Here is a 132610-nt window from a genome sequence, read left to right as displayed (position 1 = left end):
TTTCTGTTTTGCATATAGGGTTATCATTACCATCTTTCTAAATTCCATATATATGTGTTAGTATGCTGTAATGTTCTTTATCTTTCTGGCTTACTTCACTCTGTATAATGGGCTCCAGTTTCATCCATCTCATTAGAACTGATTCAAATGAATTCTTTTTAACGGCTGAGTAATATTCCATGGTGTGTATGTACCACAGCTTCCTTATCCATTCATCTGCTGACGGGCATCTAGGTTGCTTCCATGCTTTTTAATGTATACAGTGCAAGGCCGAGTTAGGGCCTGGTCCATGAACCCCCGTGGCTGTGACGACAGCCAGTTGTGAGCTGAGGTTTAGAGCAGGCAGAGCAGCAGGGACGAGACACAAGCACAGCTAGAAGAAAACATCCCACCTCTCACATCAATAACAAAGGAAACCATTTCTGTGGACATTTTATTAGCACTCAGCACTTCCTTCACATTCATCACTGCTGGAAAACAGAATCTCTCACCTTTCTGCCCATCCTACTTTAATGCAAGTCACAATCAGTTTTAGGCACAAAGGTTTTCATTTTCTTTCAAAATCAAGTTTCAGCTACTCGAGGTTACTGCTATAGCAAGAAGAGTTTGTTGAAGTATGTGTTGAACAATTTTCACCCTCTGTTAGCACAAATTAATATACTTTCTTAAATAAAGTTAGACACTTTTGGTTTTAAAGTTGGTTTCCATCACGAACAACAGTAAGACACTTTACACCTTGAGGTCCTATCTGAGAGTCTGCCTGCATGGTCCTGTCAGCAGAAGCTGGGCATCCATGGCCAGTGCTGCCCTCGGACTCTGTCCCCACATCCTAGGCCAGCAATGGGGCCGGTGGCTCTGCAGGGGCTAGGACTTAATGCCGGGATAGTTGTTGTTCATATTGTGCACGATAAAGTGTGGCACAATAATCATGATATAACAACTGTTCAGCAAAAATAAAACAAAAAACTGTATTTTACATTTGATTATCATACAAAAATATGCACATTTTCTATTTTAAAACAGCATTAAGAGTACCTAATCATTTTAAAACTTGCAAGTTAAAAACATTTACTAAAACAATTGAAATAAATGTGATAGGGAAGAAAGTTATAGAGAAATAAATGCTTAACCTGAAAAAACAGTAACAAATTAAGACAATTTATAATAATTAAAAAGCGGCCTAGTGAAAAATGGGGAAGAACTGTTACACTTTGCAGTGGCAAGATGGGCTTTGGGGTTTTCAGGGGGCTGGAGCTGGTTCCAGTCAAGGACTATAAAATGTTTAGTGGCAACAGTGCTGCTTACATAAACTAAAAAAGCCCTTATTTTCTCGGCAGGTTGGGAGAAACATTGGGTTTACACACAAGATGGATTTCCTTAGACACTGCATAGGAACTTCCATCTTTTTAAATCCAGAGACATTATCCAACAATTTTTTAAAGGCAAGTAATTCAAACAGAAATACCTATTTCTTATATATGAAGGTAAAGCACTGTTTTGAAAAAACCTGTTTTAGAAAAGAACATAATCTAACTGCACACTTTAAACATTTTTTGAAAAAATAAGATGGCAGTTTAAGACAAGGATATGACAGCCACATTTCAAACATCCATCTTTTCCCAAAAGTGAAGGGTGTGGTGACTCTGACCAGCACGGCCGCTACGAGCTCGTGCTCTCACCCTGCAGCTTTGGTGCAGCTCCCGTGACACACCTGCCATCAGGAGTTCAGACAAGAGCACACCTGTCTTCGTCCATCTCCTCAGCGCTGCTGTCACAGGTGGGGCGGGGCAGGTGCTCTTGGTTAAAATGGCAATATCCTGAGAGAAATCCACCTCTACGCACCTGTCCTCCCTCCCCAAGTGCCAGGCACTCTGTCCTTCCCTGCAGGTGACCTGACTCCTGAGCTCACCACCCCTTTCCAGGGGCAGGTGCCCAGAGTGGCTGGGTCTCAGTAACACTGCCAGTGCTGGCTCCGCTCCCCCCAACCCCCAGACCTGGGGTGTCCAGGTGACTTTCAGCTGGAGGCTTCATGACTAGCCTCCTCCTGATGTGCGGTGGGACTCTGATATCCTAACTCAAACTGTTTTACTCTGCGTTATTCATATCTTAATAGTTAATAATCAAAGGCACTTCTAAGTTTAATTATATTATCTACAGCAAATGCTTTTGAAGTCCACAGTGCACATCATTTTAAAGTTAGCCCTATGCAAACTCATGATTTTAAAACACAGTGATTTACGGTCCCAGACAGAAATCTAAAATAAATTACAGTGTGGGAACACACAACTCTAAGGTGAGTTCAACTAGAGATAATGAAAGTGACCAGCAAAATGCAAATACCCATGAACACCCACTGGGGTCTGCTGGATGATTCTTGAAAATACACCAGACTCTAGTTCTTGACTCCCCTGATGGTTGCTGCTCGGGCTGCTAATCCGACCAAGGATCAGGGAAGCTGTAGTAGGTGGTTAGAAAGACAAATGCCACACACAAAACCTGATTAGTCTGATCACAGTAATAAAATCGTGGGAATGTCTGCCTGCAAATGACCTAAAAACGAGCCAGACCCAGCATGAGAGAAAGAGAACATAAATAACAGAAGTTAGGCCTGTCTTTTAAAAAACTGTGAAGGAAACATAATTCAATGTGTTTTTAAGAATTAGTGCAAATCTCAGTTGTTACAGATAATGATGAGCATGTCCGACATCTAGGGCAGGAGTTGTGCTCACCCTTCAGGACGTGCAGGAAGACCCCCTTGGTCTCCACGTGAGGGTCTCGGTGGACAGCCGTATCTCGGACCCACATGGGTAGGCAGTCCCGCTCGTCCCTCAGGATGGTCAGTCTTCATTGGCGAGGGTCTCAGTGGACAGCCATATCTTGGCCCCACTGAGAAACTTGCTCAGCGGTGTCCCCGAAATGCTCCGCCTGCACAGATTGCCCACTGGGGAGAAGGGGAAGGAGGATGAGAGGAAGTCCAGCGTGCCTGAGGCGTCGTATGGGCCGCCAGCATGGAAGTACAGCCTGCTTGGGGCCAGCTCGGGGCCGGGGGCTGGCGTGGGGCCACCCCGGGGCTGTCGCAGTGCCCTGCTCAAAACATCCACCTCGTCGGCCAGCAGTGAGAGCTTGTGGAAGGCTGTAATGAAGCCCCCGTGCTGGATCTGGGCCTCGGGGACCCAGCGAAAATAGCAGAGTTTCCACAGCTTGATGTGTGCCCCTGAGAGACGTGGCAGGATGGTCCCGTGCAGGTCAGCTGGCCTGGAGGCCCATTCTTGGAAGAACTGCTCCACGCCCCAGTCCTGGCTGTCCCTCGGCTCCAGAGGTGCTGGCTTCACCTGCAGGATTAGTGAGTTTCTCCTTGGCCGTAACTCCTGCTCACTGATGATGCCGTTCTTTAAGGAGGCTGGCATTCCTCTCAGTGTGGAGCTGTAGCTTTTCTGTACAGAGAGATTCTAGCATTATTCTCCTGGAGCTTCCCCTTTCAGAGAGATGGTAAAAGTGTGATGGTGAACATACACTCAGGTAGAATTTCAACCTTAAAGGACATTTTGTCCCTCCCTTGGTAATAATTGCTCCAGTCCTCCTCCACTGAAGTTGGTCACTTGGGCCTTGACTTTGCCAGGCTGTGGTCTGTATGGGGGTGGAGCTGATATATTCAACCCGTCACAGGCAGACCCCTGGGAGACAGTGGATTCGCGATAAAGAGAGTCACACCAGGTTTTTGGTTTCCCGGCACATATGTTTCCAGTATATGGTAATTTATTAAGTGTGCTACAGCATTATGTCTAAAAAGACAATGTGCACACCTTAAATACTTTACTACTAAAAATGCTAACCCTCATCTGAGCCCTAAGCGAGTTGTAATCTTTCTGCAATAGTCACATCAGAGATCACTGGTCACAGATCACCATCACAAATATAATAATGAAAAAAACTGTGTGGCTTAGACTCCTCCCACTCATTGCCAAGGGTACAGGTTCAATCCCTGGTTGGGGAACTAAGATCTCCTGAGCTGCATGGCGCAGCCATAAAAGAAAGAAAGCAAATGACTCCTCAAACCTGCATTAGCAATGCTGTCGTGGGACGTGCCTGGACTTTCAATACTCTGTTCTGAAAAAGATGTTTTTGGTTATGTGTGCGCAAACACCAGGTTTCCACCATTAGTGCGTTTTTGTAGTTTACCTTTGTCCTTTTAAAGGACTTCACAGAACCATTCTGCACACAAGGCGTGCTCTTTCCAATGTAGAAGGGGTTGTGGAAAAGGGTGCGATCCTTTGGTGTAAACTGGAGAGACCAGTCCCAAACGGAGGGGAATTTTAAACCCTTCTCATCACCCAGCTGGATGTTTTTGCTTATAGCAAATTCCTGCAAAATAAAATATTTGAACATTTGTGAAAAATGCCAAACTCAAGATTTTCTCATTGATAACTTCCTTTTTGATGAGTTGTTCATTATTATACAAGTGAAATTTTCTGTATGAGGGCGATTCCCACCCCTCTGGAGCAGCACACTCTGCTCCCCAGAACAGACGTTGCTGGCAGCTGACACGAGGAGGGCATGGCCCTTGCATGAGGAGGAGGGGGGCCCTGGGCAGTGAGCATGTTCATGAGTGTGAACTCGTGGAGGGAGCTCACCCTGGTGCAGTGGCCTGAACAAACCTTCTCCTTAAATGCTCACACCCACAGTCTTGAACAGCATGCGTCTTCAGGATGCTCAGCTGCTGGTTTGAGGCAGCAGCTTCACAGATGAGGAACTCAGACTCAGCAGAGTCCCAGCCCTGGCTAGGGCCACAGCTCACTGTGAAGGCAGCCCCTCTTACAGTCTTCCTGAAGGCCCATGAGAGCGTCCTTCTGGGCACTGCAGTTTCTGTGGCTACACCCACTGCTCCAGACATGGATAAGACAGAACTCGTGGTTCCAGAAGGCTCACCAGGGCAACCAGAAGCTGGTTTCAAGTCTGGCTTGAGACCCTCCCTAGTCACAGTTCTTCCTCTGGGTTAAGAGTTGGGACAGGAAGCTGACAGGCCTACATAAAAGTGACTTGCCCCACGGCATCAGGGTCTGAGGATACTCAGTAAGCAGTGCCCAGCAAGAGTTCCAGTCTTGCATCATGCCTGTGTTTCCTCTCAAATTCCTTCCCCATAGAATTCTCAAAGAAAAATCATTTGCTTTATACCCCTTTTATTCTACTGTACTAGGAAATAAATGTTTTCAAACAGGATCTTACCAATTACCCATTCAGACAGCTCAAACGTGAACATATAAATACAAAAGTACATTTACGGTGGTTAAAATAAGCTGCATCTTTCAATAACTGTCAGAGAGAAACACCTAGAATGCTCACTCACAAATGCAACAGGTTCAGGTTCCTGGACTGCTATCCATCTGAAATTACAGCTTAAAATGGTATTCATAACTGAGACAGTTTAACAGGAGACAGCTACTGCACGTTGCCATGGCGGGTGCTCACCGTGCTCTGCTGCACACGCTGGTGTGGAGAGTTGAACAAGAAGGTGCCAAACAGGGCCACACGGGTGCTGTCGTGCAGCACCGCCAGGTAAGTCTCAGAGAACTCGAAGGCCGCTGGGCACTGCTCCAGCAGCTGCCACGTGGTGTCCAGGAAGAGCAGGAACACGGGAGCCTGGCAGACACACGAGGAAATGAGATTACTCAGTGCTGGCCTGCAGGGCCCACGTCTACCCCCAAACTTCTCACTGACGTGAAGGAAGATATTAGTAGACAGTGAGGCCTGTGTGCGTGGCCCCGAAGCTGAGCTCAGCATACATGAGTAGACTAGACAGCCATGGCCACCCTGAGACCGAGCCTGGCCTGGGACATGTCTCAGCACCTCTCTGTCCAACAAGTCCACCACGCTTAAGTGGTGAACCAGAAAGACAGGCAGGGAATTGCCCTGTGAAGGGGGAACAGGGAAATACATGTTTAAGCCAAACCTGGAAATAGTTCTTCAGAACATTTAAAACAAAAACCTCCAAACCATAAAGCAGCTTCTGTAACAACTTTTGGCTGACCCTTCAGTCAGCATCCAGAGACATAACTGGGTTTCAGACGCTGGTGTGGCCTTGGGGTCCCGGGGCACACCCTCAATGCAGCAGCTGGCAGCAGCCCCTGCACCCACTCAGTGTGCCTTGATGAGTCAGAGTCAACACGGGAAGCATTCACTGCTGGGGCTTCCTCAGATGGCAGGGACTGTTACACGCGACAGCGAGTCAGCAGTGCTCTTAGGAGCCTCCCTGACATGGGACACCGCAGGGCTCTCACAGCCCCACAAGGACCCGAGGCCCTGCCAGCCTCGCAGCTCTTAACATGTGCCCCCCCAGCCTCCCTTGTACCCCATTTTAAGAAACTATGATACTCCAAAGCTGGTTTTCCAAAATACCTAATGTGCCTACTGTCTACTTACGGAAGACCTACCGTATTAATGGCATTTCTTCAAGCAGTTTTCAACTAAGAGAAACTCAATAGATTACTTTTTAGAGTGTCGCCTATCATACAGTTATGATAGTCTTCATAAACACCTCAACTTGAACTCTAATCCACGGGTCAGTCTTGGACTAAGAAGCTAGGATGTAGTGAAGGCAATGTTTTAAAAGCTTCCTTGTCCGCTTCCGCACAGAATCTCTCTCCCTGTGATGACGCGGTTGTACCCTGTGCACACTGACGAGCTGATGATAAGCACAAAGGCTTTGTTACCTCCTTCTCCGATCTCTTCAGGTGGTTGCATCTGTCCAGGAACGGATATCCGGCCATGACCCACTCTTTCTGTATCAGACTCTGAAACCCAGTGATGGTCCTGAAATAGGGGTCCAGCATCACTTGGACCAGAGAAGCTACGATGCAGCTCAGGTCTCTTCCCTCCTCCTCTGTCAGTGAAACGGAAAGACAACACTTAGTACACAGCAGCATGCTCAGAGAAGGACGGAAGGGGAGGTAAAGCACACACTGCAGTGTTCTGTGTGCGGCAGCCTTCAAGATCATCCGTGTTAGGACATCTCATTCAGGCTAGCAACTCTAAATATTACCTACAGATCATGTTTAATGGAGAGATGGACTTTTACATATGAATGTTTTCTAGGTATCAGAAGTATAGCCCTCACTCTTTTTACATTTCAATGATCTGTGGTAAAAATCTCCCAAGAGTCCATTCTATTCGTTTTGGCAACAGCATTAAATATCCCACAATCTTTCCACTGATAGCTCTACAGGGTCACTCAGAGGTGAACAAGAGAAACGGAACTATCCACCATCATCTGACAAGGTGGCAAATGCTTCCCTCCCATCTTTCATATCTGATATCCTTTAATAATAAGACCAGGAATACTCTGATATCAAAGCCAGCCACAAAAATCAGAAGAAAACTATCATATAGTATCCCTTATATGTAATGTCATCCACAAAGTATAAACAAACCAAATTATCTCAGGAATGCAAGAATTTATCCTAGAAAAGCAAGGCTGGTTTAACACCCAACAAAGTAACACACCATAATAAAAAATAAAGGACAAAAATTACATGATCATCTCATTAGATACATAAAAAGCATCTGTCTGATTAAAATTCAACATTTATTCTGGATAAAAACTCTCAGCAATCTAGGAAGAGAAGGGAATTTCAACCTGACAAGTGGAATCCACAAAAACCTACAACTAACATCACTCTTGCCAGTGAGATCCTGGACACTTTCCTCCTAAGATGGGCAAAAGGACAAGGATGTCTGTTCTGTCTCTTCTACTGAATGTTGTCCGGGAAGCTCTACACAGGGAAGTCAGGCAAGAGAGAAATCCAAGGCATTTCAAACTGGAGAGGAACAAGCAATTACTGTATTTGCAGACAATGTGTGTCCATATGTAAAATAAAACCCCTGAAGAATCCATAAACAACTACTAAAACTAATGAATGAGTTTACTAAGGTTGCAGGAATTTTATACACAATGAGTACACAATACATCTGAAAATGAAATTAAAAAAGCAACTATTCACAACAGCATCAAAAATAAAACACAGATTTAACAAAATAAGTGCACGGGTTCTACACTAAAAACTATAAAGCTGACATGACATGAGAGAAAATCCAAATAAATGGACACTCATTTCATGGATCGGGAGATTCCACGTTAAGACAGTATTCTCCCCAGTCTCCAGTTCAACACAGTCCTATCCAAAACCCAGTAGGCTTTTTGCTGATCCTAAAAGTTACACAGAAATACAAAGGACCTAGAATAACCAAGACAATTTTGGTAATAAGGTTGGAGGACTTAACATGTCTTAATTTCAAAGTGTACCCTAAAGCTACAGCACCCAAGATACTATGGCCCAGGGACCACGGTGGTCAGGAGTTACCTTGCAGCACTACAGACAGACGCTTGCTCTCTAGCACGTACACAAGTTCTACTGCATGTTTAAGAAATGCCCTGGAAACACAAAGGGAAACACAATGTTAAAAACCAAACTTCCACTACAGATATATTGTTTAAAGTACTTGAAGTCAAGCAAAGCTAATCTCTCACCATACCCATTGGTAGTCTCTGTAACCTTTTTGAGTTTCTTCAGTATTTATGTGAGTAGTTTGGTTTCTGTATCAGGGAAATTCATTAAATTTTGCTAATTTACATGACCTTCTTGAAATCACCCTACTACAGAGACGGAGAAGAGATGAGTGAGGGCAGGGGTGGACCTGTAGGGGAGGGGGGCGCAGCCCTCCAGGGGTGGCAGGAGGGAGATGTAGTGATGGGGCGGTCTGCATCCTGACTCTGTTGGCAGTCACAAGGGTCTATAAACGTGATGAGCCCACACAGAAGCACACCAGAACACTTGTCTATCAATGCTGAACAGGACCCAGCTCACACTGCTGTCAGCTCCTCGGCTCCAAAGCCATCACCCATTGTGTGAGCTGTTACCACTGGGAAGCAGGTAAGGAGTGCACGGCTTTGTAATATTTTTGCACCTCCTGCAAATATATAATTATTTCAAAATAAAGAGTTAGGAGAAAAAGAAAGCAGTTGTACAAACCTTACATACTCCAACCACCGTGTATTCTCCAGTGAAGATAGCCATTTCTCTTCAGTTTCTTCAAACGGTTCTGCAATTAATATGATTACATATGTAATTCTATACACTCATATATATATTCAATATAACACTTCCGGGCTTCTTAACATGATCAAATTGAGAGTTAGATGATACATCACAGTTTCTAATACTTCAAAAGTTGGCTTCAAGAAGTGTAATGCATTTGCATTAAATAATAAAAACATTTAAGAAGTCGCACCACAGTTCTATAAAGAATGGAACCAAGCACTCCCCAGGCCTGTGTCTCCTCTTTGGCTCTTCCGGGGAAATCTCGGAGACTCCGACCACCTCTGCCTCCTAGAGCTGCTGACCCCGGCCTTCCCTGACTCTGGCCTTCCCTCCCCAGCCTCCTCACCACAGGCCTGGCCCTCCCTGCCTCCCACCCCTCCCTGCTGCCACTGCCTGGCTGACATGGCCTTGGTGCAACCCCTGCAGGGAAGGGGGCAGCTTCCTGATGGGGCCTGTCCTGGCTCATCTCAAGGTGCCCCTTGCCTCACAAACCCCATCCCCAGCCACCCCAAGTACTGGACGACTGAAAGATACAGTTGCTGTGTTTCCAAACACACACCCGCCCCATTCCAGCTCGCCTTCCAGTCATGCTGCCTCTCCACCGCCCAGTGATGAGGGGCTCTCTGCACACCCTTCACACCAAGGGCCCTTTCCTGTGAGTCAGCGATCCAGGGGCAGGCACATCGAAGCACCCCGTGAGCATGTGCTCCAGCAAAAATATGGGAACTCTGAGGCTGCACACATTCTCATGTGGCTCAAAACATAACTCAGCACATTAGGGTCTTAGTTTACTTGTGAGGTCGCACACTGTTCTACTAGCAGACACTTTTCCTCCAAAACTAAACGCAGCTTAAACTTCATTTTCTAAGAGCTTCTGACAGTCTCATATAATGATAATTTGTACAGGTATCTCAATGAATCTTTACTTATTAACTATTTCTAAATTTTTAAGTTATGTCATTTATCCTGACATGCCTCGAACAATGCCTCATAGAATCACCTAGTCATTGTTTACATATGTATATATATAATAAAGATAAAATTACCATTAACACACAGTTGTTTAAGTTTTACAAAAGCCACCTGAATATCTTGGATGTTGGGTAAGGTCTTGTCCAAATCTGACTTGTAGACATCACTTCTCTGTGGATGACTTTTAGTTATTGCATTATAAACCCTAATAAAGACAAAACCTTTGAGTCACTATTCATTCTTTTATTCAACATATATGTTTTGAGCACCTACTATGAGCTAACTTACATCTTAGTTGCCACCATCTTAGTTGGTTTGACTTGATAAACCTAGGACGCACTGAACTATAAGAAAAACCTGATTCACTCTGCAGTGTCTTGACCGGGAATCACTGCACTCTGAAAGTTCTTTAGAGGCAGCACTACAGCAAGATGTCAGCAACATAAGATCCTTATATGCCAAAGAACTAAACTATGTTTAGTATAACCTGAGAGTTAATTTTAATACGTTCACATCCTCTCCATAGTGGCAATGCTTGTATGAAGTACATGGTGCTTTCTGACTCTCTAGCTAGAACGACAAAGATACCCCAAGCTCTGAGGGCGGTGGCCCACTCACCTCTGCTCGATCTTCCTCTGCTGCAGCACGTCTCTTATGAGGGCTGTGCGCACGAGGGCACTGCCGTTCGAGTGGCTCCAGCACCAGAACTAGGAGAGAAGCAGGGTCTTTACTTAACTGGCTGGAAAGTGGAACACAGTATTGGAGAGACCCAGCAGGCCTCACTTACTGGCATCCGTCTTCCAACAAAAGAATGGGAGAAGACCTTCAGGTCTTGATCTGCTAGCGAGCTCGGCACCACAAAGTACTCTGGGAGGCTGCAGATGAAAACACAAATCATGATGTGAGAGCTTGGCTTCCAGTGGGACAAGCGTGCTCTGCAGACCCCACTTTAACTAACGTGCACCCCACCTAGTGAGCACTGTGGGTACACTGAGGAGCCTAGACACGGTCGAAAACAGATGCAACGTGGTCAATTATCCCAAAAGCTGTATTATAGCAGAGGAAGAATCCAAAGGAAGCATTTGAAATATTGTCTAGAATGACTATTAATCAAACATGTATGCAATTTCTAAAAAAAACACAAAATCCACCCTGGTCCTCTCAACAGGCTATGGGGTAGGAAACACCAGTCACACCAACCCAACCCAACCCTCAAGTCTACCAAGAAGCACTGACTCCTTCTCTCTCCCTTGTCTGTTTCCCATCCAGTTACCAATGACGGCAGAGTCTGATGACTACTCCTAGAAGCACCCCGGCAGTGAGCACCCTGCAAGAGCAAACTCACCATGTGGAAATCATGTAGCCCTCATTGATGGAGCAGACCCTCCAGCCCGAGGCGCTTGTCCTCTTCACCTCCCTGTCCCAGTCTGAGTACGTCTCGAACAGTGGCGTCTTCTGGCTGCTGCCACCCCCAGCTCCCAAGGGTGCTCCATTAGCTTTGCTGGCTACAAGAAAAAGCAACAGTATTAAGCCTGCTCTGAATCCCTTCTCTCCTGCCTCCTGTCGCCAACACACTGCGATGTAGCATCTCTGTTTGTCTCTGGTCTCTCCAAGGCCACCTCACCTGTCCTGGCCTATCCTCCCCTGTCCTGGACAAGAGGCAGCCCCCTCCTCTCTCAGGACAGCCCCCGCGTCCACTCCTGTAGCACCTCCATGCCCTGTCCATCCACTGGCTCTGCCTGCAGTGCCTTCCAGCACTAGAGAAGGCGCTCACGTGGCCACCTGGACCACCCTCACTCTACATCATACACACTGTCTGTTACATTCACTGACTACCTTCTCAGGGTCTGAACGATGCTGCTCCCACATTTCCTCTCCAGTCATCTCCTCCTCAACTTTCAACTGTTCGTGGTCACTCTTGACCCCTTGCCCCAAGCTGAAGCATGAACCCAGGTCACTGCTGGTTTTGCCTAGAGAAATGAATGCATCCACCAGCACCTACACTCTTGAGCCGTCTGGACCTTTCATCTCTCCACAACTGACTTCTCAGCCCTTGCCTACTGTGACTCACTGTGACACTCTTGGTCTCTACTTAGCTTTCCTCTGATGATAAGCTCACATGGACTCCTCACACCCCACTAGAGGGCCAGTGCAATGGAGGGTTACAGAGGCCAGGATCTGACCTTCCCAAGCAAGGAAGCTTTCCACTTGAGAAGTGCTGCAACCTGCTGGGAGCATGTGCACGGCCTCAGAGGGACCAGAGGGAAAGAAGGGTCCAATCTGGGTGATGGAGGGCACCCCTCTCAGCCTGGGGTCTCGCTACTTGAGCTGCACTCAGTCCAGCCACTGCTGCCACAAGACACGCTTCCTGAGAAACAGGCTTTCAGGATGCTGCCCTTGCCCCAACGTCTCCAACTGCATTCTCCTGAAGTGCCCTCACAGGCCTGCCCTGACCCTTGTTGCCCAGTGCTCTCCAATTCCCATCCCCCTGTAGTTATGAAAACCCTTTTCCGTCCGGTAAACATGCCACGCCTGTTCCTATGGACTACTTACTAAACCTGCTGTAAAACAGGTATTTTCTGAGATCTGACCACAGGCTAAGGCCTGAAAATGGACAAATGAGTAAGATTTCACCCCTACTTTGAGGCGCTTGTCACAGTGCACTGGGTGGACGTGAGCGATGAGGAGCAGGAAGCCCTGCGCTGTTGCTGGGGCCACAGGCTGGGTGGGCAACTTCCCAGGCTTCTGACCCGAGATGCTCGGAGCAGAGTCCTAAGGAACCAGCCAAAGCAAGCACTGCCCAGTGGCTGATGAGGAGAGGGGCGTGCTGGGTAGAGCTGGACTTAAGGAATATGGTTGATTTGTACACCACTGAGTAGTGAGCTAACTACCTTAAGAGCAGTAAGGGTGCCAGAGGTGGCGGCAGGGAGGTTGGGGAATGCCCAGACGCACAGGTGTGCTGTATCAAAGAGCAAGCACCAGCCACACGTGCTCTTTACATTCCAACTGAAATTTAAGTTTAACTGAGATTTTAAATTCAGTTCCTCAACTGCATCAGGCACATTCCAGTGCTCAACAGCCACATACGGCCAGTGGCTTCTCTACTGGACAATGCAGGGCACAGGACACGCCACCACTGGACAGCACTCATAACTCTAGATCAGGAAGGGTCTCAGGCGCCAGGCTAGGAATTTTGGATTTTATCTTTTAAGTGGCATCAGAGTTATGATGATTAGGATTCTAACAGAGCTTGTTAAAAGTTAAAATGCTCCTTCTAAGCCCACATCCTGGCATGCTGCTCCGTCTCAGCACCTGCTCTTAGAGTGACAGCCACAGGAACATGCTGGGAAACCTGGGACTCGTGACTGCTCTAGAACTCAGAACCCACATGGGACTCCCAGGTAATTCCCAACTTTACACAGTGTTCCAAAACACCAAAACCCACAGCAAACTAGCCAATATTAGAAAACCTAAGTATTTCATCATATAACTAAATTAAAGGGGAAAAACCCTCCCAAGAACAGAAAAACATTTGAGTTCGACATGTACTCATGATATAAAAAAATAGCAAATTTTAGCAAATTAGGAATAAAAGGGAATTTCCTTAACTCGATAAAGCCTATTTATCAGAAACAAAGAGCAAACATCATCCACATTGAAACCAAGAAAAGAAACGCTGCCTTTACCACCACCACACAGAGGTCCCCGCCACGCACCGAGACCACCACCACAGAGAAGCTGAAAGAACACCATGGACTTTCGTCAGGAGCTTGTAAATACTCTGGCAGCTCTGCCCTGGGCGGAGACAGGACTGCGTGCTTCTCAGTGTCCTGAGGTCGAAGACTAGGAAGCTGGGCTGAGAACACACTCACTGTTTATGAGACTGCTCCTCTGGCAAAAATATACAAAATCTCAAGATCAGAGGAGGAAGAGATGGCTTTTTCTGAACATGAAGCGAAGGCACCTACAGGGTCTTGCACCCTGTGCTATTCCACAGGTTCTGCCTGTTCAGAACCTGTCCATGTCTTAGCCGCCAGGATCAGGGCTCTTGGACACTCGACATCTTCTCCAGCGAGAGCTTATTATGGGATGTGCAGCAGGTACTAAGTCTGTCACTAGCGAGTCCGGCAATTTTTATGCTTTCCAGGATCCCAAGGCCCAAAGCCCGTGCCTGTGTACAAGTGCCCAGGGAAGGCTGGCTGGGCTAGTCCTCTAGAAGAGTCGGCCACCCTGACGTTGCTGACTTAGGTCTCAGGATAGCTGTCCTCAGCCAGCTGACAGGGACAGGAAACGGAGCAAGGTCAGGAGCACCCTGACCTTCACTAGCTCCTGTGACAACAGTTCACAGGTCTTATCCCAGACTCCAGCCCTACAGAGTTTCCATGTAACCAGCCCCTCCATACTTAGAATCGCCTCAAGCAACAGTAAAGACCATAAAACAGTCAACACAGGAAAAGAAAGCCCATCACTTCAATGACACTGCAAAATCAGAGTCACACAGAGGGCGAGGAAGGGAAAAACAGAACTGTGATCATGAAGAAGTTCCAGAGAGCTGAGTCAACAAAGTGGTTCGGATGCAACATTCAGACCTCATATGCTGGGTGGCGCCAGTGTTACTGTCTTTTAAAAGCTCTCCCAACGGGGATTCTGGTGTACAGACTGATGCATTCCTACTGCAGAGACATGAGCACCAGTCACAACCATTCACAGCTACATGACAATGTTAGAAGAACTGACAAACAAAAAACTAAAACTTTCTACAGTTTTGAATGGAGTTCATACTCAGCAAGTGGTTTTCCAATAAGCACCTAAAGGAACATCCAATACTCAGACCCGTGCTTACAAAAGGAGGATAAGACTGCAAAACAAAATGACGTCACTGAAAACATGACTTTCCTGCGGAGTTTACACTGCACCCCGAGATCTTATTGCCCCATTGGTAAGCAGGGGTCTGTCACAGGGTGGAGCTGCTGACCCTGGGCCTGCCAGGAACCTGAGGTTTTCACTCTTTAGTCTAGAAGCACAATCTGACCTCTTGTCAATTTCATAACAAAGATGGACCTGTATCTTTTGGACGTTATTTGTCCAATAATACACTGACTGGTGAAAATAGCATCCTCATGGTTGCTTTCAGGTTAAAAGAGGAAAAACAGAACTATTGTTCTTGTTTGTGCCTACGCCTCCCGCGGTGTCAGCGTGGGAGCTGTCCCAAGGGATGTCCCACCCCGCGGGTGCCAGGCATCTTCCCAAACATCAGGATCCTCCCAGAAGTATTCAAGTGATGCTGAATACAAGAGAAAAGCTCAGGACGACTAAGGACAGCTAAAAGGCTCTTAGATAACTGCTGGGCACATCCTCCTGCTGCTCATCCCAACTGTGAGAACAGCTTTGTCACCTGCCTGCCTGTAGTAAGAGCTTCTTTAATCCAGCTGCTGAATCAAGGTGTCATCCTGAAGGTCAAGGGTTACTGGGTCTTCCATTCAGTTTAATGGATTCTGACTGCAGTGTGTGGAAATTTCAGGCCTCCTCTGATCTTACAGATGCAGTGTACCTTCTGCAACAGCAGGGAGGGTATGAAAGGATGTTACCCTACGAGGAAGCTTCCCACAACTCTGGCTGAGTACTGTGTGTACAAAGTGCCTGCCGAGGAGGAGGAGTCTGAAGGATGCAATATTAAGTGCTCCTAGATATTTTACATGTTAATCGTCAATCATTACTTTCTCGACAAGCTACAAGTGAGAAGATACAGAAGTGATGGATGGGAATAAGGAAACCCAGTGGTAGAAGGGCTATGGACTGAACAAACTATTTAAAATATTAACATCCCAGAGATGCCCACAAGGAGTAGATGGAGACAACCATGAGCAGTCAGGGAATCAGGTCTCGGGTCACCAAATGCATCAGACAGTTCACTGTCCTGAGTGAGTTCCACGCATCACACTGTGCAGAACTTGCAGGTCTCTACACTGGACTCGTTCCTACCAGAAAAAAGGCAGCTGGTTTGTATCATACACTGGACTCGTTCCTACCAGAAAAAAGGCAGCTGGTTTGTATCATGAACAGTGGGAATCAAAGGCCCTCCTAGGAGAGGTGAGAGTGTGATTGGGGATAACCCTGAGGATCGCATGTGCAGCCTGATGATGTGCCAGAGGGCCATCTGTTCACCTCCTAGTGCAGACTTACAGCACCTCATCTTCAGACAATAAGTGGATTTTCTTTATGTTAAGAAATGAAAAAATTATTTGTATTGTTCAAGCCTAAGTTACAGTTGTATTTTGATACTAAAAATTAAGTTACAAACATTTTGTTATCTAATTTCTTCAAGTATAGTACCATAAGACAAAAGCTATGACTTCCACCTGTCATCTCTGCAGTGTTTAGGAGAATCACCTAAAGCAGTGAAGTGCACTGACACCACATGCATCTGCGGGTGCTATGTGCTGCTCCTGCGTCTTAATGCACTTACAACATGATGATACTGGAATACACTTTTATTACACACATTACTTAGATTACTATACATGTTCTAACAAAATGTAAAAGACCAGTAAAATTAGTAACTTACAAGCTCCCCATCAGGACCATGCTGGCTGGGTGAAGGGACCTTTCACTACGAACATGCAACTGAGTCATCCTGCTCCCTTAAAGACAGGGCAAGCATGAGACTCAGCAAGCAACAGACAGGTGGTCACTAACCTATGAGGGGGTGAAGTGACACATGACCTCACTGATTTTCCTCTAGCCTTTTATGAGGTTAAAAAAAGGAAACCGGTTGATCAAAATTACATTTGTATATAAAAGAACTCAGAATTATATGATCACTTGCAATTTTCTTTGGTGGTGTCATCACTGACATCTATGTGAACAGAACTATTCACTTTTGTAAAATCGGTTTAAAATATACTTTTTTTTGTCCTTCAGATGAATGCTCATCTTCCTTTCATGAATCTTATTCATAATTATAAAGTCAACATTTTGACTTCATGAAGTTCATTAAAGAGTTCAGCCACTTCAGCTTTTGCATGAAATCACACCTTTCCAAAAAATATTATGAATTTCAGATGTCTTTTAATTTCCTCCAGTTTTCTTAACAAGTAAGATTACTTTAACTCAAGCTACCAATTAGTGGTGGAGAGGGAGAGTTATCTTCCTTCAACATAAAATACAAGCCACTGACTGCAGGTAAAACACTTGACACGCTTCCCATAAGCCTTTCATTACAGTTGCTTATAGGTTCTTCACTTTTAAAGGAAATAATCTGACAAATATTATCTCTTTTAGTACAGACTGCTTAATTCTCTAATAGTTATGAAGGTAATAATTCAACAATCATTAAGGCTCAGGTACTTGGAGGCTTCTCATAAAACATAAGAATAAAATTTAAGACAATGTAAAGTTAGTCACAGTAGTTAATATTTTCATATTTACCTGAATTGTGGTATTTTTTCCCAACATATTCAAATGCAAAGAGTAGCTGGAGGTCTGTTGGCTGGGAATAATGAGCTATTGCAAGGCATACCTAGGAAAAATTCTACATTTAGAATTGATTTCAACACATGTGGTTAAATGAAACGTACAACGAGGCCTTGGGTGTGGGGAGCATCATCTGGGGCAGGGTCTATGGACACTTGTTTCCATGTTTTCCTGCTGACCCAGAGCTGGAATGGGCTCTCTCAGGCCAGGGACCTCATTCACTGCTGTGCCCCCAGACACTGTTCAATCTTCAGTGACTACACGCTAAGTGTTCAGTACGTGTTTCCTGAGCTGAATTTTAACAGGGAAATAATTTTACTCAGATAAACACAACTGGGAAAGTAAATGAAGCATTCTTAAAAAAGGCAGTGACATATCTACTCCTAAAAAAAAAAGAGAAATTTTCATTTTTTAAGGACGATAATTATTTAATACCAGCAATTCGGAAGGCTCAGTATAAGGGATGCTCTTTTAATGTTCATACCTCATTTTAGATTTTAGAAAAATCTAAAAACAGAAAAGCTATAATTTTTTTCTTACAAAAAAATAAAAATTAGTAAGAAACCCAAAAGTTCATGGGTGGTTACAAGAGATACATAAAAAAAAAAAAAAAAAAAAAAAACTATTTAAGTAAAATGGTTGAGATTCTGCCTGTGCTGGGAAAAGCATGGTCTTTGTAACCCAATGATCAGGGCTTGAATCCCAGCCCCACCAAGCACCTGCCAGGAACCTGTGTGAAGTCAACTCATTGCCTGGAGCCTCAGTTTGGGCATGTGAACCATGAAGATGAAATCGAGACTGCACTAAGGATGGGTAACTCGAGCACACGCCCAGCCTCGGAAGCAGCTGCACATGGGGGATATGGCTGCGATCAACCTCAACTGCTGCTAGACAGACTGAAGGATGGTATTCCACGCTTACAGAGCCCTGGACTAGATGACGGGAGATGAGAAAACAATCTCACATGAGCAGACAGAGGAAAATGAAGACAGATGCAAGGAATGAACAGACCACCTTACTTAAAAAGTTATCCTTTAGAAGAAAAAGCATTAAGCCAGAATGATATGCTTTTGACAGTAAGCAAGCAAGTTTAGTTAATTGTTAGTCCTTGTCAAATTAGCCATGTCTGCGGTGGGCTGATGCAGATTCTATTCACTGGTAAGTATGTGTTAGTTGTTAGAAATATATTTTAGAAGCCTTCTATAGAATAAATGCTTCCTGTCTTACTAAATTAGAACATAAAACTAGGAGAATGGTTATCATTAGTTTCAGTTTTGACGAAAAACAACAATAATAATGGCTCCTTGAAACATACGAAATAGCTTGCTATTCTTAACGCCTGTGGGAGAGCCTTCTGTGAGAGGCCATCCCACCTGGGAAGTTTAGGAGACAGTGACCTGCATTTCCATCCCCTGCCTGCTCACCAGTCCTTAGAGCACTTCTTCCAGGAGCAAACTACAGAATCTACACCTTGAAAAAGTCCTTGTCACTTCCTACTCCTCTGGGCACCATGCTTACTAGTTTATAAGCTTTGCTGCACTCAAGATTCTTTTTTCATTTTTGTCCCATTTTTCAGCACTACCAGAGCCACAATCTTAAGCCATACCTGCCTTATGGCACCTCTCTGGGCTTTCCTATACTCTGAAAAAAATTAAATAATAACACTTAAGGATTCTCTTCTAAAGATGAACTTTTGAGCAACAACTCTGTTCTCTGGATTATCTGCTGCAGTTAACAGATACCTGCATGCTGAATTAAATCTCCTCCATCAGGCAGGCTCTACCAGCCCTCCTGTACCTACCCCCCCCCCACCCCCCACTCCATCCCTCAGCAGTCTCTGGTCTGGAAGCACCTGTCTGAATATGGTCCGTCTGACTCGGTCCCAGCCACCTCCTTCTCCACACTCTGCTCAAGAAGCCCTTCCCCAGTGATCAACCAACCACTCTTTCTCTGAAGCTGTCATCTCTGGTCAATGCTCTGTAGTTAACTGAGCTTGTGGAGCTGTCCTTTCCAGGGCTTCACATACTAGTCATGAGCATGGATAAGGAGGAGGATACCGGGATCTGTTTTACTTCTACTATGAAGTTCAATTCCTCCAGGGCAGACACCATGCCTCCTCCCTTCAACAGGTACTTACGGAGCAGCCACCTGTCCTAAATCCTGGGGACTCAGAATGAACAAAACAAACACAAACCCTGTGCTCACCCTGAGCTTACATTCTAGTGGGGAAGACAGACACTGAACCAGATCAACAGGAAAGTCTATAAAAAAAAGACAAGTTTGAGTGCTAAAGGGGAAAGTAAAACGAGGGAAGAGGATGTAAGGTGATAAAGTGAGGGAAGGAGAAAGCACATTAGTCCTTTAGAAGAGAAGACCAGGCAATGCCTCCGCACACATCTCAAGAAGCCCAGGAGACTCTACACTTCTGCCATCACCTTAGTACTTTCTGGGGGTGCTCTGCACTTCAGAACAGCTGCACTGAAAATACCAGTTTACAGAATGAGTTCCTAATGGAAGTACTCCAAGCCCATCATACTAGTTATCACTTTCTCTGAGACCTTTAGAAAGCAGTCAGGGGCCGTGTTTACACAAAAGAAATCCACAGATCACTGACGATGGAATATGTTTTTTATGGCTACCAAGCCTATCTGTTAGGCAAAACCCAGCGCAGCCCATTTCTAAAAAGCCCTTAAAAATAGCACAACATCACATTTACAAAGGTTAGGAAACAAGCCTTTGCATTCGCATTTAAAGAAGACTACAAAAATACTGTGACACTGACTCAGTTTAATCTCTTGCACTACAGTTGATTTTAGGGGAAGGAGACACAGCCGGGCCTAAGCTGTTGGTCAGCAGTGTAACCACAAGTGCGCATGACCCTGCTCAGGTAACCTCAGTCCAGGCTACCTTTGGGAACCCAGACAAAGGCACACACAACTGTGTCACACTCCCACTGTCACTGCAGGACACTCTGAGAAGAGCAGGAAAGCCAGGAGTCCTCTTCCTTCAGCCTTTCCACACACACTACCTAAAAAGCCTATGTCCATGTTCCTAGGTTCTATCACTAAGAGTGTAATAAGAGACTTAAAAAAGTAGGTCTCATTTTCATGTACAATTATTCCAATCTTGTAATGTACTCCCTAAGCATTAAAAAATTTTCAGAAAAACTCTACACCTTTGAAAACTGCTTCTGAAATAGTTCATTTGCCCTGGCTATTGTAGGAAATTGTAATTTTTTGTAATACTATTGATTGATATTTAGGCAATAACAAAATAGACTACCAGAAGGCTTTGGAGCAATATTTAACAATATGTGAACCAATTTAACATTTCAAGATTTTGTAATTCAAATAGGAATATAACTGCTGTATTTCCAAAAATTATCAATAGTTCATACATCAGAGAACTGTGAACACGCATTTGGTCATTTTAAAACAATTTACAAAAATCAGAGCACTTCCAGAGAAAACAGTATTCAAAGTTTCCAGAAGGTAGAATCAAGCTGTAACTTCCCAACTGTGACCTAGTTTCAAACAAAAATTTTCACATGAAATAAAAGAGTATACTAGAATTTTTGTTTTAAATTCATGAAGACATTAAACTTTGGCAGCCATACATGATTTAACCTCTGTGTTTGAAGATATGTAAATCAGGGAAAAAATTCTCCACTTGTATTCTTTCTTTCTGGCCATACCACACAGCATGTGAGTCCCTGACCAGGGAGGAACCTGAGTCCCCTGCAGTGGAAGCATGGAGTCTTAACCACTGGACTGCTAGGGAAGTCCCTCCATTTATATTCTTAATGCCTATGTTTCTTTCCTGTATTACCCCCTTATGATTGTATAAAAACAGTATTTCTTTTGGGTGTGAGGTAACTGCTTTTTATATTTTAAGACAGTGGGGAAAGGATTTTTGCCAGCAATCTGGTCTGCAGAAAGGGCATAAAAAACTGGAGCCGCCTGGCCAGTTTTGTGTAGATGGTTCAGTGAGGCCCCTGAAGCACTTGCAAGCAGCAGCAACAGATAAGGGATATTCTGAATTTCTGTATCATTCATTTGGAAATTAATCATTTATGTGGAAACATCTTTCATGCTTCTACTTTGTACTGTTAAATTTAATTTTCATTTGTTCACGCTTTATTGCCTCAATTATACTTAGCAACAAATATCCTAGATGGTGCAAGGAGTCAGATAATTATGATTTTCAATGACTGACACAGTGTCATCTGAAACACAGAATAGAGGATGGGAGAAACGTAAACTTCCTGGAAGACTGTTGGGCCACTGTATCAATTTCTTACTTTAAAAAAAAAAAAATCCTGTTTTAACTCCATTCCCTCAGTTCCAATGGTGTCCCTATTCTTGACATGCTATACATCCTGAAGGTGATATTTCCATAAGCAGATTCCTGGTGCTTTGATTAAATAACTATAGAGGAATTTTAAAAATTAACTTGGTTCAACTATTTTATATGCAATCTACCACCTAATTAATTCTGAAGTCTTTCTACATAAGAACAGGTACCTCAAACTAGTAAAATGCCAAAATCACAACTGCAGAACGGAATGGCTAACAGCAGCCATAAAAGTTATCTGGCTGAATTTCCCATCTGGCAGCATGCAGAAAGATGGTCTTATCACACTCTCTGAAAACTGGTCAGCCACAGACCCACCAGCACTTCTGCTACCTAATCGAGCTGCAATGGCCAGGCATCTTCAGATATTCATTTCATCTTTGGTCTCCTGTAAAGAAACTGTTGACTCTGGTTCTAAAAATAAACTTATCACCTCCCCACCAAAGTACATGAAGACAGCTGCCATAAGATTTTTCCGATAGCCTCACTGATATCAACAGAAAATTAACTACAGTAAGTTTACTGACCATGGAGAACAAATGCACCCATTTCTCATGGCCCAAAATTCCCTCATCGCGCCTCAATTCCCAATACATGAGAGCAAGGCTCCCCTGGAGATTCTGTTAGTAGACTCTGTACTTGCTGCACCATAGACTAGCTAGGGTGGGAGGTTGCTTAGGACCAGCTTCACTCCTCTACTAAAGCCAAAATATGGACTCAAAGAAGGAATTTCTGCCCTTGAATCTCACTCCATGAGTTTGCAGTAAACATTTCCTGGAAGGCAGGGGAAAAACAAGGCAATTAAAAAGCCCTTAGCTTTTAGTTGCCCCTGTGGAATATCATTTAAATTAATTCATTAAAATTTCTTTATCATACCAATATTTATTAGACCCCTCCTATAACTGCATATTTACCTAACCTTACGTAACCTCAGTCGAGCTTTTAGTTTGATGATAAAGCTCTGAGGTTCTGAATTACGTCTTACCAAACCTCAATTACAATATAACATCATCTTTTCAATCTTTTTAATGAGAAAAAAACCAGATGGTAATGATCTTAATGTAAAAGGTACACGATAGTTTTTTGTATTTTAGAAGTTGATAAAAGAAAAATTAGGTAGAATAGCTTAAAGTAGCCATAAACTAGTCCAAGGAAAGAGTTATAGAAACATTTCTGACATCCACTTTACATAAGCAGACATCTAATAATGTCCCCCCGCCCCCCCCAAAAAAACAACAAAACTGAGCAGCTGAGAAATGAGAACTTCCATAAGGAACTGAAACTGGTAAATACAGTGCAAAAGTTGTGATAGAACTTAACAGGATTACCTTTTTGGCGCTTTCAGGACCGGATTCATCAAAGCGAAATCTGACAATTCTGAAATCTTTACAGTAAATAATTAACTCTGTTGGATTAAATTTCAGCTTCTGGTTTGGACCCAGGACTTTCTGCTTCCTCTTATGGTCATTTACTGAAAAGGAAAAAAATTTCTTTCTTGATACTTACTCGTTAGTATACTTTAACAAACTCTTGCTGAGAACAACTGGAAGATCACCCACCACCTGGGTACTACTTCTCTGTAATCTTTCCTATTCAAATATGATTCTGAGAACTTTGGGGGGTCAGTTTTAACACTGCTTCTGATGATACCAAAGATATCTCTTTACACAAAATCACTACCATCTATACTTAATGATTAAAGTTTTAATTAAAAAGAGGACAAATACCAGAAATATAAAAAGCCATGTATTTTATATCTCTATTTAAAAGCATTTACTGATTACTTTCTCATTAATTTTCCTGGGACTCAAAAAATAAAAAAGGAAAAAAACCTACAGAAATAAAATTTCAACCAAATCACTCGAGGGATATAATTCTTCAAGCGAGAATTTAGCAACTGAGTGAAGAATAATACATACGTGTGACTATTTGCTCAATACACGTTAAAGGCACATCATGTTCGCCAAGTAGAAGGTTTCTGTAATGGAATTTCTGAAATAAAAAAGTATGCTCATGTTAATTCTGTTAGCAATCACTTCCCAATGGTAATAACAAGCCTTACTGTTAGGTGGGATGAGAAGCTGCAAGGACGCCCTCTGAAAAGAACAGAAAACTTGTCTGTGTGTAGCTATGACAGTTGGAGAAGGCAACGGCACCCCACTCCAGTACTCTTGCCTGGAAAATCCCATGGACGGTGGAGCCTGGTAGGCTGCAGTCCACGGGGTCGCTAGGAGTCAGACACGACTGAGCGACTTCACTTTCACTTTTCACTTTTATGCACTGGAGAAGAAAATAGAACCCACTCCAGTATTCTTACCTGGAGAATCCCAGGGATGGGGGAGCCTGGTGGGCTGCAGTCTATGGGGTCGCACAGAGTCAGACACGACTGAAGCGACTTAGCAGCAGCAGCAGCTATGACAGTGCTGGCACTGTGGCCGCACAGAACACATTCCAGTGGGAATCAGGGGAGGAAGAGAGACATGACATGCCTGCTTTGATCACATTCTCTCCACCTTTTTCCCACACTTTAAACAATAAAATTAGGGCAGATTACACACTACAGTGTCACTATAACTTACAGGATATGTCACAGTATCCTGTCAATCACTTCACAGCAAACATGTGCATGTCTAGTTCAGGTAAAACTGTCATTAAAATAGTAAAGAAATGGGCCTTCAAAGTATCAGATTTTAATGGGTAAAGTCATGGCCTGATATTCACAATGGAGATTTTAGAGCAGAAAGTCTACCAGAAATAAAAACCTTTAGTCAAACTACTGCTTGTTTGTTAAACTCACTTTTTAAACACACTTTTAAACTAAGGACATAGCTGATGCTATTAACCTTCTGTTGGTGGGGCACTGGCTTATTTTTTTCTATTAGTGGTACTGGATTTAAGCTCTTCCAGGTATATGGGTCTCATTTACAGTGAAATCTGGGGCCAAAGATAGAAATAAAGCTAAAAACAAAAGGAAATACCCAAGTTTACAGTCTAATAAGCCAGTGTCTCTACATAGCAGCTATCTCTAAATGCCTTAAATTTAAATATACCTACACACTGCAATAGATTGAAATATACTTATCCATAGTTACACACTTCAGTCAAAAGTTTAGAATTAACACCCAAATATAACTATCACAAATAAAAGTCTAGGGGGTAAAGTATATAACACTTTACAAATCAAAATAGAAAATGAGAATTGAGGAAAAGTCCACAATTATTAAGTTTGTCAAATGACTGAACTTTTGAGAACTCAAATTATATGGAGCTACTCTTATCCAGTTAGAAAATAAAATAGCAAGAGGTTATTAATATTTTTTTCATTCTAACTGTACTAGAAATTTGAAATAAGAATTTGACTTTTTTGGAAAAATACCAGTTAGATACTATGAAATACATAAAACATGCAGCATTTATGAGATTATTTGCTGTATACTTTTTTCTCTTTATGACCAGTCAAAAAGGATCTCTTTGTTTTTATATGTAGGTTAAAAGATTTAGAAGGAAATAATAGCTCCCTTATTTAAAAGGTTACATAAGCAAAGATCACAGAGGATAAAAATAGCAATGTGACTTAAAACCATCTCACTAACTGCACCCGTCTCAACATTCTCCTTAAACTTTACTTCGAATTTTAATGTAATACATTCCTAACCTTGCAATCAGTTCAGTTCAGTTCATTTGCTCAGTTGTGTCCAACTCTTTGCAACTCCATGGACTGCAGCACACCAGGCTTCCCTGTCCATCACCAACCCCTGGAGCTTGCTCAAACTCATGTCCACTGAGTGAGTTGGTGACACCATCCAACCATCTCATCCTCTGTCATCCCCTTCTCTTCCTGCCCTCAATCTTTCCCAGAATTAAGGTCTTTTCCAATGAGTTGGTTCTTCGCATCAGGTGGCCAAAGTACTGGAGTTTCAGCTTCAGCATCAGTCCTTCCCATGAATATTCAGGACTGATTTCCTTTAGAATGGACTGGCTGGATCTCCTTGAAGTCCAAGGGACTCTCAAGAGTCTTCTCCAACAGCACAGTTTAAAAGCATCAATTCTTCAGTGCTCAGCTTTTTTTTATGGATGTGAAAGTTGCACTCTAAAGAAAGCTGAGCGACGAAGAATTGATTCTTTTGAACTGTGGTATTGGAGAAGACTCTTGAGAGTCCCTTGGACTGCAAGGAGATCCAACCTTACATTACTCACTTATTAATAATTTTATTGTAATTTTTCCATATCTGTGCTTTGTGTAAGAATATGTATTGCTTAAGAGTATAAAAGTGAAGTCACTCAGTTGTGTCTGACTCTTTGTGACTCCATGGACTGTAGCATACCAGGTTCCTCCGTCCACGGGATTTTCCAGGCAAGAATACTGGAGTGGGTTGCCATTTCCTTCTCCAGGTATAAGGTATAAGAATATAAAGCCTTCATACAATTAAACAGCATATAAATCAAACGCACCTGTAATGGCATTGGATCATCCGTAATGAAGGAAATTTTGAAGTTACTGCATATCAGTTTTCCCCACAAATCGTATTGGCTTGTGTCCGATGCGATGCATTTTCTCACAAAATTGACTTCATTTACAACAATTTCTCCTTTACAAAAAGAAACATATCATTGTGCGAACTATAAACACACCATAAAATGTCAACAGTTGCTGTGTGACCTAGAAGGAAGATTTCCTGATGACAGTAAGAAGAAACACTGAGCCAGGACTTCACAACAGTAACAGCCGCAGTGGGGCGCTGTGCTCCATTTGGGAGATACAGAACCTGAGCCACAAAGACCTTGGGTCTGAGATGTTCCACCAGAAGGGATAAGCGGGAGTCTGCACTGTCTACTGTGCTACACTACCTCTCATTATTTACCGAAAGGCATCCCAGAGAAGAAATGACCTGCCCGGTCTCCTGCAGAGTATTATTTGATGGGATAGCTGTGTTCTATTAACACGTGACTTGATCTCCAAAGCCCATGTCTTCGATTGCTTTCATAAGGGATGAGAAACAGTTCAGTGTTAATCTCAAGATTAAGAATGCAATCTATTTATCCTAAAATGTTAGTCGCTCAGTCATGTCCAACTCTGTGTGACCTCATGGGCTGTAGCCTGCCAGGCTCCTCTGTCCATAGGTTTCTCCAGGCAAGAATACTGGAGTGAGTTGCCATTTCCTTCCCCAGGGGATCTTCTGGACCCAGGGATCAAACAAGGGTCTCATGCATGGCAGGCAGATTCTCTACTGCCTGAGCCAGCAGGGAAGCCCATTTAACCTAAAATAAACCCACAAAGCCAAATCGAGTTTCCTGATGCACTCACATGATAACTAGTTGGCAACAAAACTTTACAATATAGCTTTTGAGTTAAAAGAGTTAAAAGAAATAAATATAAGAAACCAAAACAAAAGTTATAATGTTCTTTGAAAAGAGTGACTTTCTGTAACTGATTTACAAAATGGCATTTATTTTTAAATTGACGATGGATTTCACATCAAATTGTGATATTGGATCCTGAACCTTTTTGTTTTTGTTTTTTGGGTTTTTTTCTTCATTTCTTTTTATTAGTTGGAGGCTAATTACTTTACATCATTGCAGTGGTTTTTGTCATACATTGAAATGAATTAGCCATGGATTTACATGTATTCCCCATCCTGGTCCCCCCTCCCTCTGTAACTGATTTAAACCATGGTCATCATTAATCCTTCAAGTTCTAAAATACAATCAGACCCAGGGATATTTTTAAATAATCCGTGTCTAGAGTCCTCGGTGGAAGGGTTAGGGTGCTGATCCACTTTGCCTGATAAACCCTCTAATAGTGATGGACAGAACTTTTGCTGAGAAGACCCAAACACCCACCAATTCACAGAGCACAACTTGTCTCAAAACAATCTTCTGTCTTAAATAAACTTGACTTGCAAAGACAACTTTCAAAATTCTTAAAATGCGCAAGACTAGTTTTAAGAACAGAACCCTAACATTTACTTGAGGATTAAATTTAAATGTGCTCATGTCCAATTCTCGGCTTGGACCAGTGGAGTAACTGTCCCTTTTAAGCAGACAAGCCTCTTCCATGTGGCCTGCCAGGCCCCTCATGCCCCGGCACTATCCTCACACCCTCCCTCCTCTCCAACCTCAGTGGGCTTCTAGTCACTTTCAGGGGCTGGACTACTTTCATCCATGGGGTCTTCGTACCCTATGCCCATTCCCTGGAATACTCTTTCCTTCTCCATCAGTCCAATCGCTTTCTCAGGAATGCCTGAGAAAAACCTCTATAGAGATTAACTCCCTCAATCACAGCATCATCTACTTGTAATTCTCAGCCCTAATCACAGCTACTGTACAATGACATACACTCTACATAAAGTCAGTGCCTGTCCCACCCTCAGGACCACAAGCCCCTGGAGGTAGAGTGCAGACTGATTTTTCTCCACTGCTGACAGTGTAGTTGTAAGGTGAAGGCTGAGCACGGGGCTGAAGCCCAGTCAATGAGTGCTAACACACAAGTGAATGAACCACTTCACTGCTCTGGGTTCACCAGACCAGCACCACCAATGGGGCAGGCATGGTTCCAGCCAGCCAGAAACCAGTGATGTCATAGGGCCATGGGCCAAGAGGGTCAGGAGATAAGTGCTAGCTGGTAACCACAAATTCGGAAAACTGCCCCAGGCCATCCTGCTCCTCTGCCACACCACAGAGAGCTGCAAAATCCTCTGGTGGGAGGGTCACAATGTTTTCCCATGTGGTTCTCTCAGCAACTCATCAGCTGAGAGAGTCAGATGAGGGACCTGGACCAAGAGAGAGCCCAAGATCTTAAGTAAGCAGTATACTTGGAACTTACAAGCAAGTGTTCTGATTTCAACTTGTTTCTTTATGAAAAGTATTAGTCACTCATTCATGTCCAACTCTTTGAAACCTCATGGACTACAGCCTGCCAAGCTCCTCTGTCCACAGAAAGAATTCTCCAGGCAAGAATACTGGAGTGGGCAGCTGTTCCCTTCTCTAGGAAGATCTCCCCAACCCAGGGATCAAACCCAGGTCTCCTGCATTGCAGGCTGATTCTTTACTGTCTGACACATAATTAAATGCTCTGTATCGAGATGCAGCAGAAGGCACCAAACAGAACTACAAATTCAAAGTGCTAGCCATCAACATATGTTGATTCTCACCAAATAACTTAAATACATAAAATTTAAATCTTCCATAATGCCCTGGACACAATGTTTACCAAATGCCATATCAGAATCTGGCAATGGAACACTCAACCTTTTCTCTCCACTAGAAAATCACAGCTACCAATCATTAAGAGGACAGTTAACTTGGAGGGGAAAAAAAACCCTGAAACTACAAGAGTCATTTCCAGCTCAGACAGTTCGAGGTGGCACTCCTGTAACACTGAGCTCTTTACACAAACTCCTGGCTCACTGAGCAGAGCCCACACCACTTCAATGGTCTGCCACTTTCCTCAAGGAGCCAATTAACCCAGAGTCTCAAAACAATACTACAAAAACACACCTGGTTAACACACATAATTCATACACATTTTGGGGGTATGTTATACTCAGATAAATTTTGCTTAAAAAAAAAAAAAGCCTCATCCCAGGATTTCAAGATCCTTGGAAGGGGAGCAGGGATGATAATGGAAAGGAAGGGATGGTGGGCCTGTGGGACAGGACACATGACCACAGTAGTGCTGCTAGCCAACCGTGCTGATGACATCTGCACTTGGGCAGCCCTTCCCCCACCAGCTGCACTCTCCTACCATGGACAAAAATACAATAGATGCAGTCCACCAAGGCAGCAAAAATGAGACAAACATGAAAAGGAGCAGAAGGGGTTTAATGGGTTCAAGGTGGGCCAACCCAGATGGCAGCCCCTGATTTTTGTAAATAAAGTTTTATTGAAATGTAGCCATGTTCATTCATGTGTGTACTGTCAGGACTGCTTCCACAGGACAAAGGCAGAGCTAAGTATTTGCAACTAGAGATTTCATGGCTTGCCAAGTTTCAGACCTCAGGGCTTGCGAAGTCTCAAACACTGACTGGGGCTTCACAGAAGATGCTTGCCCAGCTCTGTGTTAGAGATAGTCACTTAAGTGACAACTCTTAACATTAGTGAAATGAGGCTTGGAAAAAGCACTTGGGCACGTCCCGTCAGAAAACAGGCACTTTCAACCTGCAATGATGCAGTGACCTCAGGGGCTCAAGAAGCCCACTCAGCAGTGCTGAAGATCCACGGCATCCCTTGGATGTGTCTGCCACAGTTGGGGGGGGGGGGGGGCAGGGAACAGAGGGAGGGAGAGAAAGAGGGGGAAAGAGAGAGGGAGAGGAAGAAGGAGAGAAAGGATATTTCAAAAGGATACAGGAGCCAAGATGAAAGAATTCATGATCTATCAGTAAAGATGGAGAAATGATCACAGACTGAAGCTAGGGAGAGAGGATAGCTAAGTGCACTATGGTGTCCTGATGGGAACTCTAAAACAGATAATAGCCATTAGTAAAAAAAAAAAACTAGGGAAATGTGAATAAAAGTTGCAGCTTAGTTAATAGTGCTGTTAATTTCTTGTTGTTCAGTTGCTAAGTCATGTCTAGCTCTTTGCAATCCCATGGACTGCAGCCTGCAAGCCTCCTCTGTCCATGGGATTTCCCAGGGCAGAATACTGGAGTGGGTTGCCATTTCCATCTCCAAGGGATCTTCCTGACACAGGGATCAAACCTTCATCTCTCACATTGTAGGCAGATTCCTTACCACTGAGCCACCTGGCCGACTAATTAGTCAGCCAGGCTGACTAATTAATTTATTAGTTCAGCAAAATTTATTGAGGTTATAAGATAGTAACATTAGGGGATGCTGGGTGAAGACTATGTGTTAACTATCTGTACTCTTTTACAACAACGTTTACTTTAAAATAAAATTACCAAAGAAAAGAAAGTGGACAAGAAATAAACAATACAAACCAAAAATAAAACAACAAAGTAAGCTAGAGATCCGCTGGGCTGTGGTCTTTCAAGGAAAACTGTTGCACAACTTTTCAAGCGTGGAGTGGAAATGAGCCCCTGGCAGAAAAGGCAGGAGGGCGGGATGGAGGTAGAAGAACAAGAGGGCACTTTCACGGGGAGATGCAGAGCAGGGGCTTCTTCTTGTGAGCACATCATTAAATAAGCGCCAAGTTAACCTGGCTGGAGGCTTAGCTGATGACACCATAGACCCAGGCTTTATAGTACAAGGATCACACAGCCAGCTCTCTGCTCGCAAAACAGTCTTCTGCTCACACTTTATAAACAAAAGGAGACCCTGGGTAGGAGCTATCCTCTGCGGCTGCCAGCCACGTCCTGCAGCTGTAGGCCAGGAAACCAGCTCACAGACGGGAGAGAAATAGGGGACACAAAGTCCTCTTCCCAGAGGGGACAGATACAGACACACAAGAGCCACCAGACTGTTCTCGCTACATTTTAAATTAGTGACCTTGAAGAGGAAACTCAGCACAAAAGCTTCAAAGCTCCTGAGAACCTCGATGGTTTCCCAGAGACTGTCCTCCTGGGCTTCCCCTGAGGACGGAGGCCGAAGTGCTGCCAGCCATGTGGGAGGATCCTCAGCCTCAGGCACTTGCCAGCACACCAAGGGCAGGAAGCTACAGGGGCCGCAGGAAAGAAAAAGTAGGAAATGAGCTTCAGTGCAGGGTATGCGAAAAGCACCAGAGAAAAATCCAAACTAGAAGATGACAGGCCAAGACGTTCTACTGCAACCTGGTAAGGGATCAAGAAATCGTCAAAGTTTGTTTTCTCAAGACCTTTTCATCTGTAAAGATAAATAAGGAAATATAATTAAAATTAGTAAGTCTCTAAATGGTACAGCTAGGCAAGTTTTTAACTCCCTGAGAACCAAAAAATCCTGCCACATTATCTTTCATGATATCTTACACATTTAGAAATTCAGTACATATTTGATGAATTAAAATAACTTTCCCATAAATTTTAGTTTGAAAAATAGCTTAAGACAAAGCCTCACTATACACAGAAGCTAATTAACCTATGGAATGTGCAGAGGCCCAAAGCATAACTCAGTCGTGGCCTTACATCTGGTGAGGGACTGTTCCAGATGGCCTGGGGCTTAGGATCCCTGGGTGTGGGACTTTCAACACTAAAGCCAGGACCTGAGGGTCCTGGGATGCAGAGAAATTCAGGTCCCGGAATTAAAGTGGCCTACCAGTTACAAAGGAAAGCTGAAACTCTGCACCAGCCATCTGAGGCTGCCCCTGGTTCTCACAGGGTCACACACGACACGAACAAGCACGGAATGAAGCGCCAGGCCCAGCAAATGCTGCCCATGATGGGGGTTGGAGAAGGGCAGCAGGGTAGGCCTCAGGAAGAGGCAGATCTTGACGGCAGATGACAGTCAAGACAGAGAGAACACGTGATCACAGTAACCAAGGCCTGGATAAGGAATAAGTCATCTGGGTTGGAGAAAGACAGGTATCAACATTGGAAAGCAGAGCAGAGGTCAGCAAATTACAGAGATTAAAGACCTGGGATGGTCTCCTGCTTGAGCAGGACTTTTCTTGTGGAGGTTCATGAAGAGTTTCTGAGTGGGAGCCGCAGGGTCAGGAGCGCCAAGGTGGCCTGAGGTCCTGCAGCAGGAGCCGAGGAGTGGCCGGCTCCAAATTCTCAGGAGGCTGTCCCAGTGAGGAACAGACCCAGCTGGAGACACCACAGCTCATTACACTGCTCACGGTTCCAAGGAAGAATTAAAAGCCTTTGTCTCTCAAAAGCAGGGTATCTAAAAATTAAAATACTATGAAATTCAGTCTACAGTGACCTCTAAATCCTAGATAGAACAAAACAAAACAAACGACACCTGAAACAGACTTTGCTTTAAGGGATTTACAATTCTATAGAGGATATAAGACCTATAGTGAGGCAAAGAACAGCAATACATGAATGGTCCAAACAGTGAATACATTAAAAAAAAAAAAAAAATGCAAGTAAACCAGATAGCTGTCCAACAATGGCTATTTTCATTTCCGATGGCCCAAGGTCGTACCCTTTTCTGATCTGATTATAAAGGACTCTGACAATCCACGCATTCATTATCGCTCTACTGGTTAATCTTCTAGTGGAAGTGCTGCTGGCACTGCAGACAGAAGGGGTAGTGGAGCTGATCCCCGGCCTGTGCACAGAGCACGTGCTCTCCCAAGCCCAGGCCTCCCCAGTCCAGCTCAGGTGCCCTTCCTCGGAGCCCCCACCACCTCCACTCCCTCCACTGAAGCCCCTCCTCAGTGGACCGAGGCTCAGGGCAGGACCCCCTCTCTGCTTGGTCCTCCTCTGCCAGGCAGTAGGGAGCACACATGCAGCACCAGCGCCACAGTCCACTACCTGCTGGGGGCCACACACTTCAGGCTGTCCTCATTCCCAGTCTGCAGATCCTCAGAAAGACCACGTCCCAGACACAGAAGAGGGAGAACTCACCAGGCCCCACTCCTTTCAATCACCCCCCACGATGACACCAACGGTGCTTCACCAGCCTCAGCTCAGCTCGGCCACACAGGGTGGCTCTGAGGAGCTACCTGCAGGCTACATCATGTATCAGTTAAGGATCTTAATCGAAACTGTCAGAAACACGCCTGGAACTGGCTGGGCAAGAAGAAGAATTCTGTCTCTGGTGTTGGCTGGACTTCGAGGAGAAGGGAACCACCAGACTGCCCCCTCCCCCTCCTTGGCGCTCTGCCTCTGCAGCTCTCAATGTGACATCACTCTTTCGCGCAGGTCCTCTGCAGCCTCAGCTACAGGCAGCACAACCAAAAGGGAGCTCTTCCCTAAGTGCCCATCTGAAGGTACCCAGAGGCAAACCCGTGTGCCTGCCAGCCAGTCTAGGGTTGGGGTATCACCCTCACTGGCCACACAAGACCGCCGGGCTGGGTGGAGATGTGGAAGGAGAATTTGTCAAAAGAGAAGAGGTACGTTTTTCAGAAGATGGTGCAAAGACTCCAGGCAGACAAAGTAAGAGATGTTCTTTGTGTGAGTGCTCATTAAACTGTACCTTCAACATAACAATAATTTTACAGAACGATCTCCAGTTCAGATTCCACAAAACAGGTACACTACAAAAATAATTTGGGGAAGTGACACAAGAGCTAACCTAAAAACTCAAAAAAATTAAAGTCACAGCTGCTAACAGAAGAACATATCTACAGCAAAGAAGCTGGAAAGACATAATCTTAGAATAAAGGACAATCCTTTTAATCACATCAATTTAGCTTTTGGAAAAAAGCCCCATTTTCCCTCATTATCTCAGTTTGACCAAGAGTGGATAAAAACTCCATTCAGATGCGATGCCAGGCAGGCCCTGATGAGAATCTGGGCCCCACTGGCCCAGGTCGCCTTCGGCCTTGTCCACAGGCTGTGTGAACTTGCCCCGGCCCTGCTGCAATTCATGCCCACTCCTCCCCCCATTGCAGCCTGGGTGCCCGGCTCCCAGGAGGAGCTCAGAGAGGGCATCCGCCAGCCCAGCAGCTACCAAACAGACACAATCTTATATATGCTGGAACACACAAACACACAAGCACACATGCAGTTTAAAATTCATACTCTCCCTGTTTTCAAAAGATTGGGGTAATTTTACACACACAACACAGTCATTAAGGATGCTGCTGCTGCTGCCAAGTCACTTTAGTCGTGTCCGACTCTGTGCAACCCCATAGACGGCAGCCCACCAGGCTCCCCCATCCCTGGGATTCTCCAGGCAAGAACACTGAAGTGGGTTGCCATTGCCTTCTCCACATTAAGGATGAGATTCAGGTAATGATGAATCTGGACATTGGGGCCACAAAGCTGAATTAGGTACAACCTTCACCTCAAGGAGTTTCATAAACTGGGCAAGCTGGGAATTACTGACATAAACCACCATCTAAATTAAATTTCTAGTCAGTTTCTTCCATTTCTATGCTTAATAAAAGCTGAAGATCATTTTAATATAGCCTCGTTAAGTTCAACAGAACACACAGTAACTACACACAAATAAACAATTGATTGTATGTTCCAATTTTCATCTGCTTATTGAATTAAAAGTTCAAACTTTGGGCAGCTGAAGTAGGATATCCTTGAACCCAAGGCACCATGCCAAAGCATAATGTCCAATACTACATCTCTGAACAATTACTTCCTTGTTTCGTGTGCCTATGCAAAGCCACAGGTGACTTGGTCAAGTTTCCTCTTTTAAACTATAATGAAGGCTAGAACTGTACTATTAAGCTCTCTTAGTAAAAGCCCTAAGCTAGCCCAGGTCTTAAGATCACCAATGCTGCAGTTACTCTCCACGTGTCTCCCAGGATTCACAGGTGGAGGGCAGGTGGCTGCAGGCCAGAAACAGAGCAGCAGAGGTTCTAGCGGGAGTCAGAGATGCAACCTGAGAGGTGAAGCAGGGTGGGGTGGCTAGTGAGGAAGAATGGGAAAGGTGTGAGAAGGCCAGGAGAAGGTATGAACAGGAGGGGGAAGGAGGGCAAAAGACAGGCTAATTTAGGACTAAGTGTTCTGTGAGGAACAGGTTAGGTGCAGAGCCATCATGTGTGCACACACAGAGCCAAAGAAAAAAACGCTCCCATGGCTAAGAGGATCCAGATTGAGCTGCAATCTCTAAGACAAGTAAACCACTGACAGTTAGGATATAGGTTTCCATCTTCCCCAGAAAACTCTGACTTTTTAACAGAAAGGTAAGTCTCTTGGACTATAAGGAGATTACACCAATCAATCCTAAAGGAAATCAACCCTGAATATTCACTGGAAGGACTGATGCTGGCTGAAGCTCCAATACTGTGGCCACCTGATGCGAACATCCAACTCACTGGAAAAGACCCCGATTCTGGGAAAGATTTAGGGCAGGAGGAGAAGGAGACAACAGAGGATGAGATAGTTGGATGGCATCACCAACTCAATGGACATGAGTCTGAGCAAGCTCCAGGAGTTGGTGATGGACTGGGAAGCCTAGTGTGCTGTAGTCCATAGGGTCGTAAAGAATTGGACAAGACTTAGCAACTGAACTAGTTTTTAGTTGAACTCAGCTGGGAAAAAAATCCTCCTGCAATGCAGGAGACCCCAGTTCGATTCCTGGGTTGGGAAGTTCCCCTGGAGAAGGGATAGCCTACCCACTCCAGTATTCTTGGACTTCCCTGGTGGCTCAGGGAATCTGCCTGCAATGTGGGAGACCTGGCTTTGATGCCTGGGTTGGGAAGATTTCCTGGAGGAGGGCATGGCAACCCACTCCAATATTCTTGCCTGGAAAATGCCCATGGAGACAGAGTCTGGCAGGCTACAGTCCATGGGGTCACAAAGAGTTGCACATGACTGAATGACCAAGCGCACAAAGTTCTTAGAGCTTACTGATATGTATCAACACTTTCACAAGCATATCTTAAACACAGAAGTTAATGAAAATCAAGTTCTATCATTTGTAGCTAAGACCATGTGGTTTATTAGTGTCAAATCAAATCAAGTATTGGAAGCAGGGAATCAAAGAACAGGGCCTGCTCAGTCAGAGCAAAAGGAGCCAAAGTTCACTAGTTCACAGGCTCTCATTCAGGATGAGCACTACTTGCCGCAGGGACATTTAAAAGACCAAAGTGACTAAGGCCAAAACAGATCACGCACAAGGAGCAAAGGTTATTTATTGATTCTATTCTTCACTCTGGGTACAAGTGCAAAGGATTACTTAGTACATGCAGTTTGGCTAAAAAGCATTAACAAAATAAAGAGAAAATATTTATAACTAACTTCCATAATTAAGTTTGAAACAATTTAAAAAGTTAACATCTGTAATATGGAACCAAAGGTTGATGTTTTAAATTTGTTTGTTCCTACTTAACATTTAAAATTTTACAGCACAAAATTTAAAGTTTCCATATTTGTTCAGTTACTACTTATAGAGCTTTAGTCATTTTACCAGATTTAGCATTAAGTAATGATTGAGATTTTAAAATGTCGATAGTAGCCACACAGACTGGTATTTGATTGCATTTCAGATTTAAAATGGGCTCTCCTGGTTACTTTCCCCAATAATCGAGTTAAACAACTGATTTTTCCTAACTGTCATATGATTACTATACAATTCAAACTACCAGTCAAATAAATATCTTATATGCGTTAAAACTAAAGTGTGTAACAATTTACCATCAATTCTTACTGATACCTCTAAGGTCATTTAAGGTTAATTTTGTTCTAAACCAGTGCTTCTCCACAAGGAGAAAGTTTTGTGCTTAGAGATCCCCTGACAAAACAGTTTAGAAAGACATTCTGGTTCTCACAAAAGGTAGAGGAGGGGGTGCTCCTAGCATCTGGGGGTAAAGGCCAGGAATGATGCTGAATAGCCCGCAATGCACAAGACAACCCTAAAACAATGACCAGGCCCAAAATGTCTGGAGTGTCTCTGTTGGGAAACTCCATTATAAATTGAAACAAGGAGATTTGCAAACACAGCCAGCTGACACCTTCAAAAAAACAACTGCCAAGTAAGTGATTCAAAGTGCACTAAGCTTTGTTATTAGTAGAGACTCAGACATAATAAAAGTTGCTTTTCATACTATTGAAATGATGATCTGACTATTAACCACAAACGCATGAAGTTGCAGATGGGCATGAAGAGCAGTGTCCTCTCACTACCTAAGCAATTCATGACTGCTTAAAAAAAGAACATTTCAGGAGACAAAAAGAAAATGAGGTAATGACATTCTTGACAGTTTTCTATGATGCTTCAATTTTCAAGGCCAAACATCAATTAATCATTACTTTTTGTTGCTGTCCTTTAGTTCTAACCAACTTTCTCCCCTCCACAGTTAGATGTTTAACTCACTAAAGTTTAAAGTAAATGAGTAAAGTTAACCACATGATACTAGTTGGTAAAATAATCTTAGGCCAGTATCTGTCAAATAAAGTATCTGCCAGAACTCTCATGCTTACCTGGCAAAAGAACGGGCTCCAGTTTTTTAATCTTCGGTTCCGAATTAATCTTATCATCAGTCTGAAACACATTAGCAAAACAAATCAAAATCAAAATTCTCCCCCCTCACTCCGTGAGAGAAGGCAAATTTTTTTTCTAAGTGATGACACACGCGACAGGCACGTATCCCCCCACTTAAATTCTTTCACATTTTTACTAAACTCCTGTAAAGATCTGTTCGTGAAGGTATTGGGAGTGGGACCATAAAAACACTATTGCAAAACCGCCTGAGGCGCCTCCAGGTGTTCACATCTACAACAGGTAGGTGACCCCTCCCTCTAGAAGCCCGCAGGCGATGCAATCCCGCCGGCAGTCACAGCATGGACAGCCGCCGGGCAAAGGGCTAAATAAATCCAGGTCCGATCGCTCCCTGGGGTTCCGTCTCCGAGCCGACCACGGCTGCGGCGGAGTTTTGCAAGTTTCCCCCGAGTCGGCTGGGCTCGCTGGAAGGTGGCTTCCCCTCAACGGAATCTGGGGCCGGGGTCCGGAGTCCGGGACAGCCTCCAGGGCCGGCCCGCGCGCGGCTCCCCGGAAGCGCGATGAGAGGGCGTAGCGGGGAGACGGCTGTTTACCTGGGGCGGCGGCAGAAGGTAGGACCTGAAGGTGGGTCTGGGCGGCTTGAGCGAGAACATGATGCGGCCGCCCGCTCGACCCGGCCCGGTCGCGGCCCGGGACCCGCCTCCCGACGCCCGCGGGCTGAGAGCTCCCGGTGCGACTGCCCGGGCTCGGTCTGCAGCCAGCCGGGCCGGGCGGGCTGACGGGCGGGGACACGACCGAGCGCCCGCCCGAGCGGGGAGGAGCCCGGGCCCATCCCCGGAAGGGGCCCGGCGCCCCGCCCCGCCCCGCCCCGCGAGACGGCTCGCGCAGGGCCGGCGGCCGGCCGCTCCTGGCCTCTAGGCTGCGCGGGCGCCGGAACGCGAGGCCTGTGCAGTGCGCCGCTGCCCTGCCTTCAGCGAGTGCGCCGGGGGGGAGTGAAGCCCGGGAGCCATCTTGAGAGCGCGGCCCGGGCGGGGCTGGGGGCGCTCCTACGGCGGCCGGCAGGGTCCACGGCGGCCAGGGGGACGTACGGCGGCCGCCTGGGGTCACGGGGGCGACCTGCGAGGGTCACGGCGGCTCGCGGGGACGTACGGCGGCCGGCGTGTGTCACGAAGGCCGTCCGTGGGGGTCACGGGGACGTACGGAGGCCGGCGGGGGTCACGACAGGTCCCTGGACGCCGCTTGCTACTTCCTCAACTCTCGCGATGGTGTTTTCCGTAGTCAGGAGGAGCCCAGAGCGGGGAAAGGGGACCCTGTAGCCCGAGATCGACCGGTCACGCCGTCTGCGGCCAGCCTGTGAGGATCGGGCACCGGGGAGGCGACCCGGGGCAGCGGGCAGTGACCGGGATCAGACGGTCAGCGCGGTGCCTTCAAGGTGCCCAGTGGGGGAGATCATCTCCCATCACCCGGTGTGTCTGTCCGTGCATGGATCCTTGAGACTGGGTGTCCTGCTGAATTGCGTGGGATGCTGAGGCTCTTGACAGAGGATGTTGCCAGGCAACCTGAACGCCTCCGTTTACTTTAACTTCTACCCTCTGTATTAAACTCCAGTGTGGACAAAGATATTAAGCAAGTTACCTTCCTTTCTTTTCTTGGCTATCCTCACGTGTAAAAATACCAGTGAGCAGATAAATTATCAAAAAGCCTAGCGAGAGGTAGACCTTAACTGTTTGGACCAAATAGGCTATGGACCCAATAATTGTAAAGAACCAGCTACCTTCAGCTTATGAAGCCCAGAGCATTTCTGAACTCTAGCGTGTTTCCGAACTGGAGCCGACTTGGGTGGAAGGGGACTGGTGATGTTGTTACATTTTGGTAAATTATTAATTGAAACTAGGTTTTTCTTATGTTTTGAAGAATAAATCCCTAATCTAGCATTTTATAATTAATGCCATAGGGAAGCTCCAATGAGACCATCTGAGTCACAATCATTCTGACAAGTGTTCCTAATGGAAACACTAAAAAATTTAAGGGGCTTCCCTTGTGGTTCAAATGTCTGTATAGTAAAAGCTATGGTTTTTACAATAATAGTCATGTACTGGATGTGAGAGTTGGACCATAAAAAAGGCTGAGCGTGAAGAATTGATGCTTTCAAGTGTTGGTGCAGGAGAAGACTCTGGAGAGTCACTTGAACAGCAAATCAGTCTCACTGGAGGGACTGATGCTGAAGCTGAAGTTCTAATACTTTGGCTCACTGATGGGAAAAGACAACTCATTGGAAAAGACCCTGATGCTGGAAAAGATTGAGGGCAAGAGAAGGTGGTGACAGGATGTAATGGCTGGATGGCACCACCAACTTAATGGATATTAGTTTGAGCAAACTCGGGGAGATAGTGCAGGACAGGGAAGCCTGGTATGGCAAAGAGTTGGGCATGACTTAGCAACTGAACAACAACCTGGTGGGTCAGTAGTAAAGAATCCATCTGTGATGCAGGAGATGTGGGTTCAATCCCTGGGTCGGGAAGATCCCCTGGAGGAGAACGTGCTACCTACTCTAATATTCTTACCTGGGAAATCCCATGGAGAGAGGAGCCTGGTGGGCCACAGTCCATGGAGTCAAAAAGAACTAGACAGACTTATTGACTAAACAACAAAATTTAAAGAAGACTTCAAAATTTACCTTTAAAAAAAAAAAATTATCTTGGATCCAGAACCCCAGTGATCTTTCTGGTTAACTTGTTTGAGTGACATGATTCCATTTTGCTCGGGTACTATAACTGTACTTTAAAATATCAAGTCCATTGAGTTATAGATATTACAGATACTGCTGTACACATACATAACACCTTTTTATGAATTGTCTGTGATTCATCTGCATTAAATAGTTTAAAAAAAAAACTAAACTCAGAAAAAAGAGATCATATTTGTGGTTCCCATAGGCAGGGGGTGGGAGGAGAGGAGAGAGGTGGTTAAAAGCTACAAACTTCCAGTTATAAGATAAGTAAGTACTAGGGAAATAATATAATACTGCTATATGTTATATGGGAAAGTTAAGAGAATAAATCCTAAGAGTTCTCATCACAAGGGGAAAAAAAGTTTTTCTCTCTCTCTTTACTGTATTTATATAAGATGATGAATGCCAATTAAATTCACTGCAGTAATCATTCTACAGTATACGTGAGTCAAATCATTAGACTGTACACCTTAAACTTGTGCAGTGATATATGTCAATTATACTTTAATAAAACTGGACAAAATGGATTTTTTTCCCACACATGCAACTGTGACTTGGGCTTTGCCATACAAGTTTTAGGATCTACAACTCTATTAAGTGACCATACGATTAAAAAACCGAAAAATTGATTTCCAGATTTGTCTTGACCTACCCTAAATGTTCGGACCTTTTCAGATATCTAATTGTGTTAGTGTGCTTGGGTTGCCCTAAGGAAACGTCACCTACTGGGCAGCTTAAACAGCAGTTTATTTCTCACAGTTCTGGAGGCTGGGAAGCCCAAGATCAAGTAGGAAAGATGGAATTCTGGTGAGAGCACTGTGGGCTTGCAGACAGTGGAGAGAGCTGAGCAGTGGGAGGTGGATGGTGGGTGGGTGCAGAGTGTCAGAACTCACTCTGGTGCCTCTTCTTTTTTCAAATTAATTTTTATTGGGGGGTACAGTTGCTTTACAATGTGTTAGTTTCTGCTGCACATGAATCAAATCAGCTATGTGTTTACATATATCCCCTCCCTGTTGAGGTGGGCCTCCCTCCCACCTTCCCCATCCTACCCCCTAAGTCATCACAGAGCACTGAGCTGAGCTCCCTGTGCTATACGCCAGCTTCCCACTAGCTATCTGTTTTACACATTGTAGTACATATGTGTCAGTGCTCCTCTCCCAATGCATCCCACCCCTCCATTGTGTCCACATGTCCATTTTCTATGTCTGCGTCTCTATTCCTGCCCCGCAATGGGTTCATCTGTACCATCTTTCTAGATTCCACATATATGCATTAACACACAATGTTTGTTTTTCTGACTTACTTCACTCTAAAACAGTCCCTAGGTCCATCCACATCTGCAAATGACCTAATTTTGTTCCTGGTGCCTCATCTTACAGGGGCATTCATTAATCCTGTTGGATTAGGATCCCAGCCTTTATGAACTCATTTAACATAAATTACCTTGTAAAGAGGTATCTCCTATCCAAATACACTCATTGAATTTCAGCTTTAGCGACTGAATTTTGGGAGAATCAGTGCAGTTCCAAGCACTAGTCTTGGTCTCCTTGGTACTCTGTACCTTTGAAATAGCTGCCTATCTCCTTCTTTGTCCCTAATGTCACTCTTTTGTCCTGTTTTTCTGACTCTGTTTCTTGTATTGGTTCTTCTATTGTGCGGGATAGGAGGATAGAGGGCAGGAAAAGAGGGTGACAGTGGATAAGAAGGTTGGATGGCATCATTTGACTCAGTGGACTTGAATTTGAACAAATTCCAGAAGATAGTGAAAGACAGGGAAGCCTGGCATGCTGCAGTCTATGGGGTCGCAAATAGTTGAACATGACTGAGTGACTGAACAAAAATGGTGGGGGATAGTGGTATTCCCTACAGACCATTTCCCTCTCCCTGTGAAGAGGGGAACAAAAAGCACTAACACTTTGTGAATACCTATTACGTGCTAGGTAATTTGTATATTCATTCAGTCAGTTACCAAATTTGTATTGATTGCTACATGTGTGTGTGCTTTAGTCAATCATGTCTGACTTTTTTGACCCCATGGACTGTAGCCTGCCAGACTTCTCTGTCTGTGGGATTTCCCAGGCAAGTGGGATGCCATTCCCTTCTCCAGGGGATCTTCCCGACCCAGGGATCAAACCTGGGTCTCCTGCATTGACTGGCAGATTCTCTACCATCTGAGCTACCAGGGAAGCCCTATTGATTGCTAACTCTGTGTTAAAAACTACTTGGGTCACTAAGAAGACAGTTTCTACTTTCCTGGCACTTTCATTACAGGTGGAAAGATATACAAAATTAATGTATAACAAGTGCCATGAACTGAAAAATATGGGAAGAGGATGAGGGCTTTTTTTTCAATGGGAGATGCAGTGTGATCGGGGAAGGCCTCTCTGATCAGATGACATTTGAGCAGACAGAAACTGAAGGGAGTGAAGAAGCACGCCAGGTGGAAATCAGGAGGAAGAGGAGAGAGTCATACAAATGCCCTGGGTTGAGATCCTGCCTGGTGTGTTCAGAGCAGCCTAATCCAGTGGGAGAAGAGGTCAGAGAAAAGCAACCAGCCAGATCACATAGGTTCTGAAAGTTTAGGTGCTTTTGCGATGCTTTGAGTTGAGAATGACTTGATCTGACATTTTAAAATAATCACACACACACACACACCCTACTGTAGAGGTACATAGTGGTAGAAGCTGTGAGACTGAATAGAACAGGACCTTACATTCCTTCTGCCCCCACCTCCCATGCCCTAAACCTGCCTCTTGCCTGTAGAAAAACTTGAATCAAAGAATATATTTAATCAGAGAAGTGAGAAAATGTAGAAGCAAAGGAAAACAGTCAAACAGGACAAAATAATAAGTTTAGTCATTAAGCACAGTCAAGGACCTTTAGTTCCTCCTCGGGGGCTATAGATAATACTCTGAGCCATATCCTGTGAACTGTCTTCAGTCAGTCAGTTCAGTCACTCAGTTGTGTCCGACTCTTTGTGACCCCATGGATTGCAGCATGCCAGGCTTCCCTGTCCATCACTAACTCCTGGAGCTTGCTCAAACGCATGAACTGTCTTACAGGTACTGTAACCCCCACCAGGCGGAAGAGGTTAACTATCAATACGTGACAACCAGACTGTGTTCATGACCTTAGCTGCCACAATTCTGAGAACTGTCCTCAAAGAAATGGGAGCAAACCAGCTCCAGGACTGAAGATTAATTGTACTCAAAATGATCAAGATAACACTGGTCAGATCACTGATGACCAATTTCAAGATGACTGTCAGAGCTGCCTGTGCTGTTTCTGCATGAAGCCCCCTCCTGCCTAGAAAAGCCCTTGCCCACTGATTGTCAGTGGTGGGAGTCAGCCTTTGAACAGGAGTCTCCTCTCCCCCTGACCCCCTGCAACATTGCCAGCTTCTGAAATAAAGCAAACTTCCCACCAACCTTGCTCCTTTACTGACTTTAGAGCAGCCAACAGCCAGACCCCACTTTCATTAACAATGCTAGTTAGGAACTGTTAGAAGAGTCCAGATAACAGAAAGTGATGGTGGAAGCAGTCGGGGAGAGGTAGTGTATGGTGGTTATGTACAAGGAAATGGCAACACCCCAGTATTCTTGCCTGGGAAAATCCATGGGCAGAGGAGCCTGGTGGGCTATAGTCCATGGGGTCGCAAAGAGTTGGAACACGACTGAGCAACTAAACAACAACGTCTACAAAACTATGCCATTACCTGAGTATATGGCCTTTGAAGATAACTATTAAGTCATTTAAAACATCTTTTTCCTGAGGGGGAATTCTGAGATGATGACAACAGCAGCATGATTTTTCAGTTTCCCCAGGCAAATAGGCAAAGGAACTACAGTGCAAAACTGAAGCCCCATGGACAACATTCACCACAAATCTAAGTGAACTGGTTTCCCCAAGATTTCCAAAATATAGGTAAGTAGGAGCAAACCACAGCACTTAGAAGATTTTTGTGATATCAGCAAAGGGAATCAATGAGGCATCTGGAGAATTCCCAAATAGCCAGAAGGTATTTACTGGCCCGGCCAGGCAAGTGGAGAAGAGCAAGTAGAGAATGGTGTTCGGGAGCGCAGGGGCTCCTGGTGAGGTCTGAAGGTGGAACTTTTGAAACTGCTAGAGGAACTCTTGAAACTGACCTACCTGGACTTCCTTTAAAGCAAATGAGCCACACCAAGGACAGACTGCTGGGCATGGAAACAAAATGAGCTAAGTCAAGACAAAGGAAAGAGAAGGTCCAAATAAAGATGGAGGACCAGGAATCTCTGAAAATAAGCTGACTGTACAATTTCTTTTGTTGTTTGCAGGGCATGTGGGAACTTTAGTTCCCTGACCAGGGACTGAACCTGTGCCCTATGCAGTGGAAGCATGAACTCTTAACCACTGGACCCCGAGGGAAGTCCCGTGGCTTTTACAAAATTTTAATGCCAGACTGTAAAAATAAAGAAGGTTTTCTTGTGAAGTTAGAAAAGCTATCCTGACAACTGCCGTCTTCGAAAAGTTTGAGAAAACCTATTTCACATAACAATAATCAAGGGAAAGCATGGAAGTAAAATCCCATAGACAAGTATTACAATAAGAAAGATCAGAATAGCATTCCTCCAGATGGTAAAAGCACACGAGGAAGACACACCCTCCATACAGATCAAAACAACGCCCAGCATTTCATGGAGCTAAAAGACACAAAGAAAATGACAGGAAACATGAATAAATTAGGTAAACCAGAATTAGAAATATTGCTTCCCAGGTGGCTCAGATGGTAAAGAATCCACCTGTAATGTAGGAGACCTGGGTTCAATCCCTGGGTCAGGAAGATCCCTAGAGAAGGGAATAGCTACCCATTCCAGTATGTCAACAGGAGACTCAGTGAGACTTCTGATAGATTCAGGCCTCACACCTGAGGCAAGATGGGAGGGACCTAGAATGGGGGGCTATGTAATGAGTGGACAGGTGGAGAATTCTGAAGAGAAACTTTGCCTTCTTCAAACCTGTTCTCTAGGGCTGTCAGAGGTTCTCCAGCTTATGCTGAGAAACACTTTTTTTTTAGGGTGTGGCAAAGGGCTGAAGAATTGATGCTTTTGAACTATGGTGCTGGAGACGACTCTTGAGAGTCCCTTGGACTGCAAGGTGATCCAACCAGTCCATACTAAAGGAAATCAGTCCTGAATATTCATTCGAAGGACTGATGCTGAAGCTGAAACTCCAACACTGGAGACTGAACTGACTGAACTGAAAGGGCTGAAAGTTTTCTGGGCATCCAAAGCAAAGAATTAGGAACGAGGCCAAATAGAATGGGTTTATCCTTGGGTCAAGTAACACAGGGAGCAGGATTGATTTAACAGTCTCGATGTAGCAATAGATAAGCAATTGTTTTCTTTATTAAATAAATGTTATCATTTATTAAATGTCAAAGTCCCATCATCCATGCAGTGGTGTAGCAGTGCTTTCTGGTAAATCCAGCCCAGTTCAGGGATTCTGATCTGGGCATGAATCTCTTCAGCCTCCAGAGTCTCTGATCAGTACCTTTGGCACAACGGCACTGTGTCTCTCTCTCTACCTCTCTCCCCAACTCTTTGCCACTTTACGGCAATGTTATGTCTGAAATTCCAAATTGAGCCTCACCTTTTGTTTTTAGCCGTGACTCATCTTTGACACTCTTGAGAACTCCCACCTCGAACATGGATCCTTTAGATTTTAGCCACAGCTTTACACAGACCATTGCAATATACAGAAGTACAATTAATTTGTATTTGGCATCCAGGGCTATATGACAACAAGAAGATTCACATGGGACACTATCTTTACACGTTAACAAAACTATTGGTCACCTTACGCTATTACAGTGTGACCTTTGATATAATCGTGGCCTTTTTTTCTTTTTTTTTTTCCATTTATTTTTATTAGTTGGAGGCTAATTACTTTACATCATTACAGTGGTTTTTGTCATACATTGAAATGAATTAGCCATGGATTTACATGTATTCCCCATCCCGGTCCCCCCTCCCACCTCCCTCTCTACCCGATCCCTCTGGGTCTTCCCAGTGCACCAGGCCTAATCGTGGCCTTTTTTTCTTATTGTGTAATTTTAAAACATGAAAACATAAAACAAACAAAAACCCATAAAGAAGATATGATACTTAAGTCCCCTTTCTAGTCCTCCCTTCTTGCACTTCTTAGTTTGTTTTCTCTTCCACCCCTCCTTTCTCGTTTGCTTTTTCTTTCATTTCCCTTTCTCACATAGCTGCTTACTCCCTTAAGTAAACTATTGGTGACACCCAAAAGCATGTCTTTGGCTGTTTTTGGTTGCCCTCAGAAATAGAGATTGTTGTAATTGTTGTTTAGTCGCTATGTCATGTTGGACTCTTTTGTGACCCCCAAGGACTGCAGCCCCCAGACTCCTCTGTCCATGGGATTTCCCAGGCAGGAATACAGGAGTGGGTTGTCATTTCCTTCTCCAGGAGATCTTCCCAGCCCATGGATTGAACCTGGGTCTCCTGCAGTGGCAGGTGGATTCTTAACCTCTGAGCCACCTGGGAAGCCCCAAAGAGATCACAGGCTCTTGCCTATTGACTAAGCAACTGGAGTCTTCACTTTTCTTGATCCTACTCCAACTAAAAAAAAACTAAGTTTACTATCATGCTACTGAACTATTACTTAAAGTTTAGTGCCTTTACATTTTAAATTAATCAAAATGTAAATTAAATTAATGGTCAAAGATCTCTAATGAAAATGTTTTCAGAAATTGATGATGTTTAGGTGACCAAGATGGAACTCATCCATGGTTCTGATGTAAAAACCAAAGAAACAAAACACACTAGCATTCTGTTTCCGAGGAAGTCTTCTCTTGCTGAACCTTGGGGTCTTCCATTGTAATTCCAGACACAACTACTAAGTTATTTACACTGCTGGCATGTCCAGGTCTGTGTAAGTTGCCCTGGAGGGCTTTCACACTCCTAGGACGGCCATGTAAACTTTTTGACCTTGAAGATGGGAATCCCAAAGTTTGGTGTGTTTTCACAGACAGTAAGTTTACCTTGTCAGTTCTGTCAGTAACAGACAAGCGAGAGATCTGAGGGGATGTTTTAAAAACACAGTTTTCATCTTCCTTGTCTGTGAAATGTCCACAATGCTCAGCCTGCAGTGCAGCTTCGGAGGCAACGGAAGGTATTTCCGTGCTCCGAGAACGCATAATCTTTTGAACTTCATACTTCCATTCCGTGGTCCACTGCTGAACTGTCGAGGGGCATGTTGAGTCGCCGGCTGCACCCCAGTTGTTAGCCCCACCAACCACCTTTCTTCCCCGGGAATACACAAAGCTTCTGGACTTTAGCGTTTTACAAGCGCTGAACGTCTCATCAGGGTAATAGCGGCTTGTCTTTGATTCTTCCAGGGGATAAGAAATGGTGCCTTCTATCTTTGTCGTTTCCACTGTCAGCTGAGTTTCATTTTGAAAATCCGACTTGTTTTCTCCATGTATAGCATCTGTTTGACTTAAACTCAGGGAAGTCATTTCTTCTTTTTTAGGGACTACCTGCCTTTCATCACTCTCAGCAGAAATCCCAGTATCTGGACCTGACTTCGGCTCCGAGGTGCTCCTGCCGTTGTTGGAGGCAAACTGACCTCGGTCTGGGGATGCTGGTGCACCGGTACTGGGTGGCAGGTGAAGGCTGCCCTGGAGCTCTGGGGCCAGGTACGTCCTTTGGTCCTTTTCTTCCTTCCCACGGAAGGAACCAGCTTTTTTCCTGGACGCTGCCCCCGGCAGCATGCAGAAGGAGGTATCCTCATACAACAGCTCATCCCCGTTGAAATGGTACCTGTACAGGCTGGAGCCATCAGCGCTGCTGATGCTGCTCCGCCTGAGAAGGAACGTGGCATCACATTCCGAGGAGGCCCGGGACCGCGTCTGTATCAGGTCAGACTTGTCGATTCCTGCCAGGTTTTCCAGCGCGTTCACCATTCTGTTAGATAGTTCTTCCAGTTGGGAGAGGCGAAGGTCCACAGTCTGTAGGGAAGTTTTCATAAAGTTTTCTCTTTCGTTGATTTCCTCCAACCTCATGGACATGTTTTCAACTCTGGTGAATACAAAGGGACAGGTGTATTACACCGAGATGAACTAAAGATTAAAACCAAAAATTAATGTTACTGTTGTTGTATGATTTTTTCAGGCTTTGGGGAATCATGGGAGTCTGGCATATTTCTAAACGTCACACACTCCTAATATAACCACTGAAAATTACCCCGAGGAACATCAGGAAACAACAGAATTACAGTTAACACATATGGTGCTCTTTACCATTCATCACACTAAGTACCTTATATATGTATTAATACATACTCACCGAGGTCCTACTCTAGGCTTGTTTAATCTCACAGCAGCCCTATGAGGCAGGCACTCTTTTCAACACCCCCATTTTATTGATGGGGCTTCCTAGGTGGCTCAGTGGTAAAGAACCCGCCTGCCAATGTAGAAAGACGAAGATTCGATCCTTGGGTTGGGAAGATTCCCTGGAGAAGGAAATGGCAACCCACACCAGTATTCTTATCTGGGAAATCCCATGGACAGAGGAGTCTAGCAGCTGCAGTCTGTCGGGTCGCTGAAGTGTTAGTGACTGAAGAACAACAACATTTTTCGAGGAAATAAGAGTCAAGGAGAGGGTAAGTAAACTGCCTAAGGACGCACAGCTGGCAAGCACTGGGGCTCCAGCATGAGCTTCAGCTCTGCTGTCTTAGCTGGCACATCACACTGCCTCTGATGATAAAGAAAGACACTTAGGTTTTTGAGATTTGAGTATAGCTGTCAGCAAGGAATGGTTACAATGACAAAATAAATACATTCAAATCCTTATTTGAAATTCAGGGGATTCAGAAAATACATTGTTAATAGTTAAGTTTAGGTTCATCACAAATTATTGCTGCTGCTGCTGCTGCTAACATCGCTTCAGTCATGTCCGACTCTGTGCGACCCCATAGATGGCAGCCCACCAGTCTCCGCCGTTCCTGGGATTCTCCAGGCAAGAACACTGGAGTGGGTTGCCATTTCAAAACTACAATGAGCTATCACCTTACACCAGACAGAATAGCCCTCATCAAAAAGTATACAAATAACAAATGCTGGAGAGGGGTGTGGAGAAAAGGGAACCTCCTACACTGTCAACGGGAATGTAAGCTGGTGCAGCCACTATGGAGAAGAGTATGGAGGTTCCTTAAGAAACTAAAAATAGAGTTGCAGTATAACCCAGCAATCTCACTCCTGGGCATATATCAAGAGAAAACCATAATTCAAAAATATACATGAACTCCTGTGTTCATAACAGCACTAAAATAGCCAGGACATGAAAACAACCTAAGTGTCCATCAACAGATGAATGGATAAAGAAGATGTGGTGTGTATAGACAAAGGAATATTGCTGCTGCTGCTGCTAAGTCGCTTATTACTCAGCCATAAAAGAGAATGAAATAATGGCATTTGCAGCAACATGGATGGACTTAGAGAATATCAGACTAAGTGAACTAAGTCATATGGAGAAAGACAAATACCAAATGATATCACTTATATGTGGAATCTAAAATGTGACACAAATGAACCTATCTATGAAGTGGAAACAGACTCATAGACTTAGAGAGCAGACCTTGTGGTTGCCGAGGGGGAGAGAGAGTGGGGAGGGAAGTTTTGGGAGTTTCTGATTAACAGATGCAAACTAGTATATGTAGAATGTATAATCAATTAAGGTCCTACTGTATAGCACAGAGAATTATATTCAATATCCTGGGTAAGCCATAATAGAAAAGAATATGAAAAATAATATATATATGTATATAACTGAAACACTTTGAAACAGAAATTAATACAATATTATAAATCATTTATACTTCAATGAAATAATTTTTTTAATGCAAAAATAATTAAGTTCAGATTATCAGATATTTTACTTCAGGGACAACAAGTCACTTAACTATCTGAGGAATACCTATTAACTTTAAATTGTTAACTATATTTAATAATTGGTATTCCCTTATGGGATTGTAAGGAAGATCATAGCAGATTATAAATATCTGCTTTTGGATTTTCTTTTAACTCTTAGATAAGCAGGCAACAGCCTGTGAAATCATAATGTTGCCTGAACTAAAACCTGCTAAGGTTCTACTTCTGTTGGCCACATTGAACAGCTGTGCTCTGATGTGTGGGAGGGTCCTTGGATTCTATTCTTAATTCTTTTCATGGGGAGAGGACTATTTTTATGCCCCTTAGGAAACCACATCCTTTGAGCAGGAAGGATCTGGCTTCCTGGCAGTTTGCCACCAGGAGGACCGATTTCACCAAATTCACCATGTACGAGGAGATGTGACTTCCTCCTTTAGAAGCTTCCCTACGGAGATTAACATATACACACTAGTGTATGTGAAGTAGATGATCAAAGTAGACCTACTATGTAACATCAGGAATTCTACTCAGTATTTTGTAATAATCTCTATAGGAAAAGGATCTGAATATATATATATATATATATATATGTCTGAATTGCTTTGCTGTACACTTGAAACTAACACAACATTGTGAATCAACTATGCTTCAATAAATGAATAAATCAAGAAATAAATATTTAAAAAAAAAAAAAAAACAAGCTTCACTACCATTGGGCTTCCCTGGTGACCCAGTGGTAAAGAACCCACCTGCCAAGCAGGAGACATGGGTTCCATCCCTGGGTCAGGAAGATCCCCTAGAGAAGAAAGTGGCTACTCACTCCAGTATTCTTGCCTGGGAAATCCCATGGACAGAAGGGCCTGGTGGGCTACAATCCATGAGGTGGCAAAGAGTTGGGCACAACTTAGCAACTAAACAACTACAACAACCATAGGGAACCCAACTACAGTTTCTAAGAATTCTCTCTCCTGCATTTCAGGGACCAACAGAAGAACTTTTCACTCCTAATTTTCCATGATTTCAAGTCCAACTTAATTTTCTCTGTTAAATGTCATGTCTTCTCATGCCCTTCAAATCCATTGCCGCGAGGATTCATTCTTTTTGTATTAGAAATCACATTGCCTCTGGAACAGACTTGAGATCCTTGAACAAACACAAGAGTTTTGAGATAAAGCAGCTGTGCAAACTTTTAAAAATAAATAGGCTGGTAAAACAGAGATAAGTATCTTCTCAACTCTTTTCTAATTCTCTGCCTAACTTACCCCTTGTGTGACCTAATCCAGAGACAGCATCACCAGCCACTCAGAAAAAGGAGACCTCAGATTCATCTGATTCTCTCTCCCTGACATCTCCCTAACTGTCCCTCCTCCCCTGTGATAAAGAGATAACCCCGCTGTGTGTAGGACGCCTCTTTAGGTGTCTCAGAAATGCCCCATCCCTACTGGAGCCACTCCCTTAGCTGAAGCTGTGGAGGAAACAAAGCCTCAAGATGTGGTTTAAGTTAAGAATATTATTTCAAAATAGATAACTGTCAAGAACCTACTGTACAGCTCAGGGCACTGTACTCAGGCTCTGCGGTGACCTAAATGGGAGGGAAATCCAGAAAAGAGGTGATATGTGTGTACTGATATGTGATATGTGTATAGCTGATGCACTTTGCTATACAGCAGAATCTAATGCAACATTGGATACCAACTATACTCCAATAAAAAAGTAATTAAATAGAATGTTATTTCAAGCTTGTTTTTAAATAGCTACAGTATGGAGACAGCACATTTTATGCCAAATCAAGGGAAGTTGTATTGAGTTTTTAGAGCATGTGTAAAAGAAGGAAGAAAGAACCAGGTGACATTCACTTCTCTCTGAAATGATTTAACAGAAGGACACTTGGAGAACTATCTCCCCTTCCAGCCTTGATTTGTAACTTTTGTAACATGATGACTTACCTGTGTTTCACAAATCTTGACATCCACATATGGAAATCAAGGGAGGGGTTTCCATTTCAGGAGGGGAAAGAGAAGGGATGGAGGAAACCATTGGGCAAGGGTCCCATCTCTACACACTGAATGGCAGGAGGGCATATAAGAGAAATCCATTGTTTATGACAGAACTCACAGTGAGATACGGACTTTCCTGACTTTTGACATCTTAATTCTGTTTTCTTTTCAGCACAGAACAAAAAACTGTTCTAGGTCCACGGCCTACCCATGAAACAAAGTCGATTTCCTCTCAAAGACATATTTCCAATAATGTCATATTTCTAAGGTCATGTTTTCTCTTTAAAGCTATCATACAGTTAGTTGACTACTTTGTCTTTTGGTGTACAGTTCTTTTTTTTTTTTTTTTTGATGTTTATTTATTTATTTGGCTGCACCAGGTCTTGTTTGTGGCATGCGAGATCCCTGCACCCCCTGCATTAGAATCGCTGTTTCTTAACCACTGGACTGCCAGGGAAGTTGCTGACCCATTTTTCATCGGATCATTGCCCCCTTATTATTGAGTTTTGAGAGTTCTTTAGATATCCTGTACACCAGTCCTACAGCAGATATGCAATTTGCATGTTTTTCCTCCCAGTCTGTGCCTCGTTTGTCATTGTCATAGCAGTGTCTTTTGTAGAGCAAAAGCTTTTTCTTTTGGTGAAACCCAGTCTATCACTTTTTCTTTTCTTTATAGATGCTTTCTGTGGGTTGTGCTTTCAGTTTCAGTTTAGCTTCGAAAACTTTCAGTGAAAGGATTCCCTGAACTCTAGGTGCTAAACAGGTATAGAATGACATGACCATATGGGTAGAGGTGGTTACAGATCTTCAAATATTTTTATCTGTATCTCAGTAGATCTAATACCTAGAGGATTTAAATTTGAATCTTCTACCACTAAACCTGAAAGTAGTTTAACTAAAATGCATTTTTGATAAGGCTCTGTGAATAATGTTTTCCATTCCATTCACATAATAGGCACAGCAATCTATAAATCAGTGGCACTTTATAGTAACTTGGGCTTCCCAGGTGGCGCTAGTGGTAAAGAATCCACCTGTCAATGCAAGAGACATAAGAGATGCAGGTTCAAAAAAAAAAAAAAAAATAGAGATGCAGGTTCAATCCCTGGGTCGAGAAGGAAATGGCAACCCACTCTAGTATTCTTGCCTGGAGAATCCCATGGACAGAGGAGCCTGGAGGGCTACAGTCCATGGGGTTGAAGAGTCGGACTTGACTGAAGCGACTTAGCATGCACCAAGAGAATATATGCCTAAGTAGGGCATAACTTTATTGACTTTCATACACACTTATCTATTAAATATAATGTCCAGGCTAGTGAGAAGCAGCTATATAGCACAGGGAGTTTAGCCTGGTGCTCTGTGATGGCCTACTGGGGTGGGATGGGAGGTGGGAGGGAGGCTCAGGAGGGAAGAGATACTTATAACTGATTCACTTTGCTCTACAGCAGAAACCAGCACAACATTGTAAAGCAATTATCCTCCAATTAAAAATAAAAATAAATAAATAAACGCAAAAAATATGAGGTCCAAATTCACGTTCTCTTGCTAAGAGTCCTATGTGTCTTTGCAAAGGACAGAACACAGACATTGGGAGCTCTGTAGTAAGCCAGTTATTAAAACTTATTTTTTGTACAGTCATTTTTTTAATGTGAAACGATCACCCTTTACCTGCAAGGCATCTCACAAATTATATGGGAACATTTCCTTAATGATAGAGTTAAAAGGTAACATAAAAACATAATGTTAGTGGAGCAACCAGGTCCGGTTCCTACTTGACAAGACCCATGTTTCAAGATCTCATGGTTGTCTATGTTGAGTTCTAAGACTATTCCTACCCTGTCATTTCATTCCAGGTCTATAGATCATAAAGTTGTCTCATCCAGCCAAAATTCAGCTATTTTACTTCCCATGTGCTTCTTTGTATGAGGCTGCCTTTTAAGTTTAGTAATGTAGGGAGAACACCCAGGGTGGCACCTGGTTGTGCTTACTTAGGGAGTTTTTACATGTGAAAGACTAAACAAAGAATAATACTTGAGTCTTCAATCTTCTGTACTCATTCTTTTCAGTCAGCAAAAGACTGAGTAGTCTCTGAAGAATATTAAGTTCTCTGGGATTCTGCCTCCATGCCACATCATTTATACACAGCAACTCGGCCAGGCACACCTCAAACCTCCTTGGATTCTAGAATTCAGGTCATCTAAATCATTAACCTTTCCTGACTGTGTTCTCTGCTCTGGCCAGACTCTGGTCAGGCCCTCAATGAAGCTCTTATTGATATCCTAGGTTGTCTCTCCCTTACTTCCAACATAGCAGTGACAGTCCCTAAGTCTTCATCCATCATGACCAGGACTCCGGGGCTAGACAGGGATAAACAGGGCTGGAGGTGATGTAATATGTTTTGCTGCCATTTGTGAACCCTGACATCACCATGGTACCCGAATTGACTGGTTCTCAGCAGCCCAGGCCCCCATCAGCCTCCCTTTTGCTGTACCTCAAGCATCATTCACTTTCTGCATCCTTGCCCTCAGGTTGAGAGGCATGGAGCCACATTGACTTGACCCAATACAAAGTCACAACTGTGTTGTCATTATTGCCACCAGGCAATCTCTAGGTTAATGACGTTCCTACCGTATTTCCCCTCAAGATGAACTCGGATCCTCCTTCTGGCTTCATCTGTAATGTTGCTGGGTCATTCTTTTTCCCCATTCCTACTGCTTCTTCTTTCAAGTCAATTTTCCATTCATATAAAACTCTTGGCCGCTCTCTAGCCTTTCATTTACTCTTGACAAAAATTGATTTTCTGGAGTGGGGACCAGGACATGAGCCTGCTTCTCTCTCTCTCTCTCTCTCTCTCTCTCTCTCTCTCTCTCTCTCTCTCTCTCTTTTTGGGAGCCCGCTGCCTGCAGGGAGTGTGGGTTCTCATTTTGTCAGGGTCATGGGGTAAGCTTAGAAGGGGAGAAGGCAGCGGGGCCTGTGGGCTCCTGGAGCTTCCTGTGCCTGGGTGGGGACAGGGGTGTGTATTTGGCAAGACCTGATCCACATCCTCTAACACAAAATTTATTACTAATAAAGCTGATGTTTTTAATCTCAGTCCAATGTCGGCAACGATCTCTGATTTGGCTTTCAAAGTCACATAAGGAGCGAGATTGTCATTTACCAGGCACATTGAAACTCCACCACTTCATCCCACCCCTCTTCTATCATCTAAGTATCCTTGACTCTTATGAATTTATAAGATTAAGACTTTCAGGTAAGCTCTACCCGCACCTTCCCCACCCCTATGTGAACGGCCTTCTCTTCATCAGAGGAATCACCACCTCCTTTCTAAGACTGATCATTCTTTCAGGTCTTTTTGCAGTTACTGTCTTGTTTCTTTTCGTTATGTCTTAGAGTCTTTCTTACCAGCATCTTCTCTTTCTGGTACTTGGGAAGAGGATACCGAAAGATCAATTGCTGATACTTTCACAGAGATCCTCTCCCCCCACCCCCTGCATTGCTCCCCACCTGTCCTGGTTAAGGGTGAAGGAAAGCCACTTTCTCCTGGACCCCCTCCTCTTTCTGTCTCTGGCATCTACCTGTGATTCAGTCAAGAAAGCGTCAACAAAGGGAAACGAAGGGGCAGGAATGTGCTCCGGTCACCCTGAGAACTCAGCCAAGGGAAATGGGAAGCATTGTGTTTTTACTACCTCCCCACCCCCTGCCATCAGCCCCAGCACACTTTCATTCCTCTTACGTGTGCGAGGAGCCCCAGGAGGAAAATGCAATTTGGCAGCGACCTGATAATCACATTCCTGGAGCCTTGATCCAAGAATGGTAAAAATCCAAACAATGCTGGGAAAGGGAGAGGGGGCCAGGCAGGGTGAAACAGAGCACTGTTTCCATGGTAAATCACTGCCTGTGATTACAGTCAAGTAAACGTATAACTAAAACGTGGAGATTAGGTTTATAAGATGAGGCACCTTATCCTTCTCATACAGAAATCATTTTTTATAATCTCGAAAGGTTAGTAATTACTAGTAAAATAGCAAAGAAGTGTCTCAAAGTTTTACTGAAAAGTATTAAGGCCAAAAGCTGGTGTAGATAACCCTTGAGTTTGGCTAGTAGAATTATTAATACAAGGTGACTAGGTGTAGGAGTGGGAGGGGACAGAGCCCTGTAGCTGCCCAGGGCAGCGTCCCTCCTGTGGCCTGGGGCAGAGACGGTGGCCTAAACACACACTCGGAAGACTTCACTGTGTATCATGTATTTTCTTATAATTGCTGGGGCTCCTGATTGGGAACTATGTGCTGACATAGTCTTTTGACATTGTACCATGTTTTTAAGTTTCTCGGTATATACATGTATATCAGACATGAAATATATGGTTTCAGAAAACTTTAACGCTCAAGACTCCAGGGTAGAATGTCCAGTGGCTAAGACTCTGCGCTCCCAATGAAAGGGGCCCAGGTTTGATCCCTTGTCAGGGAACTAGATCCCACGTGCCATGACTAAGAGTTCTCATGCCGCAACTAAAGATCCTGCATGCTGCAATGAAGATCGAAGCTCCCCAGTGCCGCAACTAAGACCTGTTACAGCCAAAATAAAATAAATAAATAAAATTTAAAAAGAATGATGCTCCAGAATTCTCTTAGGCATGGCTCCCTCACTATGCTCATCCTTCTATGGACATTGTCCATTATAAAGTCTTTGGAACAATGTCATATCAATTTTCACACACTTTAACAAGCTTCCGTTGCTTTTATGAAGAGATCAAGGTTCTCAAAGACTAAAGAATGTGAGGAAAAAAAAGTCCGAAGTGTGGGTTGATAGTTCTCGTTCACCTTTGCTGGTTGCTCTGAGGTGTGCCGCTGCAGGAAAAGCAATACTACAAAGCATGGAACAAGTCACCCTCTCTGTCCCTCCCAGACCTGCCTTCCTCTGCTAATTGACTGACTCCCAAGCACAGGCAATCAGTTCACGTAGCTTGTAAGCGATGATGCTGATCTCGATGGGTAGCCAGGACAGATGCCTTTGCCCTTCCTGTACCTCTGTTCCCTGAGGGTGGAAGGGTGATGGAATGGAGCAAGGAGGGCAGTAGTCAGGATGAGGAGGTCAAGCTGGGGACAGACCACCCTTGGCTAAGGCAACAGTGTATGTCAAGGGTGGGGAGAAATGTCCCCAGCAGTTACACGGCCCTGCAGCTGATGGTTCTCCCCATTTATTGCATTGTAAAGGCACCCACTTTGGGGTTGGGGAAGAACTGTCACGGCTTTGTTTGTTTTGGTTTGGTTTTGGCCTGGGGTATTTGTGATAAATGTCATCGTTCATTTATTTATACAATATATAAGCATCATCTGGAACATTCACACTATTTCAGGGAGGGAAACACGTTAAAAAGCCAAAGTTGGGTCAACAAGAGAAGTGCGAGTGAATGTTAAAACGAACTCGATGTCCCCATGGGCCCTGATGCCCTGCTCCCCGCTCCCCCGGTGGCCACGCCCCAGGCGCACCTCTCGCAGGTTACACGGATGCGTTCCTCGCTGGAAGACTGCTGCTCGTCCTCCTTCTCCTGGAAGTGCTCCCGGACGCACTGCTCCTCAAACTCGTGCAGCCTCTTCAGCTCCTCGTCGCTGAGAAATAGCTCTGCATATAAGCAGAAGAGGTTGGCACGTGAGACATCAGCCAGGTAGGTGCGTCCTTGTGAATTTCACAGGCCGCCTTTAATCTAGCTCGTTTCCCCATCCATTGCAGGCAGGACCCTGCCTCCTGGACTGGTTATCACACAAAGACTCTTTGTAATATCAGTGATCATCTTTCCATTGGAGATGAACGGCTCACTTTTAATAAAAATTTTTATTGAGGTATGCATGCTAAGTCAATTCAGTCGTGTCCGACTCTTTGCGATCCTATGGACTGTAACCTGGCAGGCTCCTCTGTCTGCGAAATTCTCCTGGCGAGAATGCTGGAGTGGGCTGCCATGCCCTCCTCCAGAGCATTGAGGTATCGTTGATTTATATACTGTGTTCATTTCTGCTGTACAGCAAAGTGACTCAGTTATACACACATTTTTTTCATATTCTTTTCTATTATGGTTTATCACAGGGTATTAAATATAGTTTCCTGTGCTCTACAGTAGGATCTTATTGTTTTTCTATCCTATGTATACCAGTTTGCATCTGCTAATCCCAAGCTCCCAACTGGTTCCTTTCACTGTAAGTTCAAATTTCAAGCACAGAGCGTCTGGCTGAGTCTGCTGGGTTGCATGACACCTAGACAGCTCACTTTTTTTTTTTTTTCATTTATTTTTATTAGTTGGAGGCTAATTACTTTACAATATTGTAGTGGTTTTTGCCATACATTGATATGAATCAGCCATGGATTTACATGTGTTCCCCATCCTGAACCCCTCTCCCACCTCCCTCCCCATCCCATCCCTCTGGATCATCCCAGTGCACCAACCCTGAGCACTTGTCTCATGCATCCAACCTGGACTGGCGATCTGTTTCACACTTGATAATATACATGTTTCGATGCTATTCTCTCAGATCATCCCACCCCCGCCTTCTCCCTTAGAGTCCAAAAGTCTGTTCTATACATCTGTGTCTCTTTTTCTGTCTTGCATATAGGATTATCTTTACCATCTTTCTAAATTCCATATATATGTTAGTATACTATATTGGTGTTTATCTTTCTGGCTTACTTCATTCTGTATAATGGGCTCCAGTTTCATCCATCTCATTAGAACTGATTCAAATGTATTCTGTTTAATGGCTGAGTAATATTCCATTGTGTATATGTACCATGGCTTTCTTATCCATTCGTCTGCTGATGGGCATCTAGGTTGCTTCCATGCCCTGGCTATTGTAAACAGTGAACAGCTCACTTTTTAACACAACTCAGATTGCTGCTATTTGGAATGTGAAACCAAGCATGATTTTCTGGGAAATGTTTTCCATCTATTTTATGGATAGAGGCAAAGTGGCAGGAATATTTTCTCATTCTCCTTAAGTGTAACACAGTAAAACATTTGGAAAGGAACAATGGATTTATAGAGAAAAGTTATTTTCAAGAACTCTTTCAACTTTTCATCCCCTCAGGAGTGGACTTTCAGTGATATTAATTAGTAATAAACTAACAGGTATCCAATTATAACTCTCTTTAGAAACTTGCCCAGGATAGAAACAGAAGAGTGCTGCACATACTCAATCCACGATCCTGTTCGTCTTGGTCCCCTTCTCGTTTCTTCCTGCAGCGACGGCTGAGACGCATGATGATAATATAGATGTGGCTTAAAATGATCATTGGTGGAGGCAGGACAGGCCGGTCATGAAATGTCATAATTAGCTGATAACGCTGGAATTTCCACACTTGGTTGGATATTGACTTCACTTCAAAGAAGGTATTGCTTTAAAAAGAATACATGTTTAGTTAGCTAATACTTAAAAAAATTTTTTTATCATGACAACAGTCACAAATATAACCATATAGTCATATAATAAACAAAAGTCATACATATAATCATATTGAACCTAGAGTGTGTCATACAGAATGAAATAAGTCAGGAAGAAAAACAAATACTGTGTACTTATGCATATATGTAGAATCTAGAAAAATGGTACAGAGGAACCTATTTGCAAAGTTTTATTACTTTTTTTAGCACTAGAATAATTATTTTAATTTTTAATTTTTTAAATTGGAGTATAACTGCTTTACAATGTTGTGTATACATGTAGCTGACTCACATTGCTGTACAGCAGGACATAACACAAAGTTGTAAAGCAGTTGTATTACTTTTGATTGTGATTTCCCAGAATTAGAGTTACTCACACTGAATTGAAAATATGCAATAAAATGGCCTTTGGGTTCCATTCTAGAAATTAGGGCTGACTTCTAGATGACTTGTCTTTTGGTTTGTCTATCAGTGTGGCTTGTCTACATTGAAGGGCCTTTTACTTGTATAAATAATTAAGAATGAAGATTGTTATCCCCTACTTTCTTGAAAAACCACGCCATAGTCTACTGACTGCTCAGGACATTTTATTTCATATAGTTAAAGATATGAGCCATTCAACTAAGCATTTTGAAGTATTTATACTTTCAATTCAGTCATAAAACTAGTTGACTACAGCTTTTTAGAACTGAGTTCATTAATTATTGAACATTTTGATTGAAGGTACATTATTTTGGATATTTTGGATATTAGGTTGGTACAATCTTTGTCTTCTTTTAGCTTCCAGCAGAAAGCAATAAGCCTAGAATTGCTGGAATCCTGATCAAGTATGTGGTCTACAGAGGGTCCTTAGAAAAGCCAGTTAACCTCTGTCAAACCTTCATTTTCTCATCCGTCAAGTCAGGAGTGTAACCATATTCTCTCCAGTGCCTTGGTCAGCTCTGCTGCTGCTGCTGCTAAGTCACTTCAGTCGTGTCCGACTCTGTGTGACCCCATAGACGGCAGCCCACCAGGCTCCTCCATCCCTGGGATTCTCCAGGCAAGAATACTGGAGTGGGTCAGCTCTGAGAGTCTATTTCTGTGCGGGATTTTTCTCTCATATTTTTCATCTTAGAAGTTAAAATAGTTTTTTTCAACATTTATTAAACATGGTCACATCCTCAATGCATCATGCCAAGAGGGGCAAATTTTACAAGAAAACTGGACTATGAATTTTAAGCCATTTCTTCCCTAGGTCACTTTATCTTCTATTCAGTAAATGATAAGAAAAATATTTCATGTAATAAATAGTACAGTAATTGTCATGGTTTTTCATTGGCTAAGTCATGTCTGACTCTTTGTGACCCCATGGACTGCAGCATGCCAGGCTTCCCTGTCCTCCACTACCTTCTGGAGTTTGCTTAGGTTAGTGTCCAGTTATTGCCACAGCCTATAAGATTAGCTTTGCTTTTGTGCCTCTGATCATGAATTCAAGACTCAACTTGATAAATCTTTCTATCTCAAGAGACTTTCATCTGAGGAAATACTTTCATTAGATTAAAATTCATGCCAAAGTGTTAAAATACAAACTAAGATTGAATTTAAATATATTTAGGTGTCAGCTCTTTATTTAGGAACACATGAAGTCTGATTGTGGTTGAACAAAAAAGACTGCAAAAAAAAAAATTTGTACACATTTGAAAGCCCTAGTGGATTCCGTGTAAACCCCAGGCAGCCTCGGAGGTTTCTGAGATTAGACTGAAAATCTGTAAAGTAGTAAACAGTAAGCACATGATCATCAGCTGAGACACGCACTTGAAAACGGCGATGAGCAGGTTCACAAGCAGGATGTTGGCCACTAGCAGGTAGCAGGCCATGATGGCAGGCGTGAGCCAGGCACCGGGGATGCAAGGGGGGAGCCGCTTGCCTTCCTCATCGTACTGGTTGTCACCACAAGGAGCTGAAATGAGAGTTTGTCTTTTTGTGCTTGATTTTCACGTAGAATGAAAAGATTAATAACTGACCTATGCTATTAAAGGACCTATTTCTTTTTTACTTTGATTTTTTTTTCTGATTTCCTAAGTAGTAATTTTCCATGTGAAAGATATCAATTCATACAAAGGAGATAAGAAACTCATTTCTGCACTCAGAATTAGTCATTCTTAACCTGTCATATTTATAAATATTTTCTCATTTCTGTGTTGTGTTTTTCAATCTACAGTGAAAATATATAATGAATTTTAAGTGAATTCTTCATTCATCTTTAAGCAGACACATCTGTCTTTATGGATTTTTTTCCTTTTTTTTACTGTTAACCATTTTAAAGTGATTGGGTCTTCTAATTATGTAATATTAACTTACGTTGTCTTCTTGATCATTAACTTTGAAAATGATTTTATTATGAGGTAGGAGGTAAGTATCCTCTCTAGGCTCAAATTCATTAATTGACTGTTCTGTGCTCTGTTTGAAAAAGAATCTTTTTTCTCTCTGCTCATCGGAAACGCCACTTTGATCCTATGGGACTTATTTTCTGAGGAAAAAGATAGGATGATCCTAATAGTCATTAACGAAGTAATATCCATGAATTCACAGTCTACTTATTTTTTCACTTCCTATTTAAAAAAAAAAAAAAAACATTGATACCAGAAAACAAGTATTTGAAACCAGCATACAACTCTGGGTAATTAGCTGAGGAAGAGACTAGTTAATACACACATTCCATAGACTAGAGTCATCAATTATGTGTAAACTTACGATTAATTTCCATGGCGTAGACTATAGAGTGATTGGATAGCAGCATTTTATTTTTTTAGTTTTGACAGGAAGGAAGAAAAGAAAATAAGATAGTTGAGAGAAATGTCAAACAAATGATGAGTAATACAAGAACTGTTTTACTGTCAAGAAATGCAAAGTATTCAAGGGGATTACACATTCACACTTGGAAACAGTGATCTACTTAGGAGAATTGTGCACATTATTAGTTCTAGGAAATATATGTATATATATTTCATGAATATTTATTTTATATGTCATAAGCAATAGCTAAAGCTCACTAGTTAAAAAGACTGTGAAAAAGACATGAGGCTACTGACAGATGATCATTTTAATGTGTAGGTTGACCAATCAAGCATCCCCTGTATGCCAACTCAAATACCTCATCAGCACAAATAAATGCAAACTTACTATGAAGTAATCAGATCAAGAATTGAAAATCTACATTTCCCACTGTTACTGAAAATAGCCTCAAGTTTGCCTCTCCATTTTCTGTTATTACCCAATTTAATTTAAAAATATTACAACTTATGTCTAGATCCAGGGACTTTTTCCACATTTATGCATGCTTTCTGAAGTTAATATTCTTTTGAAACCAAATTAGATTTTTATGTTCTGGTTTACCAAGCTACAAACACATCCACTAATTGACTCTGAGATAATCATGATAAAATTGTGGTCTGAATCACATGATGAGATGCAGTAGATGGAAGGCATTTGTGTGAACTGGTTATCAGTCTCACCTAGTGAAGATACACTGAACAACCCTGCATCTCCTACAACTCAAGGATGTTCAAAACCTTCTATTCTAAAGAAGCTTCTGCTTCTACTGGAAGTAGTAGCCATGGTACTGTACCTGGCACTTTTTGACAGAATACAACATACAAATCAAAATATGTGGTGCAAATATGAATATGGGTCTGAAGATGCTTGTTCACTGGTAATGCAGTAACTGTCCAGGTGAAATCTGTAATCATGAAATCATGAACTTCACTTCCCTACAACACGAGAGACACTGTGACCTACCAACTCAGCTTGGGCAGAGCTGGGGCCTGCATTCCCCAGAAATTCATGTTAGATTGCAGCTCATCTCCTCTGCTAACATCCATATTACTGTTGATAGTACAAAAATAGCACCCCAGGAGTGAGGAGGAGATGGACAGCTATATGGAAAAGGAGTTATGAATCCTGAAGAAGAGGATGAACAAGGCACTAGTCACCCTCATGCTCACTCTCTCATTTGGCTGAAATAACATCACAAGCTCTATCTTAGGGCAGAAAGAGACTTAGGTTGAAGAAAAATTAGGATGTTGGCATTGGGACCACATTCATGTGTAGAATGTGCTCAAGGGATGTGAGACTCAGAATTCCAGGGAGTGGTTCTCAGAGTAGAAGATTGGCATCTCAAAAAATCTGTATTTCATAATATGCACTGATTTCTTCATAAAATAATTGGATGCCTATGACAGAATAAAAAATGCTTTACTCCCAAATTAACACAGGTCTTCCATTAATTTGGAACTGATCATCTGCCTTGGGAAGCAGGGAAGAGAATCTTACTATGAATTCTATTCTTACGGTCTATCTGGTCTGCAAACACCTCCCCGTAGATCATCCAGTAGGGCATGTAGAAGATGTTCCGGGCCAGTTTCCAAGAAGGCTCCTCATCTGGATGCAAGATGGCTTGACGGGCTACTCCAAAACTCATCAGCACCACTAGCATGATGACCACGAAATACAGCATGTCAATCATCTGAGGAGAGAGGAAATGGGCCAAGTCCACCTGGTTCATTACTGTGTGCTCCCCTCAGAGACTTCATGAGTGCTTAATTAGGATGGCGGAAGCTTCTTTCCCCTTCTCCCTCCCATCCATGGGCTACTAGTTCTTGAATTCCATGCAACACATACACCTTATTCTAGAACATTGCCATTCCCATCTCCTGCTCTCAATCTTTCTTCTCTCTGGTGTGTGTGTTAGTTGCTCAGTCATGTCTGACTCTTTCAACCCCATAGACTGTACCCCACCAGGCTTCTCTGTCCATGGAATTCTCCAGGGAAGAATACTTGAATGGATAGCCATTCCCTTCTCCAGGGGATCTTCTCAACACACAGGGATCGAACTCAGGTCTCTAGCATTGCAGGCAGCTTCTCTACCATCTGAGCCACCAGTGAAGGCCCTCCTCTCTTGTTACCCATAAACAAATTCCTCTAGTAACTACAACTGCAAGTAGAGAAAGGGAAACATTATGGGAAAACAGGAATTTATAAGGGAAACTCAGGAGTAAGAAGAGGAGATGTCTAAGGAGGTAACAAGTTGGTGAGTTGAGAGTATGTACTAACATTCGTTCATTATACAAATAGTGAGTAGTTACAGTGAGTAATGCTCTGGTTACTATGAATACTGGCCTTGTGTAATTCTTAATTTTGAACATCCCTGAAGATGAGAGCCCTGACTGGGATCACCTAGACTATATGTCCCTTCCCTCAAAACCACTTGCCATACAAAGAGTTATTCCTAAACTTGAAAGATGTCCTGTCTTTTGGGACCAGTCCTAGCACTGAGACTATTTTAAGTGATGTAAGGATGGTTCATTCTTAGTTTCATATTCTATAGCCTCTTCTGGATAAATGTTGCCATGGATTTATCTTGACCTTATCACATGCATTGCCTGTGTCCACTCAGTGAAGAATCTGCCTGCAATGCAGGAGATGTAGATTGCAGGAGATGCAGATTCAATCCCTGGGTTGAGAAGATACCCTGGAGAAGGAAATGGCCACCCACTCCAGTATTATTGCCTGGAAAACTGCACAGACAGAGGAGCCTGGCAGGCTACAGTCCATGGGATTGCAGTCAACCACAACTGAGCACTGACCAAGTTATAGGTTACTACAGTCTAGAGCGTGTGATCTGAAAACTGTCTGGAGTTGGAGTGGGGGAGTGGCGGCACCCACCTGTTTGTCTCTGGCTTCTACATCATGTTAGGAGGTTAACCATTGGGTTATTGCCAGAAATACATATACATACAGTAGGCCCTTAACTCTTGTTTGTCAACTGGATTTAATTAAGTGATCAATATGTAGAAGAGCTTAAAGCAAAGAACATTTCCTGTAGAAAACCAATTGCTGGGGAAAGATCAAATGAAACGTCACAGACTCACGCCTGAGACCTGGCCCCAGGTCCTAACCAACAGCCTCAGTGCTTGCAGTTCCTCATGGGCCATCAGTACTAACCATCTTTCCGATCATCATCACGTAGGGTCCCAGGTACTTGTTGACACCAAAGATGTCCAGGACACGGATGTACCAGAAGATGATGTCCACGCAGTAGATCACACGGCCATAGCCCATGTAAGGTTGCTTCTGGAGGCGAAGGATGGCTCCGATCATGAACATGGAAATGGCCACGAGGTCTGTGATGTTCCAGTACTCCTGCAGCCAAACTTTTATTTTCTGGCTTAGCTTACCCGGTTCTGACATGAGGATCTGAAAAGAAATGCCAAACAACAACGAAAGTCAGGGAGAGTGGTGTTGGAAGCTTCACCTTAGAATCTTGGGTACTGAGGGCTGGAGCAGCATTCCAGGGGCTTCCCTAGTGGTTCAGACAGTAAAGAATCTGCCTGCAATGTGGTCAAACTGAGTTCAGTCCCTGGGTTGGGAAGATCCCCTGGAGAAGGGCATGGCAACCTGCTCCAGTATTCTTGCCTGGAGAATCCCACAGACAGAAGAGCCTGGTGAGCTACAGTCCACAGGGTCACAAAGGGTCGGACCCGACTGAGCACCTAAGCATAGCACAGCAGCATTCCAGGGCATCTGGTCCCCTTTCCTGCTCTAGATTTCTAAGTACTCATCTTCTTAGGCAGATAACATATCTAGAAAGGGAAATTCCACAAGACTCCTTTGGATTCCTAGTTTCATGAACTCTCAGGAAATGCCTTCTGAGTTATGTCCCTCTGGCCATTATGAAAGCAGCTGCCTTTTGACCCCTTTTCCAATTTTCTGGACACGTGCCTGAGAGCCCATGTTCCAGAGTTAGTCCAGGAGGAAAACCCTAGAGCAGAGATAAACCTATGTGGTCCCACAGAGGGGCATCCACCCAGAGGAGATGGAGGGACTGGGATAGGATGGGTAAATCAGCCCAGATTCCTTTGTAACTCAGAGATGAGAAGTCAGGGGAAAGCTGAGCTTCATTTTCTCCTGCTTGAGATCTTACCCTTTCAAAGTTACCACAGCTTAAAAGGACACTTTCTCAGAGGCTTTCCTGGTGGCCCAAAGGGTAAAGAATATGCCTGCAATGCAGGAGACCCAGGTTCAATCCCTGGGTTGGGAAGATCCCCTGGAGAAAAGAATAGCAACCCACTCGAGTACACTTGCCTGGAGAATTCCATGGACAGGGGAACCTGGCAGGCTACAGTCCATGGGGTCACAAAGAGTTGGACATGACTGAGTGACTAACAGACACACACCTTTGTCAGCAAAGTGTCTGAAAGGCAGAGACCGACAGTAGTGTCTGAGGGGAGGATCAGAGCCTAGAAAAGCTCTGATGTCTCTCCTCAGAGTAAAACTGAAAATATTTAACAAGCAGCATGCAGGGGCACACAGAAAGCAAACATAGCTGCAGCTATGATGTGCAGCAGGGTGGGGGCTTTAAAGGTGGTGCCTCTTTAGTTATGGAGTTTCTTGGTAGGTCCTGGGGACCCCAGGGGTGGGACGGGTGGTGGCCATTCATAAGCCAACTCAGAAGGCATCCACTAGTTTAAAAACTCATGCACTCTGACTTATGCCTGCTGCCCTCTTTCCTATAACTGGGGGTGGAGGGCAAGGACGGTGGGCTCTGTGCAGTAAAGAACAGTGTCTTAGCAGAGGGCTGGTGCTCAGTGAGCTCACAGTGGCACTAGAGCTGGCACACAGGCTCCTTGAAAGTCCCAGTTGTCGCATGCAGAGTTTGAATGAAGCCCAGCTAGAAAAGAAAGAAGTTGTAGGAGATGGGTTGTAATGTTTTAGACTTGGCACTTTTCATCTGGGGCTGTCATCAGACTGACAGCATCAAATTAGCTCTCCTGGGAAGAAGTTGCCAGTAATAATGTTTCAGTTCAGTGAAAGGGTCAATACAAAAAATATATTGCAAAATAAATAATACTGCTTCTCTATCAGTGGGAGAAAGAATACAAAATTCTGCTGTGTGCTATCTCAACTTCACTTCTTCTTGGGCATATTGTTGCTATTTAGTCGTGCCCTTGTGCCCAACTCTTTGCAACCCCATGGACTGTAGCCTGCCAGGCTCCTCTGTCCACGGAATTTCCCAGGCAAGAATACTGAAGTGGGTTGCCATTTCCTTGGATGTAAGCTTTCTCTTATAAACTGATATAATGAGCTGAAACCTGTAGGTGACATTAGAAAGAAAAGGATCTGGCCTACACTTTCTCTGCCACCTGCACAGGCTGCCCTCTCAGATATGTGAGTTTCACGTCCCCGTGATGTAAGTTGTGCATGAACTGGTGTCTGTCCTTTCTCAACACTTAGTTGAAAACCCTGTTTCCTGTGTTTGCAGCAGATGTGCTGGAAGCCTACCCAGAGGTGCTGGAGGCTTCCTCTGGGTGGGGGTGCCCAGTCCCCACCTGCTGCAAAGGCCACTGTTCCCTCCTACCTGCCCCCTTGGGCAATGGGAGGCCTTACCCAGAGGCCCCAATGGCTGACTGATGTGGGTATGAAACTCAGGTCCCTTTGGTCAAGATGGAACAGACTCTACAGTATTGAATACACTCAGAGTCCCCTGCCAATGAGGCCAGGGACAGATTCCACTGAAGCCACACCTCCCTCAGCCCTGTCCCCTCTCCGGCCTGACCACCCTGCTCTTTCTTCCTGCTCTCCTGGAAGCTCTCCTTTAATAAACCACTTGCACAAGAATCCCCATCTCAGATGGAGGGAGACCCAGCTAGGACAGACTGGTTCAAAGTCCTAAGTTACAAGAAAAATGTCATATCCTACGCCTCCCTGTCTACATTCAGCTCCCTGAAAATGGAGCCCCAATTTGTACCAAGTTGGAGTCATGGGTTTATTTCAGGTACCTGGCATAATTCCTGCTGGTTTTACAGGCCCTCAGACTTGTTTTTATTACTAAACACCATCTACTCTGCTTTGTGTTCTGATTTCCAAGTTCAGTTTCAGTTTGAAACAGAAGGCATATAAATCTGCGAGGGAATAGAATCAACTTGGGATTGTGACACCTGGAAAGAAAACATCCAGGGCACTTGGAATTTACATGACTCATTTTTGCAATAAGAAGCAATATCTGAGGACTTCTCTGGTGATCCAGCCGTTAGGACACTGTATTGCCATTGTAGGGGGCACAGGTTCAATCCCTGGTCGGGTAACTAAGATCCTGCGTGCCTTGTGGCCAAAAAGAATTTAAATAAATAAAGAATCTACATCTGAATTGAAGTCATTGGTGGGTGGGGCTGGGACAGGTCTTCACAGCCTCACCTCCCGAATTTTCTCCAAGGCCAGGCTCAGGATGTAGGAGATGACGATCCACTCCTGGAGGCAGGGCCAGCGCTCCATCCGCACCAGGATGACATAGTTGAACAGCAGTAGGTACCCCAGGTAGGATATCTGAAAGGCAGAGACCGACAGTAGTGTCTGAGGGGAGGATCAGAGCCTGGAAAAGCTCTGAAACCCTGTTTACAGGGGGACACATCCTCTAAAACAAATTTTCATTTCTAGGTGCACTGACTCTATTAGAGGAAACCTTCCACTCACATCACAGGTGCAGTCAGAGAACCTTGAGGCAGGTTGGGAGGCATTTTGTACTTTAGCATAATATGCACACTGAAAGTCCACTCGCTAAATGAAAGTATATTTGTTGCTACTTCCGCTTCATGGGGCTTCCCTTATGGCTCAACAGTAAAGAATCTGCTTGCCAATGCAAGAGATGCAGGAGACTCATGTTTCATCCCTGGGTCGGGAAGATCTGCTGGAAGAGGAAATGGCCACCCACTCCAGCATCCTTGTCTGGGAAATCCCATGGACAGAGGAGCCTGGTGGGCCATAGTCCAAAGGGTCGCAAAGAATCAGACACATATGCACGCACACACATCAGCTTCATGGGGAAATTATGAAGTTGCACAAAATTATGATAAATAGAGAAACTTTAAGTAGTATACTGGTGTGCCTTCTACATTCCTGTAAATTGGAAAATGTTACTGACTCCTCCCTGCATTGCTAATTTCCTTCTTGAATCTTCCCACTGCTGATGGGCGTGGGAGTTTCGAAAGAGGGGAGGGTGACGATGGGGCATCTGCCTGGCACACCCAGCAGTCCTGAGGCCCCTTAATTAGCATCCATATGTCTGTGGTGTGCTGCACCCACAACAGGGTCCCTATATTTGAGGCATGTAGAGTTGGGTGATACAGGAGTGAGGTATGAGGTTGAGGAAGGTGATCTGAAGATGAGTGAGGTTGTTTCACTCCAAAGATGAAGAATCTTCAGCTTTAGCCCCTACCCCTCTGGTCCAGGCCCCTTCTGAAGTTTTGGTGGTGTGGGTATGGGTAAGGTGTGTGCTAGCAATTGATCATCTGTGATTCCCAGTCTTTTTTTTTTTTAACGGCCCCCTCCTGATTGGTTTTTCACCAGGATACAGGCAGCATCCCATGTCTAGTCTTTGCAGGAGGATTAGAGCAAGAGTTCTCAAAGTTGGGTTGCATTGGGAACACCTTGTACTCAGTCACATCAGTTGTGTTCAACTCTTTGCAACCCCATGGACTCTAGCCTTCCAGGCTCCTCTGCCCATGAGATTCTCTAGGAAAGAATACTGGAGTGGGTTGCCATTTCATTTTCCAGGGGATCTTCCTGGCTCAGGGATTGAGCCTGCATCTCCTGAGCTGTAAAAGCATGGGACCCCTCCCCTACATCTGCAGGCTGCATTTAGAGGCCCTGGGGAGACACCCAATGCTTGTCAGCCTCCTGGCCCCACCCTCTTCATCCACTTGAGCTCAGGTTCTGGGCCTGGGCTTGGAATTGCCTGGGCCTCAGCTGGTTCTGACCAGAACAGATGGACAGCTGTGGCTTCAGGTGTGGCTGCCAAGAGGTTGGGTGTCCAGATTCTCACTGGCCTGGGTCCCCGTGTAGCCCCGAGGGTGCTGTGCCCCGGAGCTCCGCCTCCACCTTCTACCTACCCACAGCCATCGCCCTGTCCATGGCCTTGGACCTGGCTCCTCACTTTCCATCACCTGCTCATGCCCAGTCACTAATGGAACTGCACTGCCAGGGTCTGCCTGTGATGGGTTGTGCCCTGGTATCTGGGACCTCATGAGTAGTCTTGACCCTCCCGAAGACTGCAGTGATTTCGGGAGGCACAGTGTGCCCGCCACCCCTGCTGAGACCACCCACAACCAGCTCAGTTTCCTTCAGAACCTTCCAAATTGCTCCAGTCTCTTTGCCCCACTTCTCTCACCCTTCTGCTTGTGTAAGACTGGACCATTCTTGCTCCAGCCACAGTGCCTTCCTACAGCCGTCCAAACAGTGGCCACAGATAGGGCTGGATGAGAGCATGTGGCCACAGTTCGGAGGCCTTGATTCGTTCCTCAAATCCAGGACTTCATGCTCTGGATTCAACTCCACTTTGAGTGATCCCATCAGTCTTCTGAACAATGGCATTTGTCAGCTTGCTTTCTCAATATGAGTCATCTTTGTTCATTGTTGGACTAGAACTGTATTTTCCTAAGTGTGTATTACTATAAGACATTTGAAAAATCCTTCTTCTTAAGGAAATAGAATATGATTATTTGGCTTTATGAAATGGTGTATTTGGTCTAGAATGATCACATTCCTGTATATAAATATTGTCTATCTAGGTTCAATTTTAGTTGAAGATCTGAGTTTGTCCCACTTCATGTGCATAATTCATTTTAATCCACTGATTTTTTTAACTTTTTATTTTACATTGGAGTGTAGCTGATTAATAATGTTGTGGTAGTTTCAGGCAGACAGCAAAGGGACTTGGCCATACATATACATGTATCCATGCTCCTCCAAACTCCCCTCCCATCCAGGCTGCCACATAAAATTGAGCAGAATTCCCTGTGCTATACAGTAGGTCCTTGTTGGTTATCCATTTTAAATATAGCAGTGTGTTTATGTCCATCCCAAACTCCCTAACTATCCCTTCCCCCCATCCTTCCCTTCTGGTAACCATAAGTCTGTTTTTTAAGTCTGTAGGTCTCTTTCTGTTTTATAAGTAAGCTCATTTGTATCATTTCTTTTTAGAGTCTGCATATAAGGGATGTTATATAATTTAATTGAGGATCTGAGTTAGTCTCACTTCTATTTGCATAACTCATCTTAATCCATTGATTTTTTTTAAAAGCACTTTCATGAAGAAGAATCGTTCTTCTTGATTCTCATACATCTAAAAGATGCTAAGGGAGGCCTTACTGTGTAAAACCAGAACTTGACGATGGGGGCGTTGTAGAATTCACAGATCTTGGTCCCAATGGGGACACTTCGTTGTTTCTTGTGTTCGTTCTCCTCGTCCCCCTTTCTGGAGCTGGCATCTGCATTTGCATCCTGAAAACAGAGCAGAGCACATGGCAAACAGGCTGCCAGATGGGAAACTCCCGGGACCCTAGCCCCACAGCTAACAGACAGGCACCTTCCAAAATCAAGGATTATAAAAATGCTCTCTATTTTTTTTCTTTTGATATATTATTGTGATTTATTAATAATTGAATTTTTCCAAAGGCTAATGACAGAAAACAACAAAATTCTGTAAAGCAATTATCCTTCAATAAAAAATAAATTAAAAAAAAGAAGTAAAAGATTTGAATAGAACTTTCACCAATGAAGGTATAAGGAAAACAAATAAATACATTAATGATGTTCAACCTCAAATGTTCTGTATTCCTGCAGTGTCTAAATTCACGGCAAGAGAAATAGCAACCCTTTTGAAGATGAGGGTTGATGGTTGGGGGCATCACTGACCATATTCTCCTCTTCTTTTTCTTTGCCATCCTCATTTTCCTTGGATGTTTGATAGGAGAAGTCATCATAGGTGCGAAAGTCCAAAAACAAGATGGTTGGGGGGAGAAGAATCCCCATGATAACCTAGGTATGATGAGAAAAGTGGATTTTTAAGCTATAAGAACTCCTGAAAATTTTCCCAGTATAGGTAAAATTTTAAATAATGAGCTTCAGCATTCCTCAGTAAGCAAGCAGCTCTGGAGTGGGTCTGTCTCTGCTCTGATGGTCTGTCGCTTATTTGGTTTGGTACATGGATAGAATTGCAGACACTGAGAAATGTGAACAACCACCACATTGTTCAAGAAGAACAGCAAGCAGGATGATGTGGAATCCTAGCTTAAAAAATAAAGATCTTACATTGAGTTTCAAAGCAGGTAATTTTTTAAAGTAAAATATAGTAAGTAGAAATTAATTAATTAGACCAAAATATTTTAAATAGAAATAACTTAGATGTAAATGTGAATATATGGGCCAAGGGTTGGAAGACGGCCGTGCTCCTGAAAGAAGGATTTGTGGATGTACTTAGTCCCATTGAGCTGTATAGTTAGATAAGGCTAAAATAGTGTGTTTTATATTATGTGACTTTTATCACAATAATAAAAAACATTAAAAAACAAAAAAGGAAAAAAAACCCAAAGGTTTTCTGAAGAACTAGGAATTCTGCCTCAAGAATGTAATATAGAAATCCTGATTTCTGTATTACAGATTCAGATTTACCAGTCCTCATACTCAATCATGTGCGTCGATTCTGTAAAATAAATAAATTGGTTCTGTTCTTCTGGGAAAAAAAGAAAGAAAGAAAGAAGAACTTAACATGGGCTCAGCCTAGACAGCAAAAGGATGGCCTAACCTATAAATGGAGACCTCTGTCATTTTTTTAAAAACCACGCTTCTGTTTTTATTTTTTAATTTTTTAGCCACTCTGGACAGCATGTGGGATTTTAGTTCTCTGGCCAGGGATCGAACTCCCAGCCCCTGTACTGGAACTGTGGAGTTTTGACCACTGGACCACCAGGGAAGTCCCAGTCTTGCCATTTTTATCACTGCTGTGCTGTGTGTCTCCAATACTAAGCTGTTTCCAATGTTAAGTCCTAATTTTTAAAAAAAATTTCCCCTCAGCCATCCATTATTAAGAACACCACAAAGGGGCTATTTCTACCATATACTAAAAATTATATTATAAAACACTAATAATTAAAACAGTGTAGTACAGGTATATGAAGAGACCAAACAGTGGAGCAGAATGGAAGGATCCAGAAAAAGATTCAAATACACTTGTGAGACAAACACCACATCCAATGAGAGGAGTAAAGATGACTATTTAATGCACAGTATTGAGAATCTGTGTGATCATTTATAAAATAATTAAGTTGGATCCATATCTCACACAATCACTAGAATAACTCTGACTAGCTCAATAATTTCATGAAAGAAAATAGGGGAGGGGGATGCATACAGAGACAATGAAACAACTAAGAATCATCACATGAGAATTCTTTCATAAATAGAGGAGAAAACCTTTCTAATAATGCTCCCAAATCAACACACAATCAAAGCAAAGATCAATAGGTCTTGTACTTAAATCACAAACTTCTGCAGAGCAAAAACACATCACAACCACAGTAAAAACAACTCATGGGAAAATATACTTGCAGCTCTTGATGCAGGAAAAGGCCAATCTTTCTAATTAGAAAAGATCTCCTAGACGTCAAGAAGGAAACTTCTAACAACCCAGCAAAAAAATGGGCAAAAGCAGTGAACTTAGGGACATTTGTGTTTATAGCAAATGGGCTCATTTTCGCTCATAAGAGATATTCAGGGACTTTTCAGATGGTTCAGTGGTTTGAGCCCTGGTCAGGGAACTAAGATCCCACCTGCAGCGTGGCCAAAAAATAACAATAAAGAAACTGATAGCATCTTTTAAAAAAAAGTGGGGGCGGGAAGAAAGACATTCAAAGAAACTATGCAAAGATCTCATTTTTTACCATTAGATTGTAATAATTCCAATGTGTGTTCACACACCATATTGGTGGGATTGTGGGAAAATTCTCTGCACAATGGTGGGGAGGGTGGGGGTGGACACTTCCACAGAAGGAAAGGCTATCAAGATCACAAGTCCAGATCCCCATGGGGCCAACAGCTCCCCTTCTGGATGTTCACTTAGCAGACATGCGAGGTACAATGTGTGTTCAAGAAAAGCCATGGTGGCCATGAGTGTAGCACTCCCAGGGGTGAGTGACTTGCACTGGGGATTGGCCTGAGCTGTGATAGTCCGCTGTAAAGGAAAACAGGGAAAAGCAGGTAAGAATGAAGGAATGTTCTATGTTGTAATACAGGAAGAGTTCCCAGAGGAAGTGGGAAAAAAAGGTACATAACAATGACTATGTCAACCTTTGTGAAAAAGAAAAAACAGTAAGTATATTTAATTCACCACAAAAAGAAAAGAGAGTATTCATATTAGTTTTACATATGGAAATATACACAAGTAACAAATATCAGTGGTTGCCACTGGGTGGAATAGGCCACATGGGGGACAGGGGTTAGCAGGGAGATTTGTCACACTTTTAACAGTTTTATTTGTATTTTTTTTGATGTGTACCATTTTCAAAGTCTTTATTGAATGTGTTACAGTATTGCTTCTGTATTATGTTTTGGTTTTTGGGCCCAGAGGCATGTGGAGTCTTAGCTCCTTAACCAGGGATGGAACCAGGGATTGAACACACTCTTGAAAGGTGAAGTCTTAACCACTGGACTGCCAGGGAAGTCCCATAAACAGTTTTAATTTTTTAATATGTGCATATGATATGAACTAGTCAAAGAATTAAATTAAAAAAAATCCTGGCTTTACAATAATTGCGTATTTATATTGCAAATTAAAAATGCTTTGAAGGAAATTTGATGCTTACAAATATTTATACCTAGGATAGACATTATATCAAAAAAAAGCATTAGGTTAAAAAAAGAAAAAGGAAGAGATTGCAAAACACCCACCAAATCTCAAAAACTTAGTACAAAAAAAGAATATAGACTATCTCATTAGTGATATTTTTCCTTTCAAAAACATTTTGTACCTACTGGCTTAAATCAATATATTATTAAAATTAACTTGAGGACTTCCCAGGTGGTCCAGTGGCTAAGACTCCGTGCTCCCAATGCAGGAGGCTCAGGTTGTCCCCTTGGTCAGGGAACAAGATTCCACATGCTGCAACTAGAAGGTCCCACGTGCCTCAAAGAAGACTGAAGATCCTGCATGCTGCAACTAAGACCTAGTGCTGCCAAATAAACAAATAATTTTTAAAAGTTAACTTCAACTGTTTCTTTTTTACTTTCTACAACGTACTTGAAAAACTTTCTATAGCTATTAAAAATATTTTTCTAAAGGGAAAATCTAAAGTTTAAATTTAAAGCACATATGTGCTTTATTTCTGTTGGACAGTGCTGCTGAAGACAATACAGTTTAATCTCACTCTTTAAAATTCTGGCATGTTTAAAAATTACCTTTTAGTAATATATTCAACTACTTTTTTTTTTTTTTAAGCTGTGCCAGGTAGCATGTGGGATCTTAGATTCCTGACCAGGGATCGAACCAGTGCCCCCTGCATTGGGAGCCTAAAGTCTTAACCACTGGACCACCAGGGAAGTCCTGGTGAACTTTTAGTACATATGTACCCTGTTTGTTTATGGGTTGAAGAGTTGGAACATATGGACCTGTAGACTTGATCACAGAGTGGACTTGGGGATGCTCCTCACCCTTCTTATCTTCTGCCACTTGGCAGCTGCATGTTGAGGCTGGACCAGACCTTGGTTGTTGTTGTTTTTTTTTTAATCTTATTGAAGCATATTTGATTTACAATATTGGGTTTAATTTCTGCTGTGCAGCAAATTGACTCTGTTATACATATATTCTTTTTCATATTATTTTCTATCATGATTTATTACAGAATATTTAATATAGTTCCCTGAGCTGTACAGTGGGAACTTGTTGCTTATACATACTATATAGGCTAGTTTGCATCTGCTAATTCCAAACATCCAGTCCTTCCCTCACCCACCAACCCATCCCCCTTGGCAACCACAAGTCTGTTCTCTATGTCTGTGAGTCTGTTTCTGGTTCGTAGATATGTTCAGTATAGAGGTTCTTCAATAAACTAGAAATAGAGTTGCCAAATGATTCAGCAGGCCCACTCCTGGGCATATATCTGAACAAAACTATAATTCAAAAAGATACATGCACCCCAATGTCTGTTCATTGCAGCACTATTAACAATAGTCAGGACATGGAAGCAACATAAATATCCATCAACAAAAAAAAAATGGATAAAGAAGATGTAGTACATATATACGATGGAATACTACTCAGCCATAAATAAGAATGAAATAATGCCAATTACAGCAACATGAATGAACCTAGAGATTATGTGGGCTGCTCTGGTGTCTCATCAGTAAAGAATCTGCCTGCAACACAGGAAACATGGGTTCTATCCCTGGGTTGGGAAAATCCAGTGGTGAAGGAAATGGTAACCCACTCCAGTATTCTTGCCTGGGAAATCCTATGGACAGAGGAATCTGGCGAGATATAGTCCATGAGGTCACAGAGAGTCAGACACAACTGAGCCATTAAACAACAATGACAGGGATTATCACACTTAGTGAAGTTAGTCAGACAGGTATCATATAAAGTCATTCACATGTGGAATCTAGAAAAAGAATACAAATGAACTTATTTACAGAACAGAAATAGACTCACAGACATAGAAAACAAACTTATGTTTAATAAAGCCAAAGCAAGGAGGGATAAACGAGGAGTTTGGGATTATCAGATACAAATTATTATATTAAAATACTTTAAAATACTTTTAATATAATATTAAAACTATTATTATGTAATAACATTGTGTAATATTACATAATCCTATGTATAAAATAGATAATCAACAAGGACCTACTGTATAGCACAAGGAACTATGCTCAAAAACCTATAATGGAAGAGGATGTAAAAAAGGAATATATATATATATATAACTGATTCACTTTGCTGTATACCTGAAACTAACACAAAGTTGTAAATCAACTATATTTCAATAAAAATTAACAATAAAATGATAGCAAGTACTTTCAGAGTCATAAGGCAATCTATAAGAACAGAGCTCAGGTGCCTGCCTTAGTGGTGGGTGGATGGTCAGGGGTGCACAACTCGTTAGAGTGGACGCCATGCCCACAAGCTAGTCTTGCTGCAGGTTGGGCTCTGATGTTAGACCACCCATGTTCAGGTGCTGCCCCTCACCTTACAGCTGGGATCCTAGGTGAGTCCCTTCATCTCAAAGCTTCAGGTTCTCCATCTGTAAGGCAAGGATTGCCACAGGGTCTCCCTCCTAGGGTTGTTCAGAGTCATGGATGAAATAATCCACAGACAGTGTTTAGCTCAGCCAGGAAGAGTCAGAGCCCACAGGTGTCACTTTTCACTACACAGCCACATCACAGGTACCTTCAGTCCAGGGTTCTTCCTCATCCGCAGCCTCCCCATCCACATGTCCGTCAGCAGCATCTGGCTGCAGGTGTGGGCGATGAAGTCCCGGTGTTTGGCTGCCACAGCCAGTTTGAGGCAGGTCGAATTGCTCCAGTTTTTCAGCTCATACGTCAATAGTTTCATGGCAATCTGCTCATCGTGCTTGTAGGACTGGTCCAGGAGCTCCACAGCCAGCTGGCCAAAGTCTCTGCCGAGACACAGATGGGAGCAGGTGAGGCAGTGACATCCACACACTTTGTTAGAGAGCCGTGTCCATGGGGACATCACGGAGCCACAGGACACCGAGTCCTTGACTCCCTGTCCTCTTCCAGCAGGGAGCTCCTTGGATGTCCCCAAGCGGACAGCCAGGGGCCAGGGTCTGTGCTCAGCCATGTCGGAGGCTGACTTCCACAGGCCCCATGAGGACAAGTCAGCAGGTTAATAAGTCTGGGGAGCCCTGGCTTAGAGAGGTGTGTCCACACTTTCATGAGTTTTACCTCCAGGTGCCCCACCGTGTTCTCACAGGGAAGACGGGAGGGAGGAGAATCCCCTCATACTGCCAGCCTGGGGGGGTGCGGGGAGGGTCCATTCTGAACTATGCCCAGAGCACTTCCTAACAAAACCTGCCCTGGGGAAAACTAGTTAACCAGAATTCAACCTATTGGTGTTTTATCAGAGCCTGACTGAGCTGAGGGTAGGGAAATACCCAGCTCCAGGCCCCCTGTAGCCATCCTGTCCTACCTAAGAAGTCCTGGGGAAGATCAAGTCCAAGGGCATAGGTTCACTAAGGCTGAACTCCTCTGAATGCATGTTTCCTTATGAAAATCAGTTTTGTTGTCTTTGCATTCAAGTTGTGTTTCCCAGAAAAAGAATCATGGACATAGAGAACACAGCAGTGATTGTCAGCTGGAACTGAGGAAGGGAGGGGGTGGGTAGTTGAGGTTAGGAGACATAAGTTTTTTATATAGGATGGATAAACAACAAGGTCCTACTGTATAGCACAGGGAATTCAGTATACTATGATAAACTGTAACAGAAAAGAATATAAAAAAGAATCACATGTATATATGTATATACTTTGTTGTACAGCAGAAATTAACACAACATTGTAAATCAGCTATATTTCAATAAAGATATACTGTCTAAAATTGTTTTTCCACAAATATCATGTATTAATGTATGTATGTGGAATCTAGAAAAATGGTATAGTTGATCTTATTTGCAAAGCAGAAATAGAGACACAGACATAGAGAAAAAATATGGATGCCAAGGAGGAAGGGAGGGTGAAATGAATCAGGAGATTGGGGTTGACATATATACATAACTAGGTATAAAATAGATAACTAATGAGAACCTACTGTATAGCACAGGGAACTCTACTCTGCCCTATGGTGACCTGAATGGGAAGTAAATCCAAAAAAGAGGGGATACACATATAAGTGTAACTGATTCTCTTTGCTATACAGCAGAAAGTAACACGACATTGTGAAGCAACTATACTCCCATAAAAATCAATTAATAAAAAATTGCATTTCCATAGTTTGCACAAGAAGACAGTCAACAGAAACAATGATGGTCCAGAAACATCTCAGAAAGACAGAAGGAAAAATATTGACACAATGGACAAAGCATTTGATGAACAAGCTTTAAATGTGATAATACTTAAGTGAGAACCACATTTGCCTCCCTTCCTGGAAAAGGGGTGGTTCTCGGGACACCTGGGTCTCCCTGAGCTCTACGTTCCCTCCAGACGCTCACTTTGAATTGTTGTCCAAGTCCTGGGAGATGTCGTCCACCAGCTCACTCTCGGAGGACTCGTGGGCCATGGACTTGTAGAGCTTGCATGCCACTAGGGCCTTGGCCATGCTCTCCTCCCCCCGCTGCCAGAGGAAGACTGCCATCTTTTGGCGCTTCATCAGCACAGCCCACACCATCAGCTCGTGGAAGGGATACTGGAATCGACTCACGGCCGGGTCGTCCACATCAATGTCCAACTCCTCCTCCTTTTTCTTCTTCTTCTTTTTCTTCCCTTTGGCTGGTGGCTCGTCATCCTGAGGGGAGAGAAACACCTTTACTATAGTTCTGCCATAAACATGCAGTAGAGGGTTTCAGGATCAACTGGAAGAAGTTGCTGTCTGCAGGAACAGAGAGACTTCTTAAGTACATGTGTGTCCACCCATCATATGAATTCTTTTGAAAAGATGCACATGTTTATTAAAGGAAGTAAACCATTGAAAATCAAATGAGCTGAAAAGGCGTAATACTGTTTGAAGTTTATACTCCTGGGTTGGCAGGTTTTTGTGGTTTTTTTTCCAGAAGCCTCTAAAAATTGAAGAGAAACTGCAAAACTGAAAACGAAGAAAACACTTCAATCCAAATCACCCCATAGGAAAGATAAAGCTCAAAACTCATTTCCTGAGGGATGTCTTTAAATATCAACACTCTGAACCAGAGATTAATAGGAAAAATGTAGAAGGAGGTGGAGAAAAATATTTTGGTTTTCTACCAATGGTTTGGGCTTCCCAGGTGGCTCAGTGGTAAAGAATCCACCTACCAATGCAGGAGATGCAGGAGACACAAGTTTGATCTCTGGATTGGGAAGATCCCCTGGAGGAGGAAATGGCAACTCACTCCAGTATTCTTGGTTGGAGCATCCCATGGACAGAGGAGCCTGAGGGCCTACAGTCCATGTGATCTCAAAAAATCAGACACGACTGAGTATGCACACACATCTACCAAGAGTTTAAGGAAGCAGGAATTCTATTTTGAATGAGATTTGTCTTTTCATGGATGTGTTATAAATGGAAGGCCAATGCTTTCCATTTCCAAGGGATTATGAGGGGTCATTCTAATAATAAAGCAGGATCCTAAAGGAAGGCATTAATGACTGGGAGAACTGGTGGTGAAGCATGCATGTTGCATGGAATCATTCAGAAAACTAAGTTCATGGCATCTGGTCCCATCACTTCATGGCAAATAGATGGGGAAACAATGGAAACAGTGACAGACTTTATTTTGGGGGGTTCCAAAATCACTGCTGATGGTGATTGCAGCCATGAAATTAAAAGACACTTGCTCCTTGGAAGAAAAGCTATAACCAACCTAGACAACATATTAAAAAGCAGAGACATTTCTTTGCCAACAAAGGTTCGTCTAGTCAAAGCTATGGTTTTTCCAGTAGTCACGTATGGATGTGAGAGTTGAACTGTAAAGAAAGCTGAGCACCAAAGAATTGATACTTTTGAACTGTGGTGTTGGAGAAGACTCTTGGGAGTCCCTTGGACTGCAAGGAGATCCAACCAGTCAATCTTAAAGGAAATCAGTCCTAAATATTCGTTGGAAGGATTAATGCTGAAGCTGAAACTCCAGTACTTTGGCTACCTGATGAGAAGAGCTGACTCATTTGAATAGACCCTGATGCTGGGAAAGATTGAGGGCAGGAGGAGAAGGGGACGACAGAGGATGAGATGGTTGGATAGGATTAGATGGTTGGATGGCATCATCGACTCAATGGACATGGGTTTGGGTGGACTCCAGGAGTTGGTGATGGACAGGGAGGCCTGGCGTGCTGCAGTTCATGGGGTCGCAAAGAGTCGGACATGACTGAGTGACTGAACTGAACTGAACAGACTATTCCAGGCTGAGGATCCAGTACCCAATAGGATAACAGAAATGGATTTCTGCTCTTTTGCGAATAGCTTTCTCATCAGTGACCTTCTTTTATTCTCACACTGATCCTGAGAGGTTGTTAATGTCTTCCAGTCAGTCAGATGAGGAAGTTGTGGCTTAAAGTCTGAATAATTTGCCCACATTCACATGAATGGAGTGGCTGGGCGTGGGGCAGGAAAAGGGGTGGAGCCTGACTCTTCAATTCTTATGGCAAGTAGTTCATGACAAAACCAAGTTTATAACCTCATTATGAGGTATTCTGATGTTTTTATTGAAACTATCATATCTTGCCTTGAATTTAAATGTTTTTGTTCTAATTTGTCCCAGTAAAACTGCAGTTTCAGTCATTTAGGGAATATTGAAATTAAAAAGGAAATGTAGCTTTATTTTCAAGATTATATCAATTCAAATAAAAATCCACTAAGGACTAGTGAAATATTGTAAAACAGAGCTTTTTTTTCCACCACACTACAAGGCATTCAGGACCTTAGTTCCCTGACCCGGGATCAAACCTAGGCCCCCCTGCAGTGGAAGCACAGTCCTAACCACTGGAGTCTGCCAGGGAAGGCCCAAACAGAAACCCCTTTAATCCTACCTTTCCATAGTATATTATTAAAATATTAATTGTATGCAACCTCTCATAAAATAATTTTAATATTGCTATAGGCAGAAAATAACCGACAAGGGGTTCATTTCCCTAAAGTGCATGAAGAGACACAAAGCAACAAGTAAAAGAGAAGCAACCCAATAGAATAACAAAAGATATGAACTGGAAGTTAAGAAGAAATGAATCCATACACAATCACAAATCACGGTAAGAGCCTCTAAACACCCCTCAGTCAGAAATTAACTTGAAAAAACTAGCACATATAGAAGCAAATTGAATAGTAAAATTACTAAGTTTGATCTGACAGTATGATGAAAGCGAAAGTCACTCAGTCCTGTCCGACTCTTTGTGACCCCATGGACTATACAGTCCAGGGAATTCTCCAGGCCAGAATACTGGAGTGGAGTATGAAGTGAAGTGAAGTGAAGTGAAGTGAAGTCGCTCAGTCGTGTCCAACTCTTTGCGACCCCGTGGATTGTAGCCTACCAACCTTCTCCATCCATGGAGGGAGTGGAGTATACTGGAGTGGAAATAGTGGAGTATTTCCCTTTTCCAGGGGATCTTCCCAACCCAGGGATCAAGCCCAGGTCTCCTGCAGAGAAGTATATAATTGTGCCCAACAAACTGAGAATATGCATTTGTTTCCACACACATGGATCATTAACAAAATTCCACCTGGCATTATTCCCCAATTCTTTTGAGATTTTCAATCTCAACAAGTTCTAGATATTGGAAATCATATAGTCTATACCCAAAGAGTAATACTAGAAATCAATGAGACTAAGATAACCACAATAACAAGAGTCTGTATCTAGGCAACTTAAAATACGCTTATAATTAACTCTTGGATTAAGGAGGAAATTATAAATTGTTTAGAAATGAATATCAATAAAAGCTCTACTTACCGAAACCTGTAGGATACCATGAAAAACAATGCTCAGAGAAAAACATATACTCTTCATGAATTTATTGAAATATAAGGAATATTGAAAATGGGCAAACTTTACTTTCAAATTGAGTCAATAAAAATAATATAATAATACAATAATGAATAAAAATTAAAATATATTAATAAAATAGAAAACAGAAAAAAAGAAAGTTGCTGAATTAAGCAAAAATACCAATGAAATCCAAAGACAGGAATGGTTAAGAAGAAAGGGAGGAGATACAAAAAAAAGAAAAAACTGGAACAAGAAATGGTACACAACTAAAGATACAGAGTAGACTGAAAAAATTAAAATACTCTGTAAAGGTTTATGGGGCGTCCCAGGTGGCTCAGTGGTAAAGAATCCCCCTGCCAATGCAGGAGACATGGCTTCAATCCCTGGGTCAGGAAGATCCCCCGGAGAAGAAAATGGCAACCCACGCCAGTATTCTTGTCTGGGAAATCTCATGGACAGAGGAGCCTGGCAGGCTACAGTCCATGGAGTCACAAAGAGTAGGACACAACTGAGAGACTAAACAACAATAAAGATTTACAACAGTGAACTTGAAAGTCTAGATGAAGTAAATTGTTCTCTATGAAAATATAATTGACCAAAGCTGACTCCAGAAAATAGAAAGCCTCGATGAACTCATATTATAAAAGTTATTACTAAGGTGGTGAAAAATGGGCCTCTGACAACAAGACCGGACAGGCTATTATATAGGAGAGTTCCACCAAGGCTTCACCCAGTAGATAAACCCTATGTGATACAACCAATCTGAGAGACTAAGGGATTATGCAACTCTGACTTTCATAACCCTTCTAGTTATGCTGAAGGTCAGTGTCAACTGTGAACAAGAATCAAAACCTTCTACCCTGAATCCATACAGAAATTGGGATGCTACTTAACTCATAAATTTATTTGAGAAGAATCTTTACAATACTCAGTCTTAATATTGTGTTATGGTACTTCCTCTACTCGTTTGTGTATTTTCATGTCTAGTGATTTGTTCTTAAGTTCCCTTGTTAAGGTTATTTCTGGATATTTTTGTCCCATTATGAGGAAACTTTGCTGATTTTCCTGGACTTTCTAGATACAAAATATTTTTCTGCCAATAATAATTTCCTCCTCCTTTTATGTATTCTTCTTTTATTTATGTTTTCATGTGGTAAAATTTCCAGAACACTTTTAAAAACCAGAGGGGATAATGATGCCAACAATAATGGGTGAGCTTGATTTGTTCTTAATTTTAATAAAAGTCAGTTGGATGGCTTTTAACTTTTAAAAAAATGTCTATGACCTTTGAATATAATCTGACTAAATCATCCAAGTAAATCTTGGTGTGTGGTGAAGTGGATTTATTCATGGAAAACAAATTCACTCAATTTTATGTTAAATACAAAATGAAGAGGCTCCATGATCCCATGAAACCACTGGAAACAAGTCCTACTTACTTCCATTCCCAGAAGTTTGAGAGCTTTCGGCTGCATAATGAAAAGGGAGGGAAAAAAATTCAATGAAATCAGATAACTGAAGTTACAATACTGTGAGTTGTACATTAGTGATATCGCTAGTAGATTAATAATAGATTAAAAAGTACTTTGGGTAGGGAGGTTCAAGAGGGAGGGAACATACACATATATCTATGGTAGATTCGTGTTGAAATATGGCAGAAAGATTGTATTGTAATATTGTAAAGCAATTAATACTGTACAACACAATATTATAAAGTAATTATCCTCCAATTAAAATAAATAAAATTTTTAAAGTACTTTGTATAATTAACAATGAAGGACAAGCCTAAAGAAAGCATTTGTCCTACACAGTTAATGATATAAAGTACTCTTTCATCTATTAAAATCTATTTTCCTTTCCTCTGCTTCTGTCATCCCAGGTCAGGTGAGGAGAGAGACGTGCAGACACGGGACCCCACCCCAGGGAGAACCACAGAAGTTCACCCACAGAAGCGCAGACACTGAGCTATGGGGCTCTGAGTGGGGCGAAGGGAGGGCTTCATGGGAGGTCTCACACATGAGTTGGGCCTGGGATACACATGGGCTTTTGAAGTGGGGAGACACAGCTGACACATTAGTAGAGTTTGTTCTGAAAGTGGTACATGGTCACCCACAACAGGGTGTGGATAATGAGGGAGAGCCTTAGACGCTTCAATCAGGAGCTTGACGGTGATTCCTCGGGCACTGGGGAGCCTTGGGAGTTTGTGAGCAGGGAATGCCCCATCAGGATCCTCATTTTGGAGGATCAGGGTGGCTCCACAGGTAGGAAGCATGGAAGAAAGCAGAGACAAAGAGCCCAGGAGGAAGACAGCTGTGAACAAAGGATGGGGCAGGTGCAAGTGCTGGGCTGTGAACCTGATGGGTGGAGGGAAGAAAGATGCTTCACACCGAAAGCCACCGCAGGAGGACTGGAAGGTGTGTGGGGGGATGGGGTAATGAGCTTGGCTGTGTACAGGCTGAGTTATTGTGGAGGTGAGCAAGGAGCCATGTGTGACCCTGGGAACCACAGAATAGCTGCGTGTCCACTGAGCTCTACCCTCTTGGGTCCGAACAGGTTGTTGTAGAGGGTCCGGAAGCTCTTGCGCGTGTAGTTGCAGCGGTAGGCGCCACCCATGAGGTACTCCAGCACGAGCCCGATGTCTATGAGGCTGATGTGGTAGTCAGGAGGAAGGTTGCCCTGTAAGGAAAGGAGCCATGTCTCAGGCCCTGCGAGAAGGTACCTGCGGCCTGGATTGCATCACACACCTTGGCGTCGTGGCCATCCTTGCTGACGATGTGGGTGTTAACGGCACCAATGGGACATTAAACAATCTTCTATCTGTTACTACAGGATGGAGGGAGATAAGAGGGTGAACCATGTTCCAGAAAATAGGTTAAACTTCCCCATGAGATGAGTTAGAGACCCTCAGGGCTGTAGGGGAGAGGCCTGGGCTTGTCTGTGCACTTGGACAGGATGACCAGAAATGTGCATTTAAACATAAAGGAAAGAGGGACCTTCCCAGTGGTCGTGAGGTTGAGACTCTGCCTTCCACTGCAGGGGGCACCATTATAGTCCCTGATCTGGAAACTGAGGTCCCACATGCAACAGAGTGAGGCCAAAAAATAAAAATAAAGAATATATATATAAAGAATGTATATGTATGTATAACTACATCAGTTTGCTGTACAGCAGAAAATAACACAACATTGTAAATCAGCTATACTTCAATAAAAAATTGATTAAGGGAAAAAATCATTGAGGACAGATGGTGTAGCTGGTACAAGCCTTCCTTGATGTGAGTAGATTTGCCCTGTTGAGAAGGTGCTTTGACAGCTGCTTGCAGGGGAGAAGGTGTCTTCAGGGGCTGGAGTCCAGATTTTCTACAGAAGGAAGGAGTGAGCGCATGATGGGCAGGAGGACTCTGTGAAAGGTAGGGGAGGACAGGACACTCCTGGGACTGGGACTTTTCTGAAGAAACCTCCATGTGGTACCCCAGGATTTTCTGAGGGACCCCAAAGACTTCAGTAAGAACACAAACTACCTGAGGTGGCTGGGAGCTCGTGAAGGGGCAGACTTCTGCTGCAGAATGGATGAGGCTGTGTTAAGATGAAGGCAGGGTGTGGGCAGAAGGGAGAGGAATTGAGAGCATCCATACACCTGTAAGTCAGTCATTCACGCCTCTGGGCAGCTGGCTGATCCAGGAGGCAGAGCTGACCCATCCATTATAAGGATGCTATGCAAAAACAAACAAACAAACAAACAAAAAAAGGATGCTATGCTATGTGCCATTTCTGGCTTGGTTAACTTCCTGCAGCTGAAATGATGGCAGTCCATCATTGAGGCTGGGGTCCATCCCATTGAGACTCTGTTGTTGTTATTTAGTCACTAGTCGTGTTAGACTCTTTGTGACCCCATGGACTGCAGCCCGCCAGTCTTCTCTGTCCATAGGATTCTCCAGGCAAGAATACTGGAGTGGTTGCCATTTCCTTCTCCACTCATGGAGACTACACTTTTCGAATGTCCTTCTTGGGCACAGGGACCTCATCCTTCACTCAAGCTTTGCAAGTTTGTTCAGCCCCCATCGTGATCCTTGATCAAGTCAGGGATTTCACATGAGGGGACAAGATACAGCTCTGCCGTGGTGAGCTTGTTGTTTGTGGAGGGGAGGGGGTTAAGGGCCAAGCCACCCAAATCTCGACACAGCAGCATCTTCAGACCCCCACTCTGCCTGGGTGGGCAGGTGAGAAAGGGCTTCCTGGGGAGGGTAACACTGAGGCAGCACAGGGGCTGCTGCAGCCGAGGGTGGAGAGCACTGCAGGTATGACCATGCTCGGCCCCAGGACAGAACACATGAGTGTGTGGCAGACCCCGTACGGTGGGCATGTGATGGGCCCAGTGGGTGTAAGTGTCTTAGAAGGAGCCTTAACTTCATGAGATGTGGGAGGCTTTCAAGAGAGGGTGTCCTGTGTCTGGGTAGGGCAGGAGGAGAATGATTGAAGCCACTTAAGTGAGACCTGGTTGGTTGGGTCTACACTTGAGTAGCAGTGGCTTTTGACTCTCAGCGCTTCCAAAACTAAGAAATCTGGGAAAGTGGGAAACAAGGGCAGGGCAATCCCTGGTCCCTCTTGGTTCCCAGACCCAATGATTCTGCTCTGATCCAATGAGCATTTGTGAGATAGGCTGGGACCAGGGACCCTTCGCTGCAATGCTTGCACCTGGACACACCTCTCCTTGAACAACAAAATACAAAGAAACTGTGTGGGACTAAAAATAATCACATGCATGTGCAGTTGGGGCAAATTCTGGACCCAAAAGTACAAAGAGACCAAAAATTGCAACTGCCTCTTTTGAGAAGCCTGGAGCAAAAGCAGGGTACTGCCCCCTTCACACAGCACCACCTAAGAGGTGAGCAAACCACCTAAGTCACTCTTCCAGCACGACCCTGGACACACACCTACTCTCACTCCACTGCCTAAGGAACCAGCTTGCCCTTCCTCAGGAAGCAAGCAGGAAAACGGTTGTTTGCTCTCAGTCCCCACTGCTGCAGCAAGAACCCCAATAAAGCCTCACCTGAATTCCTTGTCTGGCCTCTAGCCCATCTCTATTGATTGAGGAAGCTCAAGAAGCCAGATTGGTAACATTTGTAGTAAAAGCCACATTCTCACATCAGCAGAATCAGATATGTTTGAAGTCTGACCAGTCTGTCTGGGACTCTGACTGAAGGCCCTTTCCTCCGGTTTGAGTTGTTCCCTCCTGCTCAGAACACGAACACCCGTCCTGCACTCCGCATGCCAGGGGTTGCTTCTGGCAGCATGAATCATTCTGTGTTAATTCTGTGTTAACCTGGTCTGATCCTCCAGCCTGCGGCGGGCAGCAGGACCCCAGAAACTCCACGACAGAACAGGGAGTAGATGGGATCCTACAAGACTGTAAGGGGTTGTAGTCCTGGAAAGGACGGTGGGGCCATGAAGTGGAGGTGTCTATCACTGTCTAATGAGGAAACAGGGCCAAGAAGAACTGTTGCATGGGACACGCAGATTGACATGAGACCTGTCCTGCTAGGACTTCTGGAAAGAGGCACAGGGAAGGAGTGAGAGCAAATCTGAAACTTGTAGAGCACGGGGGCCCTGGGCAGCAGAGAGGAACTTGCTGTCCCCCCCAGCCTCCACCCCTGGCCGGGGCCAACCTACCACCAAAGAGTCATTTAGCGCAAGCCGATTGTGTGTGGGATGAACACCATACTTGAAGAAGATGACATTTGAAAAAAGTAAACTCTTTTTATGGAAAGAGGAATTCATGATTTCTTATGCCGCCAATAAAATGACACCACATTTGGAAATTTAAAAATTGCTTTAGAAAATGTCTTATTGAAAGAAGTCAACAGGTAAACGACTAGAGAACAGCAGACTGGGACTTGCCTGGTGGTCCTAGGGTTAAGACACCAAACTCCCAATGCAGGGGGCACAGGTTCAGTGTATATACACACACACACACACACACACACACACACATATATATATATAAACAAAAGCAAAGACAAAAAGAGAAGACTGACCTTTTTTACATCCCTCACCAGCAAATGAAGTGTATTGGGTGGACCCAGTCTCTGAAAGAGAAGCATTCAGCCATATTAAACATGTTTTTCTCTTCAACTCTTACAGCAAAATCTGACTCTATAGAATTAATGAATTTGTGAAAACTGGGATGTCATCTACTATCAGCCTATGTCTTTTACCACACAGGACTGGTCGTGGGTAAGAAGTATCCCGCATGTTCAACAATATGTTAAATACCTCTTATCAAATTATTTTAAAGAGACTCTCTCAGGGCACCATATCGTCCTAAAAGTTCACCAAGTTTTAGCAAGCAACGGCTCACTTCTATGAATTAAAATTTTAGAACAGGGGAGGAAGTAAATGTACATCTCAAAATTCATATGGTGAGAATACAAGCCAAGAGGATTTCATCCGAACACTGTGATTCTCATATCAGGAGCTCCTTGGTGTGCAAACTCAATTTTCCATTTTTATCAAAGCCTCATAAAAAGTGGAAGTCCCCAGGAAAAAATGACTGCTCACCCCGGGAAATTTTCACTCTGCTAATGACTCCAGGAGCTAGACTCTTCCTTTGTAGAAACTTGTCCTCATGCACCATCCCTGAGTTAATGGTACAGATGGGGCAGGGGGGCTGGGTAGCCTGGCAGAGGTGGGTGAGAATGGGACCCTCGCTGAGCCCACTGGTCAGGCGAGAACACTGGCCCTTAAATGATGCATACTTAGACCCTCAGTCATGTCCGACTCTTTGCAACCCCCAGGACTGTAGCCCACCAGGCTCCTTTGTCCTTGGGATTCTTCAGGCAAGAATAGTTGAGTGGGTTGCCATTTCCCTCTCTCTTCCACTAAAGCCATGTTCTGATGGGGCTAGCTCCCATCCACTCTCCCTCCTTCACGATCACTCACTGTGTTATAAAGCTCTTCCAGCCTCGGGATGGTGAGAAAATGTTGCATGTTGACTCCATTTTCAATCAGGAGCTTCACAAAGTCCACACGGTCTAAGACCAGTGCGTCCAGCATGGCCTGCTCCAGAGCATTCACCTGTGTGAGCCCGGGAGAGGGGCGTGAGTACCTGGGGGGTGCTGGGTAGGGGCAAGTTCACAGGGCAGCTGAGGAGGCATCGAGAACTGGACCCTCCCCTCGAGGAGGGTGACTGGCTCCGAGGCCTCTGTGAGCACAGGAAAGGGACCAGAGCTGTCCCACCTACCCAGTTCAGCAGCTCAAGCTTCCGGGGGTCAGTTTCTTCCTCTACCTCCTCCTTCACCTTCCCTTTCTTCTTGCCTTTTCCTTTTCCTCTTGCCGCCTTGGTGGTCGCCGTAGGTGGCTTCTTCTCCTTCTCTGTGGCCTTGCTATCCGTCGGGGGTGCCAGGCTTCCCAGGGGCTGCAGTTCAAGCAGGCAGGGTTGGAAAAGGGATTAAAGCTTCCCCTTGTCCCAGGACCAGCGCCTCCCCTCTGCATGCACATGTGCGCGCTCACACACACACGTCCAGGTACACAGGAGCACAAACATGCACACACACACTCGTGCAAGCATGAGCACACAGACTCAGACATGCACACAGGCAACACAGGCACACATACTTGTGAGCACACACGCACTTAGCTGTCACAGGCCAGGTTGTCTGGTGGCAAAGACCCTGATCTCGCGACCCTCTATTACTTATATGCTTGAAGTACATTCATGTACTTTAAGTGGCTGTTTCAGTTGATGTGTGTTTTTGTCCAAAAGAAAGGGTGCTAAGAGGTAAATTCAAATGCGCCAAAGAGAAGTGTCTGTAGAAATTGATGGAAATGAGAGAAAACAACTGTGAGGGGCCGGAGATGATAGGTGAAACCACAGATGCTTGTTTGGAGAGAAGCCTGGACTGAGGTCTCCTGGGTGTGACTGACAGGCACATGTTTCCAGAGAAACAAGGGCCTTTGAAAGATACTATAAGAAAGGGAATTCCACTCAATGGACAGTAATAAAAGAATAGTCCTGATGATGTAAGGAATATGCTAAGAAGAAAAGAGAGAATCAATTAGAAATGCAAGGGAGGGGCTTTAGGTGGCTCCATGGTAAAGAATCTGCCTGCTAATGTAGGAGATATAGGTTTGATCCCTCGTCCGGAAGATCCCACATACCGCGGAGGAACTAATCCCATGTGCCCCAACTACTGAGCCTGTGCTCTAGAGCCCGTCCTACACAACAAGAGAAACCACTGTAATGAGAGGCCTGTGCACCACAACTAGAGAGGAGCCCCCACATGCTGCAACTAGAGAAAGTCCATGTGCAGCAATGAAGACCCAGCACAGTCAACAATACATAAATAAATAAAATTATTCTTAAAAAAAGAAATGCAAGGGAAACCAAACATCTATCTATTCAAATAAGGCATGGTCCAAATATGAAGGAAACTCAAAGGTCGCATAATTTAAACAATGGATGGACTGTAAGAACCTTCATGCTTGTTGTGTTTTCCTTTGTGTGGCCCTGGTGACTCACCCAGTGTTACTTTTCTTTCTCTTTGAGTTCAGCTGTAATGTCAGGCTCAGCTGTGAACAATCTGTACAGAATCACAGTAAAATCTGCTGGTTTTTCCATTTTTAGAATTAACATAAAGACCTAGTATGGAGGATGGAGGAGGGCGAAATGAGTAAAGATTGTTGAAAGGTACAAACTCCCAGTTATAAAATAAATGCCATGGGATGTCATGTACAACATGGTGACTACAGCTGATAATTCTGTGTTGTGTATTTGAAAGTTGCTAAGACAGTAGATCTTAAGAGCTCTCATCACAAGAAAAAAAATTGTAACTGTGTGTGGTGACGGATGGTAATTAGACACATTGTAGTGATTTCATAATATATACAAATATTGAATCACTATATTGTACACATGAAATGAATATGTCATATGTCAATTATATCTCAATTAAAAACAAAATATAAACAGCAAGGACCTAATATATAGCACAGGGAACTATATTCAATGTCTTGTAATGCCTGGGAAATCTCACAGACAGAGGAGCCTGGTGGGCTATAGCCCACAGGGTCACAAATAGTCTGACACTACTGAGTGACTAAAATATAACAGCAACAAATAAGTATTAATGGAAAAGAATCTTAAAAAAAATAAATACAGATCTATACAAATGTACAACTGAATCACTTTGCTATAAACATGAAACTAACACAACATTGTAAATCAACCATACTTCAATTTTAAAAAAATGTATGTCTTAAATGAGAATTATATTAGGAATTTGTTTGACGCTTGTCCCTCCTTCATTGAGAATACAAAATATATTTAATCATAAATAAATATATACCATAATGAGATACTACTACTTATCACTAAAGAAGCTAAAATTTTTTTAAAACCTGCCAATACCAAGAAACCCTCTTACGTTGCTCATGGGAATGTAAAATGCTACAGCTCCCTTGGAAAGCAGAACACGGGGACAGTTGAGGGGCTTTCAGAGGTGGGCGTGAGGGCTCTGCTTTTCATGGCATGCTCTGATTTGTTATTTGCTTTTCAAACCATATTTATGCATTCACTGAATAATAGAAAGCAAAGAACACTAAGCAGCATGAAAATGGAAGTCGGAGAGAATTTAATGCCAACATAAGAGTGAAAAATGAAGTTATAAAATATTGACAGTATTGCTGAATTTTTCTAAGGGGAGGTGGTCATGAGTGATTGTTTCCTTCATTTTGCTTATCTATATATTCCACACTTTCTAGAAACTGCTTATTGCTTCTGTAACAGGAAAGTGGGTGCAGGCCATTGCTTCAGGCAGGCACCCTGTGTGTGTGGTGTGTTCCCCAGGTCAGGCCCTTTCTGTAATCCTGAAAACCTGGCTCTCTCGGTGTGGCTGACTCAGAGCTATGTCTTCAGAAAGCTGCCCCTTGAAGAGAAAAACCAACCGAGATCTGGGATTCCTCTTCCTGAGTAGACGGTCTCCAGAGCTCATGACACTGCCCTTCCTGCCAGCCCTGTCTTGGAGCTCTTAGCGTCTCTGCCTCATCACCACTCATGGAGCAGTTCACTTTGCTTTAAAATCCTTTACCAAGAGTAGACAAACCAGGAGATTCAAGACGAATTAAAATATGTAAGGTGTGGTAGTGTTCTTTTAACTTGTGTAGCTCAATAAACAACATGCATAAACCACTCCCCAAACTTCTATCTTATTCCTTTAATACACTTCTGATTCCTTACCCATGGAGGAAGAAATGGCAACCCACTCCAGTATTCTGGCCCAAAAAATTCCATGGGCAGAGGAGCCTGATGGGCTACAGTCCATGGGGTTGCAGAAAGTTGGACATGACTGAAGCCACTGAGCACATACGCACACACTGATTGCTTAAATTCTTCACACTAATTGGATAAAGGATAACTGTGAAAATGAAATGTACTTTGAAGGTACGTGCCAGGCCTGTTTTGAGAAATAAGGTTTTTAAAGTTCAACATGAACCCTCTAGATATTCCAAACCCCTTTTTGAAGCAGCAGAGCCCTAATTTTGCAAACAAAAATTTTCCCCAAGCCCCAATACACAAAACCTATCAAAGAAGCTGCTTGTTAAAAAAAAGTTTAAAAAAATTGAAGTATATTTGATTTACAACGTTCTGCTAATTTCTGCTGCTGCTGCTGCTGCTAAGTCGCTTCAGTCATGTCCAACTCTGTGCGACCCCATAGACGGCAGCTCACCAGACTCCTCCGTCCCTGGGATTCTGCTGTACAGGAAAGTGATTCAGTTGTAAACGTACACATATATTACATTTTAAAAATGCTTTTCCATTATGATTTATCCCAGGAGACTGAATAGAATTCCCTGTGCTGTACAGTTGGACCTTGCTGTTTATCGATCCTAGATATAACAGTTTGCATCTGCTAATCCCAAACTCCCAGTCCATCCTTCCCCTACTCCTGTCCCACTTGGTAACCACAAGTTGTAAAGAAGCTGCTTTGACTGAAGGAGCAGGAGGCTGCTGAGAGCTGTTCATCATGCCTGCTCATATCTTCACACACATGCCCCCACACCACACCCATGTACAACCACACACACACACACACACAGATCCCACAGACATACACTGCATGCACGGTAAACCACACACCACACATCCACACATACATTTCACACCCTACACACATACTGCACATAGATACACATATACAATACACCAAACCACATACAAATACACCACATCCCAAAGACTACACACAAAGGTCACACACACAGTCCCCTAGCCCTCTGGGGTTTCATGGAACATAGTTTAAAAATCAATGCTTTCAATGCAATCATTGTATTTCATTTTAATGAGCAATCTTCTTTCTTCTTCTTAAAAGTGTAAAAACCCAGGTTCACCAGCAATGATAAAATATTTAGTGCTCTTTATTCAAGAGCACTGGTTTGAATCTGAAGTTAGTGCCAGGAGCTGTTATTTCTTGCTGGTTCATTGAAATGACACAGCAACATCTCCTAATAATCCTAACAACTAGACATTGTTGGTGTTAGTCACTCAGTCGTGTCCGACTCTGCAACACCATGGGCTGTAGCCTGTTCATGGGATTCTCCAGGCAAGAATACTGGAGTGGGTTGTTGTGCCCTCCTCCAGGGGATCTTCCTGATCCAGGGATCGAATCACATCTTATGCATTGCAGGCAAATTCTTTACCATCTGAGCCACCAGGGAAACGGCCAGACATTGGGTCATCAGAAACCCCAGAAGATTTTCTGAGATCCACAGCACAAGGGAGCTTGTACTAATACACCCTCTGTACAAAGTCATGACAAACAGTATAGGTTGAAAACACTTAGTTTCACCGGCCAGCGGGGCCCAAAGACAAAGATCTGACTCCGAGCTATGTCCACACGGTTCCAAGCCAGTGCCAAGCTCAGCTGGTCTGGAGCTGATGCATTTGTTCCTGGAAGGCAAGAGACGGGGCAGTTATCACCTCATGCCTGGACTGTGGCAGGTTGTGGGGGAAGGAGCTGGGCAGAGAGCATGGTCTTCCACAGGCTGGTTCAGCATCTCACCCTTTTCTCTGGCCCCCAAGTGACTCAGTATTTTTGAAGAGCTGGCTGGGAGGAGGATTGAGGCAACCTCTTTCCATGCTAAGAAAGAGGTTTCTGTTTCCAGAGGGAACAGAGGAGGAAGCCAGTGACCCCAGTTTCCTATTCTGCAAGAGGGCAGGAGCCCTGGGGCCATCCAGACACCTGCCAGGCCAGGTCAAGGGGCGCTGCTCCTCCAGGTCAAAAGGGAGCACAGTCCAGCGTACCAGCCCCTACTTCAGGGAGACCAGCTCAGTACCACAAGGAGGCTGGGGTCCCAGGGGGGGACCCCTGCCCCTCTCTCCTCCAGCACCCTCCCCTTCACAGTGGAGGAGGGAGGTGACCCCTCAAGCAGCCAGGTGGCAGCCTGTCGTTAGGAGAGTCTGGGAAAACTGACGAAGCGCTGTGAGACGCAGGGATCACAAATGAAAAATCATTTCATGCTTACCCTCTCTGAGCTGAAACCTGTCATGAGCTAGCTACTAATGAAACCTGGTTCTTAGCCATCAAGAACCAGTGGTCCATTGCTCTCTCCTCCCAGAAAAGTCCCCCTCCAAAGAACCCACTTGGAACCTCATAATGTTACCACGGCTTTAGACTACAGTAACTCTAGGCAGCCTGGCCAGCTCAGGGTTCCATCCCCAGCAGACACATTTCCTGGTGGGAGGAGGTTTCAGGGGGAGGGTTTCCTGGCCAAGAGTGGGGCCTGGGGAGGCCAGCACAGAATGGACAGGAGGGGCCATTTCCGAGAGCTCACCTTTCAGCAGGGCAGTTAAAATCGCCATCTCGATGTCTTGCTGGCCCTCAGAACCCATCCTAAACACAGTGATCTAAAAATAGATTAATCATGAAAAGACTAAGTAAAGCAAAGTGGAAATTGAGAGGGAGAAGTGGAATGTTGTTTAAAAAAAGGACCTCAGAGGCCAATGCTAATACAACCATCCCCAGAGCAAGGGGATTTTCCATCAGGGCCTTCTGATTTCCAGAAGGGACAGCATTTTGAATCCTCACCTGGATCTTTTTTATTCTTCACCCCTCCTGGAGCTGAGGGAGCCCATGCAGGACTTGCATGCTAATATCTAAATGGCTACTGAAAGTGACAAAGGCATCTCTACTCAGATTTGTAGGAAATTTGTAGATTTAAAATTTTGAAGAGTGCCTGTGTAACAAGAGTGCGTCTTCCTTATAAGTATAATTAAGGAGGTAAAAGTCTTCTCAGGTGGCTCAGACTGTAAAGAATCTGCCTGCAATGTGGGAGACCCAGGTTCCATCCCTGGGATGGGAAGATCCCCTGGAGAAGGGAATGGCAACCCATTGCAGTATTCTTGCCTGGAGAATCCCACGGACACAGGAGCCTGGAGGGCTACAGTCCATGGGGTCGCAGAGTCAGACACAACTGAGTAACTAACACTTTCACTTTCCCCTTGAAGGAGGCAAAGGGTAGAAAATAATGAGGGTGTTTGGTAGAATTTTCTAAGCACACCTGCAAGCATGGTATATATCACTCCTCAGTGCTTTGTTTATTTAATTTTTCTTTTTTTTTTTTAAAATTTTTGGCTGCACTACACAGCATGTGGGATCTTAGCTCCCTGACCAGGGATCGAATCCAACCAAGCCCCCTGCAGTGGAAGCATAAAGTCTTAAGCACAGGGACCACGAGGGAAGTCCCTGTGACTCCAATACTTTAAATCTCATCGATGACATCAGCCTCAGAACTGGTGGGATGTGGCCTGAGGTGCCCTGACACGCACAAGATCCGATGCACCTGTATCCCTACTCTGAGGAGAGCCTGCCTGTGCTTTGCCTGCTTCCCTCACATGGACAGAATCGCCAGCTGGGTCAGGATCTGTAAACTGCCTCTTGGAAAAGCCTGAATGGAAATAGGAACAACTTCATCCTGCACACAGAGGCAGCATCAGAAAGGAAACAATTCTCTCTGTGGAGCTACCTAGAGAATCCACTCAAAACACTCACCAGCTCTTTCTTCTTCATGCATTCCATGATCATCGCAAACAGCTGATGTGACTGTGTCTTGTTGTAATTAAACGTTTTCTGAATGGTGACTATAAGCTGGTCTCTGAGGGAGTCATTGATTATCCTGTTTGAAGGAGATGGGGAAAAGAAGAAAACACAGATGAAATCCACATGAATAAATCTGTATGAGTCAGGGGTGCCCAGCTTCCAAGATCTAATAATGCCTGATGATCTGAGGTGGAGCTGATGTAATAATAATAAAGGGCACAATCAACATGATTGTGCTTGAATCATCCCAAAACCATCCCTCTGCCCCCTGTCCGTGGGAAAAAAACTGTCCTCCACAAAACTGGTCTCAGGTGCTAAAAAGGTTTAGGACTGCTGAACATGATACTGTCTGGTACCTTTGGTTTGAAAATTAACCATTGGAGGATATTACAGGATACCAGGATAGGAGACCAAAAGGGACCACAGTCAACAGCTGCATTTACACTTGTCCTAAATTTCAGGCTATGTGAGTGCTTAGTCACTAAGTTGTGTCTGACTCTTTGTGACACCATGGACTGTAGCCTACCAGGCTCCTCTGTCCATGGGATTTCCCAAACAAGAATACTGGAGTGGGTTGCTTTTTCCTACTCTAGGGGATCTTCCTGACCCAGGAATTGAACCTGAGTCTCCTGCATTGGCAGGCGTATTCTTTACCACTGAGCCAGCTCGCTGGGAAGCCCCAAATTTCAGGCTATTAGGTTGAAAACCTTAGAAGGGAAAATGAAGTTGGGAGAGAACGTATAACCTCCCCCTGCCCCAGAAAGAATCCATAAGAAACATTACTCCTGAGAGTACCTTCACTTACTGACCCTGGGAAGTGGGAGAGGAGAGCTAGAAAACCTTCCTTCTCTTGTGTTTTTGGGCTGGCTAGCCACACCACGATTCCTGCTGGGCCTCGGCAGTTCAAATCCCACCCTTCCTAACAGGTCAGAGCTCCTACCCTCCTTCCTCCGAGTACTTGTGGGCAAAGGACAAGACGTCTGAGGCTCGGCCGCTGCCATCGCAGACCACCACGGGGACCGGGGGCTCTTCTCGGAGATATTCCAGGACGATGGAAATCACGTTCGGGCCCCCTTCCACCACAAGGCCCACGAGGGGCACACCCTGCCCCAGCCCTGCAACACATACCACATCCAAGTTCAGACCACTGTCAAGGCCCCATCTGACCCCTTGCTCTGTCCCCTGAAACATGTGGAAGAGGGAAACCCTTAGGCCTGGACGGGCACTTACAGAGGGTTAGTTTTCACTGGGAGAGTTGAAGGCCCTCAGAATGTGATGACTTCTTTTATTTAAAGCCCACATCATAGCCTTATTGGAAAAAACAGAGTCTTAAAATGACGAACTTAACAACACGTATGTGGTTCAACTGTATGTATCACTCACGTGGCTTACAAGGTGCCTCAAGGTGAGATGCGAGAAACATGGAAGATTCTTCTTGCTAAAAGAATAGCTCCCTGCTGCCCTGTCCTGGGTGATGTTCTTGATGTTCCCACTCTGGGTGGCTGTCCCTTCAAGAATGACACTGCAGACGGTATCTGGACCAGTGCTAGGAGAGCTCTGTTCTATAATACCAGCCTCACATGAATTGGCCTTATGACCTGGGACCAGTCACCAGGCCACCCTGAACTGCAGCAGACCGTCAGTAAGAGGTGAATCACCCCAGGGCCTCCTCTACCTCCTGAAGGAGCAATGGATGTAAAGTATAAGAAACTGTGAGGCTGTCAAATCAAGGTGTTCTGTCAACCTCAAGTGGTGTTATGAATGTGCAGTGTTGTTATAGTAGGTATAGTAGCTATTGATTAGCCTCCAGTGCCTGGAATAGGCAGTGAGTTATCTAGGAGGGCAAAGCCATGGACCATCATTAGCTCCCCAGTTAATAACTTGTTCCCATAAAGAATCATATATATATGTGTATATACACACACACACACACACACACACTTTGTTGTACAGCAGAAATTAACACAACATTGTGAATCAGCTATATTTCAATAAAAATATACTGATTAAAATTGTTTCCACAAACATCATATATATATATGTGGAATCTAGAAAATTGGTAGAGATGATCTTATTTGCAAAGCAGAAATAGAGACACAGACGTAGAGAAAAACCAAGAGGTGGGGGAGTAGGATGAATTGGGAGATTGGGATTGACATATATATACAACTAGGTATAAACTAGGTAACTAACAAGAACCTACTGGACAGCACAGGGGACTCTACTCAGTGCTCTGTGGCGATCTGAAACATGTAAATCTATGGCTGATTCATGTCAATGTATGGCAAAAACCACTACCATATTGTAAAGTAATTAGCCTCCAACTAATAAAAATAAATGAAAAACAAAACAAGACAAAAAACAAACAGAAAAGAGGGGACACATGTATACATATAGCTGATTCACTGTGCTGTACAGAAGAAATTAACACAACCTTGTAAAGCAACTTCACTCTCATAAAAATTAATTTAAAAAATAATAACTTCCCCCAGAGTCCTCCCTCTGCCTCTGTGAGATGACAGGACTCTTCTGAACATGGTAGGACAAGCCGACTCTGGTGGCAGAACCGGAAGGTGGGCTCTGGGAAGCAGGTGGTAATGAGTGCCTCAAGAACCCAGGATTCTGGGTGGGAGGGGTGATAGTGGGAGTGAAGGAACAGCAAAGACCCATTTTCCTACTTCACAATTTTACCCTCAAACTGGCCAGGACAGACTATGTTCTGAGCATGTTTATCCAGTGTCTGTTTGTTGTGAGGGGAGTTATCTGATCTCGGTGAATAAGGTAGTGAATAGAAGATCTGTCCTTGGTCTCATGGTTCTGAAGGACTTTGGATAGGAACTGCCAGCACAGTTGAAAGAAGGTCTAAGAACTCCAAGCAGGGGAATTGAGAGTTTCTGGTTTGCTTCCACAATGCATTTCTACAGTCAGTAGTTCTTAAATATTTTGAACTTTTTTTTTCTTTGCCTGCACCTCAGGACATGCAGGATCCTAGTTCCCTGACCAGGGCTAGAACCCATGTCTCCTGCAGTGAAGGCATGGAGTCCTAAGTGCTGGACTGCCAGGGAAGTCCCACTGTGAACAGCTTTGCAATCTCCTACCAGAGTTAATCTCAGTTATATTCATTTCAGAAGCTATGTGTTGAGGGTCTGGTATGTACCAGGCAGATTCTCTAGCCAAGAGATGCTGGCGAAATGGACCAACCAAGAGATGTTGAAGAAATGGACCAAGACTTTGTGGACTTGCCCTTGAGATTTTCAACCTCTGCAAAGCTTGACATTTGAGATCTTCAGGACTCCAGGGACCCAATCACCTTCTTTTCTAGAAACAGAGGAGAGCTGGTTCTTCATGTTGGGGCTGGACTGCTGAAGCTCCGTGCTGTGGGAGGTGACGACTGAGCACCCCTTTGCTGTCCCTGCCCCACTCAGAACCCTGGGCAAAGGATGACAAAGGGAAGCCCACAAGTCACATGGCCAGGGGAGGCTGGGCGGCATGAACACGCACATGGCCAGGACAGCACAAATGTGAGAGCCACCAGCCAGGCCGCCGCTCCTTGGAAATCCACTTAACTTTTCATAGCACGGTGTCTCATTCCAACCACACTGCAGCCCTACAGACCCTTTAATTATGATTTACAGTGACCATTTCCCAGGTCTAGACTGTCTTTTGCAATCTTACCAATAATGGTTACGACAAAATACCCTTTAAGATCATTTGACCATTGTTTGACATTAAGAATCACTGGAGTTTGAACAGTCACTTTACTGTACAGAAGAAATCAACTTAGCATTGTAAATTAAATATACTCCAATAAAAATTATTTTAAAGTAACTATAGTCATTACAAAGAATGAGAACCAACATGACAACATGGTGGGAAATGCCGTCACTGTGACAATGGCTGTGGAGCTGTTTCTCGGGTCCAGGCTCCTTGTGAACTTGGGGCAAAGCATCCTAGTGCAACTCAAGGAGTGGGATTTGGTCAGTGGCCAAGGGAAAGGGTCTTGCTATGGTCGAAGAGGAGTCAGGGGAAGGCTGTAAATGCCTGCGGGCAGTCTCTTCTCCAGCCTGGTTTGCAGGATAGCCCCAAGCCCGTGGAACAACTTACTCGTGTTGATCTTCTGCAAAGAAATGTGCTTCTCTAGCTGTCGTCTCAGCATCACCTCGGCCCCATACTTGCCCAGGGTGCCATTGTCGGCCAGGATGAAGTGCGTGTGTGAGTTGTTGAGCACGGAGAGCTTACTCAGGGGGTTGGACATGGTCTGGTACACTCGTGTCACCTGATGAAATGCACAGCACAGGTCAGAGCTGCAGAACTTTGAAAATAAGACTAACGGGAGAAGCAAAAACACTCAGATGTGGAGCTGCGGCTTTATCTAATCGTGCACTTCAACGTGCTCTGCCTTCCCTAGCCTCTCTATTGAAAGTTTTTTTTGTTTTTTTGCAATTTTCATATTAAGTTAGAAAAAATATTTTAGTCATGACAACATAATATCTTAATTCTGCGATTAAAAAATTTTTTTCATATTTTGACCACACCTCATGGGATATGGGATCTTAGTTCCCTGACCGGGGATTGAACCCACACCCCCTGCAATGGAAGCATGGAGTGTCAACCACTGAAGCACCAAGGAAGTCCCAACATCCCAACATTTTAGATCATGCCCTTCTTCAGGGGATCTTCCTGACCCAGGGATAGAACCTTCATTTCCTGCATTGGCAGGCGGGTTCTTTACTGCTGAGGCACTGGGAGGTCAGTATCCTGCTTGAAGTCTTATATCATCATTTCGCAAGATGTTACTGCTGGGGAAAGGGGAAAGGCTACATGAGACCTCCCTTTATTATTTCCTACAACTGCAGGTGAAATCTACAATGACATCAAAATAAAGACTTTGATTTTTAAAAATTGCACATCTCTGGGGAGAAAATACTTACATCCCTTCCAACCAGGTCTTCCTTGTTCTCCACGATGCCCCAGGGAGCAATTCCTATAGCACAGACCCGGCCTCTGGACTTGGAGGAGTGGTCCTTCAAGGCATCCCCCACGTGGCTGATGACACCTGTGAGCAGCCGTAAGTCATAATCGCAGGCCCCTTACCTCTCATCAAATCACTTTTCAGGAACTTTAGGGATCCCTGCTCTGAGCTGCTCCACTTCCTGCAGAACAGGGTTGAATCACTGAAAGTCTGAGCGCATAAAAACTAGTCATCCTGCATTAGCTCCTAGGAAAGGGAAAATAAAAACCAAAGCAACTGTACAGGAATTTTCTTTACAAGTTTCCAAGACCTAAGGATGGATGAAGCAAGGGTCTCCCTTTGTCTGCATTCAGGTAAAGCTGAGAGTCAGACAGCCAGGTGTGTTTCTCAACCTCTCTGGGCCTCAGTGATGGGAAAACGATTGTCAGAAACCTCAGTGAAAATGAGGCTTTGTCCAGTGCTCATGTCAAAGAATGGCACATAGTAGGTGCCAGAGATGTTGACCATTATCATGATCATACCAAAATAAATAGCAAGATACCACATAAAAGTTTCACTTCTGCATAACTATTACTGTTACCAACCATGGTTCTTGCCCTTCCCCCATCAATAGAGATTGACTAGAGGCCAGACAAGATTCTGGCAAGACTTTACTGGGGTCCCTGCTGCAGCGGAGGTGGAGTGAGAACAAACAACAGGTGCCTTTGCTTGCTCCCCAAAGGGGGGTGAGCTGGTTCCTTACATGGAGTGAGGATCAGGAGTGTGTCCAGGGGTGAGGCTGGAGGGGTGGCTTAGGTGTTTTGCCCACCTATTAGGTGGGGCTACATGCAGGGGGCAAGCATAATACCCTGTTTTTGCTCCTGATCCCCTGCTGTTGCTCCAGGCTCTTCAGAAGTGGCAGTTGTTTTTGTTTTTGTTTTCAGTCTCTTTGTATCTTTTGGGTCCAGAATTTGTCCCAACTGTGCATACACATAGATATTTTTTAGTCCCATAAAAATAACTTTATGAGACTCTCTCTTTAGTTCCTTTGATTTTGTATCTCAAGGAGAGGTGTGTCCAGGTGCCAGCACTGCAGCGAAGGGTCTCAGGACCCAGCCTGTCTCAATCTCAGGATGCAGCATGTTTTGTTTCTTGATCTTAATTATCCCAAAGCTCCTAGGGAACCACAGTGATCTTGGGGTCTGCACATTCACAGCCAGGGAGAGGGCCGACACTTACCCGTGCTGACGCCCCCGGTGAAGATCCAGGCCCCAGTGGTCATGGCAGCCTTGATCAGGCCTTTCCCGAAGACCTGCTTCAGCTTGGGCTGCATCTCAAAGTTCTGAAGGCCCCCATGCACGGATATTAAGAGCTTGGGGAGCTCCAGCTGCCAGTCTCTCACCATGAGATGAAGCAGCGAGTCTGGCTTGGTGTCGTAGGAGACCCGGATATACTGCAAAAGAGGGTGTGGCCCTCAGCACCCTTTCTTGGGTCTGACTCTCGTGTCACTGTCACTCCTGTTCAAGTGACAGCCTCCTGCCTTTCTCTCTGGCAGGGATCTGGGGCCCTCTGTGTAAGTCCGTGGCCACACGATGGGAAGGAACACTGGAGGGTTGCCAGATTCGGCAAGTAAAAATACAGAATGCACAGCTAAACTTGAATTTTACATGAACAATGGAACATGTTTTAGTATAAGTATGCCTCCTGCAATATTTGGGGCATCCTTAAAAATTACATGTTATCTATCTGAAATTCAAATGTAATTGGGAGTCTTATATTTTACCTGGCAAACCTTATTTTTATTTTTTCATTGCCTTGTGTTGTGTGAGTGTTAGTCGTGTCAGACTCTTTGTGACACCCTGACTGTAGCCCCCCAGTTCCTCTGTCCACAGCATTCTCCAGGCAAAAATACTGGAGTGGGTTGCATTTTTCATTGCCTTAGGATGATTTATTTTGTCAAAGTTCCCAGCTAATTTTCCTAGTATCAGAACTTCTATAATGCAATAACTAATACTGAGAGTAAAAGGAATCCTGAAATTGTCCAAAACCAAAAGATAATACTATTAGCAAAGATTTATTTTAAATTATTTAACTAGTTTGTTAAAAATTATGTGCATTGCAAATAGGTTCATCTGTACCATTTTTCTACATTCCACATATATGCATTAATATATGACATTCGTTTTTCTGTTTCTGACTTATAGCAGAAAATAACACAATATTGTAAAGCAACTATACTCAAATAAAAAATATTTTTAAAGTACATAACCCCCAAAAAATTAAGTACTGTCACACACATGCACAAACGTCTGCAAATTAACAAATTTGTCAGATATCTGCAGAAAATTTGTAGAAAATGAAACCGAAGTTCAAAGGAAGCACATTCTAAAATTTCAAAGCAAAGACCATTTATAGTTCTAAACAACAATTGAAATACTTCTTCACTGTGTCTAGCATTCATAGGAGCACAGAAATTACTCCAGATTGATTTTATTTCTGGATACTTTTTGTTCATTGGAAACTTCTAGGAAATATGCCTGCTAGTTTTACAAAAATTTTAGAGCAATTTAGGAATTTATCTACTTTTAGTTAAAGCTTCTTAACAATTGATCATTGTTGGGCTATATTCCATGTGCTCGTGATCAGTTGCTAAAGTACATTGTTCAAGCCAGGGATTCTTCTAAGCCCATGGAAGAAAGTCAAATCCAGTCTACTTCGGTGATAGTCAACTGAAACCCCTTCCCCTTCCTCCCACCCCCCCCAAATCTCAGTCTTCCTGGACCATCTCTCTTTTACTGTTGAATCAAAAACCTTTATAACAGGTCAAAGCTGACTGCAGTAAAGTTCTGTGCATGCTTGGGCTCTCAGTCACTCAGTCGTGTCCGACTCTTTATGACCCCATGGACTGCAGCCCACCAGGCTCCTCTGTCCATGGGATTTCCTAGCAAAAATACTGGACTGGGTTGTCATTTCCTTCTCCAGGAGGTCTTCCCAACCCAGGGATCTAACTCGAGTCTCCTGCATTGCAGGCGGATCCTTTATCACTGAGTCACCAGGGAAGCCTATAGAACCGGAGGTGTTGGGGAGGGATAAATTGGGAAATTGCAGTTGACATTTATACACAGTACTATACATATAGTAGAGAACTAATAAGGACCTCATGTATAGCACAGGGAACTTGCTCATGGTCTGTATGGGAAAAGATTATAAAAGATTGGATATATGTATATGTATAGCTGATTCACTTCGCTGTACACCGGAAACTAACACAACATTGAAGATCAACTATAGTCTGATAAAAATTTTTTTAAAAAAGGTCCCAAGCTGGCTCAGCTGGAATGTGGCTCCAGATGCTGGACAGGATGTCTTAGAGGGAATGGGGCTGGAAATGGGGCTTGTAACTGATCTTGGCTCTGGACCTTTCCCTCAAAGTGAAGAAGAGGTTAATGAGTCTATGCACTGGCCCCTGTGAAATGCCTCTTTGTGTCCTGGCCAGTAGGCAGGGCGCCCTTCTGGAAGACCCAATGCTATGGTATTTGCTTGGGACACTTCTGAATTCCATCTGAACAATGATGTTGGGCCAGTGAAATAGAATGAAATAGCAAAAATGGCCTGACAGGGACCGTGGGAGTATTATTCAGAATGGGCTGAAAGGGATCCCAGTGCTGCCGCCTCCCCTCTCTGGCAGGGCTCCTCAGAAAGGCAGAGGGCACTCCCTGTTTACATGCAGATGTGAAAAGCCTCCGTCTTCTTGTCTTCTCGGACCAGCTGAATGCCCGCCAAGGGAGGCTGGGCTTGGACTTTAGAGAGAAATATTTCCAGGCGCTCCTCACCCATGTAAGGGTGGCTCAATGCCCACAGTTATTTAATAGAAAAGACAAAACAAAGCCCCAAACAACCCTAAAAACCAAATGACATAATTCGTCTCTTATCCCTGGAGATGGAAGAGTATCTTTGCAGAGTCCGGCTGGACTGTGATTCTTGGTATAGATGTAAAGGATACTGTGTTTCCCTGGTGGCTCAGTGATAAAGAACCGGCCTAACAATGCAGGAGATGCACGTTCGATCCCTGATTCAGGAAGATGCCCTGGAGAAGGAAATGACAACCCACTCCAGTATTCTTGGGACTTCCCTGGCGGCTCAGACAATAAAGAATGTGTCTGCAGTGCAGGAAACCTGGGTTCAGTCCCTGGCGGAGGAAATGACAACCTACTCCAGTATTCTTGCCAGGCAAATTCCATGGAAAGAGGAGCCTGGAGGGCTACAGTCTAGGGGATTGCAAAGAATCAAACACAACTGAGCACAGCACAGCATGTGTTCTTTATCATAGTGCCCAGTTTCCAAATCTCATGGCTAAAAAGTGGAGTGTGCAGATATATTTCTTGTCTTTACAATAAAAACTCTAGGAAGATTGCATCACACCCTTGAAAGAAGACCCAGGTGTCTACAGTCTCAGAGTCTGGGAGGCTGGGCCTCTGATGGAGGCTGTGGCTTAGTGACACCCCTTCCCAGGGCCTCTCTCACCATGGCTTTGTTGGAGTATCCGCCGCCCTGGAATTCGAGAATCCCATAGGAATCTGTGGGGTAGCTCTGGGTGTGTTTGCCAACAGACCATTTTTCAGGTTGAACTTCCGCCAACTTGTTTTCCTCTCCATTTTTGCTGGCTGTTACACTTGGCAGAGGGGGGATGTGTTGGTTGGTGAGCTGGCCACAGCAACACCTGAAGACAAAGACAAAGACAAGGTTGGTCTTTCTGGAACATTGTCCTCCTTATGATGCCTTAACCTCAACAGAAGCAGACTAACACCTTCCTCATCCAGCTTTACTGGGGACAGAAATACCCCTTATGGTGTCCTTTACTAGATAATCAGTGCATATCTATTTCCATGCCAGACTATTTTAAACACATTGGATGACTGCCCTACCTTACTGCACACATCTTAATTCTTATTTTTTTTTTAAGGATTGTTGTATTTATTTTAAATTATTTATTTATTTATTTTTGGCTGTATTGGGTCTTTGTTGTTGCATCCGGGTTTTCTCTAGTTGCAGTGAGTGGGGAGTACTCTATAGTTATGTTGAGGACTTCTCACTGCCGTGACTTCTCTTGTTTGTGGCGCACAGGCTCCAGAGAACAGGCTCAGTAGTTGTGGCACGGGAATTTAGTTGCCCCACGGCATGTGAGATCTTCCCAGACCAGGGACTGAACCTGTGTCCCCTGCAGTTGGCAGGCAGAACCACCAGGGAAGTCCTTTAATTCTTTTTGGTGTCTTGACAACATGATTATGGCCACCAGTCACTGAAATTCTGTGACAAAGGACACTCACTCTCCACCCACCCCCCATAAAGAGTTGACCCTTCAATATTGCTGAATTCTTCCATTGCTTTAGTAAAATATTTCTCTACACAAATTAACATTGAAAGTGTATTTGTTCTGTTGCTCGTACTTTTGGTGTCAATTCAAAGAACCATTTGCCAAATCCAAGGTCATGAAGATTAACTTCTATATTTTTGTCTAAGAACTTTATAATTTTAGCCCTTATATTTGATTTGTGATGGATTTGGAGTTAATTTTTATATGTGGTGTGAGGTAGGGGCTTAAAGCCATTCCTTTGTACCTTGATGTCCAGTTGTTTCAGATCATTTGATGAAGAGACTACTCTTTCCCCATCAGGTTAGGTAACCTTGCCGAAAAATCATAGACAAATCATAGACAAGTGGGTTTCTTTCTGGACTCTCAGTTCTATTATATTGGTCTTTATGTCTACCCTTATTCCAGTACTACACTACCTTGATTAGTGTAGAACTGTAGGAAGTTTTGAAATCAGGTAACATGAGCTCTTCTACTTTGTTCTTTTTTATAAGATTGTTTTGGCTGTTCTGGATCCCTTGCAGTTCCATGCCAGTCAGCTTGTCGATTTCTATAAAGAAGTCAGCTAGAACTCTGATAGGGATTACATTGAATCTGCAGGTCATTTCGGCTGTCTGCATCCTGACAGAGGAGTTTATAGCCCAGGTGACTCCCTGCTTAATGACTCACATGGAGACTCAGTTCTGGGCATCCTTGACTCCTCCTCCCTCTCCCTCAAACACCAGAATAGTTGCTGGCAGCTGGTGGACAAGGGCTAGTTTGAATAACGTCTTAATTATGGCTTCCAATTTACCTGTTAGGGTCTTTAGTGCTGGGAATGACAAATATACATTCTCGTTTGCAAAAGGTTTTTTCTATCCAAGCTTTCTGTCCCTAGAAGAGGAAAAAAGTGGACATTAGACCGAGATATTCCCAAACCAACCTCAGAATTCATTATTTTACTTTTATAAAATGAATAGTAACAGGGAGTCTGCCCAAAACATCTGAATAAACACCTCTAAGAACGGTGAATGCAAGCCTTTCAGGGTCTTAGCTCTGGTTCCTTTTAAGAGAAATGGCTCAGAATTATGCTTTTGTGGTTTCCGTAGGGCTAGGAAACCTGTGCTTTGCATGAAAATCAGAGTCTACAGAAGGGGAACGATGGTGCCCCTAGAGCCAGCCAGTGCCCTGCAGAGCCTGGTATGGACCTGAGTTATTGGAAAAGCTGACAAAATTGTCCAGTCTCTGATTAGGTCTTTGTTTTGTTTTGTTTTTCCTTAAGATGTGTGTGTGTGTGTGTGTGTGTGTGTGTGTGTGTGTGTGTGTGTACCATTTTTAAAGTCTTTATTGAATTTGCTACAATATTGTTTCCACTCACGTTTTGGTTTTTTGGCCACAAGGCATGTGGGATCTTAGCCCCCGGACCAGAGATGGAACCCATGTCTGCTGCATTGGGAGGCAAAGTCTTAACCACTGGACCATCAGGGAAGTCATTCTGATCAGGTCTTCAATTTGCTGTCAAGAACCTGGTCTTCTCTAGATTCCCAGGCCCCATTGCACTATAGTCATTTTATAAGTAATGTTTCTAACTGGTGCTCAGATTCACCAACTGTTATTTTTATAATTAAAAATATTGAAGATTGTGAAGAACTGGGTCCTCACGTAACATTGATGCTGGGGCTGGAAATTGGTACATTTACCATCAAGGGTAATTTGGCAATCCTTTGCTGCAGTTACAAAGCTTATATGTTTCCACTTGCCATTTTTTAGGATTTTATTCTACAAATACGCCTGAACAAGCTGACACAGGCCCAAGGCTATTTACTGCATCACTGTCTGTGATATCAAAAGGCTGAGAGTCACCTACTGCTTATCAGTAGGGGATTGTTACCCGAATCATAGGATAGTAATCGACACAATTCTTTGAGAAAACAAAAAAATTTTTTGAAAGAGAATAAGATGTTCTTGTTCTATCAATAGGGAAAAATCACTGAGCTATGGTAAGTGAAAAGGCAAGCCACAGGATAATTTCTAGAAAACAGACACCATGTATGGAAATGATACCCCAGGAGCAGCTGGCAGTGGCTCCCCCAGGGGGAGACCTAGAGGCCTCAGGGACCTAGGTGGAAAGGAGGTACCCAGAGCCTGGTGCCCTGCTCAGTTTTTTAAAGATTTTATTTTTTGTCAAGCTTAGTGAAGTAAGCCATAAAGAAAGACAAATATCATATGATATTGCTTTTATGTGGAATCTAACAATGTGATACAAACAGACTCATTTACAAGACAGAAGGGGACTCACAGACACAGAAAACAAATGTATGCTTACCAAAGGGGAAAGGTTGTGGGGGGAGGGATAAATTAGGAGCTCGGGATTAGCAGATGCACAACACTATATATAAAACAGATTAATGATAAGGACCTACTGTATAGCACATGGAACTATACTCAATGTCTTGTAATAATCTATAAAGGAAAAGAATCTGAAAAAGAATATATGGGAATTCCCTGGTGGTCCAGTGGTTAGGACTCAGTGCTGTCAGTGTGGGACCTGGGTTCATTTCCTGGTCAGGGAACTAAGATCCCACATATTGCACAATGTGGCCAAAGATACATAGATATAGATACAGATAACTGAATCATTCTGCTGTGTACCTGAAACTAACACAACATTGTAAATCAACTACATTTCAATTTAAAAAAACAAAAAAATAAAGACTTTATTTTTTTAGAGCCATTTTAGGTTTACAACAAAATTGAAAGGGTGGTACAGAGATTTCCCATAAACTCCCTGCCCATCTTTATCAACGTTCTCCACCAGGGTAGTGTATTTTTTACCAAAATCGAACCTACAGTGACAAATCTTCACCACCTGAGGTTGATAGTGTGTGTTATTTCACTCTTGGCATCGTACAGTCTATGGTTTGACAAATTAAAATGACTTCTATCCACCATTATAGTATCATACACAGTATTTTCTGCCCCCAAAATCTTCTGTGCTCTGCCTATTCATCCCTCCCTCCTCCTAATCTCTGGAAACCACTGAATTTTTACTATCTCCATAGTTGCACCTTTTCCAGGATGTTGTATAGTTGGAATCATCCGCTCTAAAGTCCTTTTAGGTTGGCTTATTTCACTTGCATGCATGCTAAGTTGCTTCGGTCGTGTCTGACTCTGCGTGATGCTATGGACTCTAGCCCTCCAGGTTCCTGTATCCATGGGGATTCTCCAGACAAGAATACTGGAGTAGGTTGCCATGCCTCCTACAGGGGATCTCCCTGACCCAGGGATCACACCCGTTTCTCTTACGCCTCCTGCACTGGCAGGCAGTTTCTTTACCAAGCTGAGTCACCTGGAAGCCCCTTCTTTCACTCAGTTGTTTGCCTTTAAGCTTCTACCGTGCCTTTCTGACAGATAACTCTTTTTTTAGTGCTGAATAATATTCTATGGTCTGGATGTACCACAGTTTATTTACCTACCCACCCTCTGAAGCTGGTAGCATCTAAATTGTGTCAATTCCAAATAAAGATGCCATAAACATCTATGTGTGGTTTTCTGTGCGGGTGTAAGTTTTCCCGTTTAAAAATCTGAATGATGTTAATGTATGACCTTGGTGTGTGGCCATCCTTCAAGTGTGCCATAGACCCTCCAGGACCTGTGACTAATAAATCTTATTCCTCCAAGTTCCCTTGGTCTTGGCTGCAGTGTATTTGGCAATCAGAATAAGAACCACAAGGGCTAGGGCAGCCACGTTAGTCCCAGAGGGGTGATGTCTGTGGGGCTCCTCGCAGTGAGGCCTGGGTGAATGCCCTGGGCATGACTAGCTGGGAGCTTCACTGTCCACAGGCTGAGACCAACATGGTTACACAAAGCACAGAGCTCAGGAGACTGGGGATCACTGGGGATCATCGGTTGACCACGCATGCTCACGTATGTATATTTATTTCCTGGCTCCATCCACCAAAAGGGCCTAAAAACACTCTGACATAAATCAATATACTTAGTGTGCAAATATTTGTTTCTAAACAACATTCTCCACTAAAAAAAGCCAGGGCTCCTAGGACAAATGACTGAATCCAGATCTGGGGCAGAGAAAGTACAAGAGGAGCTTGGAACATCTTGTGCCAGAAAGTAAGGAAGTGTTTACTTTCCACTTGGGAACTTGTCAGAAAACACAGAACCCTCTTTGAAAGGGCTCTTGCTGGCTTTATCCGGGATGTGAGCCTGAAACTAAATGATCACAATAAAGAACTGTAACCCTTTGGCTGAAATAAGGACCTATGAACTCACAATGGCATAAATTTATACATAAATAAATATATAGGGAAGATGGGAAAGCTCTTTCTTGCATTTTTTAGTCACCCTCCCAATGTAGGGGGCCCGGGTTCCACCCCTAGTCAGGGAACTAGATTCCACATGCCACAGCTAAAGACCCGGGACAGCCAAATAAATACATATTTAAAAAAATAAATAAAATAAAGAAAACCAACATTTGGGGCAACCGTCAAGAATCTTTGATGAAATCTACATGCCATGGGTAAAGGATTAAAGAGTAACAGTACACTTACATAATCTCATCTCCCACAGATATTTCTTAATCACAAAGGGGAAATGAGTAACCTGACAGGTTGGAGAAATCTGGTGAATACCACCTAAAATAAAGTGAGCTGTCACCAGCAATGAAATCAATATTCACCATGAGCCTCTAGATGAAATGCAGAGAAGAAAAATTGCCTAAAATACAAAATCTGAATCTAATAGGGAGGAAACTTTAGACAACCCAATTGAGGAGCATCCTGGAAAATAACTGAAATCACTGACCTTCAAAACTCCAAAGGCCATGAAAGACAAGGAAAGGCTGGGGAACGGTCACAGGAGCTGTAGAGACATGACCTTGGGACATCCTTCAGTCTTTTGCCTCATCTTTGGCCCTGCTCCCCAGCCCTGCCCACACTTTCTGGCTCCTACCCTCTGATCCCTCTCCAGGTCCTACTCCCTCTAATGGCTCACTGACCCTTCCTCCCAGTGCCCCCACCCCACTCCTGCATAAGAAACCAACAAGTGGGCCCTTCACAGAAAACTGTTAATAACCAGGTGTGGGAAATCAGGGGAGCTTCCCAGGTGGCACAGTGATAAAGAATCCACCTGCTAATGTACAAGACTCAGGTTCGATCCCTGGGTTGGGAAGATCCACTCGACAGCAGGGGATGGCAACCCACTCCAGTGTACTTGTCTGGGAAATCCCATGGACAGAGGAGACTGGTGGGCTACAGTTCATGGGGTCGCAAAGAGACGGATGTGACTTAGACAGGGCACACATGCATGCATGCATGCATGTGGGAAATCAGAAAGGCAGGATCTAGCCCCTTGGACAACTAGGCTCAGGCCCCTGTCATCACAAGGGGGACAAACCATCTGCCCTGCAGGGTCTCACATGCTGAGGTGAGTAAGGAACTGGGACGGCAGTAACAATGCCTCAGACATATTCACATCTATTCTGTCACAGGCAGTATTCAAACGCCCCCACCACCCAGCGCCCTCAGGTGCCCTTCCTGCAGATGCAGGGCATCCGTGGACCTCTGGGGGCATCAGCCTGGCATCTGCTCCCCCAACTCAGGAGGGGGCTTTTCAGAGCGCCCAGCACTGACTCTGCTTGTAGCCATGGGCGAGGGCAGCAGCTGGCATCCACACAGCTCCAGGCTCAACCCACTTCCCTCTGCTTCACCAAAAATCCATTATTTTTCTAATGAAAAAGCTAGCATGTGATTACCATATCTTCCCTGAGGAAAGAAAGGCTTTGCTTTAGTAGTAACTGTGAATTTTTCTTATTCCTTTTTTAGTTTAGTTAGGGAGTTCCAAAATTCCAGTTACTGCTTGTTGTTGTTCAGTCAGTTGTATTCGACTGTTTACGACCCCATGGCCTACTGCAGCATTCCAGGCTCCCCTCCTTCACTATCTCCTGGAGTTTGCTGCAGGCACTCCTGCAGGGGACCGAGCAGGACTGTGGCTCCTGTGATTTTTGTGGGAGATTCATGTCCATCGAGTCCATGGTGCTATGTTACTGCTTAGTCTCCAGAAATGTTCTTGAATCTTCTGAGGGTGAACAAGAAGTCCCGGAAGTCACTCACTCTGTGCCTGCAGTCATGCTTCACAGGGGCCAGTTTCTGTCAAGAGGCCCAGCAGGGAGGCTCTCTGGCTCCCCGCCCCCAGCCCCTCCGGCAACCTGTTCCTACACACCCTCCCTCTCTCTTCTGACCCTTTTCCTCCCACAGGAATCTCAGAAGCCACAGCCCTGCTCAGTCTCCCACAGGAGTGCCTGGCGGAAGGGCGGTGCTCACTGTCCCCTGGTGACTAAGGGGTGATTCAGAAGCCCAGGTGGAGTGTTGCCAGGGATGCGGGCAGTAGCCCATCCCCGGGCCCCTGAGGGCAGCTGGGCACATAGAGCAGGAAGTCACCCAGGTCTCCGGGGGAGCCTCAGCTCACGTGGGGTGAGCTCAGCCTCAGAGGCAAATTCAGGTGAGAGGCCGCGGGTGGAGGGCCCCTTGGTAAACAGTCCTCCCAGCCTCCGGAGGATGCCCCAGGGCTGAGTGAGGCCAAGGGATTAAGGAAGGGAGGGTGGACTGGGATGAAAGGAAGCCGAGCCTCCTGGGGTTCATTCATAAACCCTCCAGTTCCCCCCAGCCCCCAGGCTAGATCCCGCTCACTCATCTGAAGTAGTCTCTTCCATCACAAATAAACTTTTATTTTATTTTTTTAACAGAAATTGAGAAACGTTTAATTTTTTTCAGGAAGTGGTTATTTGAAATGCCTTGGGGCAGGGTAATGGGAACCCTTGTCCTGGGGATGGGATTAGGCTCCCATCTGAAAGAGTGCGGGAAGCTGAGTGAGGGGAATGTGGGAGCCCTGCCCACCACACTGAGCTGCGACTTTCCTGTCTCTGAAAGGGACACTGCTCTGCGTAGTTCTGAGCTTCAACTGGGATGATATTTGTGCAGTATTTGGGAAGTCCTACAGGAGATGCAGTTTCGATCCCTCGTTCAGGAAGATCCCCTGGAGAAGGAAATGGCAACCCACTCCAGTATTCTTGCCTGGAGAATTCCATGGACAGAGGAGCCTGGTGGGCTAGAGTCCATGGGATCACAAAAGAGTCGCACATGACCAAGCAACTAAGCGTGCATACACACATATTTAAATGGATATCCTGGTCATTCCAATAGCCCCCCTCCCTTATCTACAGGGGTTACATGCTAGGAACCCCAGTTGATGCCCGAAACCCAGATAGGACCAAATTTGGGATATACTATGCCTTTTCCCATACATACTTATGATAAAGTTTAATTTATAAATTAAGCACAGTAAGAGATTAACAACTAATAACTAATAACAATAATAATAAAATAACACAAATGAACAACATTTCCTAATAATAAAAGAAAAACCCTTATCTGGTCTGGCCTCTAGTCAATTTCTCTTGCTTGGGGAAGGTTCAGTAGCAGGCAGATGGAACATTTGGTGGTGCTGGCGGGACTGGGAAAGGACCTGATGTTGATGGGGATGGAGAAAGGGGAGCGGCCTAATCAGGAACCTAGGTTTCTGGCTGGTGGAGCTGGGTGGCTGGGGGTGCAATTTATGGAGGTGGGGCCACACAGGCCCAGGCTTGAGGAAGACAACCTAACCCCCTGCAGTGGACACCTTAGGCTCCAGGCACCCACTGGAAGTGCAGGTAGGGAAAGGGGTCAGCTGGTTGCATAAATGAGACTAAGAGTATAGCGATATCTAGACAACTCTAGATAATGGGAATCAGAGAGACTGCTGATGGAGAGACTGCAGGAAGTAGAGAAGAAGGTGTCTGGCACTGAGCCCCCAGGAGCAGGGGAGAGGGCTGGGGATGCAAGGGCTGGGAGGTAGAAGACAGACACAGTGTCTCAGGGGCCTGCTGAGGATCGTGTGTCCTTGATGGACTAGCCAGGTTGTGGGAGGGAGGTCAGAGGGGAGTGGGCTGATGGCCCTGCCAGCTCGTTTTTTTTGTTTTGTTTTCAAAGAAAGGAAAAAAAAAAAAAAAGAAATATCTGCTATTAACAATAAAAATCCCCAGGTAACCTTTGTACAACCTGGGGAGTGGCCACTGGATCTCATGATCAGGTCATTTGCTGGACTTTTATGTGGATTTAGAGCCAAGTCCTGAGGAGTTGTAGACAGCCAGCTTCACCCGCTCCACCCCCATCCAGAATAGGGGTAGCATCAGGACCTTCTGGAATGGGTTCCTGTGGACGGGGAGCGGCCTCTGGGGAGGTGTGGGCAGGAGGAGCAGGGCAGGGCACAGCCTGGAGAAGGCAGGGCTGAAGTGGGGGTGCCCAGGGAAGGTGGGGAGGGTGGGGCTGGGGCGACAGGGCAGCCTGGTCTGGGCCTCAGGAAATGGCTTCGGAACTAAGAGCTGGTTTGCTGCTGGGTGAGTCTCTGTTTACTCAGTGGCCCTGCTTCTTGGGCCAAAATTAACAGCAAAGGCCACAGTGAAATGGTGATTTGTGGACCAATTTAGCTGAAAGAAACCGCTGGTCTCATGTGTCTATTTAGAGCAGACGCCTTGTGCTCGCTCTCATCCAGGGCTGCATGGGGCCCACACGTGGACTTGGTTTGACCCTTGTATCAGGAGGAGAATTCGCTGCTGTTATTAGCTGCAAGAGAGGTCCCCGTGTGAAAACCTTGACCTCTGGCTGCCCTGCACTGCCCTGAGGATGTGGGGACTCCAGCTGACAGACCTCCCGCACAGCTGCAAGAGGTGGTGAGTCCCCCCACACAGGAGACATGGGGAAAGTGCTCTTGAAGAGGGGACAGCAGGACAGGGAAGAATGCCAGGCCTCCCTTCTCTGCTGTGATGGGCACAGTGATGCCTGCTCAAATCTGGATGCATTTGGGGTGGGGGCCATGCAGAGACCATGGGCTCCCTCACTGTGGTTTCACAGATGAGGAAACAGGCAGTGGAGGGGTTAGGGCTTTGGTAGGGACTCTGGAAGGTGATGGTTGGATGGCATCACTGACTCAATGGACATGAGTTTGAACAAACTCTGAGAGATAGTGGTGGACAGAGAAGCCTGGCATGCTGCAGTTTATGGGGTTGCAAAGAGTTTGACACGACTGAGTGACTGAACAACAACTAGGAAGTTAGGGGGCATTGAGACATAAGACACAGTGACATGGTGAAGCCACAGCTTGGCCAGTCTTATGGCCAGGTGGCTGGCCTGACTTCCCTGCATGGCTCTGTCTCTCATCACACATCTGTCTTTTCTGGCAGATTCAAAAACTTTTCTCCAAAATGGGCAGATGCTTTTGAGGTCCTCCCTTTAAGGAGGACAGAGAAAGAACTATCTCTATTTTGAATAAAAAAAAAAGTTGTAATAAGATTTTGCTGGCACGATCTAGCTATGCAAGAACCAACCTTGAGGTGTAAATGTCAAGTTCAAGATGGCAGCCACAGGTAGCTTATGGAGCATCTTAAATCTGGCTGGTCTGAGTTGGGATATGCTGTGAATTTACATGTAAAACAGCAAGTTATCATTTTCCATGTCTAACACTGGACCTTAGAAAGAAAAGTGGGGATTTCCCTGAAGGTCCAGTGATTAAGACTTCACCTTCAATGCAGGGGGTGTGGATCTGATCCCTGATTGGGGAGCTAAGATCCTGTGTGCTTTGCAGTTACCGTCACCCCACTCCTCCAACCCCAGAAAAGAAAGAAAGAAAAGAAAAAGTGTTCGGGAGGATTTTCCCAGGTGGCTCAGTGGTAAAGAATCTGCTTGCCAATGCAGGAGATGCAGGAGAAGTGGGTTTGATTCCTGAGAGGATTCCCTAGAGAAGGGAATAGCAACCCACTTCAGTATTCTTGCCTAGAGAATCCCATGGACAGAGGAGCCTTGCAGGCTACAGTCCATGGTGTCTGTGGACACAACTGGACTGTTGTTTCTACACAACAGTCAGACACAACTGAGCTACTAGGAATGAACGCATTCAGAAACAGACAAAAAGTATCTCACTAATACGCTTTTTATGTTGACCACATTTTGAAATGATCATATTGGGGATATATTGAGTTAAATACATTTTTATATTTCGCTAATTTTTTTTAACATGGCTTATTTTTGTTTGGATACAGCTACTCTACAATGTACAATGATGTCTGGGGACAGATCTCTCTGCCTATTAATATATCCCTGGTGACTATCTTTTTAATGGAGGTGTTTAAATGCTGAACACCATTAATCTCTAGGTCAGGTCTCATTAGTCCTCTGGATGAGGGCTTCTATTTTCCCAGATCTAGAACTTTAACACACACACACAAACGTGCACACATGCACACAAAATTATAGGACATCTTTAAAACATTTTCAAACAAAGTAAGAGAGAATTTTCTAAGAATACCTAATGCTCCAAGTCTAGAGAACTGTAAGTTAATAGAAAATCTGCTTTGTTTTCACTTAGTTCAAAATGGAGACCAATCACTTAAAATGTCCGCACATCTTTCTGTGCCTTGTAATTATCAACTTTGCAAAGCAAATAAATGAAGTTTCGAAGGAGCCAAACCCAACACAAGCCCTGACTTCTGCTGAAAAATAACTAATAAAACATAAACCATGACAGCAAATACCCTCGGTACTGGTTGACATTTCCAGTTACATTTTCTGGGGCCTAAAATACACGGCAGGGAATGATCGCTTTATGGGACAAATATCACTGCAAATGCCATGAGTCAAAACTGCTGCTTGAGGGGCTTCCCTGGGGGTTTAGTGGTAAAGAATCCTCCTGCCAACCTAGGAGACATGGATTCGATCCCTGATCCGGAAAGATCCCACATGCTGTGGAGCAATGAAGCCTGTGCTCTAGAGCCCAGGAGCCACAATTACTGAAGTCTGTGTGCCCTAGAGTCCGTGCTCTGCAATAAGAGAAGCCTGAGCACCACAACTAGAGAGGAGCCCCCACTGAGCCCAACTAGAGTGATGCCCACACAGCAATGAAGAGCTATCACAGCCATAAATAAACAGATCAAATTATATGTATATATATATATATATATTAAAATGCTGCTCAGTACCTTGCAAAATGTAATTTGGTAAACATTCCCAAAGACAACCCTTTCCCAAAATCAGACCTGTATTACTAAGGTCCTCTCCCAGAGAGACTGATCGTCCCTCTTAATTCCTCCATAAATACTTACCTCAGACTCAGCAAATCTGTCTTGTCTTTTTTCTCCCAACCCCTCTCCCTTCTTTTATTCCTGTCTCCTACCCCTGGTCAACTGAGAACAAATCCTGTGAATATTTTTAATCTTCCCCACATTCCCACTATTTTTGTTAATATTTGCTAAATTTTAAAAATTTTCTGGTAACAAAATGAAAATGTATTCATTATCGAATATTGTTAAAGTAAAAGAAAAAGAAATTACAAAGGAATAAATAAACATCACACATACAAACTGCATTTAAAATAATGGCTAGCATTTCAATGTATTCCTTGGCTTTTTCCAAGAATAGATAAGATGTGTGTGTGTGTGTGAGCGTGTACATGCGTGTGTAATGGAAAATATGATTATCCTGCTTTGTCATTATTCACTCTTCTCTGTTGTTTAAAAGGTTAATGCATTACAAAGACTTCCCTGGTGGTCCAGTGGTTAAGACTTCACTTTCCAGGGCTAGAGAGGAGAGTTTTATCCCTGGTTAGAAAGCTAAAATCCTTGATGGCTCAAGGCCCAAAACCTAAAACATACAACAGAAGCAGCATTGTAACAAATTAAGTAGACTTTAAAATGGTCCACATAAAAAAAAAAGACTACATTTTACCTTGTAGATAGACCACGATTATGTGTCCAGTCCTCTATTTCGACGTTTGGATTGTCCCCTGTGTCTTACTGTAGTAAATAGCGCTCTATAAATGTTGGCTTATATTTACATTAATCTGTCAGGATTATTTCCTTAGGACAGATCCTTAGTTGTGCAGTTGTTGGACTTGGGCGTGTGTGCGTGCTAAGTTGTGTCCAACCCTTTGTGACTCCATGGACTGTAGCCCGCCAGGCTCCTCTATCCATAGGATTTCCCAGGCAAGAATATTGGAGTGGGCTGTCATGCCCTCTTTCAGGGGTCATGCCTTCCTCCAGGGATCAAACACACATCTCCTGGGTCTCCTGCACTGGCAGGTGAACTGCCTTCTGGAAGCCAGCTCCCATTTCCCACCTCCTGCCCCCTAGCAGTAGGAAGGAATCTCCATCTTCCTTCACAGCCAATCAATCTTTCTGCCGAGGTTTTAACTAATGGCTAAAATGTCAGCTGATAAAGGCTTACAGGGATATCCCGGCCAAGAGGAAGACACACAGATGCACATTCTGCAGGAAGCAGGGGATAAAGGTAAGATGCTAAGGAGTGAAGGCCAGGAGGCCAAGCCCTGGAGCTGGGGCTTCTCAGCAGAACCCCAGCAGCTGCATTTAGACATTGGAGCCTGGTGGTGGCCGGTTCCATAGGCTTGTCCCTTCAGGGAACATGGATTCACTGGCCCTTCCCACATGACCTTGTTTACCCATGCTCCACAGGAGAGGAGCTGGAGGCCCCAGGAATCTGAGTCCTACACCTGCAACACTTCCCCATGCCTGAGCTTACCTGTCACAGTGCACCTGCACTCCCCCACACCTGAGCTTACCTGCCCCAGCACAGGGCCAAGAGGGTGCAGCTGGCCTCTTTCCGCCTCCTCCTCTGGCCAGGCAGGAGGCTGGCTGAGGAGGGCCCACCCTTTAAGAGGGGGTGTCCACATGAGGAGCACGTGAGCCCCCATACTGAGCCCTCATGATCCCCATGAGGCTTGTGACCTTGCTTCAAGGCCCAAAAAGGAAGCCACAGCCCAGCCCACCCCACCAGACTGTTCAATGTCGATGCCACGAAAGCAGCCTTGGGGTCTGGGGAGGCGGGAGGAGGGGAGCAAGAACTTTCCCTTTGAAGTGACCCTTCCCCCAGCAGCCCTTCCCAGCTAAAAATGTCAGCACTGTTTGCATAATTGAGACAATTGGACATAACTGGCTCTTTCAGCAGGCTCCTGGCTTGAAGGCAGTGCCCTAATTACCCTAATCCTTTGAAATCATCTGAGGCTGGGCCAGAGGTCGAGGTGGACGTGAGTCCCATGTGACTGTCAGCCTTGTCTTGGTGCCCCTGAGCCCCAGGTCCCCATTCCAACCACAGCCCGAGTGATCTATGTCCACAGTCACCCCACAACTACCCTGATGAGAGTTTCTGAGGTTTGCTGTAATGATTAGTCCAATGATCAAGGAGATCAAACAGGTCAGTCTTAAAGGAAATCAACCCTGAATATTCATTGGAAGGACTGATGCTGAAGCTCCAGTATTTTGGCCACCTGATGGGAAGAACTGACTCATTGGAAAAGACCCTGATGTGGGGAAAGATTGAGGGCAAAAGGAGAAGGGGGCGGGAGAGGATGAGATGGTTAAATAACATCACCGATTCAATGGACATGAATCGAGGAAAGAAGAAACCCGAGCCCTGAAATTCTCCCCGCCATGGCCTTCCACACAAGGAACACCTCCCCAGCAGAGGAGGCTGCAAGTCTCCTCGGCCTGGGTTCCCTCTGTCATCACAGAGGAGCCAACAGAGATGCAGGCAGACTGGACCCAAGGGGTGTTAGGGGAGTTCACATTTTATAGATGAGGAGACTGAGGATTATGTGAGGCTGTTTGCCCAGACATAGTGAGAGGCGGGCAGGACCCTAACTGGCCCAGGCTGTCAGGTCCCCCCTATAGAGCTTCCGGGACTGCAGGCCAAGCCTGGGACCAGCCCCCACCACCAGCTGCAGAAGGACATAACCACACCTGGCCATAGGACGTAACCACACCTGGGGGCTGCCTAGGGGCTTGGGGAGCCTCTGAAGCTTGGAGGTGGATTCAGGATTGTGCAGGGGGCCTGGGGAGGGGAGGTCTATCCTTTGCTTTCAGCAGCTTATCTTGGGTCTCTGCCCACTAAAGGTTGATGGCTTTGTCCCAGCAGAGTGAGTGCCGGGGTTGGGTAAAGTGTGACTCCTGCCAAGCTTTGCCCATGCACACAGCCTCGAATGAGTCGGCAGTGCCTGCCCTGAAGCAGCTCTGGCCTGGGAGCAGGGTTATATACCCTGTAGACCACACCCCTGATGGGCTCACAGCTTTTAGCAGGAGTCTTTCTGGGCAGAGGCGGGGCTGCAGGTGGCTGTAGGTGTGACTGCGTGGCTCAAGGCAGAATTTTGGATGCTGGGCACTTCTGGGGCATCAGGAATCAGACTGGAGCAACCAGGGAGGCCTCCTGCCTTCCCTGTGGCTGCCTCTATGGCCAGCCCCACCATGGCTGCAGAACCATGGACCAACCCCATCCCAGCCAGCCAGTAAGTGGCTCGCCAGTCAGTGGACATGACTGTCACTGGTCATTTAGGCCCTTCTCAGGGTCAGATAAGACGAAGAGAATGGGATCCCCAGACCTCTGCAAGCCAATGCTCATCCTCCCCGGGGCTGGCATGCTGAGCCCAGCCCCCTGGGACTGCAACACGGTGCCCAGCCCCCATGTGCAACACGGTGGCCCCAGTCCCATCTGCCTGCTCACTGAGAACATGAAACATGGCCTGTTCAATTTGAGATGAAATCTAGCATAAAACACATGAAATGGCCAAGACTGGTGATCATATTTTTTACCGATTGCATGTTGAAATGATATTTTGGATGTTTGCAGTTGAATAAAACATTATTTTTAAAATATTGTTAATATGTTAATATATTCTATTTTAATATTTTAACTTTCAATATGATTAATCCTAGGAGGAAAATATAAGTAAATTTTATGTACAGTTTGATTCTAGCTATAAAAATATACTTAGAGAAAAACGGACCAGAAAGGAACATGATTTGCTAACAGGTTATGTTAATAAAAATATGTGATTTTTATCACATATATTAATTTATATAATATACATAAAAGAAAATTCATCATGAGTTCATACTGATAATTTCCCATTCAGGTTTAGAAACAGTGATTTTCTTTAAAGTCCTTGATTTTATATTTATGTCTCTTTTTCTTTATGCTCTCTTATCTTCAGGACATTGACACAGTTTCTCTTTTGCTTTACCTTAGGTAAAGTTTCAGAGCAACAGTATTACTGTGACCCATAAATTACTGAAAGCAGTTTAAAATGTTGTTTTATTTTTCTTTTTGGTCTGAGGTATACCCATCAAGGACTTCCCAGGTGGCTCAGTGCTAAAGAACTCACCTGCCAATGTGGGAGACAGAAGAGACACCAGATCTATCCCTGGGTCAAGAAGATCCGCTGGAGGATGGCCTGGTACCCCACTCCAGTATTTTGCCTAGAGAATCTCATGGACAGAGGAACCTGGCCGGCTATAGTCCATGGGGTCGCAAACAGTTGGACACAACTGAAGGGACTTAGCACTCACACACACATATCCCATCAGGGTTTTCACATCACCTAAAATGATTCTGCCTTGTGTGGCTACTCTGCAAAAATGATATAGTTGGATTCACTTATGGAATTTTCCCCTGGGTTTTTAGACATTGACTTCTCAATTTAATTTTGTTTTATAATTATATAAAATGATTACATTATTGCAAACTCAAAACTGCAAAGGTTTTTTCAGAAGTGTCTGACTACTATACCTATTTCTTCCTAAAGTTTATTTACTTTAAAGTGTAAAGTAAACTTTAAAATATTTTTTGTTTTAATCTTTCTCATTTTGAGTATTAGTATATAATATTAATTCTGTGTCTATACAGACACATGTATTTTTTTCATGGAACTGATAGGGGACTTTGTACACTTTTTCCCACCTTGCTTTTTGTACTTATCTTCTTCATTTTTGGGAGGCATTACTTAGCCGTGTCTCATTTCTTTTTTGTAGCTGTGTAACCTGAATCCATGAGTGAATGTATGAAAATTGATTCAACCAGATGGACACTTGGGTGAGTTTTGGTCTTTACAAATCACCGAGCAGCAAAAAGCCTTGCCATGTGTCCTTTTGTATTTTGCCAGTCATCTCTAGGCTAGTTTCCTAGAAGTGAGATTATTGGAATTAAGGGTAAATGTACATGTAATTTTGCTAACATTGCAAAGTTTCCCTCCATAGAGGTTGCTGCTGCTGCTGCTAAGTTGCTTCAGTCGTGTCCTACTCTGTGCAACCCCACAGACGGCAGACCACCAGGCTCCGCCGTCCCTGGGATTCTCCAGGCAAGAACACTGGAGTGGGTTGCCATTGCCTTCTCCACCATAGAGGTTGCACCATCTTGCATTTCCACCAGTATTTTATGAGAATTGTTTCCCCACAGCTTTGTCTATAGAATGTGCTATTAAACTTTTGGATTTTTTTGTCCATCTTACTAAGAAATGGTGTCTTAATAAGAATAGTTTTCATTTCTTGCAATGCTCTTATCCAGTTTTATTGTTTGTTTGTTTGTTTTTTAATCAGGATAATCCTAGCTTCACAGAATGACCTGGGAAATGTTTCACCTTCTATTTTCTGTAAGAGTTGGTGAAAGATTAGTATTAATTCTTCTTTACAAGTTTGATGGAATTTACAAGTGAAATCGTCTGAGCCTGGGGTTTTCTTTGTGGGAAGTTTTAAAGTTAATAGTTCAAGCTCTTTGCTTTTCATAAATCTACTCCGACTTTTCTGTTTCTTCTTGAGGCAGTCTCAATAATTTGTATCTTTTCAGGAACTTGTTCATTACATCTGGGTTTTTATTTGTTGGCATGTAGTTGTTTATGGTTTTCCCTTAAAATTATCCTTTTTATTTCCAGAAGATCAGTTGTGGTATCCTGTCTTTCTCTCTTGATTTTACTAACTTGAGTCTTCTTTTTTTTTTTTTCTTGGTTAGTTAACTAACTTATCAATGGTGTTTATCTTTCCAAGAAAACAGCTTTTGGTTTCATTGATTTCTTCTGTTGTTCTCCTATTCTCTATTATATTTCTTTCTACTCTAGTCTTATTTCCTTCCTTCTGCTTGATTCCGGTTTAGTTTGCTTTTTTTTTTTTTTTTTTTGTAGTGTTCCAAGGCTGAAGATTAGATTATTGACTAGAGGTCTTTCATTATTAATACAGGTGTCCAGGGAGGGATGAGAAAGCCCTGGGGAGTGTCAAGTGCTCGGGCCAGCACTGGCCATTTGTGAATCCTGACCTAGAGGCCTGTCCCAAAGGCCTTCTTCTGAAAGTCTTATTTGATGCTTGACTCGTACCTGCTCAACAGAGTATACTGCTCCTGGAAATGGCTGCAGGAGTGAGCATCCACTTTCCATATTTCTGAATTATTTACATACATTTTAAAACCAGGTAGTGTTGACTTATGACCTATGACCCCATTGGCAGAATCTTTGAAACAAAGCTGAAGTGGTAGATTTATCAAACAAATACATTTACTTTGTAGAAATTCACATGCCATCGAACAATACCTGTACACATGAGGGAGGTCAGAGTGGACTTGAAGGCCTTTGATACTGAGATCAAGGATAGTCATAAAAATAAATGGAAAACTTGATCAGGCAGAGACTGACAGATCCATCAAAACCTTTGATCACCATAGACTCTGACTCCATGGCTCTGGAAATCCTCCACCGACTGTCAGAAGAACAAGGAAGGTTTTGCTACTTTGGGGAAAGAAGATTCTCAAACATCTGGGACACAGGACTGGGAAGCTCACCCCTCTCCGTCTGAAAAGCAGAGGGTCTTTCTGGTGAATCTCAGGGGCCACACAGACAAAAATGCATAGGTCATTCTTCAAAGGGTGCTTCTCCGATCAACAGTTGAATATTGTCAGCAGCCTTTTCGCATCCCCTCCTCCTCTTCATATGGCTCTAGACTGGTGAAGACAGAACTCTGGTCATTCTTCAGTGGAGGACACAGGCCAATAGAGTCCAAATGGACAGCAGCTTCCTATCTAATCCTGGGTGCTTTCTCTTCATTTTTCCTTTTTCTCTTCTCTTTATTTATTTTGGCTTCTCAATGGGTTATGTTGCAATGTTGGCAGATGATAGGTCCTGGAATCACAAGCACATGGGCAAAAAAAACAACAACAACCAAACACTGACTGTATTTTAGTTTCCAGAATAATCTCTGCAGTAAAAAGAAAGCTGGTGATTTTGTGGTGGAAATGACTAACTGCCTCAGAGCTTTGTAGGGGCCTCACACTGGTGCAGTTGTTGTTGTTGTTCAGTTGCTAAGTCCTGTCCAACTCTTTTCAACCCCATGGACTGTAGCACGCCAGGCTTACCTGTCCTTCACTATCTCCTGGAGTTTGCTCAAATTCATGTCCATTGAGTTGGTGATGTTATCAATCCATCTCATCCTCAACCACCCCCTTCTCCTTTTGCCTTCAGTATTTTCCAGTGAGTCAGCTCTTCGCATCAGGTGGCCAAAGTATTGGAGCTTCAACTTCAGCATCAGTCCTTCCAATGAAGATTCAGGGTTGATTTCCTTTAGGATTGACTAGTTTGATCTCCTTGCAGTTCAACAGGCCCTCAAGAGTCTCCAGCACCACAATTTGATAGCATCAATTCTTTTTTTTTTAATTTATTTTAATTGGAGGCTAATTACTTTACAATATTGTAGTGGTTTTTGCCATACATTGACATGAGTCAGCCATGGGTGTACATGTGCTCCCCATCCTGAACCCCCTCCCACCTCCCTCCCCATCCCATCCTTCAGGGTCATCCCAGTGCACCGGCCCGGAGCATCCTGTCTCATGCATCAAACCTGGACTGGCGATCTGTTTCACATATGATAACATACATGTTTCGATGCTATTCTCTCAAATCATCCCACCCTTGCCTTCTCCTACAGAGTCCAAAAGTCTGTTCTTTACAAGTATCTCTTGTGCTATCTCGCATATAGGGTCATCGTCACCATCTTTCTAAATTCCATAATATGCATTAATATACTATATTGGTGTTTTTCTTTCTGACTTACTTCACTCTGTATAATAGGCTCCAGTTTCATCCAACTCATTAGAACTGACTCAAATACCTTCTTTTTAATAGCTGAGTAATATTCCATTGTGTATATGTACCACAGCTTTCTTATCCATTCGTCTGTCTATGGACATCTAGGTTGCTTCCATGTCCTAGCTATTGTAAACAGCACTTTGATGAACATTGGGGTACACATGTCTCTTTCAATTCTGGTTTCCTCAGTGTGTATGCCCAGCAGTGGGATTGCTGGGTCGTATAGCAGTTCTATTTCCAGTTTTTTAAGGAATCTCCACACTGTTCTCCATTGTGACTGTACTAGTTTGCATTCCCACCAACAGTGTAAGAGGGTTCCCTTTTCCAGCACACTCTCGAAAGCGTCAATTCTTTGGCACTCAGCTTTCTTTATGAACCAATTCTCACATCTGTACGTGACTACTGGAAAAACCATAGCTTTGACTACATGGACCCTTGTTGGCAGTGATGTCTCTGCTTTTTAATATGCTGTCTAGGTTTGTCATAGCTTTCCTCCCAAGGAGCAAGTGCCTTCTAATTTCATGGCTGCAGTCACTGTCCATAAATCCAGGAACTGGGGCAGCCAGTCTGGGCACAGGAGAAGGTGTGCCTTGTGTTTCTGGGGGCTGGCCTGCTCGTGGCTGGAGCTTCTGGGAGTCCCCAGGAGAGAACATTTTTCTGAGCTGGTTTTTCTTCTCATCAAATTCCTGACGGCTAGTTAATCTGCAAACCAATCAACCACATGTAAGAAGACCCACCACATCTTGGTGGTGGAATCGCCACACATCTAATTCCACAATGTCATCTTCTGCTCTCTGGTGGGACTGAGGAGGGCCCTTCCTAAAAATTCTGAGCAGTGGTGGTTAATGCTTCTTCAACCTTCACTCTGGAACAGTGGCACATCTCCCGAAATGTGGGTCCAATTATGTGGAAGTCAATGTGACCTTGTCTTCCTTTGAGATGTCTGTGTTTCAGAGGAGACGTTTGGGCAGGAACCATGCAAGAAGTTGTTTTGCCTCCGTCTGACTTTGTTTATAGCAGCTGACTGCAACAGCACAGACTTGCTGGGAGATAAAAGGAGGAACTTCAGCCTTAGGAAGCCAGCTGTGCCTTCTCACTGCTGGGCCCTGAAAGATGCCTTGGACACACACACATTCTACACACGGGGCTTCCCCTGGCCACCTGGGACCCTAGTTGTTTCTACCTCAAACATTGTTGGAAAGGAAGTGCTCATAATGGTCTTTTTCAGCCTATCTCCTACCAGCCTCATCTCTTCTGAGCAACGCTTCACAGCTACTAAAATTTGGGTTTCACCCAATTTGGTTGCAATAATCAATGAAGAAAAAAAAAATGCACCAAAATAAAAACTTAGGAACATCCTGTAAATCTCAGTAAGGCTTCAAACAAAACATTCTGGGAATCAAATACTCATTGTCGCTTGAATCATGTTTTCATTAACAGTGACTCTTTGATTTTTAATCATTTGATGAAAATCCCCCCAAAAGTATCTGAAAATCAGGCCCAGGCAGGATGCTCTGGAGGAAGGTGGCCAGCGTGAGAGCACAGAGCTTATGGTCTGTAAGGTTCGGTTCTAGATACAGCAAGAAAGATTCTCGCATTTTACTTTTTAAAAAAATTTTAAGTAGACTTTAATTTTAAAAACAGTTTTAGATTTATAGAAAAATTGAGAAGACAGTATACCCTGGACACAACTGAAGCGACTTAGCAGCAGCAGCAGCATACCCTGGATGGGAGGGGGATTGGGGGAGAATGGATACATGTATATGTATAGCTGAATCCCTTCACGGTTCACCTGAAGCTATCACAACATTGTTAATTGGCTATGCCCCAATACAAAATGTTTTTGGTGTTAAGAAAATAAAACGTAAAATAAATAAAAATAAAAAGAGAAGAGAATAAAAAAATTTTTTTAATAAAAAGAGAAAAGACAGTATAGATAGTTTCCATCTCCCCTATACTCTTTAATAATATTAACATATTATTATGATCCATTTATACTAGAATATAAATGTATATATGTTGTATACACTATTGTTGTTTTTGTTTGTTTAATTGCTAAGTCCTGTCTGGCTCTGTGTGACCCCTTGGACTGTATCCCGCCAGGCCCCTCTGTCCATGAGATTTCCCAGGCAAGCATACTGGAGTGGGTTGCCATTTCCTTCTCCAATACATTATTCTGGTAGCATATATACGACTTAATGACTAAACAACAACAACATATACTATGGTGCATGTGTGTGTGAACAGTCACTGAGTTATGTCCAACTCTCTGTGATCCCATGGACTGCAGCCCACCATATTCCTCTGTCCATGAGATTTTCCATGCAAAAGTACTGGAATGGGTTGCCATTTCCTTCTCCAGGGGTTCTTCCCAACCCAGTGATCAAAGCTGTGTATCCTGCATTGGCAGGTGGATTCTTTAAAACTGCATCACCTGGGAAAGCCCCGTATTGTGGTATATTGTTACAGTTAATGAGCCAATATCAACATATTATTACTAACTAAAGATTATGCTTTATTCAGATTTCCTTAGTTTTTAAATTTTAATTTATTTTTATTGGACTATAATTTCTTAACAATATTGTGTTAGTTTCTGCTGTACAACAGCGTGAATCAGCCATATGTATACATATATCCCCTCCCTAGCGTTCCTCCCTCTCACCCCACCCCCTCTTCCCACTCCTCTAGTCATCACAGAGTACCAGGCTGAGTTCCCTGTGCAGAAGAACCAAACAACCCAATCAAAAAATGGGCAGAAGACCTAGATAGACATATCTCTAAAGAAGACATACAGATGGCCAAGAGGCACATGAAAAGATGCTCAATATAACTTAATATTAGAGAGATGCAAATCAAAACTACAATGAGGTATCACCTCACACCAGTCAGAATGGCCATTATCAAAAAATCTACAAACAGTGAATGCTGGAAAGGGTGTGGAGAAAAGGGAACCCTCCTACACTGTGGGTGTGAATGTAAATTGATACAGACACTATAGAGAACAGTACGGAGTTTCCTTAAAAAACTAAACTTACGTTCTTTTATCTAATTCCTTTCTCTGTTCCAAGGTCTCACATTATATTTATTTTTTCCAAATTTATTGAAATAATTAACACACAACATTGTGTAAGTTTAAGATGTAAGTGTTGATCTGATACATTTATAAATTGCAAAATGATTACCACAATAGTATTAGCTACCGTCTCCACCCTCTTCTTATATATATATATATTTTTTTTGTGGTGAGAACACTTAAGGTCTATTTTCTTCCCAATTCGCAGGCATGTGACTTAGTATTATTGCTCTAATCACCACTCTGTACATGAGATACTCAAATGTGTTCATCTAAAACTGAAACTTTCTACCTTTCAATAGCTTCTCCCCATTCCTGCCACCACCCAGCCCGTAGTAACCACCACTTGGTTTCTCTAAGAGCCTAAAAAAGCTTAACATTTAAAAATTCCACACATAAAGGAAATCATACATTGCCTTTCTTTCTCTGACTTATTTCAATTATTTCACTTAGGGTGATACCCTCCATGTCTGGGGGCAGAGGGGCGGGGTTGGGAGGGGGGAAAATCACGGGATTTTCTTCTTCTCAGAACTGAATCTCTCTATTTTTTTCAGGTCACCATTTCTCTCCCAGTTGATTCAGAAAGCAAGCAAACAACAAACAACGCTGGCTATGAGACTGTTAGCAATGAGTCCGAAATTTCCCCTAGTGCTGGAAAACTTTGCTAGCTGAGATTTCTCTCCCCATCACACCCAGTTCCCTCCTCCCAAGGTACCAATTAAACTTTTTTTAAGCCCCTGAGATGAAGAGGAATATCTCTGCTGTGAGGAGTTCCTAATTCAGTGATACTGCTCCTTAGAGAATCAAGTCTGCCCAGGAACAACATTCCCTAAACTTCTAAACTGGGCTCCTCTGAGACTAGACATCCTCAAAAAATTGTCCCACATGAACTAACTGAGACCATTTTTCAGACTGTATTCTCCTTTTAGAGATTCACATGTTAGGATGTGGAAAGGCTCTGAGAAGTCCTATAACTAATAAACGTCTTTAATTTTACATAACCCAGTGTTCTCCAAACTTGTTGGCCCTTTTTCCCCCCTTTTTCTTCTGAAGTAACTCCAAGTGTATCTCAGATCCAAAGTCACAAGGTAGGGTTTGGTAAGCCCCCTCCCCAGGTACCAGGAGCTTAATCATCTGGGGGGCTGATGACTGTTCTGAGGCAAACTGGCCCCCCTCCCAGGTCCCTCTGAAGGTCTGGAGATGGGATGCTAAGGATCCCTGTAGAAACCTCCTTGGCTTTGATGAGATAGGATCATCTCCCAGTATGGATTCTGTCTGAATCACTCCCACTGTCACCCACCTTCAGTTGGGTGACAAGAATGGTACCTGACGAAAGTGTCCCAGCTAAACCAGCTGGAAATGGAGGCAGACCCCTGCCCTCTCAGACTCCAGGGTCTGCCCCCTGAACCCCCTGCCGGACAGGACCTGGAGAGTCGGGGGCAGAGGGTGGTCTGGTGACTGTCCCGTGGCCAGCTGTCGCGCTCAGCATTCTGGGCAACCCTGCCTGTGTGGTCCTGCTCCCACCCCATCAGACCAGGCAACGCTGCCCTCTCTGCAGGGCTCTAAAGCTTGCCCTCCTTCCCTCCTTCTCGTTCTTTCCCTTGACATTTTATCCAGCACATTTGTGGAGCACAGGCCCCAATTTCTGTCCCGAGCTCCACAAAGGGCCGACTTCTCCAGCGGAACACACTCCTTCCTGGGTGGTCCAGCCTGGGGACTCTGTGTCCTTCTTGGCTTCCTAGTACCTTCCATCCCACCTGGGATGGGAGCGACTGTGCACAGGCCAGTGCTCCCTGCCAGACATGATCCCCCGGCCTGGGGCATCGTCATAGCGCAGGAGTCCCTGTGGGCCTGATAGAAGTTCTCCTGTGTGTTAAGCGCCCTGCGGGCCCTCACAGGGGCTACCAGCTCTACACCATGGTTGTGCTCTGGGCTCCTATTTCTCTGCTGCACCCGCACTGCTGCAGCCCCTCCTGGAGTGCCCTCCCCAAGGCCCTACTCTGGGTGTGTTCTTGGGGGACTCTATCCACACCTGGCAGCCTTGCTGCCAAAGCTCCTCTGAGGCCCCTGCCTGGTTCCATTGGCTCTGTTCCACTAGGGGCTACCCTCACCTGCCTCTGGGTCCCCATCTCTGCCCCTCTGAGGAGCTGCAGGAGGCCTGGGGTGTTTCCCATTCTCCCCCTGATCTGTGGTGCCTTAAGACACCCAGACCAAGTGAGGACACCAGTCCCCAAATGCAGAGTCAATGGCATCCAATTAATGTCTTTGCTGTTTCTAAAGAACACACATAAAATCACTTTTATTTGTTGTTCAGTCGCTAAGTCATGGCCGACTCTGCAATCCCATGTACTGCAGCATGGCAGGCTTCCCTGTCCTTCACTATTTCCCAGAGTTTGCTCAGTCATGTACATTGAGTTTGGTGATGTCATCCAACCATCTCATCCTCTATTGTTGCCTTCTCCACCTGCCCTAAACTATATATAACATAAAATTTATAATTTTAACCTCCTCCAGTCTTCTTGTCTTGTGTAAGTGGGAGAAGAAAGCTGAGAAGCACTTGTGAAGGTTGGCGCCCAGGGCACAGGCTCTGGCTGAGCCTGATCTTAGGGTAACAGAATGCTTCTGTACATCCACTGGCCCTCTTATCTTCCCACCCACCGCAACAGAGCTCCTGTGGAATAGAAGGGCTACAGCTGGGTAGACCACAAGGCTCAGATGCTAAGGACTCTCA

The 132610-nt window shown here is 44.0% G+C and overlaps 2 protein-coding genes and 1 long non-coding RNA gene across 8 annotated transcripts; 1 reads left to right on the top strand and 2 right to left on the bottom strand.

Annotated features, from left to right (window-relative positions):
• Positions 1–419: 419 nt before the first annotated feature.
• Positions 420–38895, bottom strand: MTMR10 (myotubularin related protein 10). Its single transcript, XM_020873343.2, has 16 exons — positions 38429–38895; positions 37817–37877; positions 26343–26479; positions 23810–23882; positions 23219–23361; positions 17493–17583; positions 11410–11569; positions 10852–10939; positions 10683–10771; positions 10139–10269; positions 9024–9093; positions 8355–8425; positions 6708–6877; positions 5467–5637; positions 4180–4362; positions 420–3434 (listed from the first exon to the last, which is right to left on the bottom strand). Exons 1-16 carry the CDS (start codon positions 38486–38488, stop codon positions 2838–2840), a joined length of 2295 nt encoding a protein of 764 aa, XP_020729002.2. The 5' UTR covers positions 38489–38895; the 3' UTR covers positions 420–2837.
• A 7043-nt stretch (positions 38896–45938) lies between these two features.
• Positions 45939–107387, bottom strand: TRPM1 (transient receptor potential cation channel subfamily M member 1). Its single transcript, XM_070478370.1, has 25 exons — positions 107374–107387; positions 106973–107168; positions 103688–103901; positions 102429–102553; positions 101602–101773; positions 98438–98612; positions 97450–97573; positions 96233–96305; positions 95248–95348; positions 90645–90818; positions 90344–90478; positions 89440–89490; positions 85941–86081; positions 84845–84874; positions 79947–80239; positions 78168–78396; positions 72644–72766; positions 72098–72229; positions 69149–69277; positions 65900–66151; positions 64247–64421; positions 61712–61856; positions 59670–59872; positions 57978–58110; positions 45939–48644 (listed from the first exon to the last, which is right to left on the bottom strand). Exons 1-25 carry the CDS (start codon positions 107385–107387, stop codon positions 47387–47389), a joined length of 4797 nt encoding a protein of 1598 aa, XP_070334471.1. The 3' UTR covers positions 45939–47386.
• An 8767-nt stretch (positions 107388–116154) lies between these two features.
• On the top strand, positions 116155–130880 carry LOC110124720 (uncharacterized). Of its 6 annotated transcripts, none has more exons than XR_011491698.1 (5): positions 116155–116244; positions 116370–116577; positions 120081–120184; positions 123021–123775; positions 130434–130880. It is a non-coding gene; the product is annotated as an uncharacterized lncRNA (long non-coding RNA). The 6 variants fall into 6 exon arrangements; XR_011491700.1 differs by having other exon boundaries at positions 116162–116244; positions 116400–116577; XR_011491699.1 differs by lacking the exon at positions 116155–116244 and having other exon boundaries at positions 116251–116577; positions 120107–120184.
• The last annotated feature ends 1730 nt before the right edge of the window (positions 130881–132610 follow it).

This window comes from Odocoileus virginianus, chromosome 16 (assembly GCF_023699985.2).
Source record: "Odocoileus virginianus isolate 20LAN1187 ecotype Illinois chromosome 16, Ovbor_1.2, whole genome shotgun sequence".
Taxonomy (NCBI): domain Eukaryota; kingdom Metazoa; phylum Chordata; class Mammalia; order Artiodactyla; family Cervidae; genus Odocoileus; species Odocoileus virginianus.
The sequence above is the reverse complement of the archived record's forward strand: the minus strand, read 5'-3'. Positions and strand labels throughout refer to the sequence as shown.

Coding starts and splice junctions, on each gene's coding strand:
- MTMR10 (XM_020873343.2), bottom strand. CDS start 38,488: ATGTTCTCGCTCAAGCCGCCCAGACCCACCTTCAGGTCCTACCTTCTG. Junction 11,570..17,492: donor GAAAAAATACCACAATTCAG/GTAAATATGAAA, acceptor TTTTTCTTGTAG/CCAGCAAAGCTAATGGAGCA. Junction 10,270..10,682: donor CAGAGGAAGATCGAGCAGAG/GTGAGTGGGCCA, acceptor TGTCTTTATTAG/GGTTTATAATGCAATAACTA.
- TRPM1 (XM_070478370.1), bottom strand. Junction 103,902..106,972: donor GATACTCCAACAAAGCCATG/GTGAGAGAGGCC, acceptor CCTCTTTTGCAG/TATATCCGGGTCTCCTACGA. Junction 90,819..95,247: donor TCTTTGGGCCCCGCTGGCCG/GTGAAACTAAGT, acceptor CTTGAACTGCAG/CCCCTGGGAAGCCTGGCACC.